We start from the raw sequence: 144,179 nt of genomic DNA, 5'->3' as shown, positions 1-144,179 counted from the left end.
GGGTGCAGAATGTCGTCACATGCTTTCTCAGCTTCTAATGAAATGAACATGAAGGTTTTTTTTAGTTTGATTATATAGTGCATTACACTGATGGATTTCTGTATACTGAATAATCCCCATATTGCTGGGATAAAGCTTACTTGATAATGATGGATGATCATTTTGATGTGTTCTTATATTTGGTTTGTGAGAATTTTATTGAATATTTTTGCATTGATATTCAAAAGTGCAATGGGTTTGAAGTTCTCTTTCTTTGTTGGGTCTTTATGTGGTTTAGTTATAAGCATAATTGTGGCTTTGTAGAACAAATTGGGTAGTGTCTCTTCTGTTTTTACTTTGTGAGATAGTTTGAGGAGTATTGCTATTAGGTCTTCTTTGATGGTCTGATAGAAATATAATTCTATACTAAACGCTTTTGGTCATTTGGGGAGGGAGAGTAGAAGACTTTTAGTGACTGCGTCTATTTTATTAAGGGTTATGGGAAGTTTAGATGGTTTATCTGATCCGGATTTAACTTCGGTAACTAGTATATGTTTAGAATTGTTGATGTCACCTAGATTTTCTAGTTTTCTTGAATATAGGCCTTTTTAATAGGATCTGATGATTTTCTTTTGAAGTTTCATGGTTTCTGTTGTTATATTTCCCTTTTCATTTCTGATTTATTTTTTAATTTGGATACACTCTCTGCACCCTCTGGTTAGTCTGGCTAATGGCTATATCTATCTTGTTGATTTTCTCAAAGAATCATCTCCTGGTTTTTTTTTTTTTTGATTCTTTGTATAGTCCTTTTTGTTACAACTTCGTTGATTTCAGCACCGAGTGTGATTATTTTCTGTCTTCTACTCCTCTTGGGTGTATTTGCTTCTTTTTGTTCTAGAGGATTCAGGTGTGCCATCAAGCTGTTAGTATATGTTCTCTCCTGTTTCTTTTTGGAGGCCCTCAGAGCTATGAGTATTCCTCTTAGCACTGCTTTCAATGTGTCCAACAAGTTTGGGTATGTTGTGTCTTGATTTTCATTAAATTCTAAAAAGTCTTTAATTTCTTTTTTTATTTCTTCCTTGACCAAGTTATCATTGAATAGAGCATTGTTCAACTTCCATGTGTTTGTGGCCTTTCTGTCCTTTTTGTTGTTATTGAAGACCATCCTTAGTCCTCGGTGATCTGACAGGATGCATGGGATTATTTCAATCTTATTGTATCAGTCGAGGCCTGTTTTGTGACCAATTAAATGGTCAATTTTGGAGAAGATACCATGACATGCTAAGAAGAGGGTATATTCTTTTGTTTTAGGGTAAAATGTTTTATAGATATCTATTAAAACCATTTGGATAATAAATTCTGTTACTTTCACTGTGTGTCTGTTTTGTTTCTATTTCCATGATATGTCTGTTGTTGAGAGTGGGTGTTGAAGTCTCCCAGATTTATTGTGTGAGATGCAATGTGTGCTTTGAGCTTTAGTAAAGTTGCTTCTGTGAATGTAGTTGCCCTTGCAATTGGAACATAGATGTTCAGAATTGAGATTTCATCTTGATAGATTTTTTAGATAGGTATGAAGTGTCCTTTTTTTTTCTTTTTGATAACTTTTGGTTAAAAGTTGACTTTATTCAGCATTAGAACAATGACTCCAGCTTATTTCCTGGGACCATTGACTTGGAAAGTGTTTTTCCAACCTTTTCCTCTGAGGTACTCTCTGTCTTTGTCACTGGAAAGGAATATGTCAAAATATCACTATTTGTAGATGATATGATAGTACTTAAATGACCATAAATATTTCACCAAATAACACCTAAACATGATGAATAACTGCAGAAAATTTGCTGGATATAAAATTAACTGACACAAATCAGTAACCTCCCTCTACTCAAAGGATAAACAGATTGAGAAAGAAATTAGAGAAATGACACCCTTCACCATAGCCGCCGATGATAATATAAAATACCTTGGTGTGACTCTAATGAAGAAAGTTAAAGATCTTTATGACACAAGAAAGAAATCAAAGAAGATATCAGAAGACAGAAATATCTCCCATTCTCACAGATTGTCAGGAATACTATGTAAAAATGGCCATCTTATTTTTTTATAATTTTATTGTTCGTAGATATTTTACATACTTACATATCAAATTAGCCTCACATAGGATGATATTTTCTAGTTTCATCCATTTGCCTAAGAGTTTCTTGTAGTCATTTTTTAATAGCTGAGTAGTACTCCATATGTAGATGTACCATATTTTCTGCATGCATTTCTCTGTCGAAGGACATCTGGGTGATTTTCAGATTCTGGGTATTATAAATAAGGCTGCTATGAACATAGTGGAGTTATATGCTACAGCATATTTTGGCTGTATGCTCAGGAGTGGTACAGTGGGTGCTCAGGTAGCAATATGTCCAATTCTCCGAAGAACAGCCAGATTGATTTCCATGGTGGTTGTACCAGATTACAATCCCACCAACAATTAAAGAATGTTCCTTTTTCTCCTCATCCTTGCCAGCATCTACTCTCACCCGAGTTTTTTTATATTTGCCATTCTGACTGGTGTGAGGTGGAATCTCAGGATTGTTTTGACTTGCATTCTCCAGATGACTAAGTATGTTGAACATTCCTTTATATGTCTTAGCCATTTAGTATTCCTCAGTTGAGAATTCTTTGTTTCGCCCCATACCCCATTTTTAATAGGATTATTTCGTAGCATATGCTCTAAGATCAACAAATGACAAATTGTAACCCATAAAATTTCAAAGCTTCTGTAAGGCAAAGAACACTGTTCAACAGACTTGGAAAATATCTTTTCTAACACTTCATCCAATAGAGGCTAATGTCATATATATATATATATATATATATATATATATATATATATATATACGTATATGTATATATATACATATATATACTTACTCAAGAAGTTAGACTCAGAGCATGTCAAATACAGAGGTGAATGCTAGCAGAAAACCATTGAACTGAGATTGGGATCCCCATTGGAGTAATTAGAGAAGGGATTGAAAGATCTGAAGGGGCTTGCAACCCCATAAGAACAATAATGCTAACAAACCAGAACTCCCAGGAACTAAACCACTACCCAAAGACTACACATGGGCAGACCCATAGCTCCAGCTGCATATGTAGCAAAGGATGACCTTGTTGGGCACCAAAGAATGGAGAAACCCTTGGTCCTGCCGAGGTTGGACCCCCAGTGTAAGGGAATTTTAGGGAGGGGTTAGAATGGGTTTGGATTGGGAGGGTAACTCATAACACCCTTAAAGAAGAAGGCGAGGGAGTGGGGTTGGATTGGAAGGGTAACTCATAACACCCGTAAAGAATAAGGGGAGGGAGTGGGGATAGGGGGCCCATGGACAGGAAATCAGGAAAGGGAATATCATTTGAAACATAAATAAAGAAATATCCAATCAGTAAGCAATTAAGTAAGTAAGTAAGTAAGTAAATAAATAAATAAATAAATAAATAAATAAATAAATAAAATATTTGCTTTCTCAAAAAAAAGTTAGACTCCAGAGAATCAAATAATACTATTAAGAAATGGGGTACAGACCTAAAGATAAAATTCTAAACTGAGGAATATTGAATGGCTGAGAAGTGCCTAAAGAAATGTTCAACATCCTTAGTCATCAGGGAAAGGCAAATTGAAAGAAACGTGAGCTTCCACTTCATACCAGTCAGAATGGCTAAGATCAAAACCTCAGATGACAGCAGATGCTGGCAAGGATGTGGAGAGAGAGAATACTCCTCCATTACTGGTTAGATTGCAAGCTGGTACAACCACTGTGGGAATCAATCTGCTAGTTCCTCGGAAAACTGTATATATTACTACCTGAGGAAAACAGCTATATCACTCCAGGCTGTGTATCCCAAAAAGGTGCTCTAAGACATAACAAGGACACATGTTCCATTATGTTCATAGCAGCTGAATTTATCATAGGCAGAAGCTGGAAAGAACCCAGATGTCCTTCAACAGAGTAGTATATACAGAAAATATGGTATATCTACACAATGGAGTACTACTCAACTATTAAAAACAATGACTACATGAAATTCTTAGGCAAATGAATGGAACTAGAAAATATCATCCTGAATGTGGTAACTCAGTCACAAAGAACACACATGGTATGCACTCACTGATATATGGATATTAGTTCAAAAACTTAGAATACCCAAGGTACCATTCACAGACCACATGAAGCTCAGTAAGAAGAAAGACAAAGTGTGAATGTTTCAGTCCTTCTTGGATGGGGGAGTAAAATACTAACAGGAGAAAATGTGGAGGCAAAATTTGGAGCAGAGATTGAAGGAAAGGATATTCGGAGACTGCCCCCATTGAGTTCCATCCCATATACAGAAACTGGACACTACTGCTTGCTGATAGGTGCCATATATAACTGTCTCCTGAGAGGTTCTTCTAGAGCCTGACAAATGCAGAGTCCAATGCTTGTAACCAATAATTGGACTGAGCATGGGATCCCCAATGTAGGAATTAGAGAAATGACAGAAGGAGCTGATCGGTTGTACACCTCCACAGGAAGAATAACAATATCAACCATCCAGACCCCACCAGAGCTGCCATGGACTGAACCACCCATGAAAGAGTACACATAGAGTAACCTGTGGCTCCAGCCATATATGTAAAGAATGACCTTGTTGAATATCAATGGGAAGAGTGGTCCTTGTTCCTGTGAGGGCTAGATTCCCCAGTGTAGGGGAATGCCAGGTTAAGGAAGTAGAAGTATGTGTGTGGGTCATGAAGCACCCTCACAGAAGTGGTGGAAGGGGTGAATTGGATATAGGCTTCAAGTGGGGAAACCTGGAAACAGGATATCATTTGAATTTTAAATACATAAAACATACAATTAAAAAAATAAAAGATCATCCTGCAGGCAAACCTGACGTTGATTCTTTTAAAATTAGTAATTGATTGGAGAAAGCTCAGGCTATGGTGGGTGGTAACACTTCTGAGTTCTTTACTGAAGCAGGAGGAGCAAGTCATATAGAGTAAGCCAGTAAAGAGCATTGATTCAAGGCCTCTATATCAGGTCTCTAGGTTGCTGTACTGTTTGAGTTTCTGTTCTGATTTCTTTTATGATGAACAGCAATATGAAAATAAAAAACAAATAATCCTTTCTCATAATATTTTTTGTCACGGTGTGTTATCACAGCAATATTAACCCCAGCTAAAATATAATTATAATCATCTTTATCACTGTCCAAAATGATTGATATTTCATTTCCATATTGGTAAGAAAAAATATTTATTATTTTAATAATTATACTGAAAATGAGAGATGTTTTTGCTTGAGAGCAAGATATATCTTTATATATAGGAGAAATTTTATTTTTATTTCTTGCATTAATTTGCTATTATTTCCACAACATATATCATAAGCTGGGTTGCCTAGACAACAGAAATTTATTGTCCTACATTTTAGAGTCTCAAAATCAATGCATCAGCAGGGTTTCTTCTTTCTAAAGCCAGTGCACAAAACATCTGCTCCAGGTCTATCTTCTCTCTATTCCAAACATCAATCTTTGCGTGTGTATGTCTCAATTTTCTTTCTTATATAAGAACTCCAAACAAATTAAAGTCCCCCCTTATGTCCTCATTTTGACTTGATAATCTCTTTAATTGAGGGATTTACCACATAAATCTATAAGGAAACAGCCTAGCTACAGCACTACCTTTTTCCACGAAGCCCAGACTAGTGTGAAAATTAAAGGAAGGTAGTGGTATCTCCTCTCCAGGAGTGTCTGGTAGGAGTGACATTTTCTAACTTTTGTCTAAAGGAATATTTCTGAATTTTGTTTTATTAACAGCAGTGTGTATGTGTGTGTGTGTGTGTGTGTGTGTGTGTGTGTGTGTGTGTGTGTGTGTGTGTGTGTGGTGTGTGTATTCATGTCCATGTGCCACAGTCAGCAGGTGAAAGGTAAAAGAAAATATTTAGAAAATCATTCTCCTTTTCCACCTTGGGGGCTCTGTGAATAAAATGCAGGTAGTCAGTCTTGGCTGCCAAGTGCCTTTATCTACTGTCTCTTTAAACATTATAAGAATTTGGGGCTAAACTCTATGTTGTTTTAAAAACTAAAATTGACCGCCTGATCAGGTGGGCACTCCTGAGGCTGCAGAGCAGAGGAGACCACCAACACTGCCCACCCTTGCCCACATCCCTGGCCCAAGTGGCAACTGTATAAGGCCTCTGGGTTCCCGTAGGGGAGGGCCCGGGAGCGGCAGGACCCCTGCGCCTGAGACACCGCCAGAACCTGAAGGAAACAGACCGGATAAACAGTTCTCTGCACCCAAATCCCGTGGGAGGGAGAGCTGAACCTTCAGAGAGGCAGACACGCCTGGGAAACCAGAAGAGACTGCACTCTGTGCACATCCAGACGCCAGAGGAAAACACCAAACGTTATCTGGAACCCTGGTGCACGAAGGCTCCCGGAAAGAGCGGCGCAGATCTTCCTGGTTGCTGCCGTCACGGAGAGGACTTAGGCAGTACCCCACGAGCAAATTTGAGCCTTGGAACCACAGGTAGGACCAACTTTTCCCCTGCAAGAAACCTGCCTGGTGAACTCAAGACACAGGCCCACAGGAACAGCTGAAGACCTGTAGAGAGGAAAAACTACAGGCCCGAAAGCAGAACACTCTGTCCCCATAACTGGCTGAAAGAAAACAGGAAAACAGGTCTACAGCACTCCTGACACATAGGCTTATAGGACAGTCTAGCCACGGTCAGAAATAGCAGATCAAAGTAACACTAGAGAAATCTGATGGCGAGAGGCAAGCGCAGGAACCCAAGCAACAGAAACCAAGACTACATGGCATCATCGGAGCCCAATTCTCCCACCAAAGCAAACACGGAATATCCAAACACACCAGAAAAGCAAGATCTAGTTTCAAAATCATATTTGATCATGATGCTGGAGGACTTCAAGAAAGATGGGAAGAACTCCCTTAGAGAACAAGTAGAAGCCTACAGAGAGGAATCGCAAAAATCCCTGAAAGAATTCCAGGAAAACACAATCAAACAGTTGAAGGAATTAAAAATGGAAATAGAAGCAATCAAGAAAGAACACATGGAAACAACCTTGGACATAGAAAAACAAAAGAAAAGACAAGGAGCTGTAGATACAAGCTTCACCAACAGAATACAAGAGATGGAAGAGAGAATCTCGGGAGCAGAAGATTCCATAGAAATCATTGACTCAATTGTCAAAGATAATGTAAAGCGGAAAAAGCTACTGGTCCAAAACATACAGGAAATCCAGGACTCAATGAGAAGATCAAACCTAAGGATGATAGGTATAAAAGAGAGTGAAGACTCCCAGCTCAAAGGACCAGTAAATATCTTCAACAAAATCATAGAAGAAAACTTCCCTAACCTAAAAAAAGAGATACCCATAGACATACAAGAAGCCTACAGAACTCCAAATAGATTGGACCAGAAAAGAAACACCTCCCGTCACATAATTGTCAAAACACCAAACGCACAAAATAAAGAAAGAATATTAAAAGCAGTAAGGGAAAAAGGTCAAGTAACATATAAAGGCAGACCTATCAGAATCACACCAGACTTTTCGCCAGAAACTATGAAGGCCAGAAGATCCTGGACAGATGTCATACAGACCCTAAGAGAACACAAATGCCAGCCCAGGTTACTGTATCCTGCAAAACTCTCAATTAACATAGATGGAGAAACCAAGATATTCCATGACAAAACCAAATTTACACAATATCTTTCTACAAATCCAGCACTACAAAGGATAATAAAGGGTAAAGCCCAACATAAGGAGGCAAGCTATACCCTCGAAGAAGCAAGAAACTAATCATCTTGGCAACAAAACAAAGAGAAGAAAAGCACACAAACATAACCTCACATCCAAATATGAATATAACAGGAAGCAATAATCACTATTCCTTAATATCTCTCAAAATCAATGGCCTCAACTCCCCAATAAAAAGACATAGATTAACAAACTGGATACGCAATGAGGACCCTGCATTCTGCTGCCTACAGGAAACACACCTCAGAGACAAAGACAGACACTACCTCAGAGTGAAAGGCTGGAAAACAACTTTCCAAGCAAATGGTCAGAAGAAGCAAGCTGGAGTAGCCATTCTAATATCAAATAAAATCAATTTTCAACTAAAAGTCATCAAAAAAGATAAGGAAGGACACTTCATATTCATCAAAGGAAAAATCCACCAAGATGAACTCTCAATCCTCATCCTCGGTTGGTTCATATACAAGTGTGCAACTTCTAGGCTTGAAAGTAAAATGATGCTATCTGGTGCTGGATAGAGGAGCCTTATTTTTTATTATGGCAGCTTGCTATTTTTGTAACATGGTGATTTGGTTGAACACAATAAAGTACAGTAGTAACTGATCTCCCCTTCTTCCTGGATGAGTGAGGAGATGATTAAATGTTGATGTCAGCATCCTTGAGCATATTCAGATGAGCTTCTGCTTCTGTTGAAAAGGATGCTGTGTTTGATTGTGGTCCGAAGCTTTGAAGCACTACTTGGCATCTCCTTCCTTGGAGGTCTCACTGTTTAAACATAACAGATTTGATAGCTTGTTGGTAAGGTGAGGTCCAGCTTGTCTCCACTAGGTCATCTTCATGTGAATCCAGTGGTTATACGGTTTTGTTCTAGGGATATTTCATTTTTTAATAACGGTTTTAGCTGACATTCATGGAGAGAATGAATCCTTAGAACTGTGCCACTAGTGAAAGGAAATCCTGTCTAGAGTATGTTTCTTTACATAGCTGTGTCACACCATCCTTTGGGCCCTCTGCTGGAAAAGTAGAATCAAGTCTCAAATAATGCCTTTTAAATTGTATCCTCTAGTATTATAGATGTAGGACAGTACTGTATCATACCTCTGTGGATGTAAAATAGCTTGTACCTAAAAAAAAAAAAAAAAAAAAACTAAAATTACCGTCTTTCAATTTTACCAATTGGTAGACTCAGTTAACTAACACTGTGGTGAAATCCTGATAGCTAAGAGAGTCAGAGAAAGCGTCCAGCAGACCTTCCCACTCCAAAGATGTCTGAGAAGGAAACAAATCCCTCCTTCTCCAGGCTGTCTTAAAAACACCTCTGACTCAGAGACCCTCCTTTCTGTTTACTTTGTGCCCTAAGAGCTGGTTGCTTGCTCAGACTCTTGACCTATGATTGACTTCATTTAGTTCCTGGATTAAAGGTGAGTGTTAGGGGTAAGCTATCCCACAAGTACTTATTTACAGTAAATAAAAACCTATAGAATCAAAGGCAGCTGAGTCACAATTAGAAACTAAACACTGACAGTTCACAATCTCAGGGTTCACAATGTGGTCAAACATTTGGCAACACTTCTATATAAAAAACACTCCATATAGAAGGCAAGTAATTGTGTAAAATCCAATAGTTTAACATTAGAAAACAGAACATAATGATATTCCAATCTATTCTAGATGCTTCCTATAGGGAGTGTATCTATCTGTAGAAACTGGCTTAAGATAGGATAATCTTCAAGTAGTTGCAGTACTCGATAAATTGAGGAGAGTCAGTAGATAGATAGATAGATAGATAGATAGATAGATAGATAGATAGGTAGATGGACAAATAGATAGACAGGCAGATAGATAGATTGATTGATAGACAGACAGGCAGACAGAAAGAACACTTTGACATTTTGTTTGGTTTATGTATTGAGTAGACAAGAAGCATAGATATCAAAAGAGAATGGGACTGAAGAGATACGTGACCCAATGATTAAGATATGGCTGCTATTCCAGGGGACAAAGGTTCAATTTCCAGAATCCCAGAATACTACATGCATACATACATACATACATACATACACATATACATACACATACATACATACATATATACATAAACACACATACATACTAGTCAGACTAGAATGACAGTCTACCCTGGATTCAACATTGAACTTGTTTGCATTCTAAATAGAGGAGTGTTGGGATCTGTAGTTGATGTAGCTGTCAGACAAGTCTCATTTTGAGGCTCACCAAGATCATAAGTAAAATTATCACTATTTGCAGATGATATGGTAGTATACTTAAGTGACCCCAAAAGTTCCACTAAAGAACTACTAAGTCTGATAAACAATTTTAGCAAAGTGTATGTGTATAAAATTAACTAAAGCAAATCAGTAGCCTTCTACTACTCAAAGGATAAACAGGCTGAGAAAGAAATTAGGGAAATGACACCCTTCACAACAGTCCCAATTAACATAAAATAACTGGGTGTGATGCTAACGAAGCAAATGAAAGATCTGTATGACAAGAACTTCAAGTCTCCGAAGAAAGAAATTGAAGACCTCAGAAGATGGAAAGATCTCCTATGCTCATGGATTGGCAGGATTAATATTGTAAAAATGGTCATCTTGCCCAAAGCAATCTACAGATTCTGTGCAATCCCCATCAAAATTTCACCTCAATTCTTCATAGAGATAGAAAGAGTAATTTGCAAATTCATTTGGAAAAACAAAAAACTCAGGATAGCAAAAAATATCCTCAACAATAAAAGAGCTGGGGGAATCACCATCCCTGACCTCAAGTTGTATTACAGAATAATAGTTATAAAACCTGTATGGTACTGGTACAGAGACAGGCTGGTAGATCAGTGGAATAGAATTAAAGACCCACAAAGGAATCCACATACCTCCGGTCACTTGATTTTTTGACAAAGAAGCCAAGAGCTTCCAATGAAAAAAAAGAGAGCTCTTCCCACAAGTGGTGCTGGTTCAATTGGAGGTCAGCATGTAGAAGAATACGAATCGATTCATTCTTATCACCCTGTACAAAGCTTAAGTCCAAGTGGATCAAGGACCTCCACATAAAACCAGATACACTCAAACTAATAGAAGCAAAAGTGGGGAAGAGCTTTGAACATTTGGTCACACGGGGAAAATTTTCTGAACAAAACACCAGTGGCTTATACTCTAAGATCGACAATTGAAAAATTGAAATTTATACAATTTCAAAGCTTCTGTAAGGCAAAGAACATTGGCAGTTGGACAAAATGGCAATCAACATATTGGGAAAAGATCTTTACCAATCCTACATCAGATAGAGTGCTCATATCTAATATGTTCAAAAACATCAAGAAGTTAGACTCCAGAGAATCAAATAACCCTATTAAAAATGGGGTACAGAGCTAAACAAAAAATTCTCAACTGAGGAATATCGAATGGCTGAGAAGCACCTAAAGAACTGTCCAACATCCTTAGTCATCAGAGAAATTCAAATCAAAACATCCCTGAGATTCCACCTTATACCCGTCAGAATGGCTAAGATAAAAAACTCAGATGACAGCAGATGATGGCAAGGATGTGGAGAAAGAGAACACTCCTCCACTGTTGGTGAAATTTCTGGCTGGTATAACCACTCTGGAAATCAGTCTGAAGGGGCTTGCAACCCCATAAGAACAAGAATGCCAACCAACCAGAGCTCCCAGTGACTAAACCACTCCCAAAAGACTACACTTAGACAGATTCATGGCTCCAGCTGCATAAATAGCAGAGAATGGCCTTGTTGGACACCAATGGAGGAGAAGCCCTTAGTCCTGCCAAGACTGGACCCACTCCCAGTGTAGTTGAATGTCAGGGTAGGGAGGTGGGAAGGGAGTGATTGGGGAGTGGGAAACACCCTTTGAGAAGAAGTGGAGGGGCATGGGAAAGAGGGCTAATGGACTGAAAACCAGGAAATGGAGTAACACTTAAAATGTAAGTAAAAAATCCAGTAATTAAAAAAAGCCAACAAAATAGGCACTGTGTTGAATATAATGGTAAGAATTGACAAGGAAGTTTGAGGGTTTGATATTATGACCATTTAGAAAAATAATTATATTAGGTTCTTTATATAACTATTGTCTTCCTAGCCAAAAATCATAAAGATTGTACAAGAATTTAATAAATTTGACAGATATAACAGTATGTCATGTACTAGTTGTACAATATTTATTCAATATATAATTAGGTGTGTTTGCATATGTAAATGTTTAGTATTAGCAGTAATTATTTTACTTTTTAATTAAAAATAATATCAAATTAGAAAGACTCCATAATTTCTAATTTTTAATAGTAGTAAATTAAGTGCAATAATATAGGTACTATTGAGAAATAGATTATATATTTTTAATGGTTGTACAATTTAGTGAGAAACATAATTATGCTTCTTACTATACCAGATACTATCAATTTTAATATTTTGGTCTTGTTTGTCTAACATATTTTCCATTTTCTCGTGCTTCTTCATTGACAGGAAGCCACTCTGCTTTGATAAATCACTGTGCTGAGGAAGAAGCAGCTCAAGTGTACCACACAACTTGTTCTCAGATTCGAATTGAGCAACGTACAGATTTTTATGTATGGAGAAATGATGTGGCCGCAGAATCTCACAGAGCAGTAATAGTTTCCGGGAACAAGATCATCAGTTCTTTCAAAGGGAGTGGCCTCTCATAGGATGAATATAGTCCAGTGGGAATGTTACATATCTAAAACTATATGGTTAATATAAATTAGATAGAGAAAACAGTACTGGATGTGAATGGATGTATTGGTAGTACTTGGAGGGGTGGATATGATGAAATAATAACCACCAACCATATGAGTTGATATTTATTGATTATTAAGCAAAAGGAAACTCATTGTATCTAGGTAACTATGTTGTAAAATTCAAATTTCAGCAACTTAATGTGAAGGCTTTTGTTTGTACTTGCAACAAACAAGAAGCTAAGGCAGGTAGTACATGGAGAGGTAGACATCATATCAACTATTCTATGAATTCTAGGCAAGCATAGGCTATGAAAACAATTATCAATAAGCTAATCAAATAATCAACAGACAAACTTGTACAATGTCTATCTATCCATGAGTTCAATCTTTTCTTTTTCCTAATATTCATATTCTTTACTGTGTAGCACTTTTCTCATCTCATATCTGAGACATGGTATGAAGAGCAAATATATAGAAGGAGGAAAATAAAACAGGAAATGCTTTTCTTTTTTTTCTTTTTTAGCTTCTGCTCCTGGTGTGTAGTAATAAAATCCAGGCCAGGAAAAGCATGACAACAGGAGCACATGGGTAGATCTCCTCACATCGTGATAATTCTGGAAAGCACAGAGAGGTGAATTTTTGCTCATCTTGCCAGCTTCTTTTCTCTTTCCTATTCAGTCTTAAACCCATCACATAGGTGGTGTCATTCACATTGAGAAAGGGTCATCCCTCTTCAGTTAATTCTCTCTGAAATTGCCATAATTGAAATCCAGACTGTATGTTCTGTCAAATTGACAGTGGAGATTAACTATGACAGTCACTAATTAGAGGAGAGGTGAGATTCATCTAGAGGTAATGGAGCATTCCTGATACGATCCTACTTATTTCAGGATTCATTATATATTTCGGTTTTCTATGACAGATTGTAGCTCTAAACTTCAGGCTAGTCTTGATCTTAGTATGTGCTCTGTATAGTCCTTGAACTAATCACCATGTCCCTGCTTCAGTTTTCTGACTCTTGCTTATAGAAAGAACTCTTGGGCTTATAGGTTTCTTCCATCCTACCTGTCAGCTCTACACTCCCACACTCTTAAGGATGTTTGTAGATTTCTTTTTGGTCATTTAAATATTTTTATTTATTTACATTCCAGACTTTTCTCCTTCCCAGTACCTCCTCACACAGTTCTTCATCCAATTTCTCCTTCCCATTGCCACCAAGAGGGTGCTCCTCCCTAACCTGGGCATGCCTGTTCCCTGGGGTCTTTCCAAGATTAGGCACTGAGGCCGGCCAGGCAGTGCTCTGTTATGTATGTGCCAAAGACCTCAGACTAGCACATGTGTGCTCGCTGGTAGGTGGCTCAGGCTCTAGGGGCTCTCAGGGGTCTGGATTAATTTAGATTGTTGGTCTTCCTACCAGGTTGACATCCCCTTCAACTCCATCAGTCCTTCCCTTAATTTCTCCATCAAGGTCCCTGACTTCAGTCCAAAAGATGGGTCTAAGTATTTGCATCTATCTCAATCAGCTGCTGGTAGGGACACTCAGAAGACAGCCATGATAGGCTTCTTTCTGTAAGCATATCATATTATCAGTAATAAGGACAGACCTTGGTGTTTGCCACATGAGATGGATGACAAGTTGGGTCAGTCACTGGAGAGGCTTTCCTTTAGTCTCTTTGCCACTTTTGTCTCTGCAGTTCTTTTAATTTAAGTTTTATTTTTGTTATTTTTTCTTATGCTTAATCTCTTTTTCTACCGTCCAATTATTATTCCCCTCCTGTTGTGCCCTCCGACAGTATCTCACCCCATTCCTCCATCCATGTCTCCAAGAGGATGTCCCCACACCACCGCAACACCCACATATCCTCTCAGGCCTCTCCATTCCCTGGGGTCTCAATTCTCTCAAATGTTATGTTCATCTCTCATTGAGACTGGATGAGGCAGTCCTCTGCTGTGTATGTGTCAGGGACCTTGAACCAGCCAGTGTATGCTGCCTAGTTGGTGGTTCAATGTCTGAGTGATCACAGGGTTCTGCATTAGTTGAGACTGTGGGTCTTCCTATGGGGTTGCCTTCCTCCTTCCCTTCTTCCAGTCTTTCCTTAATTCAACCACAGGGGTCCCCAGCTTCTATCCATTGGTTGCGTGTAAATATTAGTTTCCGTCTCAGTCAGCTGCTTTTTGCACCTCTTGGAGGGCAGCCATGTTAGGATTCTGTCTGTAAGGACACCATAGCATCAGTAATAGTGTGAGGCCTTAGAGCTTCCCATTAAGCTGGATGACAATTTAGGCCTGTCACTCAACATTGTTTTCCTCGGACGTTTCTACATTTTTGTCCCTGCAGTTCTTTTAGTCAGGGAAAGTTCTACATTAGAGTTTTTGACTGTGGGATGGCAACCACATCCTTCCACTTGATGTCCTATCTTTCTACTGGAGGTGGATTCTACAAGATCTCTCTTCCCACTGTTATCTCTACTTTTCAGTCTTGAGATTCTCTCACCTCCTGGGTTTTGGTACATTCTAGAGGTTCATCATCTTCCACCTTCCAAGGTTGTATATTTCCATTCATTCTGCTGGCCTTTGGGGCTTTGACTCTGGTCCCCCAATATCTGATCATGTTCCCTCTTTTCTCTTGCTCCTTCCTCTACCTTTTTCCATCCAGTTCCCTTCCTTTCTCTGCCCTCTGGTTTCTTCTCCCTCTCTAGTGGATTGATGCGCTCTCACTTGGGTCCTATGATTTATTAACTTTTCTGAGTTCTGTGGATCATAGCCTGGGTATTCTGTTTGATTGTCTTTTCCTGTATTTCTTTAAGGGATTTATTTGTTTATTCTCTAAGGGCTTCTATTTGTTTACTGGTGTTTTCCAGTATCTCTTTTAGAGAGTTATTTATATTCTCCTTAAAGGATTCTATTATCTTCAGGACATAAGACACTAGGCCAGCATCCTGATTTTCACATGTGTTGCGGTATTTAGGACTTGCTATAGTGAGAGAACTGGGTTCTGAAGGTGACAGAATATATTGGCTTCTATTGTTTATGGTCTGATGCTTGCCTCTTGATACTGGTTATCTCTGGTTTTAAGTAGTCTGGGTATCTCTGTCTGAAGCCTGCCTCCCATGGCCTTTGGCTACTGCACATCTCCTGGGAGGCCTGTGGTCCTGGCTATAGTAGACCTTCTGGGATGCCTTCAGGCTGTAGGGTCTGTGGTCCAGGCTGTAGCAGACCTCCTGGGGGCCTTCAGAATGTGGGATTTTCAGAGAGGCAGACATACTGATGGTCTGCCTAGGCAGGAGGCACAGATGGAAAGTGAATGAGGTTAACATAGGGGCAGGGATTGGGATGGAGATGGGTCTGGAGTACACTGCGCTCCTCAGGGTTCCCAGATATTGCAGTTATTTGTTAGGGGTACTTACCTGTGGCCCTGGTTGTAGCAGACTTACTGGGGCACCTTCAGACTGTGGTGTATTTAGAGGAATAGGGCTTTGAGGTGTGCTGTTAAGTTGCTAGTGTAGGATTTCTCTAATTTCTTTATGAGGTCATTTAGTGCTATGAATTTTCCTCTTAGCACTGTTTTAATCGTGTTTCATAAATTTGGATATGCTGTGTATCATTCATTGACTTCCAGGAATTCTTTAATTATTTTCTTTCCTGACCAAATTACATTGAATAGAAAGTTGTTCAGTTGCCATGGGTATGTGGGTTTTCTGTTATTTTTATTGTTATTTAAGTCTAGCTTTAGTTTGTAGTAATCTAATAGGATTCCTTGGGATTATTTCAATCTTCTTGTATCTATTGAGTTCTGTTTTGCACCGAATTATATGGTTAGTATTGAAGAATGTTGTTTGTGGTGCTGAGAAGAAGGTATATTTTCTTGTTTGGGGGTAAAATGTTTTGTAGATTGCTGTTAAATCCATTTGGTTTATAAACACTATTTGTTTCACTGTGTCTCTGTTTAGTTTCTGTTTCAATAGTAAGAGTGGGCTATTTACATCTCCCACTATTAACATATAAAATTCACTGTGTGTTTTAGCTTTAGTGAAGTTTCCTTTACAAATATGGGTTCCCTTGCATTTGGGGCAAAGTATTCAGAATTGAGATGTTCTTTTGGTAGATTTTTCCTTTGATGACTGTGAAATAACCTTCCTTATCTTGTTTGATAACTTTTCAGTTTAAAGGCCATTTTAGCAGTTATTGAAATGACCAGTCCAGCTTGTTTCTTGGGGCCATTTGCTTGGAAAAGTTTTCTAGCCTTTTATACTGAGGTAGTGGCTGTCTTTGATTTTGAGGTGTCTTTCTTTCTTTCTTTCTTTCTTTCTTTCTTTCTTTCTTTCTTTCTTTCTTTCCTTCCTTCCTTCTTTCTTTCTTCCTTCCTTCCTTTCTTTCTTTCTTCCTTCCTTCTTTCCTTCCTTTCTTTCTTTCTTATTTTTGAAACTGGATATTTTATTTATTTACATTTCAAAGAAGTTATCCTTTTTCCTGGTTTCCCCTCTGGAAATCCCCTATCCCATCCTTCTTCCCTCTGCTTCTATGAGGGTACTACCCTACCCACTAAACCACTCCTGCCTCCCCATCCTGGAATTTTCCTGAACTGGGGCATCTAGCCCTCCTAAGACCAAGGGTTTCCCCTCCCATTGAGGTCCAACAAGAACATCCTTTGATACATATGCAGTTGGAATCATGGGTCCCTCCATGTGTACTCTTTGGTTAGTGGTTTAGTTTCTGAGATCTCTGGGTGATCTGGTTGGTTGATACTGTTCTTCTTCCTGTGGGGTTGCAAACCCCACCAGCTCCTTCAATCCTTTCTCTAAGTCCTCCAATGGGGACCACATGCTCAATCTGATGTTTGGCTAAGAGCTTTCTCCTCTGTATTTGTCAGGCACTGGCAGAGACTCTCATGAGATAGCTATATCATCAGGCTCCTGTCAGCAAGTGGACTTCTTGGCATCCACAATAGTGTCTGGGTTTGTTTTCTGTATATGGGAAGGATCCCCTGGTGTTACAGTCTTATGATGCCCTTTTCTTCAGTCTCTGCTACATATTTTGTCTGTATATTTTCTCCTGTGAGTATTTTCTTCCCTCTTCTAAGAAGGACTGAAGCATCCACACTTTCTCTTCCTTCTTCTTGGTCTTCATGTGGTCTGTGGATTGTATCTTGGGTAATTCAAGCTTTTAGGCTAATATCTACTTATCAGCAAGTATATAGCATGTATGTTCTTTGTGACTGTGTTTCCTCACTCAAAATGATATTTTCTAATTCCATCCATTTGTCTAAGAATTTTATGAAGGTAATGTTTATAATAACTATGTAGTACTCCATGGAGTAAATGTATGATATTTTTTGTATCCTTTCCTCTGTTGAAGGACATCTGGGTTCTTTCTAGCATCTGCCTATTATAAATTAGACTGCTATGAACATTGTGGAACATGTGTCCTTGTTACATGTTGGAGCATCTTTTGGCTATATGCCTAGAAGTGGCATAGCTCAGTCCTCAGGTAGCACTCTGTCTAGTATTCTGAGGTACCACCAGACTGATTTCCACAATGGCATATTTCTTGTGTGCAGAAAAATTTTGGATCCTGCTTATGCATCCAGAATGTTAGCCTGTGTTTTTATTTGTTTGTTTTTAAATTGAGAAATTGAATACATTGATGTTGAGAGATATTAAAGACAGATGATTGTTCGTTCCTGTTATTTTTATTGCTGAAAGAGATAATTTGTGTTTGTGTGTTTGATTCTACTCTTGGGTATTTTTAATGAAATGTTTAATTTCTTGTATTTTCTTGGATGTAGATATCATCCTTCTATGGGAGATTTTCTTCTGGCATCCTATAGAGGGATTTATTAGTAGAAAGATATCATGTAAATTAGTTTTTCATGTAATATCTTGATTTGTCTATCTCTGGTGATTGAATGTTTTGTTGAGTATAGTATCCTGAACTGCAGTTTTATTTTCTTATGGTCTGAGTGACATCTGTTCAGGATCTTCTGGGTTTTAGAGTCTCTTTTGAGAAGTCTGGTATAATTCTGAAAGGTCCGCCTTCATATGCTACTTGGCCTTTTCCCTTCAGCTTTTAATATTATTTGTTTGTACTGTGCATTTATTATTTTGACTGTTACATGACAAGAGGATTTTCTTTTTTGGTTCAATCTATTTGCTATTCTTTAGGCTTCTTCTACATTTATGGCTAACTATTAAGGTTAGGGAAGCATTCTGTGATTTTTTTTGAAGATGTTTTATAGTCCTTGAGCTGGGATTCTTCATATTCTACTATGTTTACAGGTTTGCTATTTTCATTGTGTCCTAAATTTTGTGGTTATTTTGGGTTAGGAGCATTCACACTCTATTTATTTAGACTAATGTGTCAATATCTTCTACGGTATTTACTATGCCTGAGATTCTCTATTCTTTCCTTCCTTCCTTCCTTCCTTCCTTCCTTCCTTCCTTCCTTTCTTTCTTTCTTCCTCCCTCCCTCTCCCTCCCTCCCCCTCCCTCCCTCCTTCCCCCCCTCCCTCCCTTCCTCCCTCCCTCCCTCTGCCTGCCTCTCTCTCTCTCTCTCTGTCTTTCTTTCTTTCTTTCTTTCTTTCTTTCTTTCTTTCTTTCTTTCTTTCTTCTTTCTTTCTTTCTTTCATCTTTTATTTTCACTCCAGATTTTATTCCCATCCTGGTACACCCTCTGGCTGTTCCCCATCCCATACCTCCTCTCCAACGACCTGTCACCACAAGGTTGTTCCCCTCCCGCAAACCGTCAGGGACCTTTAAACTCACTGAGACCTCCAGTCTCTTGAGGGTTAGGTTCATCTTCTCTGCGTGACACCAGATACTATTGTCCTCTGCTTTATATGTGTTGGGAGCTTCATATCAGTTGGTATAGACTTCCGGGTTGGTGGTCTAGTGTCTGAGAGGTCTTAGAGGTCCAGGTTAATTGAGATTTCTGGTATTAATACAGGGTCATCCTCCTATTCAACCTCTTCCAGCTTTTCCCTAAGTCAACCACAGGGGTCAGCAACTGCTGTCCCCTGTTTGGGTGCAAATATCTGCATCAGACTCATCTGCTTGTTGGGTCTTTTGGCAGACAGTCATGATAGGTCTCTTTTTGTGAGCACCCCTGACCGAGCCTCAGTAATGGGTTCAGACCTTCGGGCCTCCCCTTGTGTTGGATCCCACTTTGGGCCTATTGCTGATCTTTCTTTTCCTCAGGCTTCTCTTCATTTCTGTCTCTGCAGTTCTTTCAGACGGGAGCAATTATTGCTCAGAGTTTGTGGTACGGCAATCCCATCCCTCACTTGGTTCCCTCGCTTTCTGCTGGAGGTGGGCACTTCAATTCCCCTGTCCCCATTGTAGGGCATTTCATCTGTGGTCCCTCCCTTTGAATACTGAAAGTCTTCTTATCTCCAATTTCTCTGGTGCATTGTGGAGGGTCCTCCTATGTCCTACATACAGAGGTTGCCAGTTTCCATTTCTTCTGCTGGCTTTTGGGCTTCAGTCCTTCCCCTGCCACCCAATACCAGGTCCTGATCTGCTCTTTCTCCCCTTTCTTTTTCCTACCCAAAACCCTCCCTACCTCCCCTTTGAGATTACTTTCTTCTTCCCCCAAGTAGGATTGAGGCTTCCTTATTTGGACCCATCAGCTTGTTGAACTTTTAGTGTTCTGTGGACTGTATTTTGGGTATTCTGTTAGGGCGTAGAGGTGCTAATTATTAGAGAGTACGTACCATGCATGTCATTTTGGGTATGAGTTACCTTACTCGGGATTTTTTTTTTATTTCCATCAATTTGTCTGCAAAACTCAGGATGTCCTCATTCTTAATATCTGAGTAGTATTCCATTGTGTAACTGAACTATAGTTTGTTTAACCATTATTCTGTCATGGGCCACCTGGGTTTTTTTCTACCTCTGGCTATCAGAAACAAGACCATTATGGACATAGTGGAACACATGGTCCTGTGGGACAGTGGGGCATCTTTTGGGAATATGCCCAAGAGTGGTATTGTTGGGTCTTCAGGTAGATCTATTTTCAATTTTCGGAGGCAACTCCAGAATGATTTCCAGAATGGTTGTACCCGTTTGCCATCTTACCAGTAATGGAAGAGTGGTCCTCTTTCTCCAGTTCTCACCAGAAGTTTTGATCCTAGCTATTCTGATTGTGTAAGATATAATCTCTGGGTCGTTTTGATTTGCATTTCTCTGATTACAATGAACCTTTCTTTAGGTGCTTCGCAGCCATCTGAGATTCATCTGTTGTGAAGTCTCCCTGTTTATTTCTATACTCCAAATTTGATTTCTCTCTTTCTTTCTTTCTTTTTCTTTCTTTCTCTTTCTTTCTTTCTTTCTTTCTTTCTTTCTTTCTTTCTTTCTTTCTCTCTCTCTCTCTCTCTCTCTCTCTCTCTCTTTCTCTCTTTCTTTCTTTCTTTCTTTTGGTGGTTAGCTTCTATAGTTTGGATATTAACCCTCTATTGGAAGCACCATTTATTGGAGTTTTTTTTTTTTGCATTCTATATTTTGGGGCTTCTTTGTCAAAGGTCAAGTGTGTGTAAGTATATATCTTTATTTCTGGGTCTTCAATTCTATTGCATTGATCAACATTCCTGTCTCTGTACCAATACCATGCAGTTTTCATTGCTATTGCTCTATAGTATAGTTTGAGGTCAGGGATGGTGTTTTCCCCCAGCAGTTCTTTTACTGTTACGAATTATTATCACTATTCTGGGTTTTTTGTTTTTGTTTTTGTTTGTTTGTTTCTTTCTTTGCTTTTTTGGCCTTCTAGATATATTTGAGAATTATTCTCTCCAGGTTTTTGAAGAATTCTACTGGGTTTTTGATGGGGATTACATTCAATCTGTAGATAGTTTTTGATTGAATGTCTATTTTTACTATGTTAATTCTGCCAATCTATGAGATCTCCCCACTTTCTAAGATCTTTGATTTCTTTCTTGAGAGACTTGAATTTATTGTCATACAGAGCTTTCCATTGTTTTCAGAGTTACCCCAAAATATTTAGTATTATCTGTGGCATTGTGAAGTTGTTTCCCTAATTTCCTTCTCAGCCTGTTTTTTTTTTTTTTTTGTATAAAGGAAAACTACTGATGTATTTGAGTTAACAGTATATCCAGCCACTTAGTTGATGTTGTTTATCAGCTGGAGAAGTTCTTTGGCAGAATTTTTGAAGTTGCTTATGTATACTATCATATCATCTCCAAATAGGGATACCTTTATTTCTTCTTTGCCAATTTGTATCCCCTTGATCTCTTTTGGTTGTCTTATTGTTCTTGCTAACACTGGGAGTACTGTATTAAATATGGGGAAAGTATACATTCTTGTCTAGTCTCATGAGATTTTCATGAGATTAGTTTGCTATCTCTCCATTTAATTTGATATTGGCTGTTGGTTTGCAGTAAAATGATTTTTATTTTGTTTAGGTATGGGTCTTGAATTCCTGATCTCTCCAATCCTTTTAACATGAAGGGGTTTTGTATTTTGTCAAATGTGTTTTCTTCATCTCAGGAGATGCTCATGTAACTTTTTCTTTGAGTTTGTTTATAGAGTAGATTAAGTTAATGAGTTTTCATATATTGAACCAAACTTGCATCCCTGTGATGAAGGCTACTGTGATGTGATCTTGGATTCGATTTCCAATAATTTTATTGAGTATTGTTGCTTCAATATTCACAAGTGATATTAATCACAAGTTCTCTTTTTTGGTTGGGTTCTTGTACGGTTTAGGTACTATAGTAATTGTGGCTTTATAGAATGAAATAGTATTTCAAACAATCCTTCTGTTCCTATTTTATGGAATAGTTTGAGAAATATTGGTAGTAGTTCTTTTTCTGAAGGTCTAGTAGAATTCAGCACTTTGTTTGGCCCCAGACAGTTTCTTTTTTGGTGTTTGTTTGTTCAGAGGTTCTTAATGGCTTCTTCTATTTCCTTATGGGAAGTGGACCTATTTATATAGTTTACATGCTTTTGATTTAAATTTGATAAGTGATATCTGTCTAGAAAACCAAGCATTTCATCTAGATTTTCCACTTCTGTTGAATATAGGCAATTGTAGTAAGTTTTCTATCTCTTGCATTCTGCTTTTGATGCTTGTATTTGTAGATTCTGATCTCTTTCCTAAATAGTCAATTTCCAGGGTTGCCTCCATTTGTGTTTTCTTTATTGCTTATATTTCCATTTTTAGTTCTTGGACAGTTTTGCTAATTTCCTTCACCTGATTGATTGCATTTTTTTACTTTATTTACAAGTAAGGCTTGTTAGGGCATCCATGGACTGTGAGGTACCCTGGTGGGAGAATTGGGTTCTGGTGGTGCTGAACTGCATTGGGTTCTGTTGCTTATGGTCTTGAGCTTGCCTCTTGCCATGTGGTTATCTCTGGTTTTAACTGGTCTGGGATTCTCTGACTTGAACTGGCCTCCTTGGCGGTAGGTAGAACTCTGTGACCTGTGTTAGAGACAGTCTTCTCGAAGGCAAGCAGTGCTATCTCTGGTTAGTGTGTGCCTCCTGTATCTCTTATTAGGGCATGCCTCCTGTTTCTATTGTAGAGTAGGCATCCTGTGTCCCTGGTTATTGCAGACCTCTTAGTAGAGAGACAGGCTATAGGGTATAGAAGAGTATCAGGCTATTGTTCTGATCTTGGTGGGGAAGAAGACTGGAAGTTTGAAGATCTTGTCCTACAAATCTCTTACTTGCTTGGTAAATTTCAAGATTCGATGCGATTTTATTTTTGTCTGGAGGATTACACGCAATACTCTGAGCATGCCAACAAGATAATAGAGTCTGGATTAACATATACTTAATGGTTTAGTTGGTGTAAACATTGTGAAACATACTCATCATAGAAATTTTCTTGACTTTCTAGCCCTTTTAAATTCGCATCTTTGTGCTCACTTTATTATCAGCTACGGAGCATGATTATCCTATCACTAACTGTAGGCTATTCTTTCACAATTCGTTTCCTTGTTAATCCTTTGGTATTAGGTTTCTCTACTGCATTTGTATTGGTTAATTTTATTTATCAAAATATAGTTTATTTCCTTTATTCTCATGGATGTTTTGACTTTCTGTGAAAGCCTCTAGTATACTTTTGGATTTCTTTTCTTCTGAGCTTTGATGAGAAATATTACCTATCTCTATTTTGAGAAAACATATATAGAACTCTTGCAATTGGATCAGAAACTATTAATATGTGCCTCTTCATGTTTCTATTATCAGTATTTACTACTTTGCCTATGTGTTATAAATACCATTTTATGCTTTCTAAACATTTATTTTCATAGTCGTATATTTATACTGCTTTCAAACTTAGTCAGAGGAGGTTCTTTTTCCATTGGGTAATTATACATGCAGAAAGTCTTCTCTGGTCAAAGTGCTGATACTCAATGACTATGAGTACTAATTCTTGGCTGGCACATCTGTGACAAATTCCTCCATGCCGTGGCTCAGAAAATAAAAGAGAACAAAATATATCTAAGAGATGGAAGGTGTGAAGGAGTACTTTGAAATGCTATTTTTTAAATATGTCATGTTTGCTGTACACAAGAACTCATAGCAGCTGGAGTTACTTGCATAAGATCAAGCAGATTAAAATTACAGTATGAATATGGCTGAGTTCCCCAAGTCCTCATCCCTTGCTGGAGAATCCTTGGTAAATGAAGACTTTTTGGATAGGGAAAGACTTTTTATTTTGAGTGTTTTCCGTGTGGTATATATCATGAACATGTACATGTGGGTAGTACAAACAGTACACAGTAGGATATGGTTAAGAAAGAATGAACAAAAGGATATGAAGTTAGGAGCTTAAAGAGTATTGGAGGAGGAAACTAAGGGATGGATATGATAAAGATAATTTTTATATATTAAACATTTTTCAAGAATCAATAAAAGTAAATTAATACCAATTGCAAGTTTACAAATCCATAAATTATATCCTGAAAATGCATAATACATTAAATTGCATCATTTCTACCTTCTAAAATAGCATTTACTTTTCAGAAATTATTACTGCTGGTGCGTACTAATCTATGTTAAAAGCTATTATGTATTTTTAGACAGTGCTTCAGTCTGTTGCTAAAGCCAATCTGGAACTCACTATACAACTTAAGGTGGACTCATATTCAATGATAACTTCCTTCCATAACATCCTAAGTACTAAAAAACTTTACCCAACCCAGCAATTTTCTGGCTGGAAACATTTCTGCAAACAGAAATTTTGCATGTTGTTACTTATTGAGCTTTTATTCATAATGTATTTATTGGATATTTTATTTACATTTCAAATGTTTCTATTACATATGTGGCTGGAGCCATTTTCCACTTCCTCCTCTGTAAACCCACTGTCCCATCCTCCATCCCCCTACTTCTATGAGGGTGATCCCCTAAAACCCCACCTACTCCCCATTCTGTATCCTGGCATGCCCCTACCATGGGGGATCTGGCCTTCACAGAACCAAGGGCCTTTCCTCCCACTGATACCCAACAAGGCCATTTTCTATTACATATGTTGCTGGAGCCATGGGTTGCTCCATGTGTACTCTTTGGTTGATGGATTAGTCCCTGAGAGCTCTGGGTAGTCTAATTGGTTGATATTGTTCTTCCTATGGGGTTGTAGTGGGATGCAGAGATGGTTCAATGGATCAGAATCTCTCAAACTCAGAGGTGGTGCATTGGCTAACCCAAACAGCCTCAAACAGAATTAGACTACCTATAACTATTAAAATGGTAATGAATCATAGCAAAAGTTCTACTCTGGTATATATTTGTAGCATAGAGTACTATACATTTTTGTTTACTCTTAAACAAAAACTTAAAATATTTTGAAAATATTTGGTTCAAAAATGCATATACTTGTGAATATATAATGCATTTTAATTATTACTGTAAATGGAAACTGATTCCATATATCTCATCATTGATTTGAGTCAAGGTTTCATGTTGCCAAGGATAGCCTTGAATTTCAATCTTCTTTTACTGTCAACACATTACAAGTGATAGGATAACAAACCTATATCAAGATATTTGGATATAGAATTCATTTGATAAATAAAAAAGTAAGGTTTTCTTCTTTATTAGTTCTAAATATTTTGTGAATAAAATGAAAATATATGGGAGAAAATAAAATGTATGTGAAAACAGCTGTCACCAAAAAATTGTCTCAAATTCAAGGTCAGCTGAGAGTGTGAAGAAAGTTCTAGACTACTTGGGACTACAAGTAAAAATATGTCTCAAGCAAAAAGAAACCAAAATCATACAAGAACAAAAATAATGAATACAAATATTTAGTGTTAAATATTTTTATTATAGTTATTTAATTTTTAGCTTTCATAATATTAAGGAGCTTTCCAAAGTTTTTAAAAAGTGGTAGACTCTTTTGAGACCTTAAATCTTCCGATACAAGCAAAATGTTTTCTACTCAGCTTTGTAAAATTCACTTCAGTTCTCTATTTAGTAACAATGGAAGTGGAATAACTTTGCAATGAAGATAAATTACCTTCAAAGTGTTGTTCTTAAGAGTATAACATGAAATATTAAGTATTATAATCATAAAAAGTATAATCATATTTGGGATTTTGTAGTGTTTCTTTGCAATTTTATTTTGTGATCATTATAAATTAGTTCTAACCTTTATTGTTCAGGCCATTTTTTCTTAGTTTGTTACTATATCCTATTATAAAATGTAAAACACATATATTATGGATAGGAAAAGGAGACTAATCTGTCAGGAAGGTTAAGTGGAGTAGTAAATGGAAGGACAGTGTATAGGCAAGAAAATAGGGAGGAATAATTAACACTAAAGGCCTTTTAAAATGCAATAAATTGTTTCAATTAGCATAATATTAAAATATACCATAAATACAAATATTTATATGTATTATACATAAATGATAACATCTTGCAATCCTCCCTGGAAGACTGGGTTGTTTAGTTCTGTATTTCTTTTTTTTTTTTTTTCTTTTTTTCGGAGCTGGGGACCGAACCCAGGGCCTTGCGCTTGCTAGGCAAGCGCACTATCACCGAGCTAAATCCCCAACCCTAGTTCTGTATTTCTTATGGGGTTTTAAACCATTCAGCTCCTTCAATCCTTTTTCTAACTCCTCCAATGGGGACCCTATTCTAAGTTCAATGGTTGGCTGCAAGCATCTGCCTCTGTATTTGTCATGATAAGGCAGATCCTCTCAGGAGACACTTATATCTGGCTGCTGACAGCAAGTACTTATTTGCATCAGCAATGTTGCCTGGGTTTGGTGGCTGTATGTGTATGGGGTCGATCCCCAGGTGGGGCAGTCTCTGGATGTCCTTTCGTTCAGTCTCTGTTCTAAACTTTGTCTCTATATTTCCTCATATTAATATTTTTGTTCCCACTTCTAAGAAGGACTGAAGCATCCTCAATTTAGTCATCCTCCTTCTTGAGTGTAATGTGGTCTGTGGATCGTATCACTGGGTAATCCAAACCTTTGAGGTAATATTCACTAATCAGTGAGTGCCTACCATGCATGTTTATTTGTGATTAAGTTACTAACGAAAGATGATATTTTCTAGTTCCATCCATTTGCCTAAGAATGACATGTAGTCATTGTTTTTAATAGCTAAATAGGATTCCAAAGTGTAAATGTACCTCATTCTTTGTATCCATTTCTCTGTTGAAGAACATCTGGGCACTTTCTAGCTTCTTTTTATTATAAATAAGGCTTATGAACATAGTGGAGCATGTATTCTTGTTATATGTTGGAGCATCTTTTGAGTATATTCCCAGGAGTGATACAGCTGGTTTCTCAGGTAGGACTATGTTCACATTTCTAAGGAACTGCTAGACTGATCTCAAGAAAGGTTATACCAACTTTCAATCCCACCAAAAATGGAGGAGTGTTCCTCTTTCTCCACATCCTCACCACCTTCTGTTGTCACCTGAGTTTTGATCTTAGCCATTCTGTCTGGTGTGAGGTGGAATCACAGTGGTGTTTTGATTTGTAGTTCCATGATGACTAAAAATGTTGAACATTTCTTTTTGTACTTCTCAGCCATTTGATATTCCTCAGTTGAGAATTCTTGGTTTAACTCTGTACTCCACTTTTTTTATTAGATATATATTTTTACTTGCATTTCAAATGGTATTCTCTTTCCTGGTTTCCTGTCCATAAGCCTGCACCCCCACCCTCTCCCCCATACAGGTGTTCCCCCCATCCACCTCCCTTACCTTCCCCACCAACATTCCCCTGAACTGCACTGTGTATCCAAACTTGGCAGGACCAAGGGCTTCCCCTTCCACTAGTGCCGCAACAAGGCTAATCTCTGCTACATATAAAATTGGAGCACTGAGTCATTCCATGCATAGTTTTTCGGTAATTGTTTAGTCCCTGGAAGCTTTGGTTGGTTAGAATTGTTGTTCTAATGGGGTTGAAAGCCCCTTCAGCTCTTTCAATCCTTCCTCTAATTCATCTAAATGGGATACTCTTCTCAGTTCAGTGATTTGCTGCTAGCATTGACCTCTGTATTGGACATGCTCTGGATGTGTCTCTCAGGAGAGATCTATATCTGGTCCCTTTCAGCATGGACTTTTTAGCTTCATCAATCTTATCTAGTTTTGGTGGCTGTATATATATGGGCCACATGTCGGGCAGTCTCTGAATGTCCATTCCTTCAGTCGCTGCTCTAAACTTTGCTTCCATAACTCTTCGTATGGATTTTTTTTCCATTTCAAGAAGGAGTGGGAGCATCCTCATTTTGGTCATCCTTCTTCTTGTGCTTCCTGTGGTCTGTAGATTGCATCTTGGGTAATTTGAGATTTTGGGCTAATATCCACTTATCAATGTATATATACCAAGTGTGTTTTTCTGTGATTGGGTTACCTCACTCAGGACGATATTTTCTAGTTCATTCCTTTTGCCTATGAATTTCATAGAGTCATTGTTTTTGATGGCTGAGTAGTACTTCATTATGTAGATGTATCATATTTTTTCATCCATTCCTCTATTGAAGGGCATCTGGGTTCTTTCCAGCTTCTGACTATTATAAAAAAGGATGCTATGAACATAATGGGGCATGTGTCTTTGTTGTATGTTGGAGCATCTTTTGGGTGTATGCTCGGTCCTCAGGGAGTGGAATGTCCAATTTTCTGAGGAACCTCCAGACTGATTTCCAGAGTGGTTTTACCAGTTTGCTATACCACCAACAATGGAGGAGTGTTCCTCTTTCTCCACATCCTTGCCAGCATCTGTTGTCACCTGAGTTTTTATCTTGGCCATTCTGACTGGTGTGAAGTGGAATCTCAGGGTTGTTTTAATTTGCATTTCCCTGATGACCAAGGATGTTGAACATTTCTTTAGGTGCTTTTTAGCCATTCAGTATTCCTCAGCTGACAGTGTTTTGTTTAGCTCTGTATCCCATTTTTAATAGGGTTATTTGGTTCACTGGAGTCTAGCTTTTTTACTTCTTTGTATATATTGAATATTAGCCCTCTATTGGATATAGGATTGGTAAAGATCTTTTCTCAATATGTTGTTTCCATTTGTCCTCATGACAGTGTACTTTACAATTTTTGCAATTGTAAAAATAGCTTTGCAATTTTATGAACTCCCATTTGTTGATTCTTGATCATAGAGCATAGGCCATTGGTATTCTGTTCTGGAAATTTTCCCCAGTACCCATGTGTTTGAGTCTCTTCCCCACTTTTTCTTCTATTATTTTGAATGTATCTTGTTTTATGTGGAGGTCCTTGATCCACTTGTACTTGAGCTTTGTACAGGGAGATAAGAATGATCAATTTGTATTCTGCTATGTGCTGACTGCCTGTTGAACAAGCACCAATGTTGAAAATGCTATTTTTATTCCATTGGATGGTTTTAGCTCCTCTGTCAAAGATCTAGTGACCATAGGTATGGAGTTTCATTTCTGGGCCTTTGATTCTATTTTATTGATCTACCTGCCTGTCTCTATACCAATACCATACAGTTTTTTTTCATTATTGTTTTATAATGCAGCTTGAGTTCAGGGAAGGAGCTTTTCCCAGTTCTCTAATTGTTGAGGATAGTTTTGGGTATCCTGGGATTTGTATTATTACAAATGAATTTGCAAATTGCTCTTTCTAACTCTGTGAAGAATTGAGTTGGAATTTTGATGGGGATTGCATTGAATCTGTAGATTACTTTGGGCAATATGCTTATTTTTGCAATATTAATCCTGCCAATCCTTGAGCATGGGGAATCTTTCAGTTTTATGATATCTTCTTAATTTTTTTTCTTCAGAGACTTGAAGATTTTATACAAATCTTTCACTTGCTTGGTTAGAGTCGCACTGAGGTATTTTATATTATTTGTAGTCACTAGTGTAAATGGTGTCATTTCCCTAATTTCATTCTCATTCTGTTTATTCTTGTGTAAAGAAAGGCTACTGATTTGTTTGAGATAATTTTATATCCAGACCCTTTGCTAATGCTGTTAATCAGGCTTAGGATTCCACTTGTGAATAGTTTGGGGTCACTTAAGTATACTATCATGTCATTTGTACAGTGATATTTTGACTTCTTCCTTTCAAATTAGACCTTTTGTTGTTTGATTGCTCTGGCTAGGACTTCTAGTACTATACTGAATATGTTGGGAAAGATTGAGCAGCCTTTTCTTGTCCCTGACTTTAGTGGGAATGCTTCCAGTTTCTCTACATTTAGATTGATGTTGGCTACCTGTTTGCTGTATAGTGCTTTTACTAAGTTTAGGTATGTACCTTGAATTCCTGATCTTTCCAACACTTTTAAAATCAAGGGATGTTGGATTTTGTCAATGCTTTTTCAGCATCTAATGAGATGATCATGCGTTTCTTTTCCTTTGTTTATATAGTGTATTACATTGATAAATCTCCATATAATGGACCATCCTTGAATCTCTGGGATGAAGCACATTTGATCATGTTGGATGAACATTTTGATGTGTTCTTAGATTCTGTTTGTGAGAATTTCATCCTAAAATAAAAAGAATAGACCTTCTTCTCAGTACCTCAGGGTATCTTCTCCAACATTAACCATATAATTGGTCACAGAAAAAGAGTCAACAGATACAGGAATATTGAAATAGTCCCATGCATTCTGTCAGATAACCACGGACTAAGACTGTTCTTCAATAAAAAAGGAAAAACAAAAACAAAAACAAAACAAAACAAACAAGCAAAAAAGACAGAAAGACCACATATACATGGAAGCTGAACAAGGATCTACTCAATGATCACATGGCCAAGGAAGAAATAATAAAAGAAATTAAAGACTTTTTAGTATTTAATGAAAAGGAAGGCACAATATACCCAAACTTATAGGACACAATGAAATCAGTGCTGATGGGGAATCTAATAGCTGTGAGTGTCTCCAAAAAGAAACCGTAGATAGCATACACTATCAACTTGACACGACACCTAAAAGATCTAGAACAAAAAGAAGTAAATACACCCAATAGGAGTAGACTACAGAAAATAATCAAACTCAGGGCTGAAATCAACAAAGTACAAACAAAAATAACTATTCAAAAAAAGTCAATAAAACAAGGAGCTGGTTCTTTGAGAAAATCAATGATATATAGATAAGCCCTTAGCCAAACTAACCAGAGGGCACAGAGTGATTATCCAAATTTACAGAATTGGAAATTAAAAGGGAGACATAATAGCAGAAACTGAGGAAATTCAAAGAATGATCAGATCGTACTACAAAATCCTGTACTCAAGAAAGCTGGACAATCTGTAGGAAATGGAAAATTTTCTAGAGAGATATCAGGTATCAAAGTTAAACCAGGGTCAGATAAACCATCTAAGTAGTCCCTTAACTCCTAAAGAAATAGAAGTAGTCATTAAAATTATCTCAATCAACGAAAGCCCAAGACCAGATGGGTTTAGTGCAGAATCCATAGATCTTCAAGGAAGACCTAATACCAATGTTGTGTGCATTATAGAAACTATTCCACAGTATAGAAACAGAAGAAATTCTTCCCAATTCCTGCTATGAAGCCACTATTTCACTTATGCCTAAACCCCACAAAGACCCAATAAAGAAAAAGAACTTCAGACCAATTTCCCTTATGAATATTGACACAAAAATACTTAAAATTCTTATGCATTTCCATTTTCCATGACCATCCAGTTTTTTCTTTTAAGGAAAATTGCATTATGTATTTTTTGTAACTTCTGCCTTTAACTCAGACATCAATCATAATTACTTTGATAGCTATTCATAGCAGTTTTTGCTTCTAGTATAGAGATTATATGGAAAAAATAAACCAAACCCAATGGCCATCAGTCATTCTTTGTACTCATTACTAGATTAGACATTTATTTATTAGGAAATATAACATTTTCCAAATAGCCAATAAGTTTCTGCTATGTTTATATTAGAAAACTATAGGAAAATTCTACCTGTACATCATTATTAAGCATGTCAGTGAATGTAGTAATGTTCTATTGATTATAAGTCACAGATCCCTACTATTTATCTCATTTAACCCTAGTGTCCTTTTGATCAAGTCTTAAATATACTTGAAGAAAGTGTACTTCACATTTCTTCCAATAAAGTTTCTGATCTAATGTAAATATAACAAAAAAGGAAAGACATGCACTCCCCCCCCCCCTCTCTCTCTCTCTCTCTCTCTCTCTCTCTCTCTCTCTCTCAGTGTACAAGATTTCTCCTTAACTATTAATGCAGTGTCATGCTGCTTAAGTTGGTCCTTCCTAGGGTTATATAGAAGTATGTAGCTAATAAAGGACTGTGTTCTCATTCCTTCCGGTAGGAGTGGGCATCATGTTTTAGACAAGTTATGAAAAAATACAAAAAAAACCCAGATTTATAATATTGTCTATTTTAAAGACCATCCCATGCATTGATAAGTATATATATATATATATATATATATATATATATATTCTTTACCTATTAGGTAGCTTATTTATCCTGCTATTAGCTCTTTTTTTTAAACTAAAGTTTATTGTAAAAACAAACAAAATGGTGCAAACAAAATGTCTCTCTCTCTTTCTCTCTCTCTCATACACACACACACACACACACACACACACACACATTATTTTTGTTAATACTTGATTTCTCTGTGTAGCCATGGTTGTCATAGAACTCAGTGTGTAGGACTGAAATCAGAAGTCTGTCTCTGCCTCTGTCTCTCAAGTGCTAGAATTAAAAGCAAGTGTCACCACACCTGCCTAGATTTGGAGCACATGCTCAGAATCTTACATTTATATAGTTAAGGTATGTGTGTTCCCGAACAGACTCAATTGTGAAAGCATCAGCTACAAATTAGCTTCCAAGAGTCCTTTATTATAGTTGGTTAGGGAATAATTTTTTACTCATCTATTAAGACAGAAATCATGGGAGTGGTATTTTATTTCCTTTGATGGTTTCTATTCATTAGAATTGTGGTCCATTTTGCACAATGTACAGGATATCACACAAATATATGAACAAGTGGAAAAGAAAATCCTTGTGGTTTACAATATCTTCAATGAACAACAATCTACAATGAGTGATGCTTGAATTGACTCGTAATACTCAGATATTTTATTGCTTGTGTTACATGTTGGTGATTGCAATTACTGTTATTATTCTAACCCCTATTCCTTCTCTCCATGATTAAGAAACAATCACTTTTCTTTTTTTCTGATATTACCTTACTTGCCAAATAATACTTGCCTAAAAAATAATACAAAGAACAAGAGTTTAATACAAACTTCTCACATCATTTTCAATTGATGAGATGAGGTATAAAGCTGATCTCTGTCTTATGAATCAGTGTATATACAAAGGGGAAAGATGCCCATGATTTTTGACAGTGAAGGAGTAAGATGTGATATAGCTGATCTTTGCAGTGAAGATGTTGGGGGAGGTAACCTGACAGTCATGGAATTCAGAGAAGTTTTGTCCAATCAGAAGAATATATTCTGTATATACTCAATCATTTCTTTTTTTTTCTTTTTTTTGGAGCTGGGGACCAAACCCAGGGCCTTGCGCTTGCTAGGCAAGCACTCTACCACTGAGCTAAATCTCCAACCCCTACTCAATCATTTCTTGAAGTGAATATATATCATCAAATAGGTATCATGTTGTAGAACCAAAATTGAGCTAAAGATCGAAGAGATAATATCTTGACAAGACTTTAAAAGTTTATATTTAAAAGCTCATATTAATAAAGGTAAATTTAGAGCCATTAACCATCTCTCTCTGTTTTACTTTTTTGATTAATTAATTTAATTATTCATCCTGATCAGAGCTTCAGTCTTTGAGCCCCTATGCATCTAGGTTATTTGATTCTGTAGGTTTTCTTGTAATGTCCTTGACTTCTCTGACTTTTTCAATCTTTCCTCCCTCGTTTCCACAAATTTTCCAAGCTCCATTTAATGTTTGGCTAAGGGTCTCTGAATCTGTTTTCTTCAGCATCTGAGTGAATACACTTAGATGAGTGTTATGCCTCCCATCTGAAAGTATAGTGGAATATTATTTGTTTATAGTGTCAGAGATGGGCTCCTATTGATGACACTGCACTCAATTTTGGGCCATTCATTCACTGGCCACTGCTTCACTTTCTGTTCCTTCTTTATACCCAAACATCTTATAAGCAGAAAAAATTGTGGGTACAAATTGTTGTGGCACAATTGGTATTGGCATCCTTCCATTGGAGTTCTTTACTGGTTAGAAGAGGTGACAGCTTCATGTTCCAGTCTTCTATTGCTAGGAATCTTAGCTAGGGTGACTCTCATAAATTCCTGGGAATCTCCATTGTCCTAGATTTCTAGCTTGTCCAAGAGAAACCTCCACTACTGATTCTAGTACTCTTTCCTATCCTCCCCACACTTCAACACTCTTGTTCCCCTCCCAGCCCCTCTCTCATCCATTTCACTCCCTCTATCCACTCCATATGTCTGTTATTTTTCCTTCTCAAACAGATTCAGGCATACTCCCTTGGTTCATACTTTTTTACCGAACTTCTTTGGGTCTGTGGATGTAACATGGCTGTCTTTACTTTATGGCTAATATTCACAAATAAGTGAGTAGATACCATGTTGGTGGATGTGTGTCTAGGGTACATTTCTCAGAATGATGTTTTCAAGTTTCATCTATTTTCCTCCAAATTTCATGATTTTATTGTATTAATAGCTGAGTAATAGTTCATTATGTGAATGGACCATATTTTTTTTGTCCATTCTTCCATTGATGGACATGTAGACCTTTGTGTCTTATAATTATTTTATTTCATATAATTTTAGGTTTATTATGAATAAATGTACCTGGGCCAAGTTGATAACCTTTGTTTACATGAATATTTATTTCCAACTTAATTCCAAAATAAATATATTTTGTAAAAATTGTGTTTTGACATAATAGTACACAACTGTACATAATTGTACACATATAGTGTATATATAAATAAATCTGTAGAAGATGCATTTTAGTAAAATGAAATTTTGAACATTGTTATTTTGGGGGATTATATTGTCTCTAATCCTCATTATGAAGAGAAAACATATAGAATCTCCCTAAACAGATATAAAAATTAATTTATATGTAATATATTTAAATTATATACTATTACAGTATATATAAAATATATATATATGCTATATATTATATCATATATATAATTTATATATAGTCCAAACTTAAAAATATCTTAGATTTAACAATTTTATATTACATTCCTTTTCAATAACTCATATTATTTTTATTGGATATTTCATATATATAAATTTCAAATGTTATCCCCTTTCTCCCCCTCTCCCATTGTCTTCCCACCTCCCATTCTGCTGCTTCTTTGAAGATACTCCCACTCCTACTGACACAATCCCAACTCAACACACTGGCATTCAAATACTCTGTGGAAATGAGCCTTCACAAGACCTAGGGTTTCTAATCTATTGATGCCAGACAATGCCATCCTCTGATACATATGCAACTACAACCATGGGTCTCTCCATGAGTATTTTGTGGTTGGTGTTTAGTTCCTGGTAGCCCCGGGCAGGTAGTGGGGCTGGTTGGTTGATTTTTTTTTTGTTCTTCCTATGGGGTTGTAAACCACTTCACCTCCTTCACTCCTTTTTCTAGATTCTCCATTGGAGTCTCTGTGCTCAGTGCAGTGGTTGGCTGAAAGCATACTCATCTATGTCAGTAAGGCCTGGCAGAGCCTCTCAGGGGACATCCATATCAGGCTCCTGTCAGCAAGCACTTCTTTATGTCAGCAATATGACTGTGTTTGGAGCCTGTATATGGGATGGATCACAAAGTAAGGCAGTCTCTAGATGACATTTCCATAAGTCCCTGAATTTTTTTGTTCCTGTATTTCCTCCCATGAGTGTTTTGTTCCCCCTTCAAAGGACTGAAGTGTCACATTTTGGTCTTTCTTCTTCTTGAGCTTTATATGGTCTGTGAATTGTCTTGGGTATTGTGAACTTTTGTGCTAATATACACTTACCAGTGAGTGTGTACCATGTGTGTTCTTTTGTGCTGTGTTTCCTCATTCAGAATATTTTCTAGATCTATCCATTTTCCTAAGATTGTCTTGTAGTCACTGTTTTTAATAGCTGAGACTCAAGACGGATGATCAAAATGTGAATGCTTCACTCCTTCTTTAAAAGGGGAACAAGAATACCCTTGGCAGGGAATAGAGAGGCAAAGATTAAAACAGACACAAAAGGAACACCCATTCAGAGCCTGCCCCACATGTGGCCCATGCATATACAGTCATCCAATTAGACAAGATGGATGAAGCAAAGAAGTGCAGGCCGACAGGAGCCGGATGTAGATCTCTCCCGAGAGACACAGCCAGAATACAGCAAACACAGAGGTGTATGCCAGCAGCAAACCACTGAATTGAGAATAGGACCCCCGTTGAAGGAATCAGAGAAAGAACTGGAAGAGCTTGAAGGGGCTCGAGAACCCATATGTACAACAATGCCAAGCAACCAGAGCTTCCAGGGACTAAGCCACTACCTAAAGACTATACATGGACTGACCCTGGACTCTGACCTCATAGGTAGCAATGAATATCCTAGTAAGAGCACCAGTGGAAGGGGAAGCCTGGGTCCTGCTCAGACTGAACCCCCAGTGAACTAGATTGTTGGGGGGAGGGCGGCAAGGGGGGAGGATGGGGAGGGGAACACCCATAAATAAGGGGAGAGGGTAGGGGGATGTTTGCCCGGAAACCGGGAAAGGGAATAACACTCGAAATGTATATAAGAAATACTCAAGTTAATAAAAAAAAATAGCTGAGAGGTTACTACTCCATTTCGTAAATGTACCACATTTTCGGAAACCATTCCTCTATAGAAGGACATCTGGGTTCTTTCAAGCTTCTGGTGTTATGTTAAGGCTGTTATGAACATAGTGGAGTATGTGTCTTTGGTTTATGTTGGAGCATCTTCTGGCTATACACCCAGGAATAGTGTAGTTGGGTCCTCAAGTAGTAAGTAATATGTCCAGTTCTCTGAGGAACTTTTAGATCGTTTTCCAGAGTGGTTGTACCAGCTTGCAATCTCACCAAAAATAGAGAAGTGTCCTTCTATCTCTAGATTCTTGCCAGTATCTGCTGTCACCTGAGTTTTTTATTTTAGCCATTAGGACTGGTATGAAGTAGAATTTCAGGGTTATTTTGATTTGCATTTCCCTGATGACTATGGATATTGAATATTTCTTTAGGAGCTTCTAAAACATTCTCTATTCCTTAGTTGAGATTTCTTTTTTTTAGCTCTGTACCCCAATTTTTAATAAAGTTATTTGGTTCTCTGGAGTCTAAATTCTGTATATATTAGAAATTAGCCCTCTATCTGATATAGGATTAGGAAGATCTTTTCCCAATCTCTTGGTTGAGGTTTTGTCCTATGGAACGTGTCCTTTGCCTTACAGAAGCTTTACAATTTTACAAGCTCCTATTTGTCGATTCTTGATCTTAGAGCATAAGCAATTGGTGTTCCTCTCATGAAATTTCCCTTTATGCCCATGTGTTCCAGGTTCTTCATCACTCTCTCTTCTCTTAGGTTCAGTATATCTGGTTTTACATGGAGATCATTAATCCACTTGGATGTGACCTGGGGCCAAGGAAATAAAAATTGAACAATTTACTATCCGAGGACCTAGCTATACGCTCCTGGGCATACAACCAAAAGATGTTCATACATATAACAAAGACGCACGCTCCACTATGTTCATAGCAGCCGTATTTATAATAGCCAGAAGCTGGAAAGAACTCAGATGCCCTTCAACAGAGGAATGATTTCAAAAAATGTGGTACATCTACACAATGGAGTACTACTCAGATATCAAAAACAATCACTTCATGAAATTCATAGGCAAATGGAATGAACTAGAAAATATCATCCTGAGTGAGGTAACCGAAACACAGAAAAACATTCTTGGTATGCACTCATTGATAAGTGGATATTAGCCCAAAAGATCGAATTACCCAAGATGCAATCAACAAACCCCAGGAAGCACAAGAAGGATGACCAAAATGTGGATGTTTCCACTCCTTCTTAAAAGGGGGAAATATCCATAGGAGGGGATAGGGAAGCAAAGTTTAGAGAAGTGACTGAAGGAATGTCCACTCAGAGCCTGCCTCACATCTGGTCCATATGTATACAGTCACCAAAACGAGATAAGATTGATGATGCTAAAAAGTGCATGCTCAAAGGCACCAGATACTAATCTCTCCTAAGAGACACATCCAGAGCATGTCCAGTACAGAGGTCAATGCTAGCAGCAAACCACTGAACTCAGAACAGCAACCCCTTTGGAGGAATTAGAGGAAGGATTGAAAGAGCTCAAGGAGCTTACAACCCCATAAGAAAAACAATGCCAACCAACCAGAACTTCCAGGGACTAAACAACTACTGAAAGACTAAACATGGACTGACCCAGGGCTCCAACTGCATATGTAGCAGAGAATAGCATTGTTGGGGAACCAATGGAAGGGGAAGTCCTTGGTCTTGCCAAGGTTGGACCCCCAGTCCAGGGGAATGTCTGGGGCAGTAAGGGGGTGGATGAAGGGAACACCCATATGGGGGAGGGGGCGGGCATGGGAGCTTATGAACAGGAAACCAGGAAAGGGAATACTATTTGAAATATAAGTAAAGAATATATATATATATATATATATATATATATATGATAAAAAGGAACAATACTCATTTTTCTAAGTGCTGACCTCCAGTTTACAACTACCATCATTTGTTGAAAATGCTATCTTTTTTTCACTGGACACTTTGTCAATGATCAAGTCACTGTTGGTTCCTAGGTTCATTTCTGGAACTTCAATTTTATTCCATTTCTCTACCTACCTGTCTGTCTCTGTACCAAAACCTTACAGTTCTTTTATCACTATTTTTATCTAATACAGATTAAGGTTAGGGATGATGATTCTCCCAAAAGTTGTTTTATTGTGGAGAATGGTTTTCCCTACCCAGGAATTTTGTTGTTCCAAATGAATTTGCAAATTTCTCTTTCTAATTCATGAACAACTGAGTTGGAATTTTGATGGGGATTGCTTTGAATATTTACATTGCTTTTGTCAAGATGGCCATTCTTATAACTGGGAGTTCTGTTAGATTCTGGATAGTTGATATCTTGTTCTTTGTATTGTTTGCAAGATGGCCATTTTTATTATATTAATTCTGCCAATCCATGAGCATGAGAAAACTTTCCTTTTTCTGAGATCTTGTTGGATTTCTTTCTTCAGAGACTTGAAGTACTTCTCATACAGATCTTTCACAAGCTTGGATAGAGTTACACCAAGGTATTTTAAATTATTTATTACTATTATGAAGGGTGTTGTTTCTGCAATTTCTTTCTCAGTAAAGGAAGGCTACTAATGCGTTTGAGTTAATTTTATATCCATCCACTTTGCTGAAGTTGTTTTTAGGATTAGGAGTTCTTTGGTGGAATTTTTGGGGTCACTTAAGTATACTATCATATCATCTGCAAATAGTGCTATTTTGACATTTTCATTTCCAGTTTGTATCCCTTTAACCTCTCCTTGTTGTCTATTTGTTATGACTAAGACTTCAAGGACTATTTTGAAAAGGTACGGAGAGAGTGGGCAGCCCTGTGTAGCCTTTGATTTTAGTGTGATTGCTTCAAGTTACTCTCCATTTAGATTGGTGTTGGCTACTTGTTTGCTGTGTATTGCTTTTACTGTGTTAAGGAATGTGCCTTGAATTCATGATCTTTCTGAGAGTTTTATCATGAAGGGGCATTAAATTTTGTCAAATGCTTTTTCAGCATCTGATGAGATAATCATTTTCTTTTTACTTTGAGTTTGTTTGTATAGTGGATTATGTTGACAGATTTTCAGATATTGAAACATCCCTGCATCCTTGGGATGAAGCCTACTTGATCATGGAGAATGATCATTTTGATGTTTTCTCAGATTCAGTTTGCAAAAACTTGAGTATTTTTGGACCAATATTCATAAGGGAAATTGGTCTCAATATTTCTTTCTTTAAGGGTCCATGTTTGTTTTAGGTATAAGCTTATTTGTGACTTCAAAGAGCAATTTCGGTTGTGTTCCTTCTGTTTCCATTTTGTGGAGATGTTTGAAGAGTATTGGTATTAGGTCATCTTTGAAGTTCTGATAGAATTCTGCACTAAGCACATCTGGTCCTGTGCTTTTGCTGATTGGGAGAGTTTTAATGACTTCTATTTCTTTAGGGATTATGGGATATTGCTTGGATGGTTTTATTGATCCTACTTTAAATTTGATAACTGGTATCTCTCTAGAAAATTGTTCATTTCATCCAGATTTTCCAGTTTTGTTGAATATAGGCTTTTGTAGTAGGATCTGTTCATTTTTTGAATTTCCTCAGATTCTGTTATGTCTCTCTTTTCATTTCTGATGTTGTTAATTTGAATACACTCTCTGGGCTCTCTGGTTAATCTGACTAAGGGTTTATCTATCTTGTTGATTTTCTCAAAGAACCAGCTCCTGAATTTATTGATTCTTTGTATAGTTCTTTTTGTTTGTACTTGGTTGATTTCAGCCCTAGGTTTGATTGTTTCCTGCAGTCTACTCCTTTTAGGTGTATTTGCTTCCTTTTGTTCTACAGCTTTTAGGTGTGCTCTCAAGCAGTTAGTGTATGCTCTGTCCTGTTTCTTTTCACAGGCACTCAGAACTATGAGTTTTCATCTTAGCACTGCTTTCATTGTGTCCCATATGTTTGGGTATGTTGTGCCTCCTTTTCATTAAAATTTAAAAAGTATCTTATTTCTTTCACTCCTTCTTCCTTGACCAAGTTATCATTGAGGGGAGCCTTGTTCAGCTTGAATGTGTATGTGGGCTTTTTATTGTTTTTTTTGTTGTTATTGAAGACCAGCCTCAGTCTGTGGTAATCTGATATGATTATAGATTATTTCAGTCTTCTCTTCTTCTCTCTGTTGAGGCCTGTTTTGTGATATAGTCAATTTTCAGGGAGATTCCATGAGATACTAAGAAGAAGGTATATTCTATTTTTTTAGAATGAAATGTTCTATAGATATCTGTTAAATGCATTTGGTTCATAACTTGTGTTAGTTTTACTGTATCATGTTTTTATTTTCTGTTTCCATATTCTGTCCATTGATGAGAATGCAATGTTGAAGTCTCCCACTATTACTGAGTAAAGTAAAATATATAGTTTGAGTTTTAGGAAAGTTTCTTTATGAATGTGGATGCCCTTACATTTGAAGTATAGGTGTTCAGACTTGAGAGTTCATTTTGGTAAATTTTTCCTGTGACATGTATGAAGTCTTCTTTCTCATATTTTTGATAGCTTTTGGTTGAAAGTTGCTTTCATTGAATATTAGAATGGCTACTCCAGTTTGTTTCTTGGGAGCATTATTTTGGAAATTTTTTTCCAGACTTTATTCCAAGGTACTGTCTGAATTTGTCACTGAGGTACGTTTCAAGTATGAAGCAATATTCTGGGTTCTGTTTAAGTTTACAAGTGTTAGTCTGTGTCTTTTTATTAGGGAATCGAGTCTATTTATGTTAAAAGATATTAAGAAAGTGATTGTTCTTTCTTTTTTTGTTAGAGGCAGAATTATGTGTGGTTATCTTTGTTTGTGTTTGTTGAAAGAAGATTATTTTCTTGCCTTTTCTAGTGTGTAGTTTCTTTCCTGTTTTTGGTGTTTTCCATCTATTTTTCTTTGTAGGGCTGGATATGTTTAAAGTTATTGTGCCAGTTTGGTTTTGTCATGGAATATCTTGGTTTTCCATCTATGTTAATTGAGACTTTTGCTGGATATATTTGCCTGGGCTGTCATTTGTGTTCTCTTATGGTCTGTATGAACTCTGCCCAGGATCTTCTAGGTTTCATAGTCTCTGTTGAGAAGTCTGTATCATTCAGAAAGGTCTGTCTTTATATGTTACTTGACATTTTCCCCTTATTGCTTTTAATATTCTTTCTTTGTTTTGTGCTTTGGTGTTTTGATTATTATGTGACAGGAAGAATATTTTTCTGGCCCCATCTGTTTGGAGTTCTGTAGACTTCTTGTATGTTCATGGGCATCTCTTTCTTTAGGTTAGGAAAGTTTTCTTCTATAGTTTTGTTGAAGATATTCACTGCCCCTTCAAGTTGTGAATCTTTGCTCTCTTCTATACCTATTATCCTTAACTTTGGTCTTCTCATTGTGTACTATACCTCCTGGACATTTTGCGTTAGGAGATTTTTGCATTTTGCATTTTTTGACTATTGCATCAATGTTTTCTATGGCATCTTCTGCCTCTGAGATTCTCTCTTCAATTTCTTGTATTTTGTTGGTGATGCTTGCATCTATGACTCCTGGTCTCTTTCCTAGGTTTTCTATCTCCAGGGCTGTCTCTCTTTGGGCTTTGTTTTTTTTTTTTTTTTTCTATTTCCATGTTTAGAAACTGTATGGTTTTATTCAATCCCTTCTCCTTTCTGGTTGTGTTTTCCTGTAATTCTTTAAGGGATTTTTGTGTTTCTTCTTTCAGGGCTTCTCCTTGTTTACCTATGTCTTCCTGTATTTCTTTTAGAGAGTTATTTATGTCCTTTTTAAGTCCTCTATCATCATCATGAGATATTATTTCAAATCCAAATCTTGCTTTTCAGGTGTGTTGGGCTATCCAGAACTTGCTGTGGTAGGAGAACTGTGTTCTGATGATGTCAAATAACCTTGGCTTGTGTTGCTTAGATTCTTGTGCTTACCTCTTGCCATCTCTTTACCTTTGATATTTGCTAGGCTTGCTGTCCGTCTGTTGGCCTATAAGCCTGTGATCTTAGGAGTGAGAGCACTCCTGGAAGAACAGTCCATTCCAGGCAAGCTTTGGATCTCTAGGGCTACGGGACAGCGTTATCTCTGGGTGCTGATAGAAACACTGAATTTTATGTTAACTATTAAATCATGAAAACATTATATAAGTCTATATTTAGAATGTAGTTTCAAAGGAAATTTTTATTATGATCTATGTTTATAATACTAAAGTTTATGAAATATTTATTATTCCAAGAGAATTTATTTTAATAGGTTTTAAGATGTTCGTAGCACACGAATTTATAAAGTAATATGCATATATCTGACCTTAATATAAAATCACACTATTTCAATTTGTAAAAGTGCATATGAATTTTAATTCAGTAAGACAAATCTAATTTTAGCACTAACAGAAATGAATTTTAAAAAGGGGGATCAACGTGGTTCTATTAGGCTAAAAAGAATTTGCTCAACAAGCAACCAATAATGTCCATGTCCTGCATAGCTCCAAGTCAAATAAGGACCCAGAGAAGAGAAGGGAAGTAGACCGGAGACCCATTGCTATCACTGAATCTATTTCCAACTGGAAACCAGTCACAAAGGACAAATTATTTTTTTTTCTAAAGTAGTCTCACTAGGTATTCCTATTTCATTTAAGGACAGGGCCAAGCCCAGCAGTAAATGGTCAACAGAAAACAAACTTAATATTATTTTTAGAGTATTTTTGTTTTATCATTTTATTGTATTTTTATATTTGTGGCTTTATAGGTACTTTGTTTATATAACATAGTTTCAGACTTTTTTATTAAATTTTGTATTTATTCACTTTATATCCCTATACATCCCCTTCTAATGTTAACATCCTTATACATAGCCTCCTTCCATTCCACCCTTCACTTGACCATTACAAAGTGTTATCTTTCATATGGGGTGTGTGTAGTCCCCCAACTACATATGACCCTGCAAGTCAAACCACTGCAGGAGTAGGAGCACATTCTCTCACTGAGACCAGGTCATTTCGGAGCATAGGGTACAGAGGGCTGAACTAAGACAACCAACATCTTCTCCTTTCAGTTTGAAAAAGCTAAAACCACAAAAACCACAGTGTGCTCATTTGCAGGTGCTGGAAATGCTGCCTGGTTGTTGACTCTGACTCAAGCCGTTTTATATCTAACAGTTCATATTGACCATTAATTCAATAGGTTCCACATAAAGGTTTGTTAATTTATTAATATTACCAAGTCTAATGCAAAATATATCAGGATATGTGATCAACATGACATAGTTCCAAACCAAGTAATTTTTATGTGCCAATGACTGGCAGCCGTGTTAGAACAACAATATGAAATAGCTGACAGTCCTGGAACAAAATAACTATGGTTTTGCTGGGGGTTGGGGTCAAGTCTCAACAGTTATGACTTTCATTCTTTAAAATTAGCTGAATAGAGGAACAATGAAGATGTATTACTACTTGCCTTTGTAATGAAATGTACACTCACTTTGGGTAAATGCTCAAGTATGTTATTGATAGATTTTGAGGCAGAATTTTTCAAGATATTTATTTTAGCCAGGCATATGTAAGAGATACACTAAATTATAATTTTAAAACATATTTCTAGTCCTATAGAGACATTTTTGAGTAATGGATTGTCATAATCTTTTACACCATAATAATTTATTTTTAAATGTCTTATCCATTTTTGGTTAAGTTATAATTGCGTGTGTATTCTTTTCCGCGCTTCTTATTCTACTTTTAACATCTCATAAACAGTAGTAACTGAATATTTTTTAAAACAAAAGACATTTTAAAGCATTTATTATTATTTAGCAAATATTTAACTTAAAGTTTATTTAGAAAACAAAAATGTAAAGGTACTTTTACAGGTATTTATAACTGTGACATATCTAAGGTATCATATTTTTGCTATAGCCAGATGAAGATTTATTTGAAATTACCTCATGAAAACTGTTTTTTGACTTTGTATTGACAATAATAATGGTAAGATTATTTTGTTTTGAAAAATGGAGCAATTTACAGAAGCTGGTGAGCTCTGTGTATGAATAAGGGAAAATCTGAAAGAAGCTGAGAAGGGGGTGACCCTGTAAGAAGACCAACAGTTTCAACAAACCTGGACCCCTGAGATCTCTCAGACTGTGAGGCACCAACCGGGTAGTATACACCAGTCGATATGAGGCACCTAAACCATATACAGCAGAGGACTTGCTGGGTCTGAACTCAGTAAGGAATGTCACCTAACTCTCAAGAGACTGGAGGCCCCAGGGAGTGGAGGTAGGGGAGTGGGGACATCCTCATGGACAGGAAGGAGGAGGTATGAGATGTGGAACAGTCAGCGGGTGGACCAGGAAGGGAATAAAATCTAAAGTGAAAAAAAAAAAACAAAAACAAACAAACAACAAAAATCCAATTAAATAAAATTTAAGAAAAAAGAAATACAGGTCTGTATGATATTGGAAAATAGGTGTTGAGATGTTCCAAGTGTAATTTTCCTTAGTGACTTTTAAGCTATTACTCCTACAATAAGACCACTGTCCTGCCCAGTATTCAGCCTCATAAATATTAAATCATAGAAATGAATAACTTAATTATAAGTGAACTTATAAAACTTGATTAAAAAATATATGCCTCCCATGCCAAAAAAATGCATGATTCCTAGAAAGATTTTTTGTTTACAGAGACTGATTGACTAATTAGAACTTCAGTACTTCTGGTGCTCTTAGAACGAATCAGGTCCAGAATCTAATTAACTTATTTTGACATGGCTTTATCCCTCAAGAGCAGCCATTCCTTGCCAGCATCCATGCCTGAACTAATAATACCTTTTGATGAATAGACTAAAACCTTTTAGAACCTACCAAGCAAACCATTTGCTTCCACAAAATCAAAACCTAAGAATGTCATTTAACAATAGCTTGAGACTACGAAAATGCTTCACCACCATGAATGACCCTACAGTACATTTATACTTGACTTGATTTAAGACTTTCTTCTGTAAAACTATAAAGATTCATAAAACTATTTTGGTACATGGAATTTCATATAATGTAAGTGTGTCCCTAGGCCATGGTCAAAGTTAGTTCCATAATTACTTCTTATTTTCATAAAATTATTATAGTCATGGACATAGTTTTTCAAAACAAAGAAATGACACGATAAAATATTTTAGTACGATGACGAAAGTACAAGGAAGATATCGAGTGGTGGAAGATGTAACAGGAATATGGTATTCAATAGAATTCTCTGTATTATATAGTAGGATTCTAGGAAAACAACTTACGTGCCATACACACTATTAAGAGGTAATACAGGAGACGCTCTATATAGAAAGAAGACTTTGTTATCATTACATAAAATTATCAAACTAAGCACTGGAGAACAAAAAAGTTTCACATCTCAGTGCATAAATAGATCAAGAAAACTGGTTTAAGCACACAATTTATTAGTGATCAGAAATAGGAAATATTAATGTTCTATTATGAGAAGCAAAAAATATAGAATGGGAGAAATTATGATTTCTTTCAAACACAGAATCACGAACAATGTTTTTTCTCATGTAGCTGTGAAAAATATTGAGTATAATATAAGGAACAATTATGTGGGCCTCATTATCAGTATGTATGACAGGTGCCACTATCAAGATGCACAGAAACATATTTTGCTATTTTCTTTTGTTGGTTGTCTGGTTAGCTCAGTTTGTAATGAATTGGAACCAATATTTTATTTCAAAACATTGCAGTGGTTTCATTATCAAACATTTATTACTTAGCACATGAATTAGGGATCCAAACATTAAGTAGTATGTAGGTGGAAATACTATAAATTGTTCAAAACAACACAGAACTGTTTATTTTTAATTTATTCTCTCCTAGCATGAATTACATCCTAACTGCACTTTCTCTTTCATCGGCCTTTTCCTATTCCCATCCACAGTTCCACTCTTCTTCAAATCTACTTCTTATTTCACATCAGAAACGACAAGGCTTCCCAGGGACATCAACTGAATGTGGCAAAAAAAGTTACAATAAGACTCTGGCCCTAACCTGCACATCAACTCTGAAAGGGGCAACTCCTTAAGAAATGAAAAAGGATCAGAAGAGTAGACCAACAAACTTTTACATGTATATGCATAATGTATGGATATGTGCGTGCGTGCGCGCGCGCGCGCGCGCGCGCGTGTGTGTGTGTGTGTGTGTGTGTGCGCATAAGTGGTCAAACTCAGTTTTTATTCTTCAAGAGTTTACCATATTGATTTTTTAAAAAATATTTTTATTGGTTATTTTATTTATTTACTTTTCAAATGTAAATAAACCTTCTCAGTTTTCCTTCTGCAAAACCCCCATCCTATTCCCTATCCTCTTTGCTTCTATAGGGTGCTTTCCCATCCACCTAGACTCCCAGTCCTGCCTCACTGCCATAGAATTCACCTATGCAAGGGCATCAAGCCTCCACAGTACCAAGGGCCACCCATCTCACTGATGCCAGAAAAGGCCATCCTATTCTAGATATGCAGCTGGAGCTATGGGTCCCTTCATGTGTACTCTTTGGTTGATAGTTTAGTCCTTGTGAACTCTGGGAGGACTGAGCACAGGGATCACAATAGAAGATTTAGGGGAAGGATTGAAGGAGCTCAAGGGGTTTGCAACCCCATAGGAAGAACAATACCCACTACATTGATTTTAGATGGAATCTCTCACTGCACCTGACACTCACAAATTAGGCTAGTATAGCCAGTCAGCCTCTACCTACCCTGCACCATTGTGTGCCTCTGTGTGTGTGTGTGTGTGTGTGTGTGTGTGTGTGTGTGTGTGTGTGTGCCAGAATATCAGACTTGGGTCTTAAGACTTGGAAAGCAACATCTTACTGACTGAACTATACCATTTCTGTTACCTTTCCAACATTAAGTGCCATGTAAGCTAACTCCATGCCTTAGAAATTTTAAACACTGTCCCCTGGCTATAAGCTATCTTTATTATCTGAAGCCTGTGTTTCTTTTTAAAATATACACAACAGCAATAGCTATTTACATAGTAGTTCAACTCTCAATTTCCTAAGAAAAAGATTAACTAAAATATATTTTTAAAAAATCATATGTGTGGACTTTAAAACAATGCTATCTATTCTTTTTTTCTTACATCATTATACAGGTTGATATTTTTCATTATTTTTGCAGCATGATGAAATGTTATCTAATATTGGGAGGATAGTGGGTTTGCAAAATATCATAACATGTATATGGTCACTCACTTTTCTAAACCTTAGTTTCTAGATGACAACATAATGTTTGACCATTGGTAAAACCCAAGAATATTTCTCCAAGAAAGCAGGTCATCTGTCAAGAAGAATATTCAAACTATCCCAGCCTTGCAATACTCTGTTCAGCTAGCCATTAGTCCTGTCTGAGATAAAATAAAAACAAAACATTCTTTGCTCTTTAAGCTGCAGTGATAAGAGAAATTAGTAAGTCTGAGGAGGGATGAAACACGTTTCTTCTTACCAATAGGAAGATTGCATGTTTTGTATCAAACAGCAGTAATTAAATGATCTGTATCTCAAAAAAGTTAAAGATGATTTAAATAAGATAGCCAAATGGAAATCATCTCTAAAAATAAATGACACCCAACACTATATGCTTTCGCTAAGATTCCAAGTGAATTGCAGTTACTCTGATCCCAGTCTTGCGTGTAGAAACATTAATTATTATTATTATTATTATTATTATTATTATTATTATTATTATTTTACTCTTTGTTATATTGCCATTCAGGTTTAGCTTCAGTGTCCATTGTTACAGTGAGATGGACCCACAATCATGTGCCTGGTTGGATGGACAGGCGACAGCTTCAGTGGGTCAGCTTATTTATTGGAGGAGGTAGTGCACATGACAAAGGCTACTTAAACCATTGGGAAGGAGGTACAGGTTTTCAGGCTAATCGGGCATTGGGGCTGCCTCATTTGCATAAAGAAGGTACCTCATTTACATATGGAGGACTTCCAGGTGCTGCCTGGCAGGATCTTAAAAGGGAAGAGGAAGTTTAGAATGGCTACTGGACATGACCTACTCTAAGGGGACAAAGTAGGGATGCGGGGCTACATGTGCTAGGCACACAGGCCTAGGGTTTGGATGGAGCAATACTACTACTGTCAAGATTGCCAGGGTTTGCACTTGCCTACTCCCCACTCTGGCTGCAGGTTGGGCTCCCTCCACTCTCTGCCCCTGGCTTCACAAGCTCATACAAAAGGACAGAATGTCATACATAGTAAGCAGCCCTACACTGCCATGAAAATTATGTTAATATACTTCCATGTTTGATGGCCACTGATAGAAAATTTTGTATTTATTCTAAACAAGATGTGGTAAGGTCATTCTTATTACCTAGTGGTGAGTTGAAGGAAACAGAAATCTGATCAGAGCAGAAAGTTACTGGAATTTTCTGGCTTTCAGATTATCTCCAAAAATCCTGTCTCAAGGATGTAAAATAGTGATAGATCAGGATACTTGACATATTTTACTGGTCTCCCTTACACACACACAAACAAACACACACACAATCATATACATGAACACAGGCATGTAAGCAGACATACATAAACTACAAACCAGATATATATATATATATATACATATATGATTAATTAATTAAAAATTAAAATAATAGTATTTAAACAATAAAACTAATTTTATTGTTAGTTTCCACTTCATTCTTAGTGTAGAAAGTGGGTTTGGCCATGAATGGCTGTTCATAATGGTTATATGCATACACAACAAGCATTCTTTTTTCTATGCCACTTCTCTATAACCATATATTATGAATTAAGAATTTTACTTAGGTATATTTGTTATACTAAGACTACTATGATTTGTCAAAGTGCTTTAATTCTCTTTGTTCAAGTGCTTCCCCCTACTTCTGAAACCAATATTACTTGGCCATGATGACATAAGAGTAAAGTTATCTCTTCTGTCACACAAGTGCAGTCCCTATGTTTGGAATACATGAATAATAACTCAATTCCCATTATTTTGGCATAACTGCAACTATTGCTGTTTTTAATCTACAAAGACAGAAAATATTATAATGGAATTAGAGACGTTATTGGTAATTATGCAATGAAAAGTATATTTACCATTGTGACTATATAAATTTTAAAGAGTGTACCTTATCTGTGGTTTTAACAGAAGTAAAACTTCTCTTTCTTTTGACACACTAATTCTCTTTCTATGAAATAATATTGTCATCAACTTCATCGTAGTCCTTTTTGATGAAAAAATAGGTGAAATAACTATGGATAATAAATGATGTATATATTCTAAATTATAGCTACTAAGCATAATTATAAAAATTTAACAACCTCACTGGAAGCTCTGTGAGTGTACATGAAAATTAATTAGTATAAAAGTATTCTAGAATCCAAACTACAGAATTGTTATAAGAGTTATCTAAACTTATAACTATGATAAATTTCTATGATTACTCCAAATAAACACTAGTAACACAAAGAAGTAAATATTAATCTGAGATAGGACAAAAAATTCAGCTTTCTTCAGGTAGATACACACACACACACACACACACACACACACACACTAACCAGGAATTAAACATGGGGTGCCATGCATACTAATAAATGCAGAAGAACACTTCATTGCAGTCATTTCAATTTTGATTGACTTCTTATTTGGAGAAAGAGATTATCTCTAAGCACTCTGAAATTTTCAAACATGGAGTCACTCTTAGTAGGCAATGCACTCCTATCAGGGTTTTCACATATTGTTGTGGAGATGATGAGGGGAGCCAAAACACAAGTATATATTTCCTGATTCTATTTTTTGAGTAATTTAAATATTTAAATTGTTTTTATTTGCATATACATATTCATGCTTTATACATTATGAAACAAAGATTATTTTTTTTAATCAGAACTGTGTTCACTGGGGGAATATGTGTTCTGTGTTTTAGCAATATATTTCAGTGTTGACAAGCTAATAATTTTTCATAATTATTTTACCCAAGAGGATTATCTATAGTGAATGAATAATTACAGGGCTATATGAAAACCAAAAGGACAAAAACATGAGCTGTACTCTGCTTATGGTAAAGAAACGGGATTTTCAATGAAGGTAACTTTAAGAAAGATTTGAAAGCCTAGTTATAAAATGGTGATTTGTGGGAGATATGACAAGTAATTTCAAGTATTCTTTCTTATAACAAGATAGTAATTAATTTTTATAAGAATTTTATACTTCTATATAATGAAATATAACCACAACTATTCCCATTTCTTGATATTAACTTTACTGAGTTCTCCTAATACACTCTCCTTTGAGCATCATGTTCTTTTTATCCTACTCTGTTGACAACTACTAAGTTCAGAAATGCTGCCTATAAGTACATAAATGTGGGTCAATTCACTGGAGCATATGAAATCAATAAATGGCCTCAAAAAATATGATGCTTCCTTTCCCTAGTGTTAGCTACTCCCAATAGCTTCACAGTACAAAGTAGGACCTGGAGATCATTTATATCATCTATGTTGGAATTTTGGCTGGCTTCATGTTGTACAGGTCTTGGGAAGGCAACCCTTCCTGCTATGAGGTTATTTGCAGAAGCATGTCATGTCCAAAAAAAGAACATCTTTATTATTTCTCCCCAAATCCCTGCTCTTATATTCTGTCTTATTCTTGATGTCCTCTAAGCTTTTTGGTGGTTGGTTAATATAAGCAGTCCACGTAGGAATTAGCATTCACTCCCTTATTTTCTTCAGCACACTGACAAATTATGGATCTCTCCATTGACTGCTGCCTTCTTCGGAAGGAAGTTACTCCTACTATGCCTGGTTCTACGAATATCTGTATAAATATCTAGAAGGTAATTTTTCAGTAAGACTGTGTGGCAAGATAAAAATAACAAGCTATTCCTTGGGATTTAATCCATCCAAAGTCATGAAATTTTGACCAGTTATACTACAAACCATGAAACTTTCTCCTGTAAATCAGTCCTCACATTCAGTTGGTAAAAGATTACTGTCCCATAATGATTGGACCACTATTGCATCAGAAAGCAGATTTTGCATGTCATGTTTGATTTTCAGCATGCAGTTTCTAGCTCTGGGTAGAGCGCTGCTATCATTTCTCACCACACAGCCTACTTAGCACTACCCAGCAGTATAAAAAGTAGCCAACTGGGAGAATTTTTGGTCAGTTTAAGATTCATTTCTACCTTTAAAAATTAAGTTTGTCATTAGTTCTTTGAAAGAATTTTTACAATGTGTTTTGATTATATTTATTCATCTTTTTGTGTGTGCTTTCAGATTTATTACTCAAATCTGTATTGGTATAAGATTTGATTCTGTTACAAAGAAACGACCCTAAATCTGAAGTAAATACATCCTTTGGAAAATTATGTTTCTGATCCACCAACTCTCATACCCATTCAATTTTGTGTCATTTTTATTTTTTCTATGCCCTTTATCCAAAGTATGTAGTACCTTCAAAATTAGTTTTATACCATGTAATTATTGTATGTCACCAAAGAAATTGCAAAAGCATGTGTTGTTATGGATAACTCAAGAAACTACCTGACCCATAAGTCACACAAATGCAGTTTTTATCTTATACCGCAAATCCCTTTAATAGTCCATGTTGTCTTGGAACAGTAATATCTGCCCATGTAGAGAAATTATATTTGAGCTCATTTTAAAAATATTTTGAAATTAGCTTCAAACTAGTTAGTTTCCATAAGGCTTTCCCATGGATTTTAACTATTGGTTAATACCCACTATTTTCTAATTTTATCTATTTTCCTGATCCATATTCACTTAGTCATTTAAATTTAGTATTCCTGAATATTTATTTTTTATTTCACATGTATTCTAGGACTCTTTTAATTATTGCTATTTAAGTTGGTTTACAAGATAGCATGCATATGGTCCCCATAGTCCATTCTTTCCATATAGTTAGCTTCCCTTTCACCTGCTAGTCTCTACCATATCTGAACTCCCTTCCTTGCCTAAGAAATTTTACTCCCTGCATTCTACCTTACTATGCTCTTTATCTTAACATACTATTCCATGGAGAGTTGATAATTTTCTTGCTTCTACCTGTGTTATAAGTTAAACAAAGACAATTTATGACTTAGAATATTTTTTCAGTATAATCAGTTTATAGCTGTTTCATAATTTCACTTTTCCTTTGTAGATAATATTTTATCGTAAGCATGTACCACACTTTCCCTCATTTATCACTAGATTAGTATCTAAGCTGATTTCCTTTCTTGGTCAATTTTAATTGAGTTACTTAATGCTTTGGGAGTTTTAGATTTTTTTATGATCTAGATTCTAAGAGTTGTTAAATTAATAACTGGCATTTTTTCTCCCATTCTGCATGTAGCCCACCCATTTACTTCAGTTTCCTTTTCTGGACAGAAACCTTTAGTTTCTTTTTTTTTTTTTATTAACTTGAGTATTTCTTATATACATTTCGAGTGTTATTCCCTTTCCCGGTTTCCGGGCAAACATCCCCCTCCCTCCTCCCCTTCCTTATGGGTGTTCCCCTCCCAACCCTCCCCCCATTGCCGCCCTCCCCCATAGACTAGTTCACTGGGGGTTCAGTCTTAGCAGGACCCAGGGCTTCCCCTTCCACTGGTGCTCTTACTAGGATATTCATTGCTACCTATGGGGTCAGAGTCCAGGGTCAGTCCATGTATAGTCTTTAGGTAGTGGCTTAGTCCCTGGAAGCTCTGGTTGCTTGGCATTGTTGTACTTTTGGGGTCTCGAGCCCCTTCAAGCTCTTCCAGTTCTTTCTCTGATTCCTTCAATAGGGGACCTATTCTCAGTTCAGTGGTTTGCTGCTGGCATTCGCCTCTGTATTTGCTGTATTCTGGCTGTGTCTCTCAGGAGCAATCTACATCCGGCTCCTGTCGGTCTGCACTTCTTTGCTTCATCCATCTTGTCTAATTGGGTGGCTGTATATGTATGGGCCACATGTGGGGCAGGCTCTGAATGGGTGTTCCTTCAGTCTCTGTTTTAATCTTTGCCTCTCCCTTCCCTGCCAAGGGTATTCTTTTTCCTCATTTAAAGAAGGAGTGAAGCATTCACATTTTGATCATCCGTCTTGAGTTTCGTTTGTTCTAGGGATCTAGGGTAATTCAAGCATTTGGGTTAATAGCCACTTATCAATGAGTGCATACCATGTATGTCTTTCTGTGATTGGGTTAGCTCACTCAGGATGATATTTTCCAGTTCCAACCATTTGCCTACGAATTTCATAAACTCGTTGTTTTTGATAGCTGAGTAATATTCCATTGTGTAGATGTACCACATTTTCTGTATCCATTCCTCTGTTGAAGGGCATCTGGGTTCTTTCCAGCTTCTGGCTATTATAAATAAGGCTGCGATGAACATAGTGGAGCACGTGTCTCTTTTATATGTTGAGGCATCTTTTGGGTATATGCTCAAGAGAGGTATAGCTGGATCCTCTGGCAGTTCAATGTCCAATTTTCTGAGGAACCTCCAGACTGATTTCCAGAATGGTTTTACCAGTCTGCAATCCCACCAACAATGAGGAGTGTTCCTCTTTCTCCACATCCTCGCCAGCATCTGCTGTCACCTGAGTTTTTGATCTTAGCCAATCGCACTGGTGTGAAGTGAAATCTCAGGGTTGTTTTGATTTGCATTTCCCTTATGACTAAAGATGTTGAACATTTCTTTAGGTGTTTCTCAGCCATTCGGCATTCCTCAGCTGTGAATTCTTTGTTTAGCTCTGAACCCCATTTTTTAATAGGGTTATTTGTTTCCCTGCGGTCTCACTTCTTGAGTTCTTTGTATATTTTGGATATAAGGCCTCTATCTGTTGTAGGATTGGTAAAGATCTTTTCCCAATCTGTTGGTTGCCGTTTTGTCCTAACCACAGTGTCCTTTGCCTTACAGAAGCTTTGCAGTTTTATGAGATCCCATTTGTCGATTCTTGATCTTAGAGCATAAGCCATTGGTGTTTTGTTCAGGAAATTTTTTTCAGTGCCCATGTGTTCCAGATGCTTCCCTAGTTTTTATTCTATTAGTTTGAGTGTGTCTGGTTTGATGTGGAGGTCCTTGATCCACTTGGACTTAAGCTTTGTACAGGGTGATAAGCATGGATCGATCTGCATTCTTCTACATGTTGCCCTCCAGATGAACCAGCACCATTTGCTGAAAATGCTATCTTTTTTCCATTGGATGGTTTTGGCTCCTTTGTCAAAAATCAAGTGCCCATAGGTGTGTGGGTTCATTTCTGGATCTTCAATTCTATTCCATTGGTCTATCTGTCTGTCTCTGTACCAATACCATGCAGTTTTTATCACTATTGCTCTGTAATACTGCTTGAGTTCAGGGATAGTGATTCCCCCTGAAGTCCTTTTATTGTTGAGGATAGCTTTAGCTATCCTGGGTTTTTTGTTATTCCAGATGAATTTGCAAATTGTTCTTTCTAACTCTTTGAAGAATTGGATTGGTATTTTGACGGGGATTGCATTGAATCTGTAGATTGCTTTTGGTAAAATGGCCATTTTTACTATATTAATCCTGCCAATCCATGAGCATGGGCGATCTTTCCATCCTCTGAGGTCTTCTTCAATTTCTTTCCTCAGTGTCTTGAAGTTCTTATTGTACAGATCTTTTACTTGCTTGGTTAAAGTCACACCGAGGCACTTTATATTATTTGGGTCTATTATGAAGGGTGTCGTTTCCCTAATTTCTTTCTCGGCTTGTTTCTCTTTTGTATAGAGGAAGGCAACTGATTTATTTGAGTTAATTTTATACCCAGCCACTTTGATGAAGTTGTTTATCAGCTTTAGTAGTTCTCTGGTGGAACTTTTGGGATCACTTAAATATACTATCATGTCATCTGCAAATAGTGATATTTTGACCTCTTCTTTTCCGATCTGTATCACTTTGATCTTTTTTTGTTGTCTGATTGCTCTGGCTAGAACTTCAAGAACTATATTGAATAAGTAGGGAGAGAGTGGGCAGCCTTGTCTAGTCCCTGATTTTAGTGGGATTGCTTCAAGTTTCTCTCCATTTAGTTTAATGTTAGCAACTGGTTTGCTGTATATGGCTTTTACTATGTTTATGTATGGGCCTTGAATTCCTATTCTTTCCAGGACTTTTATCATGAAGGGGTGTTGAATTTTGTCAAATGCTTTCTCAGCATCTAATGATATGATCATGTGGTTCTGTTCTTTCAGTTTGTTTATATAATGGATCACGTTGATGGTTTTCCATATATTAAACCATCCCTGCATGCCTGGGATGAAGCCTACTTGATCATGGTGGATGATTGTTTTGATGTGTTCTTGGATTCAGTTTGCCAGAATTTTATTGAGTATTTTTGCGTCGATATTCATAAGGGAAATTGGTCTGAAGTTCTCTTTCTTTGTTGTGTCTTTGTGTGGTTTAGGTATAAGAGTAATTGTGGCTTCGTAGAAGGAATTCGGTAGGGCTCCATCTGTTTCAATTTTGTGGAATAGTTTGGATAATATTGGTATGAGGTCTTCTGTGAAGGTTTGATAGAATTCTGCACTAAACCCGTCTGGACCTGGGCTCTTTTTGGTTGGGAGACCTTTAATGACTGCTTCTATTTCCTTAGGATTTATGGGGTTGTTTAACTGGTTTATCTTTTCCTGATTTAACTTCGATACCTGGTATCTGTCTAGGAAATTGTCCATTTCCTGAAGATTTTCAAATTTTGTTGAATATAGGTTTTTATAGTAAGATCTGATGATTTTTTGAATTTCCTCCGAATCTGTAGTTATGTCTCCCTTTTCATTTCTGATTTTGTTAATTTGGATGCACTCTCTGTGTCCTCTCGTTAGTCTGGCTAAGGGTTTATCTATCTTGTTGATTTTCTCAAAGAACCAACTTTTGGTTCTGTTGATTCTTTCTATGGTCCTTTTTGTTTCTACTTGGTTGATTTCAGCTCTGAGTTTGATTATTTCCTGCCTTCTACTCCTCCTGGGTGTATTTGCTTCTTTTTGTTCTAGAGCTTTTAGGTGTGCTGTCAAGCTGCTGACATATGCTCTTTCCTGTTTCTTTCTGCAGGCACTCAGCGCTATGAGTTTTCCTCTTAGCACAGCTTTCATTGTGTCCCATAAGTTTGAGTATGTTGTATCTTCATTTTCATTAAATTCTAAAAAGTTTTTAATTTCTTTCTTTATTTCTTCCTTGACCAGGTTATCATTGAGTAGAGCATTGTTCAATTTCCACGTATATGTGGGCATTCTTCCCTTATAGTTATTGAAAACCAGTTTTAGACCGTGGTGGTCCGATAGCACGCATGGGATTATTTCTATCTTTCTGTACCTGTTGAGGCCCGTTTTTTGACCAATTATATGGTCAATTTTGGAGAAAGTACCATGAGGAGCTGAGAAGAAGGTATATCCTTTTGCTTTAGGATATAATGTTCTATAAATATCCGTTAAGTCCATTTGGCTCATGACTTCTCTTAGTCTGTCGACATCACTGTTTAATTTCTGTTTCCATGATCTGTCCATTGATGAGAGTGGGGTGTTGAAATCTCCCACTATTATTGTGTGAGGTGCAATGTGTGTTTTGAGCTTTAGTAAGGTTTCTTTTACGTATGTAGGTGCCCTTGTATTTGGGGCATAGATATTTAGGATTGAGAGTTCATCTTGGTGGATTTTTCCTTTGATGAATATGAAGTGTCCTTCCTTATCTTTTTTGATGACTTTTAGTTGGAAATTGATTTTATTTGATATTAGAATGGCTACTCCAGCTTGCTTCTTCTGACCACTTGCTTGGAAAGTTGTTTTCCAGCCTTTCACTCTGAGGTAGTGTCTGTCTTTGTCTCTGAGGTGTGTTTCCTGTAGGCAGCAGAATGCAGGGTCCTCGTTGCGTATCCAGTTTGTTAATCTATGTCTTTTTATTGGGGAGTTGAGGCCATTGATATTGAGAGATATTAAGGAATAGTGATTATTGCTTCCCGTTATATTCATATTTGGATGTGAGGTTATGTTTGTGTGCTTTCATTCTCTTTGTTTTGTTGCCAAGACGATTAGTTTCTTGCTTCTTCTAGGGTATAGCTTGCCTCCTTATGTTGGGCTTTACCATTTATTATCCTTTGTAGTGCTGGATTTGTAGAAAGATATTGTGTAAATTTGGTTTTGTCATGGAATATCTTGGTTTCTCCATCAATGTTAATTGAGAGTTTTGCTGGATACAGTAACCTGGGCTGGCATTTGTGTTCTCTTAGGGTCTGTATGACATCAGTCCAGGATCTTCTGGCCTTCATAGTTTCTGGCGAGAAGTCTGGTGTGATTCTGATAGGTCTCCCTTTATATGTTACTTGACCTTTTTCCCTTACTGCTTTTAATATTCTTTATTTTGTGCGTTTGGTGTTTTGACAATTATGTGACGGGAGTTGTTTCTAGAAACCTTTAGTTTCATGAGCACCATTTGTTGGTTGTTGGTGTTCTTCCCTGTTTTCCCTGAATTTTATTCACAAAGTCCTTGCTTTTGCTTATAGGATGAAATGTGCTCCTTCATTTATTTTCTTCTAGCAGTTTCACAGTATCAGGTCTTATTTTGATGATCCTTAATCCACTTGGATCTAACACAATTGTATGAATAGTTCAGTGACAAAGACTTCAATGCCTCAAATAGATATATCATGAAAAGTAAACAAAGCAATACTAGATGGAGAATGGCATATTTAAATCAAAGGATTTCACAGACACTCTAAAGAATAATTTGAAAGTTTCTTCTTGTGTTTTTCTGTGTATATATATGTATATATATATATATATATATAGTGCCATTTACCATAACAAAGATAATATATAAAACAGGCATTAATTAGAAGCTTGATTACAGTTTCAGAAGGTTGGTTCATGGTCATTAGGACATAGTGTAGATAGACATGGCAACAAAGAAGAAGCTGAGAGCTTTATATCCTTCTAAGTACAAAGCAGACAGAGAAAGAGAGCCTGGGCTTATCATGTGCTTTTTGAAAACTCAAAGTCTGCTCCCCTTCCTCAATGACCTCACTTCCTCCAACAATGCCATAACTACTTCTGCAAGACCACACCTACTAATTTTTTCCAAAGAGCTCTAATAACTGGGACCAAGCATTCAAGCATAGGAGCCTATAGCTTCCATTCCCATTCAAACAAGCACAAGAAACTTGGTAATAAAAACAGGTTGGTACTGTCAAAAACAAGCAAACAACACACATAAACATGGATTAATGGAAGTAAATTGTGCACAGAGATATGAGTCTACATACCTACAGTTCTGTCCCTTTTGTCAAAGATACCAAGCATACACATTGGGAAAATGACAGCATCTTAAGAAAAATGGTGCTGAAACAACTATATTTCAATGTATGGAGAAATAAAAAAAGATCCTAATCTATCGCTGCACAAAACTAAAAGCAGATGAACAGGAGCTTTCATAATATAAACAATATGTAGCTCCTGACAACTCACATACTTAAATTTTTTAATATTAACATTGTTAATTGAATTCAGGGTCTAATCAAATAATTTTTAAGTTTTGTGATTATAAATATTTAACTCTTTACATGGAAAATTTTTTCTATGCCTTTAGAAAGAAGGTGAAAAATAAGGAAAATGAATATTCAAGCTTATGATTTTTCTGACTAAATATTTTTCTAATTTACTGGGTAATTTGGAGACCATACTTCTTCGTAAACTTAAGGTTGTGAGTATTGTGTTTGTGCATGTGTGTGTGTGTGTGTTTGTGTGTCTACGTGTTTGTGCACATGCATGTTTGAGATTTGTCTTTGTTATAGTGTCCAGATTGACAATGATTCATTTTACACATTATTTAATTATTTTTTAATTTCTTCTACATCAAATATTTTCAAATAAGTTATATATTTATTCAGCAAAACCTAATGAGTAGTCCTAGATGGAAAAATCCTAAGTTTCATTCCTAGTAATTGTTTCTTTTCATGATTAAAAGAAATATGGACTTGAAAATTATCTTGAATATGTCAAGTTTATGATAATGATTAATGGTGCCACTTAAGAAATCTGAAATGCAAAATCTTCAGCATTCACATTTGTGTTTACAAATAAACTATCAGGAACTGTATATTATAAATTTATACATGGGTAGATTTCCTAAGAATGTTATTTCATTTATATAAATAAATTAAAACCATTGGCTCATGCCAATATTTATTTACAATCATACCACACATAAGAGTTGGAGATCAGACTATTTTGACACTTGTATACTTCACAGGTATGTTACATATGTAGTTGATCAAAATTTATTTATTTACTTACTTATTCATTTATTCCTACAGTATTTTTTCCTCCCAGTATTGTATTCCACTCTCTAAGAAGTACCTGTGAAAGGGATTCATGGGTTGGGACAGCATTTGAGGGGAGGGTTGGGAGGGGAACACCCATATAGAAGGGGAGGTGTAGGGGTAAGGGGGATGTTGACCTGGAAACCGGGAAAATGAATAACATTTGAAATGTAAATAAAAAATACCCAATTTAATAAAGATGGCAAAATCTGTAGATAAATATCAGCCATAGTATGCATATTCTTCTTAGACAGAAGATAAAAGTAGTTCAACAATATGCCAACAAATTTACAAAGTGGTGTTATTTCAATTAACTCTTTTAAAAATAAGACTTTAAAGATGTTGAGTGGTTTGTCGTGTGTATTATAACAACCAAGGTCAAAAGAGAAGAATATAAAATATTGACAAGGCACAGCTTTTTATGTTATTGTAGAAATAATTATGTGTGTTAGCAAATGTTTTATTTCTGTTGCAAAATGAGAATTTATAAAATAAAACATATCAGAGCAGTTAAAATTTGGTAAGGAGCTGGAAAAATTATCATATTAAAGAATAGACTTTATTTAGCATTGATGTTTCTAGAAAGTATTCTCAATTATATGTTAAGTGCAAAATTAATTTAAAATTAAAATGGAGGTTTAACAATGAAGCTTGGATATTTGTGGTAGTAATCATCAGCACTTATATATAGATTTTCACATGAGGTTGGACTGCTTCCTCTAAAACTTATAAAAGAAGAAATTAAAAAAATATTCTTGGTTTTAACTTGTGGATAACAAAGAAGTTGTACACTATTGTACCAAATTCTCATACAAATAAGGGCAAAACATAGGAATTTTAAAATACTTGAAGTAAAATAAGATGTTGCTCATTAAAATAGACCAAATATTGGAAACGGGCCATTTTGAGCAACATTAGAACAAGGTTATTTTGCAAATGAAAATTTAGTTTCCTCCAAGGGGATCTCACTATGGAAACAAGTTGTTCTTAATGATAGGATGCATGTTAAGCAGTAGATGGCCAATGTAAAATGAACTCTTTATATTTTTCCCATTAATGTATTTATTCAATTTACATCCTGATCACTGCCTTCCATATTCCCAGTCCCCCCATTTACTCTCTATACTTTCCTATACTCTCACCCTTTCTTCTCTGAGAGGGTGAAGTCCCCTCCTACTCCTCTGTTTCCCCCAACCCCTGGTGCATAAAAATCTCTGAAGAGCTAAACACATATTTTCAGATTAGGACTAGACAAAACAGCCCAGTTAGGTGAATGGGATCAACAGACAGGTAAAAGCTTTAGAGATAGCTCCTATTCCAGTCATTGGGGGACACATTTGAAGACAGAAATGCACATCTACTACATATGTGTAATGGCTGAGGTCCAGCCCCTGTATGCTTCTTGGTTGATGGTTCAGTCTCTGAGAGTCCTCAAGGGTCCAGCTTATCTGACTCTGTTGGTCTGCCTATGGAGCTCCTATCCTCACTGGGGCCCTTGATCCTTCTCACAATTTTTCCATAAGGCTCCCTGAACACAGTACAATATTTGGCTGTTGGTCCCTGCATCTGTTTCAGTCAGCTATTGGGTAGAGACTCTCAGAGGACAGTAATGCTAGGCTCTTCTCAGGGATTGGTTCTTGCCCTTGGGATGGGTCTCAAATTAGGAGAGTTATTAATTGGTTATTTCCTAAGTCTCTCTTCCATCCTTGTCCTTGCATCTTTTGTAGACAGCTCAAATTTGTGTCCAATGTTTAAACACATCTCAGTAACAAAGATAGGTACTATCTCAAATTAAAGAGGCAAAAATATTTACTAAGCAAATGGATCCAGGAAACAAGCTGGTGTAGCCATTCTAATAGCAACAGCACAAATAAGTCTACTAAAATGACTTCTCGGGCTGGAGAGATGGCTCAGCGGTTAAGAGCACCCGACTGCTCTTCCAGAGGTCATGAGTTCAATTCCCAGCAACCACATGGTGGCTCACAACCATCTGTAAAGAGATCTGATGCCCTCTTCTGGTGTATCTGAAGACAGCTACAGTGTACTTATATATAATAAATAAATAAATCTTTAAAAAAAATGACTTCTCAACTCTTAACATCTATGTACCAAATGCGAGGGCACCTACATTAATAAAAGAAACATTACTAAAACTTAAATCACACATTGAAACACACATTAAAAATGAAAGACATTATGACACTCCTGTGTGTGTGAATGAGTGGGTATCTGTTACTTGTTATATGTTCCCTTTGTTTATTTTGTCTAATTCTGATGTCTTACATTTGCTTTCTGTTTTAACTTACTCTATTTGATCTGTCTATTATTATTCCATAGGAGAATGCTTGTTTTATAATTTGTGACAGAAAGGATGTGTTTCTAGATCGGAAGTAAGGTGAGAATGAACTGGGAAGAATAGAGGAAAGGCAACCTTAATCAGGATATATTATATAAGGAAAATAATTATTTTCAATAAAAAGGTTATAAAAATAAAAGTAAATTAAAAATAACATTAATGGGAATTTTGTACCTTATTAATTTCTTTATTACTCATTTTGGAGAGTCAGCTTACAATGATATAGTTATTTCAAATATTTTCTTATTCAAACTATACTTCCAAACTGAGATTTATGGAGTCATTGGCATGCTGTTCTTTTCATTTGCATTCTCTGTTACTCATCTGAACTGCTTGGACTTTAATCTACTTCATTTGTCAGGGATGAAAATCAGTTAAACCCCAACTTTCCTTTAATCCAGGAAATGTGGGTGTGTGTACATGTGGTTTAGATGTGAATGTACTTTGAGTTACTGTGTTTTTACATGGTAATTTTAACTGAAATAGTCAGCAGGTTTAGTGACTCAAATGTGTGCCTTGCTACCTAGAAGCAGTACTTGTACTTCGAGCACATGGTTATTGTAAACCAGCCTTATTCTTAACCTCTAAGTACCTCAAATGAAGTAGTGTCTCTTAACAAAATGAATTGGCTACACAATTTCTGCTTTCTGAAATGTCTTGAAGAATTTGACGCAAGGGTTCCAACTCTAAGAGATTATGGAGCATAGACACAAAGAATAAATGAGCATATCTAAGAAAAAAACAAAGGCAGAGTTGATATCTGAATTAATTATGTGCCTAAACTGAAAAGCTGAGCAACCAAGATGCTGATTATATCTATCCTTGAGGGGCCAGAAACTTGCATAATATGGCATGATTTACTAATTATCATGTAGACCATGGAGCATTGTAGAGAGCTGCGACTTGCCACGCCTCAAAGATGGCTCTGGTTTCTGCCTTCCACCCTCCCAACGGTGAGTGCTCCTTGCAGTAAACAAGTCCTTATTTGGATATGTCTGCCTGGCCCGCTAGCTTCTGCATGGTGACAGCCTATCTACATGACCCATGTGGCTTGCTAGGACTGGCCAGTGCTAGCTATTTAAGTGTGGTGCAGGGCGTTCCCAAGACAGAGAGAGTCAGAACAGAGAGAGAGTCAGGAGAGAGAGAGTCAGAAGGGAGAGAGTCAGAAGAGAGAGAGTCAGAGAGAGAGAGAGTCAGAAGATTGTACCAAGGTTCCTGAGTAAAACTGCTTGAAGAAGATCTCCTGTGGTCGTGTCTTCCTTGCTGGTCTAGGTTGGGCACAGCAAGTGGTGGCCCTAACGGGGAATCCTCGAATCCACCTTAAAGGGATTCAACTCTCTCTGAGATCAGAACTTCTTGCAGTCAGGGCAGCGCTGAAAAGTTCCCAAGGTAAGGTGGGACAATAAGTACCGCGGGAAATAAGCGGCAATAAAGTCTCAGGGTAGTGAGCAAGTAAAGTTTGCAGTAATAGCAAACCAAAAGTAAAGTTCGCGGTAACAGTGAACCAAAAGGAGACAATAAAGTTCCCAGGTTTTGGGACGAGGGTTAAGTTCTCGGATTGAGACAATAAGGTTCCCAGGTTTTGGGACGAGGGTTACGTTCTCGGATTGAGACTATAAGGTTCCCGGTTTTGGGACAAGTTAAGAGGGACGTAGCTTACACCCGGAAATCTGGAGAGTTTTCTGCATTACTACAGCCATTGTTATTGTTAATAGCAGTTTCTGCCGCCGCAGCCATTGCTGCGGCGATATCCCATACCTCCGTAGTACAGACTGCAGCAGCTGTAAGTAATTCATCCGCAGCTGTAAGTAATCTATCCGCAGGTGTTGCAGAAGTTTTAGATGTTCAGGGTAATATTAATAGTTAAAAGCGGAAATTTTGCTGCTGTTTCAATGGGTCTATTTGCTCCAGGAACAAGCAGATATTATGATGGGTGTGACTTTGAGTTTTATGGTTATATTATTACTCTAGGAGAGAGTACAAGATAAAAGAGTTTCCGGTTTCATACTAAGGAACACAGTATTTTGGGAGAATGATTTTGTCTTTGTGCTTTTAAAAGGTGTGATTAGGCTCTGGAAACCTCACAGAGTCAGACTGATCATATTTGATAGAGGTAGACCGCCTGAAAAATTTATTCAGGAGCAGCGAACCGAAAGCAAAGTTCGAGGTAACAGCGAACGGAAAGTAGCAAGACGAGCGGTGAATTTAGCTGTAGCAGCATAGAAAGTTTTTGTCATGGGGACTTCACAGTCTCGTCCAATTTTTCTGGCTCTTCAAGAGCTCTTTGAGCGAAAGAAACTAAAAATAAAAAGAAGCACCATAGAGAGATTTTTGAGCGAATGTGATGCCATTGCACCCTGGTTCGCAGCTTCTGGTAATCTCATGGTGGCGAGCTGGGACAAGTTAGGGAAAGACCTTGATTTTGCCCAGGAACAGGGGACTCTAAGACCTGGGGTCCGTACAGTTTGGTGCTTAGTGCATAGCTGCTTTGAGGATCAGAAATGTTGTCAGGCAGCTATAGAGAAGGGGCAAGCTGCCCTAGAAATGCTTCAAGAGGAGAGGTCAGAAAAGCAGGGAAGCTCAAAGGAGACAGACTCAGAAAAGACAGGTACAGAGGAGGAAACAGACGAAACAGATTCAGAAGAAGAGTTACAAGAGTTGATAGATCAAATGCGGAAACAGTCTCTAAGGAATAGACAGAAGAAGAATAGGAAAAAACCTAAAATGGTGGAGGAACCTCCTGGGCAGTTCCCCTTGGCTCCTCCTCCCTGCAATGTTGTAGAGGGAGGAAGTAGAGTTTCCAGTAGTACATTCTATCCGGAAGTGTGGATGGCAGTCCGCACAGAACTACATCTGGCCTATCCTGTTTATGTGGATGCTAATCAACAAAGGTATCATGAGTCTTTAGACTTTAAGGTGATCAAGTCCCTGGCAGAATCAGTCAGGACATATGGCATTACGGCCTCATTTACCATAGCTCAGATAGAGGCTCTGCACATATTTTGCATGACTCCTAATGATTGGACCAACCTGGTGTGAGCGTGCCTCAGCCCAGGGCAGTATCTAGATTGGAGAGCTTTTCTAATTGAATATGCCAATGAACAGGCTGCTGCCAATTTTCGGTGTTCCGGAGACCCATGCCGATGCGTCATGACCTTTAAGCCCACTCCTCTAATTTGTCTAAACAGTTGTCAAGTTATTTTTTAGGTAATTGGACTGGAGACTTCGATTTCTTAATGGATCAGCTACGTGTAGCCATCATGACCGTGAACTCCACATGTGCAGATGCTAGACTGGCTACGGGATTGTCATCTTGGATTGCTGCTGCTATGAATCATCTGAGGGAGTGGGTGGGTATGGGAGCCCTAGCTGGATTCTTGCTGCTGTGAGTCTGTGGTGTCTCTGTAGAATGAGGTTTGTTCAGAGGCAGCATGCGGCTATGGTGGTACAGACATTTACAGCCATTAAAGCAGGACAGTCCCCTCAAGCCTGGCTTATGGTCATTCAGAAGACCTAGTTGCACCTTGCCCCTGAGTATATGTGAGTGACCTTGCCCAGCGACGGGCAACTTTCCTTCTACCTAAGGCATGGAGCCTTGTGGGCGACGAGGTGTCCTACGACCGGTTTAATTAAGTGATGATCCTAAGACAGGGGGGTCACCACGCTCAGTGGTGCCTTTGCCTGCTTAATTAATTAAACAAAAAGGGGGAACTGTAGAGAGCTGTGCCGTGCGGTGCCTCAAAGATGGCGCTCGTTTCTGCCTTCCACCCTCCCAACAGTGAGTGCTCCTTGCAGTAAACAAGTCCTTATTTGGCTATGTCTGCCTGGCCCGCTAGCTTCTGCATAGTGACAGCCTATCTACATGACCCACGTGGCTTGCTAGGACTGGCCAGTGCTAGCTATTTAAGTGTGGTGCAGGGTGTTCACCAGAGAGAGAGTGTCAGAAGAGAGAGAGTCAGGAGAGAGAGAGTCAGAAGGGAGAGATTCAGAAGAGAGAGAGTCAGAAGAAAGAGAGAGAGAGAGAGAGAGAGAGAGAGTTAGAGAAGAGAGAGAGTCAGAAAGGGGAGAGAGTCAGAAGGGAGAGAGACTCAGAAGAGTGAGAGTCAGGAGAGTCAGAAGGAGGAGAGAGCCAGAAGAGATAGAGGTCAGAAGATTGTATCAAGGTTCCTGAGTAAAACTGCTTGAAGAAGATCTCCTGTGGTCATGTTTTCCTTGCTGGTCGAGGTTGGGCACAGCAGAGCATATTTGTAAAGAAGGAAAAAATGATTTGAATAAATCAGAAAGTTAAGGTTTGTAATAGATGCATGGTTCTCATTTAAATCTATTTCATTAGTTTATCGATAGGCTATTCAAGGATACTAGTAACTCAAAATAATACCTTTCCTTTTATCTGGTATATAGCTCATCATACCCTTAACATGAATCTTATGTTTGTTTGCCTACTGCATTTGTTTAAGATAAATTGAAGTTATATTCAGTTAAAGTATGGGCTATACTGAAGTTGTAGACTGCTTTACAAGATGAAGATACATTTTATATGCATCTATAATAACTCACTACACTGAGAGCATTGATTTAGCTCATTCATTCATCTATTCATTATTAACTCATTTTAACATAAACATTTTGTATGATTATTTTCTATGGAATGAGTGAATTTTTGTATTCGTACTTATAAAATATTTTCAAAATTTTTAAGAAGGACAACTAATTTTACGTTAATTTTACTTTTAACTTGAGAAACACGTCCCAACATTCGATTTTATATAGTTTTAGCTTAGGTGTGCTTAAAACAAATCAACTGAGTAGGATGATTGAAATTTAGAGGTACTTCTAGGTAAAGAAACATAACAGAAATCTCGCTTTGAGTCTCAGAATTTTCATTCTATGAAATGTATGTGAATTTTCAAAGCCACTTTCTTCAACTGGAAAGATGGTTCTCCTGGCACAATTCATTCTTTGTAAACTATGGTGAATGAAAATCATAGTAAAACCCACTTAAAATCTGGAAAGGTGTGGCCACCATTCTTTATTCTGTGCAATGGAGAGTCAGGGAATGAATTTTCATTGTCCACCCAAAATAGACCAATTCAGTAAACATCTGTATCAGAAGAGATTCTGTCCCAATACACATATGAAGGAAGATAACTAGGGTAAACATTGGAACTCTCATTCACTTTTTATATACACATGTACATGATACATATATCTTAAATATATAATTTTTCTTTGTGGCACCTTCATCTTATATTTTGAATATTCTTGTATAAAAATCAGACTTTATAAGAAAATCTACCATTTAAAACTACTTTCTATACTATTATATTCATTTTGTAAGGATGTCTGCCTGCCATTTTAAAGAGTATGACATCTATTATAAACATGATATACTCCCCGTATATCTTTTCTGAGCTCAATACACCTTGTAGTTTATAATTACAGCATCTACACAGGATAAGTAAATCATAAATATTAATAAAATAGGAATCTAGCACACACTATATATATTTTGACTTAACTTTAGTAAATTATCTTAAAATATATTTACTGTGTATAATTTATAACAAGTTACTTTTTTATATTAAAGTTGAGATAAATAACAAGAGTAAATAAATTCTTTGTTCATATTAACTTTACTTTGCACTGGAAGGGAGACAAAGTTAAAGAGCTAAAAGGTAACAACCAATATTTTATTCAATGATTAATGTATTGGAAGAAACTTAACACAATCTCTGCTGGTACCAGGCATTCTGAGTTTTCATCCTTTGTGCTTATCAAATTTCATGTGAAAGCATAACTTTTTTTCTATCTTCTCAGAACCAAGGATTTATACTCAATAGATAACACAATAATTTTATATTGAAGTTGTATAAGGGCAAAATGTACATTTCTTTTACTGTGAGAAGATGAAACCTTCATTCCCAAATATTATTCAAATATTAGACAAGAAAACGATACCAAAGAATGAATTATGTAATGGCACAGCATTTGCCAAATTGGAGACACTCCTTATTTCATCATCATTATTAGTGTAGTCAATTCTTTCCTCACACACCAGATTACTGAAAGACGCACTATGTCCTTAGCAGTACTGCCCTTCCAACATGAAGATGGTTAAATCACTCTTCATGTTTCTCCCCTTTGCATGTTAATTTACTATTGCAACTTCAAAAAAGCATGCTTCACTCAGTTTATGTTTTATTACTCAAGAATAGTGCAAAGGGTGAGAACTAGATCTTACAAGATCCAGCTGTCAGAATAATCACACAGCTGTGATTGATTAATGGAAGAAAGTCTCTGGTTGTGTAATGTGGAACCGATTACAGTTGTTTAATATGATGATGTCAGCAGGACCTCCTCGGCTGACAATCTTTATGAAACTGCCATCTGTTCTTGAGGATTACAAATACTTTATCACAATATTTATGACATGTTTCCTCTGAAAGATGATATCTTATCCCTTTCAATAGATTAATGCCTTGAGGGTAACAAAAAACCTAAGCAGAGAGGAAAAACTTAACTTTAACATTTGTCTCAGTCAAAAGCAAATGCAGTTCCTGTTTTTCCTACTGTCAGGAGCTTACTAAATTAATATCAACTTGAGTTGGTTCCAATTTTATTCACAAATTTAAAGTAAGGAGTAGCTTACATTTAAATTTCTATCTTGAGGTTCATTAGGTTCTCTGGGTTATCAATTGTATGTGCCTATATAAAATATGTAAAATTAATGGTCAATTTAAAATGAGAATATGGAAATTACACAACATGATGCTTAATTTGCATGGAATACATTAGTTGATTTGAAATTATATTCCTGTTCTACTGAAATATTAAATGATATTCATCTTATAAGATAGTTTAAGAGAAATAAACTAAACTTTTACTTTAGTTCGTAATATAGAACTACATTTTTTCCAGATGAAAGGAACAAGGAAATATTATATTTGTGATAATAACAAAATAAGAACTACTTCTTATGTGTCTCCCCATAAACTTTATGTATATATTAAAAGATTTTTATTTCTTTATATTCTAATGAATACTAGAAATTAATATGGCAGCAATTTTTCCTTAACCAGGTTCTTCCCCCAGATAATCAGAGACATTTTAATATTTCCAAGCCTTAGGCCTTAGCCAGGCAGACTTTCAACCAGCTCCTCTAAGTTAACTGACTACTTAGCTTCATCTAGCCACGCAGATGGCTAGTTATGCCTTCCAGGCCTGTGATCATGTTCATCTTCTCTCATAACTCCTATTGAAAGGCTCTCTTCCTTCTCCTTCCTGGGGTTCCTTTCTTAATCCCAAGAAGTCCAACCTTCCCCTTCTTTCCCAGATAATTAGCCACCAGATATTCATTAAAGCCAATCAGAGAATGCCTTTTATACATGAGGAAAGACAGAGACACAATTTCATACAGCATACCCCAACATCTTTCCCCTTTAGTCCAATAAAGGCTCTTTCTCTTACAATTAGAAAAATGACAAGAATTATAGATGGTAATCTTTAGAGAGAGAACTCTATTTTTTTGTGCTATCTTGATGAATTCAGAATTTTGTGTTTAAATTACTTTATCGACCTAAAAACATCTAGTGATAATTTCCTCTGATGCTCACAAAGCATGCTCTGTACCCTCTGACCTTCATTTACCATCCAGAATATCGCATAAGACCATAAAACATTTTTAGATCCTTCACAACTTAATCTTATATTAAGAGTATGATTATATAGTTTTCAAACACATCAGACTTCAGAGGGAAAAAATATACTATCTGAGTATGCAGGAAGGGCATGCGAACTCTTTCAAATTATAGAAGTGACACACAGTAGGCTACCTATGCAACCACACAGTATTTTAAAACACTGGTATGTCATCTTCAGCCAGGCCCAGAATATTTATGAAGTAGGAATTATGCAGGACTTGCTTAACCTGTATTGGCAGATATTGGTAGTTGACTGCCCTCTGTCAGCTTGTCCTTTCTGGACAGCATTCTGTCTAGAGACAAAGTTGGAATATTTTATTTGCCTATTGGCTAGCTTGTTCCAATTGAGGCTATCTCTAAATGGAGGGACTTTGATGCTCACCATCTTCTTCCTACTTAAATGGGGGCTACCAAAGGTGACATGTCTCAGTGTCAAAAATCAAATTTTAAATAAATAAAAACATGTTTAAATGCCATACTATGTGTCTGATATATGAAGACCGTCTATCTATGTGTAGCATAGCTGAACATGAAAATGATGCCCATTTCTAACTATTTATTTTCTGTTTAACTAAGGATGCATAGTTTTGTGATAATCCAAACTAGTATCTAATATAACCATGAGTTTGTTTCTCTGACTATCAACCTGTGTTTCTTAAATATTCTAAACAGATTGGAATAGTAGTTTTAAAAGGACTGGAAATCTTGTGATTGTAACAAAAGTAAACTTAAATTTGTGTCTATATGCAAAGATTTGTACTAGTGAAAACCTTAAATGTGTATCAACATAATATAATCCATATAAATATAAGCAAAATTAACAAAATGACCTCATCTATTTTGAAGAATAGATTCAATAGTATATCCTTTATTCTGTTATTTCTGTGATATATCTATATTACTCATCTTTCTTATCATTCCCCTTTTCTTTATCTAAGAAAAAAGGATATAGAAAACAAAAGGAAAAACAGAAATCCCTGAGTCTAAGCTCTGAATTTTGTTTTTTCCTCATCTAAAACCATAATTATTTATAATCATCCTCTAAAATCACAATGTATCTGTAACTCTAAAAATGACCAAAGTCATTAAACTTAAGAGTCTGGGACAACTTCATTCTAAAAATTGATCCCTGCCGAATTTGGGGCAAAGAATTTACTTTGGGGGGGGGACCAAAAGAGATTGGGAAATTGGTGAACTCAAAAGAATGCTGTCTGTAATCATTGCTGTCCAGCATCTGCATGCTGTGAAAATTCAAGCTTAAGTGAAGTCTTGACTGGATCAGTCTATGAAACTGAAGGAATTGAGATCATCTGGCCCTTTCTTTCTTTCTGCATTTCTCTCTCTCTCTCTCTCTCTCTCTCTCTCTCTCTCTCTCTGTCTCTCTCTCTGTCTCTCTCTCTGTCTCTCTCTCTCTCTCTCTCTCTCTCTCGCTCTCACTCTCGTTCTCGCTCTCACTCTCGCTCTCTTTCATTTTTTTCCGTGACCATAAAGTTTTCTTCAGTAATACATAATTCTGTACCAACAATGTATGAAACGGTTAAGGTGTTCTCCATCTGAGCTGGTGAAAGACATCTGCCTTCTCTTTAATCGAAGATGATTATATAACCAAACTCTAAAATAATTATCCATTCATGACATCTGAAAGGATGGTTTGTAATTCTAAGCCATGAGAATTCTGTAGTTAACCACATCTTCTAGTAAGATGAAGTCTAACTGGAGACATTAATATGTTCCAGTCAGTTTCAGAGTTATGTCAGTAAATGGTAAACATTACACTTTACCCATTCAGTCCATTTGATTTCTTTTTCTCCTAAATGTATCCAAGATATTCATGAGGCTTCCTTCTGTGAAACCTGATTCTTATCAATTGCATGAAATCAATTTTTTCCTTCCTGTTGACACAAACACAAAGCATCTCTTCCATCACAATGTATCTTTTGTCTGGCAGTTTGAAGTCATCATAAGTTTAGATGATCCCATTCTATTTATTTTTGCTTCAATTTGACTTCTCTCAAAGGAGATGTACAATACCACCATTAACATTGACCATATTACAATTTTATATTAATATATCAAAACAAGATTGTATATTATATTCTAGAGTGATATATAGTGTGTATTTAATTATTATCATTTATTGAGACAGGGGTTTTCTGTGTGTCCTAGGATGTCTTGCATTTGCTCTGTAGGTCAGGCTGGCCTTGACCTCACATGTGAGTTCTAAGTTATCCGTCAATTGTGTTATGCCATATTGTCAAGGCCTTGTCCATATGTCCTTGAAATTTAAGTGTTGCTACACTGCATAGATGGGCCCAAAGTAGAAAAACTGACAAACATGACCTAGCTAGAGAGGTCCTTAGTTTCAGTTGCCATCAGTTTCCCTTTTCTACCAGGAAGAATCCCTTTCCTTCCTCTATTTTTATAGCTTGTAATTTAATATTCCATCCCTCAGTTCTTCCTTACCTAAGTCTATTTTATTTTGACCTTCCTTAGATAAGGCACAGAAAACTGTGATCATTAGTGAACATATTGTTATTTGTTGTTTTATTAGCTTTTTATGCATAACACTGATTAGTTCTGTTCTCATTATATAAAATCATTCTGGAGATAAAAATAGACTCTTTTAAATTTTAAAAGTGGAATCATGGTTGATTATAAAGAACACATGATACAACAGTTAGAATGCAGACAGCACTCCATAGATACCTACTGTTTGTTAGGAAATCGTGTTCATGGAGTATGTGGGTATAGATCAATGTTATTGGCTTTCCTGAGCTGTTAAACTCCCTGGGTTTAATTATCAGCATTTCCACTCACAAGTAATCAAGAAGCAAATTTGACTTTAAGAAACATACAGGGTGAAGAAAAACATTCAATAGAAAAATTAGAGACAACATCAATTCAATGGTGGATTTGGAAAATTTTTTGTACTAATAATGACATGAAGATAATTTTACTGCAATTTGAGATGCTGTGCATAAAATTTTTGATTTTATACTTCCTAAAAAAGGTTAGCACCTAGCTCAAAATGTTAATGCTGAAATATGTAGATTATTCAAACAATAAAATCAATAAAATTATTGTATATCAAATGTGCAATGGTGTGGTTTATTTATTTTCTTAGAGCAAGTAAAGTCAGTGATTGTTGTCAAAACACTGCTAGCAAAAGATATATAAGAAAGGGGTGAAGAAAGGCTAACTGGATTACAGATTTCTCAATAGCAATAATTTATACATTCTAATCGTTATGTGTACATTACTGAACAAACATCAATGATAGGTTTATATGCAATTCTTTCCAAAATTTGTTTGACATTAATAAGTATATAATTCTGTTCAGTTCATTCAAAAGTGCTGATAATGTATGCTTAATACAGACCCAATTTTAGGCAAAAGAGGTATATACTAAATAAATAATATCTATAAAATTTGAAAACAAGCTATTAAACTAAAATGAAAATCAAGCTGAATTTTTGTCTTGTGTGATAGGAGTAAAATTCAACAGAATGCAAGATGGCTCTGCTTCCTCTGAAATTACCAGGGCAGAATAACAAAGACCAAATATTTTACATAAATGACATTATGCTGTCTACAGAAAAAAAATAATAAAACTTGGGTCATCATTGTAAGCAAAGTAAATCAGACCAAGAAAGTGACACAGTACATAACTAAATATACCAGCATACATCAATAAATAGGAATATAAATATAGATATAGTTAAATGGTCCACACATAAATACTGTATCTATATAACATGTGGTATCAAATAAAAATAGGCAGTTGTCCTATTTAGATAACCTTAAATTATCTAACCCATAATTGTTTTAAAAGATTCTCTAAGGTTAGGATTTTTGTTTTGTTTTCTTCATTTTACTTTTTGTTGTGAATATGGGCTCCCAATTGCATGTTTACATATTTATTTTGAATTATAAAATTCTTAAGATTCTTTACTTAGTAGGATCCAAAGTTTTATTTTATATTTTATTCTGTTTCCTATGACTTAAAGTGGTGATTTCAGTGTCCATTCATGTTTTATGAAGTTTCTAACTTTTAGCAAATTTTTCGTAATAATGGAAAGGAACTCCAAATGATATGTTTCAAAGAGGAGAAAAAAATCACAATTTTCTATAGTATTTAATGCAAAATTTTATTTGAGTAATTGGTTTTCTTATGAATATAAGGTTCAAAAAATCTCTTCATGGTTATTATCAAAGTATAACTATTAGCATGTTTAGAAAAATCCAAGGCATAGATGTACAGATACACACACACATACAATATCAGTGGTTGAGTAAACATGATCTAGGTAAGAACACTAGTAAACATATTAACAAAGATGGAGGAAACTAAGTAGTCCTCAATCCTGACCAGTAATTAAGGACATCTACAAAATAGTGAGACTTCGAGATATAGTCTGTCCCACAGATGGTTATTAAATATCAAATGATCAGACAGGAAAATGTATCTATAAAAGAACAGGTTTTATTTCTTTACACAAACTCACACACACACACACACACACACACACACAGAGAGAGAGAGAGAGAGAAAGAGAGAGAGAGAGAGAGAGAGAATTGGACATCAACTTCAATAAAAGCAAGAAGATGAGAATTTGTAGTATCTGTGAGGTTTTAAAGGGAGGAAAGGCAAGGAAATAATGGAATTTTCTTCTTCTCAAAATGTAAAAAAAAAAGAATCCTCAAATCTTATTCTTTCTATTAAAGGTCAGTCACTCTCAAGTGTTGATATATTTGGAAATATAAGCCCAAACAAAAATTCCACGTTAATCATCCTAGAACTGCTTTTTGATCTATTTAAGAGAAAATGCCACCAACCTATGAAAAACAATGAGGGTTTTGAATACATATTATTATAGATAAAACATCAATTTGTAAAAGTACTACCTCTCTTGGGCATATACCCAAAAGATGTTCCAATATACAACAAAGACACATGCTCCACTATGTGCATAGCAGCCTTATTTATAATAGCCAGAAGCTGGAAAGATCCCAGATGCCCTTCAACAGAGGAATGGATAGAGAAATGTGGTACATCTACACAACAGAGTACTACTCAGCTATCAAAAACAATGACTTCATAAAATTCATAGGCAAATGGTTGGAACTAGAAAATATCATCCTAAGTGAGGTAACCCAATTACAGAAAAACACACATGGGTACGCACTCATTGATAATTGAATATTAGCCCAAATACTCGAATTACCCTAGATGCACAGAACACCTGAAACTCCAGAAGGATGACCAAAATGCGAATGCTTCACTCCTTTAAAAGGGGAACAAGAATATCCTTGGGAGGGAATAGGGAGGCAAAGTTTAGAACAGAGGCTGAAGGTACGCCCACCCACTCAGAGCCTTCCCCACATGTGGTCCATACATATACAGTCACCAAACTAGAGAAGAGGGATGAAGCAAAGAAGTGCAGGCCGACAGGAACCGGATGTAAATCTCTCCTGAGAGACACAGCCAGAATATGGCAAATACATAGGTGAATGCCAGCAGCAAACCACTGAACTGAGAATGGAATCCCCGTTGAAGGAATGAGAGAAAGGACTGAAAGAGCTCAAAGGGGCTTGAGACCCCATATAAACAACAATGCTAACCAACCAGAGCTTCCAGAGACTAAGCCACTACCCTAAGTCTATACATGGACTGACCCAGGGCTCCAACTACATATGTAGCAGAGGATAGCCTTGTTGGAAGGGAAAGCCCTTGGTCCTGCCAAGGTTTGACCTCCAGTTCAGGGGAATGTTGAGTAGGTAGGTAAGGGAAGGTGGATGGGGGATACACACTTATGGGGGAGGGAGAGAGCATAAGTAGCTTATGGACAGGAAACTGAGAAAGGGAATAACATTTGAAATGTAAATAAATACATCCAATAAAATAGTTACTTTAAAAAAAAGCACGTTACAAAATGTCAGATTTATAATATTCTTGAAAATTCAAGTTAAGATTACAAAGAATTTAGGTTGCTAGAGAATGGAGGGATTGGTGTCATTAAGTTTGAATAAGGGTTTTTGTAGTACAGTGATGCCAAGTATAACAGTATATAAATGAATTTTATGCATTCTCAAAACTAAAGGAGTATAAAGCATGAGATAATATGTACACTATGGGCTTTAATTAATAATTATTTTTAGTAACATTAGCTTTACAATAAGCAAAATTGAGGGAATTTTTAATATACATAGTAAAATTATTTTTAATCATCCTATATGATAATTAAAAAACTATGATGGCAGATGAGAATTATCATACAATGCAAAGGTTAAATTAAAATGAAGTGGAATCTTAAGGGTTCCTTGGAAAGTCAGTTGGATTGGAAGCTGGTCTGCTGAGGCAAACACAAGAAAGAATATTAAGCCAAAGTGGACACAGTTGAAAGGTTAAGGCAGAGAGTTTTGAAGGAATATTTCACCAAACCAGATACAGATAAAAGGATGTTCTGCTAAAGTAAGCACATGAAAGGACACATAATGAAAGATTTGTTGCTTACAGCATGCATGTATTGGTCTGCGTTACACTGAGTAGTTGAACTGCATTTGTCTGGACTCCATAGATAATGAAGTAAAAAAAAATACTGGTGGTGTACTGCACTTCCTTGCCTCTTCTGTGGAGTCCAGCTGATTGGCAGAGTGATGACAACTGTAACATATGCACGTGCTAATATAAGACTTGTGCTTAGGGGCACATGGAGGAAAGGATACAATAGGACTCAATGGACCATGCCAGAGGCTGAACCAGCCTTGCTTGTAGAGCTAGATGTGCAATGCCTGGAAGTCTTGAGTCTTCACTGATCTTGGAGTCACTGGGAGAGGCACAGTCAAGAACTTCCCTTGAAATGTTTGCAAGTGAATTGAGCTGCTGGTGCTGCTGCTGCTGTTGTTGTTGTTGTTCTTGTTGTTGTTGTTGCTGCTGCTGCTGCTTCTGCTGCTGCTGCTGCTGCTGCTGACATGTGAACTGAACTACTGATTTTCAGACAACACAAATGAAGTTGTTCCAAAGAACCCTTCTAAACAGGTCCACTTCCCCAGGATGCTTTCATTTCTACTACACTACCTCTTTTGGATGCTGGGTCACAAGAGAGGTTAAAGCATTTAAGAGTCATCATTAAAATAGGTTTTGAAAAAAATTAAAGGTTCATTAAAATTTGTGAATAAAATGATAGGTCATAAAGTAAATGAAAAAAGATTAATAAATTTGGAATGAGCTGTGAAAAATGGAGAAAGGTAAAGTGGAAGTAGCCTATGGGAAAGACAGAAGGTCAATTCAAGGAGGTAGAAAATAACAAAATAAATAACAAAATTAGATTATAAATGGAAGTGATATTACAGAGACAATAATGTGTGCATGTGTGAGTATATGCGTCTGTGTGTTGGGGGATGTGATTTCCAATAGGAGAGAGTGTTTTACCTTCTTGTTGATATACACTGAGACACAAAACTGGAATAAAATGGGGAAAATTATTCCCATGATTAAATTTCTGAGCTTCTGAATATGAAAAAGGAAAAACAAAAAAAAAACAATGAGGTATTTTTATCAGAAAAATTAAATGATGGAAAAGAATGCTAACATACTATTATTACTCTTTCACAATCTAAAATAATGTGTCAAAATGATAGCCAACTGTAAAAAAGGAAAAATGAAGAAAAATATTATTATTTTATAATGCTTTGGATAACGGGAGCATTTACTATTCATAAAGTGATTGAAATATTTTTATATCTTAAAAACATAAGAAAGTAAAAGTACTAGAAATAAAACAATACATATATGTTTTTCAGAAGTATAAGTATATAAAGAATTTTGATTGCTGTATAAATACATACTAGTAGTTCAGTGATAAACCACATATTTTACTGAGTTGCTTATAGAATTGTGTAAAAAAAAAAGGCAAATCAGTCTGTGCAGAGCAAGGATGTTTTTAATTTAACTTTAATTTAATCTGACTTCTGCATGTTACACTATTGTTAAGAATAAAGATGATGTTTTCATTTGAATGCTTTCATTAACTCAGAGCAAAGAACAAGATGAGGTCTCTTGATTTTCTGAGGTCTTCTTTGACTTCTTCCTTGAGAGACTTAAATGCAGTGGATCTGGGGAGAGGGGGAGGGAAAGTGCCCATAAACTGAGAGGACTGGAGAGAAAGGACACTATAATCTGGATTTATCATATGTGAAAACAATCTATGTTCTATTAAAAGTACTTAAATTTCTGTTAGAACTAAAACAAAATAATTAAGTAAAAAGAATTACTGTTCAGAACTTTCCAACACCCTACTGTCCTCATTGAATTGTTCATTTACTGTTGCTAGACCCTCCTCTCCACTTTTGTCAGGCATTTGCCAGAGAAAATCTAAAAGTGGTTCCATTTAAGGCAAGACAAGGAGACATCATATGACTGTACAGCCTATGTAAATACTTTTACAAATTTTTAAGTCACCAGCAATTAACCAAAAGAAGGAATTCCATTTCTTTTTGAAAAAAAATTCTCATTGTTATTGAACATATTATATTCCGCAATGTACTGAGAGATTAATTTAAAACTTTAATTGCCGTCTTTTTAACTAGACATAAATAACCCAAAGAAGAAAATAATCTTAGTGATTTCATTCATTTTTAGTAGTTGTGATTTTCTTGGCCATGAGAAGAGCCAACATTAAGATGGAAAAGTTAGAAATCAAATAAACTCTTTTTACTTATAGAATGTTCACTATTTTGCTCTAAAGTTCACACTTAAAATAAATTAGTCAACAAAATATTTCAAGAATAAAATCTGTTTACTCAAAGTTAAAATTTATGTCAAAGTCAATTTGGCCAGGCATGTATTTAAATTCTAGGTACTTACAGACTTATTACAGTTTACCTTTAGACTCCCAAATGAATATTTTGACAACATATTATATAGATATTTTTCTAAAGAAAAGAGATGCTTTGTGGCAACAAGTTTTAATTTCCTAACAGCCAGAAACTGCTTGATTCATAATATTCTTTGAATTTTATCATTTTTTAAAAAGTTATTAGATTATGTATTTACATTTCAAATGTTATCCTCCTTCACTGGTTTCCCTTCCACAAATCCCCTATTCTAACCCCCTTCCCCTGCTTCTATGAGGGTGCTCACCTACCCACCCATGGACCCACTCCCACCTCCCTGCCCTGGCATTCCCCTACAGTGGGGCATCGAGCCTTCACAGGATCAAGGGCCTATCCTTCCACTGTGTACTCTTTGGATGGTGGTTTAGTCCTTGGAACTCTGGGGGTTCTGGTTGGCTGATACTGTTCTTCTTCCTATGAGGTTGCAAACACCCTCAGCTAGCTTAGTCCTTTCTCTAACTCCTCCACCGTTGACCCTGTTCCCAGTCCAATGGTTGGCTGCGAGCATCTGCCTTTGTACTTGTCAGGCTTTTGCAGAGCTTCTCAGGAGATAGCTTTATCAGGCTCCTGTCAGCTTGAGCCTCTTGGCATCCCCAATAGTGACTGAGTTTCCTGTCTGCATGTGGAATGGATCTCATGTGTGGCAGGCTCTGGATGGGCTTTCCTTCAGTCTCTGTTCCACACTTTGTCAGTGTATTTTTTCCTCTGACTATTTTATTCCACTCTCTAAGAAGTACCTGTGAAAGGGATTCTTGGGTTGGGGCGGCATTTGGGGGGAGGATTGGGAGGGGAACACCTATATAGAAGAGGAGGGGAAGGGGTTAGGGGGATGTTGGCATGGAAACCAGGAAAGGGAATAACATTTAAAATGTAAATAAGAAATACCCAATTAAATAAAGATGGAAAAAAAGAAAGAAAAAAGAAAATACCATCCCGAGTAAGGTATCTCAGAAAAAAAAAAAGTACCTGTGACCTGAGTTCTTAGGAGGGAGAGTGCCCCTGGCAGACTAGCTCTCTGCAGGCAGAGTTGTCATCTGAGGGCTTTGGAATAGTCCTGGATCTGGGTGCAGATGGAGACCAGAAGGCTATATTCTTAAATTGTTTTTTATACAGTTCAATCTTCAACCCTCTCCAGGTCTGCACTCCCCCCCAACACACACACACTGCTCCTTATCCCATAGCTTGTCAACCCATCTCCAGGAGGATTACACAAATTCCCTATCCCTATCTCACCAGACCTCCCCACTCTAAGGAGAGGTCCAACCTCTTTCAAAGAGTTCAGAACAAGCAGTCTTATGCGGGATATGTGTTGGGAGCCTCATATCAACTAGTGTATGCTGCCTGATTAATGGTTCAATGACTGAGAGTCCCAAGACTCTTGAGACTGCTGGTCCTCCTACAAGGTCACCCTTCTCTTCAGCTTCATCCAGCTTTTTCACAATTCAAATACACGTGTTCCTAACTTTTGTCCATTTGGTTGGGTGCTATTAACTGCATCTGAATCTTTCAACTGCTTGTTCAGATTCTAGGAGGGCAGCCATGCCAGGATCCTTGTCTGCAAGCATACCACAGCATCAGTAACAGAGCTGTACCCCAATGTTGGCCTGTCACTAGACCTTTTTTCTCTCATGCTTTTCTCCATTTTTTGTCCCTGCAGTTGCTTCAGACAGGAACAATTCTGCATTAGAGTTTTTGACTGTGGAATGGCAACCTCATCCATCCACTTGATGTCCTGTCGGTCCATTGGAGGTAGGTAGACTCTACAATTTCTCCTTCCCCATTGTAGAACATTTCATCCGAGGTTCATCTCTTTGAGTCCTGAGGGTCTCTCACCTCCCAGGTCTCCAGGACATTTTAGAGGTTCCCCCCCGCCTCTGAGGTTGCTGTTTCTATTTTTTCTGCTGGCTCTCCAGGTTTTATCACCGCCCTAAATACCTGATCAAGTTCCCTACTTCCCCCCGCCCCTATTCCAACCACATCCCTCATCCACCCTGACCCCATAATTGCACTCTTCTCCCTCCCAAATTGAGGTTCCTTCATTTGGGCCCTTCAGCTTATTAACTTTCTTGAGTACTGTGGATTGTTTCCTAAGTAATCTGTACATTTGTTTTTGCTAATGTGCACTCATTACTGAGTATTTACCATGTGTGTCATTTGGGGTCTCAGTTACCTCACTCAAGATATTTTATATTTCCATCTATTTGTATGCAAAACTCATGATGTTCTCCTTCTTAATAGCTGAGTAGTATTCTAGTGTAAATGAAGCACATTTTCTGTTTCCATTCTTCTGTTGTGGGACATCTGAGTTGTTTTCAGCCTCCAGCTATTACAAATAAAGCCACTATGAGCATAGTGGAACGATGCCCCTGTGGCATGGTAGGGCATCTTTTGGTTATTTTTCCAACTGTGGTATGCTGGCTTTTTAGGTAGATCTATTTCCAATTTTCTGAGGAACCTCCAAATTATTCCCGGAGTGGTTATACAACTTTACAATACCATCAGAAAGGTATGAGTGTTCTTTCTCCACACCTTTGCCAACATGTGTTGTCATCTGAGGTTTTGATTTTAGCCACGCTGATTGGTATAAAGTATAATCTCAGAGTCACTTTGACTTGCATTTCCCTGGTCAAAAAGGACTTTATACATTTCTTTAAGTGCTTTTCAGTTATTTGAGAGTCTTTTCTTGTGAATTCCCTATTTAGTTCTGTACTCCAATTTTTAGATTGTGTTGTTTGATTTTTTTTTCGTGGTTAGCTTCTTGAGTTCTTTATGTATTTTGTATATTAGTCCTCTATCAGATGTGGGGTTAGTAAAGAATTTTATAAGACATTCAGAGAGCCAATGCCAATATTCCTCAAACTATTCCATAAAATAGAAACAGAAAAAACACTACCAAATTCATTCTATGAAGGCACATTTACTCTGATAACTAAACCACACAAAAGAGAACATCAGACAAATTTCACTTATGAATATCGATGCAAAAATAATCAATATAATTCTCACAAACTGAATCCGAGAACACATCAAAATTGTCATTCAACAGGATCGAGTAGGCTTCATCCCAAGGATACAAGGTTGGTCAGTATATGAAAATCCATTAATCTAATCAAACGCAAAGAAAAATTCACATGATCATCCTATTAGATACTGAAAAAACATTTGACAAAATGCAACACCCCTTCATTTTAAAATTATTAGATAAATTAAGAATTCGAGGCCCTTACCTAAACATAATAAAAACTATATAGTAAATCAACGATATAATATTAATAGCATTTCTTTTTTTTTCTTTTTTTTTCGGAGATGGGGACCGAACCCAGGGCCTTGTGCTTGCTAGGCAAGTGCTCTACGACTGAGCTAAATCCCCAATGCCAACAATATCAAATTAAATGTAGAGACACTTGAACCAATCCTACTAAAATCATGGACAAGAAAAGGATCCTCACTCTCCCAATATCTATTCAACTTAGTACTCAAAGTTCTAGCTACAGCAAGAGGACAACAGAAGGAGATCAAAGAGATACAAGTTGGCAAAGAAGAAGTCAAGGTATCACTATTTGCAGATGATATGGTGGTATACATAATCACCCCCCAAAATTCTACCAGAGAACTTCTACAGCTTATAAACAACTTCAGCAAAGTGGCTGTATACATTTAAATTTATTTTAAAACAATCAGTAGCCTTCCTTTATACAAATGATAAATGAGCTAAGAAAAAATTAAAGAACAATACCCTTCACACTAGTCACAAATAATACGTTTTGGGGTAAGTCTAACTAAATAAGTGAAAGATCTGTATGACAAGAACTTCAGGTATCTGTATAAAGATATTGAAGAAGACCTCAAAAATGGGAGATCTCCTTCCATGCTCATGGATTGGTAGAATTAACATAGTAAAAATGGCTATCCTACCACAAGCAATCTGCAGATTCAATGCAATACCCATCAAAATTCCAACACAATTCTTTAAAGATATGGAAAGAGCAATTCTCAAATTCGTCTGGAAAAGCAAAAAAAAAAAAAAAAAAAAAAAAAAAAAAAAAAAAAAAAAAAAAAAAAAAACCAGAAAAGCAAAACCAATTCTTAACAACAACAACCAAAAAAAGAACTTCTAGGTGAATCACCATCCCTGAACTCACACTTTACTACAAAGCAATATTGGTAAAATCTGCACTGTATTGCTATAGAGACACACAGTGTGGTCAATGGAATAGAATTGAAGACCCCAAAATAAAACCACACACTTAAGGACACTTAATCTTTGTAAAGAAGCCAAAAGTACTTAATGGAAAAAAGAAAGCATCTTCAATAAATGCTACTCGTCTAACTGGCAGTCTGTATGTAGATAAATGAAAATAGATATTTTTCACCATGCACAAGGCTACAGTTCAAGTGAGTCAAGCGCCTTAACCTAAAACCAGATACATTGAATCTAATAGAAGAAAAACGTGGGAAAGCGTATCAAATTCATTGTCACATGGGGAAATTTTCTAAACAGATCTCCAATGGCTCTGGTTCTCAGATCAAGAATTGATAAATGAGACATCCTGAAACTACAAAGCTTCTATAAGGCAAAGGACATACATGTATATCTTAATGTCCTCATTTATGTGCTGAACACCAACACATGTATCCCACAGTGACTTGCTCTTCCTCAAAGGATAATGATTTATTCTCAAGGGCAATTATCACAATCTATTGGGGGAGGGGAGGGGCTAGAGGGCTTGTGGGGGGGAAACTGGAAAGGGTAATAAGATTTGAAATGTAAATAAATAAAATAACCAATAAGAGAAAAAGTAAAACTTGAACGTCACAAAGTAACCAGGAGAGTTCTACTCTTTGAGTTCACGGAATTATAAAAAAAAAAAAGGTCCATCTAGAATTCTGATGACTAGACCCATTATATAATACAACACTTGTCCAGTGAAAAATGTCACTGTAATGTAATAAAATGATATGTATCAGAATGGTCATCATTCAAAATTTTAATTGGTTTTATTTAATTTATTACCTGTTAAGTAACTTGAAAACTCTATGATTCTTAGTCATGCGTCTTTGGATGTTTGAAACTGAACAGTCTATGAGATATAAATACAATGTTTTGAGTACCCACAGCCCTTCCAAAATCGGCAGCCTCAGCAACAGAATATAGAGGAGAAATCTATTTCAAACTTTAAGAGGAAATGAATTGTAAATAACATAAGGTTGAAAATTATAGAACATGAATATTGCGAAGGGTTTTGTTCCTTTTCATTGGTTGTGTACTTATAAAACTGAACAATACAGTATTCTGAATTCGTACACTATGCTGTCTCTTTTAATTGACTGCCTACATAGTTTCAAGCATCCGAAAGCTATGCCAAGTTCAGAAAAGAAAAAAAAAACTGCCTTTTTGTATCCTTTGTCAATTGAGAGAAAGGCACATGAGTCTACAAGTGTAGGATGCATTCGCAAGCTGAAATGCAATACATATATAGTGTACCAGGAAGTAAGGAATACTGACTGATTTCAATTTTTGAAAGATGACAGCTTTACCAAATTGCTGTCCTTTGAATTAAATTTTATAGTTCAAAAAGAGATATTTTATATTTAATTATAAAACTTTTTAAATTAATTAAGTTTTACACTCCCATTCTACCCGTAGAGAGTTTTACATCCCCCACACTCCCCATCTCCACAAGGATGTCCCCAACTCACCCACCCCACCAGTCCTCTAAACTTCCTGGGGCCTCCAGTCTCTTGAGGGTTAGGTGCATCTTCTCTGAATGAACTCAGATCCAGGAGTCCTCTGCTGTATATGTGTTGGAGGCCTCATCTCAGCTGGTGGATGCTTCCTGGTTGGTGGTCCAGTGTCTAAGAAATCTCAGGGGTCCAGGTTAATTGAAACTGCTGGTCCTCCTACAGGGTTGCCCTTCTCCTTACCTTCCTTCCTACTTTTCCCTACTTCAACCAGAGGGGTCAGCAGCTTCTGTTCCTTGGTTGAGTGCACATCTATATCTGACTCTTTCAACTGCTTGTTGGATCTTTTGGAAGGCAGTCATGATAGGTCCCTTTTTGTGAGTGCTCCATAGCTTCAGCAATAGTGTCAGGCCTTGGGGCTTCCCCTTGAGCTGGATCCCACTTTGGGCCTGTCACTGAACCTTCTTTTCCTCAGGCTCTTCTTGATTTCCATCCCTACATTACAGGAAGAATTATGGGTCAGAGCTTTGGCTTTGGGACTATATTTAATTATAAAACTTTACAGTTTTGTAGTAGAGAATTTCATTGTAGTCAACATTTTAACTATAGCCATTGTTACATCATGTCCCCTGAGGAAAAGTATATACAGAATTGTCAAAAATGATCTGAAACTAATGAAATAAACAAAGAAGTCGCTAAATTGTCAATGGCTTCTGAGTCTAATTAAGGTGATTACTTCTTTCTCTGACTCTGGATACCTTGATTATGTTATAATATAATATAAAATATATAATAGTATTATATATTAAATATAATCTAATCAACATAATCAAATAATGAGTAATTATTGACTTTTCTCACTGTTATCACTGTTACTCTGCTTGTATTCTACTGATGATAATATTTAATAAAATATATGTATACATATATTTATTTACAATACTCTAAATTAGATTTTGCTTTATATGTTAAATATAAGTTATTTAATAATATTAATGGTATAGTAAACAAAATTATATTTTTTGTTGAAGGTTATTTTGGTAATTTGTAATATGTTTAAACACTTCAGTATCCTCCTGCTAAAATAATCAGTATTATTTGATTAGTAGTACTATTGTAATTTGGGAGGAAATGTTAGATCAATTATAGAACTAATCTCATAAAGGAAAATTCTGCTAAGTTTGTAACCACTATTGGATATCATCATCACTAGAATATGGGTACAATAACAGTGATAACAGTGAGGTAAGTCAAACATTTTTCACTGTGATTTATGTTGATTGGAGTTGAGAGCATGTTCACACTTCTATCAGTGTCATTTTCGTCACAGGAGGAAATATAATATGAAAAAATAATGTAGTTCATAAATTACATATACCTGATTATAATGATTGTGAAATTCTAGACAAATACCAAATAATCTGCTGATATCTAAGAGCTAAGGAAGGTCACTTGAATTTAACTGTCTCTTAAAAGCAAAATGCTGAAATTCATAGGAAATCTCTGTATATTTTAACCTAAAATATTGTTATAAGTATGAAATTGATATTCAAAGTTACTCCCTCCCTGACCTCTTTACACCATTTCCCTCCCCTGCCTCTGAGAGGGTGCTCCCCCATCCACCCATCTTCCACCACTTCACCCCCACCAGCAGCCCTCTTTGCTGGGGCATCAAGTTTCCACAGGATTAAGTACATCCACTCCCACTGAGGCTACGTGAGGCAGTCATCTGTTACACATGTGCCTGGCACTGTGAACCAGTGTAGTTCCTTGGCTTACAATCTGGGGATTCTGAGGGGTCTGAGATAAATGACACTGTTGTTCTTCTACAGGGTTGCTATCCCCTTCCATTTCTCTAACTCTTCCATATAGGTCCCTGACCTCAGTTCAATGGTTGCCTGAAAGTATCTGCATTTATCTCATTCAGTTGCTCTTAGAGCCTCTCAGAAGTCAGCCATGCCAGGTCATTGTCTACACGCACAATTTGGCCTCAGTAACAGTGTCAGGATTTGGTATGCACAGAATGGATCCCAAATTGGACCAGTCACTGGGTGGCCTTTCTTTCACGGTCTGCTCCATTTTTGTCCTTTTCCTTTAGGCAGGAACAATTGTGGACGCAGGAAAAGCTCTTAATGAGGAAAGCATCTATTCTCTTTTCAGGGCTTTGAGCTATTGTATATGCATCATGTAGCACATCTATGATAACATTCTACAGTTAAAATTAAGTTGCAATACAATAGGAACTTGATCAGGTATAAAAATATATATGTACATTTACACTTAGGCTAGCATTTCAGGAAATTATTCCAGAGTGTCTAGCCTAGACAAAGAACATATTTGTTTATTGTACTACATGTCCAAGTCATGCATGCAAAAATTTGCTAAATCAGTATAGAATCTATGTCAAGCTATGCAACATTGAATATGCTGTACAAAGGATTTCAACACAGGATATATACTCATATCCTGTAAATGTAAAAAAATCATAATCATGTGAAATACTAATTTCTATGTGTCTTTAATCTGTCTACTTCTGGGAAATAATTCTTACTAATATCAAACACAGTCAAGAAAGAGAGAAGATCATCTTCCAAACAAGACAACACTAGAAAAATAAAATGTTAGCCATTAGTTAAAGAGATTGTGAGATTTTTGCTACAGAGACCTAGATACCTGAGGTAACTTATTCACTTGTGCACAGACATAGAATAAGAAGGTATTGATTAGTTTATTTTTCTGAGTGAAAAAATGAAAATTATTTTTTATGTTTTACTGCCTTAATAAATCATTGGTGAATAGAAGTAGCATGTCATTCAGTCGTACTCAGTAATGAATACATATCAGCTTATTAGTGTGTAATTTTGGAAGTTGTTTATAAGGAAATACATAAGGAACAAAGATGGTGGTAATGTGCTACTCATGATATAGATACAGAATGGGTGTCACCAGTTGCACTGATCTTTCTATTTAGTTATTTTATAACATTTCAAAATTATTAATACAATATTATTGTTTTCATAGAATTCTCTTCTGGCATTGTATTAATTGTTGCAGCTGTTAGTTGTAAATAATTTAGTTTATACTTAACATCACTAGTACCCTGGGATTATTAAAGTTAAAGATGCAATTAAAGACAATCATAACAATAAAAACATAATTACTAGAATCACAATAGATAGCAGTAAGCTTTTATAACATTGCCTCTTTCAGGACTCCCTGGTGTCTTTCCATATGTGCATTTTCTCTCATTAGGAGTCAGGATGTCAGTCTCTTTGGAAAACTTGAATTGAGAATATAAAGTATACAAAAACATTTTTGAGTATCAGTTATTTACATATATATATTTAATATATTTATTATTGCATGGCTATTCATCCTTAGTATTACTGAAATTATTAGTGTAAAATCTTTCTATGCCATTCAATACAGAGTTTACATAGTAGGATATTACCAAAATAAACTTTAATTTGAACAAACTTAGAAGTTGTATGTCGGCTTTGTTAATTACTTCTTATTGCTCTAATTTTAATTTTCAGCTGAAATAATAAGTACAAATATATGGTACACAATTTGAAGTTTGAATTTACAAACATATTATGTGTTTTTCAACTCTCCATAAACATATCTATCCTCTAAAAGAACTTCTTATCTCTTTTTACTTAAAACCTTAAAAAATTTTGTGGTTTCACTTCTATTTTCTTTAGAGTTTTATTGATGTGAAGAGACATCATGATCAAGGCAATTCTCACAAAACACAAAAACAACAACAACAACAACAACAATGGCAAAAACAAAACAAAAACCAGTTAATTAGGATTGACTTACATAGCTAGAAGATCAGTCCATTATCATCATGGTGGGAAACATGGTATCATGGCAACACACTTGGTGCTGGAGGAAGAGCTGAGAGTTCAACATGTTGATCAACAAGCATTTCATATCAATACTGCTATAGCTTGAGCACATTTATGAATATGTGCGAGACCTCAAAGCCTGCATCCACAGTGACATACTTCCTCCAAAAAAGCCATGTGCACTCTAACAAAGTGACATCTAATAGGGCCATCCCCTGCAGGCCAACCATTCAAAAACAAAGTTCTATGGGGCCCAAAACTATTCAAATAACAATAGTAGTATAAACAGCATTTATATATTATAATTTGTTCCAAAACTATTGTTCTTTTGGTTCTACAAATCTACAGGATGAATTTGTAGATATAATGAAGTTACAAAGAATACATATTTTAGTTAGTTAAACTACTCATTCTGACATTTAACACATTCTAAACACAGGCTTGACTTTGCTCTCAAGATACTTTACTATAGGTATATATTAATTGCCCTTCCCACATAAGTCACTGTGAGTGATTTTTTAATGTTTATAAAACAATGTCCATCTTATATAGCACTAGAAACTTTGTGCAAACATCGTGGACAGAAACAAATTTGAGAAGTTTCGAACATTATTTAAAATATAATAGTATAAAATTACTTTCTAATATAAAGATCTAAAGCAAAACCATATATTGCATAATATAGCACTCTAAAACAAAGAAAAATCCTTTAACTCTATTTTTCCTGAAGATACTTAAAATAGCTGAAATATAATGAATATGAATTGGTATGATGAAGTACTACTTTTGTATCAGGAAAGCAGCAACAAAAATGTATTTGTCTTCACATTAAATCTGCTCTTGAATTTGGCAGATGCTATGAAGGAGGAGCTGCAATGAGCAAGTGAACTTCTTGGAGATATCCACCATTTTGCACAGCTGCGATGGATGTAGCAGCAAGAGGCACAGAGATTCTGTCTCTCAATTGCTTCTTGCTGTCCGGCTTCCTTCTCGGGTTTGTCAGTGCTATATTCCTCTTGCTTCTAGCATGGTATGATTGGGTATGCGGAGACTGCCTACAGTCTGGTGTGATTACTTCTTGGGGAACAGCCTAGTCTTTGAGCAATTTTTCTGCAGACCAATATGAAGATTGATTTTCATAAAATAATACAGATAAGTGAATTAATGATTTTGCACAATTTCTTATTTGATTTAACTAGCTTTAAGAAGTTAGGATATTTGATAGAAAGTTTAAGGAAATGGTTTAACTTGTTTTTCCAGAAAAATACAATAGATATAGAATTAAGAGTAGAATGTATAGCAAGCCTTGTAGAATAGTGAGGGCTGCATAGGTTAAAAAAGGACTTCAGTGAGCTTTCATGTGTTACAAACAGGTAATTGTACTGTCAATAAAAAAGACTTGAAGCAAGTTAATGATAAAAATATTATTCTAGATTGGATGTCTGAGTTCCTGGACTTTGTGATCTAGGGGTACCTTCAGTGATTTCATTGTGCACCATGAAAGCACAGGAGTATGAATAAAGAGTAAATCATTTTATTATAAGAAAAGACAAATAGCTTATTTGTCAGTTTAGGTAAACAAGATTTCAAAATCAAAAGATTGTAAAATAGAAAATGATCTATCATATCTGGTTTAATATGAATTGTCAGTTAAGTGTAGGAAATTATTGTTATTATAGACTAGCTTGCTTAAATTCTGTTAAGCAATGACAAAGCATTATTGCTTTGGTGTTATGACGAACTTGAAGAAAGATAGATTGGAAATGATTTATTCAGTATGAGTTTCAAAAGAATACATAATCAATAGTTCTGTTGCAATTTCCTTTGTTCTGATTTGTTCATGAAGAATATGTTCTTGTGGTAATTGTTTTTGGAGCACATATAATGCAAATATGAAGTAATTTTTTCTCATGTAGAAAATTTTTGTGGCAGGAGGTATGAAAATGCTGGGTAAAAATAAATTTGTTGTAGCCTTGCTTCACCCACTAAACATGCATAGGTATATATATATATATATATATATATATATATATATATATATATATATATATATATATATATATATATGCATACATGTAAAGTTGGTTAGAGCTTTGCTCTATCCACCAAAGGTGTGAGTGTGTGTGTGTGTGTGTGTGTGTGTGTGTGAATGAGTGTGTGTGTGTATGCATGCATGTGTTCCTTCATCCTTTTTGCCTGCTCCAGAGAATTATTTTACTCCCTCAGAAAAAAGCCTGCTAAGTAATCGATTTCCAACTCTACACTCTGCCTCAGTTTATCTTTGAAGCTGGCCAGGTCCGGTTAGGAAAATAAAAACACTGGATTCACTATTTGAACAAAGCAGTCTAGAACAGAGGAGAGCTCTTACCTGACTTTTGGACAAGTTGATCGGGTACTTGCGTTAGGGTGACATGCAACATATCCTTAGAGACTGCTTCTGAACTGCCAGTTTATATAAAGTTGAATCCTTAAAATGAATTGTATATGACAGAATCTATAGCAGTTTCTAGGAGTCTCTGCAAATGTTGCAGATCTTATTTTGGGCATTAGGTCTGCAGTTCTAGAGAGTTATGGTATCCTCAGAGATTGTGTCTTCTTCCTGGCTGCAGCTACACCTGCCTCTGTTGAGTTACAAAAATTTTATTTCAGCTATTTGTTACATGTGAACTTGATCCCTTATGTGGAAACTGTGATTAAAGAGCAAATAGGAATGAGCTTCCCATGGAATGGTGTTTGAAGCAGAGGGGCATGTTGATCTTCCAAGTTAACAACGGGCAAACAAGCAACATCTCTGTGCAAGAAAAAGTTTGGGTTGTGATGCTTGGATTCAGAGTGTTTATCAAGTAATAAAGATTAAAGGCATAAAGGGACATCAGTGGGTCATGAAGTACTCCAGAACCCGTTGTTTTTGTATTTCTCTTTTTAAAAATTAATTTTTGAGATTAATATTGTCACATAATTTCTTCCTACCCTTCCTTTCATCCAAACCTTACCATATTCCAAGTCTTGCTATATTTTAAATACATGACCTTTTTTTGTGTCAAATGTTGATGTGTGTGTGTGTGTGTATGTGTGTGTGTGTGTGTTCCTAAATGCATAAATACAATCTCCTATTTCTATTTAATGTTGTTTGTACATATGTTTTGGGGTTTGAATATTTGATATTGGCTAATGAATTGTTATGTACTTTCCTGGAAAAGAATATTTCCTACTCTAAGCATGTCTTAGTTACTGGTAGTTCTTTTTGTACAGTAAGGCCTCATGGGATTTCTCTCGCCTATGCAAACACATCTATGAATGTTTCTCTTTTTGTCATCTACCATTTCTTTTGCCTGACCCTAAGGGCAGAAAAGAAATCAATAGGTATCCAAAGCATATGAACAAGAGTCTAAAATAGAATGATTACTTGTCTTACATAAGTCCACATAAAACCTTTTAATAAAGTGGTAAATCTGACACATATTGACTCTGGATCAAAATCTGTATAAAATTTTCTACACAATTGGACTATCGTTTTAAATTTCTTGCTGTAATTAGATTGCAAAATAAAGTCACCTAGAGCCCAGTAGATACTTAGAAAATAAAGAACAGAACATAATATATTAAGTAAACTAAGGAAGACCAAGGCAAAAATTATTCATTTTGCTTCATTCATATGCAGAACATTTTAGGCTATTGTTCAACAAATGAATCATGAACAGATTAATTTATTTTGGGGTGTTTTGCTCCACCATTATTACTGAATTAAATGCTCATAGTTTAGAGTCAAAAATATTTAGAAAAATGGGTGATATTCTCATTTCTTTTAAGAATAATAGGATGCTATCTCATAATTCAATCTCACTAAAATTAATAAGTTATGCATCAAAAATACACTTTCCCTATTATTATTCAACTGATTCAATGTATTACACATGTTTGTTAATTTTTGGCCCTCTATCTGAAAGTAAGTTTTTAAATCCGGCATCTTTTTGGCTCTCTTATGAAATTACTGTGAAAACTCAGAACTTTTAACCAAAACTATGTGTGCTTCACAGTACACTTTTATTGGTAAGTTAAAAGGTTATCATACTTACATTCTAATCCATATCCCAGAGACTTTATAATCTGTTAATGTAAACTCCTAACCCAATGACATCTAACTATGAATAATCTGATAACTGCAATAACAGCATACTTTGTATTTGCTAATATCATTGAGGACTATGACCAATAATCACTTACTTGTGGAAGAAGGATTTGTTTTTTAATATTGTTAGATGGTTCTATGAGTAAATTAATTATTAAAAGTTAATATGTAATTATATGAAGGGAGTTGTATGAATTTGCTCTTTCTAGATAAACTATGAAACATATTTTCTTTGCACAAAAAATAATTCATATTAAAACTTTACTTACTATCAATATAATTTTCTGCTGATGGAAGGTAATTATGTAGAATTTGCCAAATGAAGCTTTGGAATAAATTACATCCACAATTATATTAATCTTGAGCTTTGAAAATCTGTCATATGATGATAGTTTCTATAGGGAAAAAAGCCATATTTTCTGTGATGTAAGAAAAGTCTGTTTTCGAATACATATTGTTAAGGTATAGATTTGTCATATCACTGTAGGCAAAGTGGTTGTAATCTCACCAATTACATAGTTCTATTTGTTTTTAAAAGTGTTAAGATTGCTAATCAAGGAAACTAAATATATATCTAGGATTAATCATACTTAGATGCAGAATGCTGATATTCACATACATGACTCTCCTTGTTAGAGCTACAATTGTTTTTATTATAATATTTTTGCCAGTTTAAAATCAAACCAGCTTTATTTCTCTTATATATTTTCCTCCTGTCAGTTTATCCCTCTGGCTATAAAGCTCACACATGCTAAGTAAGCCATGCCTTTTTAAGAGATAATGGTAATACTAGTTTGAAAAACATTAATACTTTGAGTGAATCTAAGCACTCATAGCTAAGCTCTGTTCCAGTGCCTATACAGTTAAATAGACCCACTAGTGTCAGGTGTTGTCCATCCATGTAATTCTACTTAAAAATGTCTAAATAATCACTAAGAGGCAAAACAAACTTGTGTAGGTTCAATTTAGTAAGAACTGAAGAATTAGATTGAGTGATAATATTTTTGGGGATGTTTTCTTTAAACATAGAAAATATTTTAAATAGAATCTTAGTTTCAACCGTGATGGTATTTTGGAAGCAGACATTTGAGAATTATGCACTATAGGTGTGACCTCAGGTAGTACTTTGGTACCTTGAGGAACCACCAGACTGATTTCCAGAGTAGTTGTACCATCTTGCAATCCCACTAGCAATGGAGAATTGTTCCTCTTTCTCCATGTGTCACCAACATGTGCTGTCAACTGAGCTTTTGATCTTAGTCCTTCTGACTGGTGTGAGGTGAAATCTAAGAGTTCTTTTGATTTGCATTTTCCTGATGACTAAGAATATTGCACTTTTCTTTAGGTATCTCTAGGCCATTTGTGATTTCTCAGTTGAGAATTCTTTATTTAACTCTGAACCACATTTTTGCACATTCTGTATCTCTTCCATCCCCCGTCTCCACGAGGTTGTTGCCAACCCCCAACCTCATACCCCACAAGACTTCCCCATTCTTTATGACCTCCAGTCTTTGAGGGCTAGGGTTCTCTGACTGAACCTAGACCCAGCAGTCCTCTGCTGTCTATGTGTTGAGGGTGTCATATCAGCTGGTGTATGCTGCTTGGTTTAATAGGGTTATTTGGTTCTCTGGTGTCTAAACCCCTGAGTTATTTATATATATTAGATATTAACCCCTATCAGATGTAAGATTGCTAGAGATTTTCCAAATTTGTAGGTTGCCATTTTGTCCTATTGACAATTTACTTTGCTTTCCAGAAGCTTTTCAATTTTATGAGATTCCCATTTGTTTATAGTTGATCTTAGAACCCAAACTCTAAATTTTCCCCTGTGCCAATGACTTTGAGGTTCTTTCCCACTCTATATACTTCTGGGCATATACCGAATGTGCATATACATTCCCCAACATATAACAAAGACACATGCTCCACTATGTTCATAGCAGTCTTATTTGTAATAGCCAGAAGCTGTAAAGTACCCAGATGTCCCTTAACAGAGAAATGAGTACAGAAAATGTGGTGCATTTACACTATGGAGTACTCAGCTTTTAAAAAAAATGACTTCATGAAATTCACAGACAAATGGGTGGAAGTTAAAAATAACATCCTGAGTGAGGTAGCCCAGATGCAAAAGAACACACATGGTACATACTCACTGATATACAGATATTAAGGAAAAACTCAGAATACCCACAAAACAACTCATAGACAATGTGAAGCTCAAGAAGAAAGAAGGCCAAAGTGTGTATGTTTTAGTCCTACTTAGAAGGGGGAACAAAATAATCATAGGTGGTAGAGAGAGGGAGGGGCCTGTGAGGGAGATAGAAGAAGCAGGGGGAAAGAAAGACAGGATCAGGTATGGGAGGAGACCGGGGAAAAGTACATAGAGTCAGGAAACTGAATGGAGGTGTGTAGCAGTGGGGGATGAGGAACTAGAGGTAGCCACCAGAAAGTCCCAGATGCAAGGAAAACAAGAGTCTCTGAGAACACAATGGGGATAACATTAGGTGAAATACCCAACAAAGGAGAAAGAGAACCTATGGAGATCATATCCAGATGTTAGACATGGCCTCCCTTAAGGGATGGGGCCATCCACCCATCTAAAATATTAACATAATGTTGTTCCAAAGAAAGAAAATGCAGGAACAAAGAGTAGAGCAGAGACTGAAGGAAAGGCTGCTCAGCGACTGCCTCACCTATGGATCTATCCCATCTTCAGACACCAAACCCAGACACTATTGCTGATGCCATAAGTTGCATGCTGACAGGATCCTGATATAGCTGTCAGAGCCTGAAAAATACAGATGTGGAACTACTAGCCAACCATCAACAAAAACACCCCAGTAGAGGAGTTAGGGGAAGGACTGAAGGAGCTGAAGGGGTTTGGAACACTATAGGAAGAACAACAATATTAACCAACCCAACCTCCAGAGCTTCCAGGGGCTAACCCACAAACCAAAGAGTGCACATGGAGGACCCATGGCTCCAGCGTCTCTGTATCAGAGAATGGCCTTGTCGGGCATCAGTGGGAGAGGAAACCATTGGTCCTGTGGATACTGAATGGGAAAATACTAGGGCAGTGAGGTTAGAGTGGGTTGCGTGGGGGAGCTCCCAAATAGAAGCAGAGGGTAGGGGGAAAAGGGATGGGAGTTTGTGAAGGGGAAACTTGGAAGGGATATATCATTTGAAATATGAATAATAAAACCAATAAGATTTAAAAAAATAAATTTATAAGAGAAAGAAAAGTATGCACTATTATGAAGAATTTATTTTTGTGAGAAATATATGACTTATTTAGATTGTTAGTGGTTTTGCATATGCATGTGGATGTGGTAATCATGTTTACATTTTGTGGACACAAATATTGTGAGTGAAATGTGTGCATAGGCCCAAAGTTGATGTTTGATATGTTTACTTAATGACGATTTAGTCTTAAGGCCAGGGCTATTATTGATACCCTAGTTCTCTAATTTGGTTAGTTAGTAAACATCTTACCTCATGGAAAAACTCCTGTATCCTGTGAAGGCTCATTTCCACAGTGTAGGGGAATGCGAGGCCAGAGAGGTGGGAGTGGGTGGGGGAGTGGGGGAGAACCCTTATATGAGCAGCAGGAGGAAGAATAGGATGGGGACTTCTGGAGGGGAAATCAGGAAAGGGGATAATATTTAGAATGTAAATACATAAAATATAAAATAAAAAAATGTCCCAGCCCCAAGTCCATTTAAAAGTTTTAATAAGTTCATGATATATTATTTTATGATAATCTTGAAATGATGATAAAAATGATGATATTGACCTGACATATTTGTTTAAGAGACCCAGTTATTCTCTTGGGCAATGACAGAATAAGACAGGATGACATGATAGTCAATTAAGTGGTGTACCAGTGACAGGTTCTATTACTTCTCTTCCTTCTGGCTTCATTAGACAAAGCTTTGCTCAACTCTCTGGTCTTTGTAATATCAAACTAATGTAAATCCCAAAATTTGTAAAATGATTTTGTTAGAATATATTAGGAAGTGTTTGCTGGTAATTTGCTATTAATACTATCATGACATACAACTGTTAATATTGTAGGATCCTACGCAGTCACTTCTAAGTCCATTTGCCCACTTGTTTCTCCACAAAGCAATGACAAGAAGAATCTCAAGTGATTGCTAGTGCATAGTAAGCATGATATCATAGTAATATGAGAAATCCAAGAGCATCCATGCCAAGGATCCAAAGATGAACAAGTTATATTCTAGGGACGCCCTTATTGGAGCAAAAGCTGTCTTCCAGAAGGAAAGCAAATATGTTGACTTAACTACAGAAGTATACAGAAGAAAAAAAATAAGATTATAGACAATAGCATCTTAGTTAGCCAACAGGAATATATGATGAGGTATCTTGTTGAAGCATAACAAAATTAAAGAAATAAAAGATTGAGTAATTATGAAAACTTATGAAAAAAGGCAATGCAATCATGTAAAAATTTTCAAGCTTTTTCAAAATAATATAAAAGACTAAGAAAAGTTAAGGGATAAATCTTTATTTGCTGGGTATGGTCTTTTGGTAAACACTATTTTAAAGAATTTTGTGATAAATATATTTAATACTCTAAAATACATAAGTAAAGAGGTGATTCTCATTTTCCTCTGAGGACAGTTTATTTTTAAAAGTTCAGGAAATATGTTATTTGACGTCAAACCAGAAACAAAATGTTAGAACAGATGTTTGTATAAGAACAAAGGGATTGAATGCACTATTCATTTATAAAAAAAAAGAAATGAGAGATCCCTCTAAGAGAAAGCTGGTCTCTGGGAGTGCTGACAAACCTGAGAACACAGGTAAGGCCATCACCTCTGCTCCAAGGGACTTGGTGGAGTAAGCAGGACTCAGGAATGTAAGAGCAGTCTGGAACAAAATATTTAAAAGTTCTACCTGCACCCAGAGATGACCCAGTGCCACAGTTCTCTATAACTTGAGAACTGAATTCTCAGAAGTGTAGACAGTCTTGTGAACACAGGTGAGGTCACTACTGCTGCTCATATTCCTGGCCCAACCAGAACCCACCTGGAGCCCTCTGGACACCAGAACAAAGGAACAGTCTGAGACAGGATCCTTCTGATTTCCTTTTGCACAGAACTTAAACTTTGACATAGCTCTCTGTGCCAAGATCACCCTGGGAGAGAACCTGTCTCCAGGAGTGCTGATACACAGACTTATCGGAGGGTAAAGTCACTTTCAAGAGACAGCAAAACCAGCTAATACCAGAGATAAGCAGAAGGCAAGAGGCAAAGTCAAGAATCTAAGCAACAGAAACCAAAGCCACTTGGCATCATTAGAATCCAGTTCTGTCACCATAGTAAGACCTGAGCACCCCAACACATCAGAAAAGCAAGACTGTGATTTAAAATCATAACTCATAGTGATGTTAGAGGACATTAAGAAGAATATAAATAATTCCCTTAAACAAATATAGGACAATGCAGGTAAACAGGTAGAAGCCCTTAAAAATGTAACACAAAAATCTCTTAAAGAATTATAGGGCTCCAGCTGAGCAAGATGCGAAAAGGAAAGAAGGCCAAGGGAAAATAGGTGGCCCCAGCCCCCGCCATCGTCAAGAAACAGGAGGCCAAAAGGGTGGTCAATCCTTTGTTTGAGAAAAGGCCTAAGAACTTTGGCATTGGGCAGGACATCCAGCCCAAAAGAGATCTCACACGCTTCCTCAAATGGCCCCGCTACATCAAGCTGCATCAGCAAAGAACCATCCTCTATAAGTGGCTCAAAGTACCTCCTGCCACCAAACAGTTCACCCAGGCCCTGGACAGGTAAACAGTGACTCAGCTGCTTAAACTTGCCTACAAGTACAGGCCAGAGACAAAGCAGGAGAAGCAGCAAAGGCTGCTGGCCTGTGCTGAGAAGAAAGCTGTTGGCAAAGGGGACATCCCAACTAAGAGACCACCTGTCCTCCGAGCAGGGGTCAATACAGTCACCACTTTGGTGGAGAACAAGAAGGCTCAGCTGGTGGTGATTGCCCATGATGTAGACCTCATTGAGCTGGTGGTTTTCCTGCCTGCCCTTTGTCAAAAGATGGTGGTGCCCTATGCATCATCAAGGGAAAGGACAGGTTGGAGTGCCTGGTCTACAGGAAGACATGTACCACTGTTGCCTTCACACAGGTTAACTCGGAAGACAAGGGTGCTCTGACTAAGCTGGTCGAAACTACTAGGACCAATTATAATGAAAGATATGACAAGATCTGCCTCCACTGGGGAGGCAATGTCCTGGGTCCTAAGTCTGTGGCTCGCATTGCCAAGCTGGAAAAGTCAAAGGCTAAAGAACTCACCACTAGACTGGGTTAAATGTACACTTAAGTTTTCTGTACATAAATGTAATTACAAAATTATCTTCCAAAAAAAGACTTATAGGAAAACACAACCAAACAGGTAAAGGAATTGAACAAAATCATTCAAGACCCAAAAATGGAAATAGAAACAGTAAAGAGATTGCAAAAGCAGAAAAACCTGGAGATAGAAAACCTAGGAAAGAGATCAGTAGTCATAAACACAAGCATTACCAACAGAATATAAGAGAAGAGAGAATTTCAGATGAAGATGCCATATAAAACATTAATACAACCATCAAAGAAATCACAAAATGTACAAAGCTCCTAACCCAAAAACCTCCAGGAAATGCAGGAAAGAATGAGAAGATCAAACATAAGAACAATAGGTAGAGAAGAGAGAAAACAGCCTCAGCTTAAAGGGCCAGTAAATATCTACAACAAATTTATAGAAGAAAACTTCCCTAACCAAAAGAAAGATGCTCATAAATATACAAGAAGCCTACAGAGCTCCAAATAGATTGGACCAGAAAAGAATTTCGTCCTGTCACATAATAGTCAGAACACCAAATGCACAAAACAAAGAAAGAATACTAAAAGCAGTAAGTGAAAAAGGTCAAATAACATATAAAAGTAGACATAACAGAATTACACCAGACTTCTCCTCAGAGACTATGAAAGCCAGAAGATCCTGGGCAGATGTGATGCAGACATGAAGAAAACAAAAATGCCATCCCAGGCTACTGTATCTAGCTAAATTCTTAATATAGATGGAGAAACTAAAATATTCCATGACAAAACCAAATTTACACAATATCTTTCCAGAAATTCAGCCCCAGAAAGAATAATAAATGGAAAACTCCTACACAAGGAGGGAACCTAAACCCTAGATAAAGCAAGAAAGTAATCTACTTTCAACCATCTCAAAAGAAGATAGCCAAACAGACAATTCCACCTCTAACAACAAAAATAAGAACCAGCAATCCTTGATTCCTAATATTCCTCAACATCAATGGACTCAATTCCCAATAACAGACTGGGTATATAAAGAGGACCCAGCATTTTGATGCATACAGGAAACACACCTCAATGACAAAGAAAGACACTATCTCAGAGTAAATTCCTGGAAAAAATTTCCAAGCAAATGGTCCCAAGAAACAAGCTGGAGTAGCCATTGTAATATTTAATAAAATCAACTTTCAACCAACAGTTATCAAAACATAAGGAAGAAAACTTCATATTCATCAAAGAAAACTCCACCAAAATGTACTCTCAATTGTGAATATCTATGCTCCAAATGCAAAGGCACCTACGTTTCTAAAAGAAACCTTACTAAAGCTCAACACACACACACACACACACACACACACACACACACACACACACTTCACTACACATAATAATATTGGGAAACTTCCCCCCCACACACACTCTCATCAATGAACAGAACATGGTAAGGGAAGCTAAGCAGAGAGCAGAGACACAGAGAAACTAACAGAAATTATGAAACAAATGGATTTAACAGATATCCTAAAATGAAACAAAATATATCTTTTTGGGAACCTCATCGTATCTTCTTTAAAATTGACCATAGAATCAGTCACAAGACAAGCCTCAACAGATACAAGAAGATTGAAATAATCCCATGCACCCTACAAGATCATCACAGTCTTAGACTGGTCTTCAATAACAACAAAAACAACAGAAAGCCCACGTACACATCAAAGATGAACACTTAATGATAACTTGGTCAAGGAAAAAATAAAGAAAGAAAGTAAAGGCATTTAGAATTTAATGAAAATGAAGACATAATATACCTAAACTTATGGGACACAATGAAAGCAGTGCTAAGTGAAAAACTCATAGCTCCGAGTGCCACCAAAAAGAAACTGGAGAGCACATACTCTAGCAGCTTGACAGCACACCTAAAAGTTCTAGAACAAAAAGAAGCAAATATACCCAAAAGGAATAGACAGCAGGCAATAATCCAATTCAGGGCTGAAATCTACCAAATAGAAACAAACAAAAAAAACAAAACAAATAAGAACCAACAAAACAAACAACAACCATATAAACCATACAAACAACAAACAAACAAACAAAAAACAGAGCTCTTTCTTTGATAAAATCAATACGAAAGATAAAAGCTTACCAGACTAACCAAAGAGCACAGATAGAGTTTCCAAATTAACAAAATCAGAAACTAAAAGAAAGACAGATCAACAGAAATTGAGGAAATGAAATAAATCATCAGAACCTACTACAAAAGCCTATACTCAACAAGTCTGGAAAATCTGTATGAAATGAACAATTTTCTAGAGAGATACTACATACCAAAGCTAATTCAGGATCAGATAAACCATCTAAACAGACCCATAACTCCTAAAGTAATAAAAGCAGTCATTAAAAGTCTCCCAACCAAGGAAAAACCCAGGGCCAGATGGGTTCAGTGCTGAATTCTATCAGACCTTCAAAGAAGACCTAATACCAATACTGTCCAAACTATTCCACAAAATAGAAACAGAAACAAAACTACCCAATTCCTTCTATGAAGGAAAAGTTACACCTATACCTAAACCAGACAAGGACCCAACCAAGAAATAAAACTTCAGATCAATTTCTCTTCTGAATATAGAAGCAAAAATACTCAATAAAATTCTTGGAAATCAAATCCAAGAACACATCAGAATGATCCTCCCTCATGATCAAGTAGGATTCATCTCAGGGATGCAGTGATGGTTCAGTATAAGGAAATTCATCAATATAATCCACTATATAAATGAACTCGAACCAAAAAAAAATACATTTTCGTCTCATTAGGTACTGAGAAAGCATTTGGCAAAATTCATGTTAAACGTCTTGGAAAGATCAGGAATTCAAGGTCAATAACTAAACATAGTAAAAGAAATATACAGTAAACCAGTAGCCAACATCAAATGGAGAGAAACTTGTAATCCCACTAAAATCAGGGACTAGTCAAGGCTACCCGCTCTCTCCCTGCCTTTTCAATATAGTACTTGAACTCCTAGCCAGAGCCATCAGACAACAAAAAGAGATCAAAGGGATACAAATTGGAAAGGAAGAAGTCAAAATATGACTATTTGCAGGTGATATGATAGTATAATTAAGTGACCCCAAAATTCCACCGGAGAACTACCAAGCCTGATAAACAACTTTTGCAAAATTGCTGGGTATAAAATTAACTCAAACAGATCAGTAGCTTTCCTCTACTCAAAGGATGAACAGGCCAAGAAAGAAATTAGAGAAATGACACCCTTCACAATGGTCCCAATAACATAAAATACCTCGATGTAACTCTAACCAAGCAAGTGAAAGTTCTGTATGACAAGAACTTCAAGTCTCTGAAGAAAGAAATTGAAGATCTCAGAAGATCTCACAAGAGGGAAAGGCCTTCCATGCTCATAGATTGGCAGGATTAATATAGCAAAAATGTCCATCTTGCAAAAGCATTCTGTAGATTTAAAGTAATCCCCATCAAAATTCCAACTCAATTCTTCACAGAATTAGAAAAAGCAATTTCCAATTCATTTGGAATATTAAAAGACCCAAGATAGCGAAAAACATTTTCAACAATAAAAGAACTTCTGTTGGAATCACCATCCCTGACCTCAAGTTATATTACATAGCAATAGTGATAAAACTGGAAGGTGTTGGTACAGAGACTAGATCTATGTAGTAGAATTGAATATCCAGAAATAAATCCACACACCTATGGTCCCTTGATCTTTGTCAAAGAATCTAAAACCATCCAGTGCAAAAAAGATAGCATTTTCAACAAATGGTGCTGGTTGAACTGGAGCTCAGAATATAGAAGAATACAAATTGATACATGTTTATCACTGTGTACAATGATCAAGTCCAAGTGAATCAAAGACCTCCACATAAGATCAGATACACTCAAACTAATACAAGAAAAACTGGGGAATAACCTCAAACACACAGGGAACTGGGGAAAATTTCCTGAATGGAACAACAATGACTCATGCTCTAAGATCAAGAATCAACAAACATGACCTCATAAAATTGCAAAGGGAAAGTGTAAGGGAAAGAACTCTGTCACTAGGACAAAAAGACAATCAACAGATTAGGAAAAACTCTTTACCAATCATATATCTGATAGAGAGCTAATATCCAATATATACAAAGAACTCAAGAAGAGAGACTCCAGAGAATCAAATAATCGTATTAAAAATGGGGAACAGGATTCCTGTGCCTCTGCTCCGTCCCCCACAGGTCTCCTCTGTGTGCCATAGACAGCATCTTCACAGACAATGCAGTCGGTACAAAGTGGGGATCAGACAAGCTCTTCTCCACGTCATCAACGGCCTCTTCATCATGAGCAGCTCAGCCTCAGCAGCTAATGGAAATTATAGCAAGAACTTCAAAGGTGACAACAGGAGTTCCTTCCAGAGTCATCCATGTCCTCAAGCTACATAGTGATGTCACTGAAGGTGAGATCATCTCCCTGGGGCTGTCCTTTGGGAAAGCTACCAACCTCCTTATGCTGAAGAGGAAGAACCAGGCCTTCATTGAAATGAGCACAGTGGAGGCTGCCAACACTATGGTTAGCTACTACACATCGGTGGTGCCAGTGCTTCGTGGGCAGCCCATCTACATCCAGTTCTCCGACCACAAGGAGCTCAAAACCGACAATTCGCCCAACCAGGCACACGCCCAGACAGCCCTGCAACCTGTGAACACCGTACAGTCAGGAGTATGGCCTTGGCAACCTCAGTTGCTGCCGTGGCTGCAGGAATGGCAATGGCAGGCCAGAGCCCAGTGCTCAGGATCATTGTGGAGAACCTTTTCTACCCAGTGACCCTGGATGTGCTGCACAAGATCTTCTCTAAGTTTGGTAGAGTCCTGAAGATCATCACGTTCACCAAGAACAACTAGTTTTAGGCACTGCTGCAGTCCGCTGACCCTGTGAGTGCCCAGCATGCCAAGCTGTCCCGGATGGCCAGAACATCTGCAATGCTCGCTGCATGCTGTGCATCAACTTCTCCAAGCTCACCAGGCTCAACGTACAATACAACAACGACAAGAGCAGAGGTTACACGATCCCTGACGTGCTGGAGACAGCCACCCATCCCTGGACCAGACCATGGCAGCAGCCTTTGGCCTCTCTGTTCCTAATGTCCATGGAGTCCTGGACCCCTGGCCATATACTCTGCTGCTGCTGCAGCTGGCCGTATTGCCATCCCAGTGCTGGCAGGTGCTGGGAATTCTGTCTTTTAGGTCAGCAACCTGAACCTTGAGAGAGTCACAACCCAAAGCCTCTTTATTCTCCTCGGCGTCTATGGTGATATGCAGCAGGTTAAGATCCTGTTCAATAAGGAAAATGCCCTTGTGCAGAGCACAGATGGCAGCCAGGCCCAGCTGGCCATAAGTCACCTGAACAGGCACAAGCTGCATGGGACATCAGTGCACATTACACCGTCAAAGCATAATAGTGTGCAGTTGCCTCATGAGGGACAGAAAGACCAGAGACAGACCAAGGACTACAGCAGCTCACCACTGCACCACTTCAAGAAACCAGGCTCCAAGAACTTCTGGAACATCTTCCCACCCTCAGCTACCCTGCACCTCTCCAACATCCCGCCCTCTGTGTCAGAGGATGACTTCAAGAGCCTCTTCTCCAGCAATGGTGGTATGGTAAAAGGCTTCAAGTTCTTCAAGAAGGACCACAAGATGATACTGATCCAGATGGGCCCTGTGGAGGAGGCAGTCAGGGCCGGCACTAATTGAGCTGTACAACCATGACCTGGAGGGGAACCACCACCTGTGAGTGTCCTTTTCCAAGTCCACAATCTAGGTGCCTGTGGGCCTGCTAAAGCTTCCGCCATTCCAGAAAAGTCACTTTAAAAAGCAGCTGAAGTGACCTTACAGACCAAATATTTTATTTTTTTAAAGAGAGATCAGTTTACCTGTTTTTTTAAATAAATCTGGCTCACTTTGCCTTGGTGGGAAATGGCTTGAGCCACAGAGGTCCAGTCCCAGCACCATGCCTTGAGGGGCTCAGGCATAAGGTCACAGCAGTACACGGAACACAGCCACTTTTTGTGCCTTACAAAACCAGCACGCCTCATGGCCACACACCTAAACTCTAAGGCCACAAGTTGTCTCAAGGCCTGCATGGAGTCAGGTAGCCTATACATAGGCTCCCTAATGCCTTGAATGTGCTGGGGTCACTCCTCTACACCCTTATTATAATCAAGTAACATGATTTTCCCTTGTCCCTGGCCAGCCCAGAGGGCCCAGGCCATCCTCAGCTGCCTAGCCTCATTTGACCTTTTTATTCTATTCTGTGTGGTCACAGACACCTGTGCCTAGCAATATTTCCACTTGATCAAATACCTGGGACTTTTCCATTTGTATGCACGAGATACAGATTTTAAGTAACTTTGTATAGCAGTGATATAGTTGTATGGATGTACTCTAAGCTTCTGAGTCGCCAACACGCCTTCCTTCCAGTGACCAACTTGCAGGTGGGTCCAGGCCAGGGCTAGAGAAAAAGCTCTGAGACTTGTGGGTTTCTACCTTCAAATTTTGGACTAAACTTTTGTTTTCTGTACGACTCTGACTATGACCAGTTAAGGGGTTAACCTCTAGGCCTTAATATCCCTCCTGGACGACCATTTCCATCCTAGCCTTTTTCTATGGGAGGTGTTCCCTGCACCTCAGTTATGTGAGCATCACGGGAAGAGTGTAAATATTTATGATTTTATACCTGTGGGGCTGAGGTGGTGCAGCATTTTTTATGGTGACAGATGTATATTTTGGTAATGACTATAGACTCTATTGTTTTGGGGCCAGTCCTGACCACATCTACCCAAGCCCAGATGGTGTATTGGGGGGAGAGGGAACTTTCCATTAAAGCAGTTTTATAATCTTAAAAAAATGAGAAACAGATCTAGACAAAGAATTCTCAACTGAGGAATATCGAATGGCTGAGAAGCACCTAAAGAAATGTTCAACCTCTTTAGTCATCATAGAATGCAAATCAAATCAACTTGAATTCCACTTCACACCAGTCAGAATGGCTAAGATAAAACTCAGTTGATAACAGATTCTGGCAAGGATGTGGAGAAATGAAAACACTCCTCCATTGTTGGTAGGATTGCAAGCTGATACAACCACTATGAAAATGAGTCTGGAGGTCCCTCAGAATATTGGGGACCAGGCTATACCACTCCTGGGAATATACCCAAAATATACTCCAACATATAACAAGGACACCTGTTCCTTTAAGTACATAGCAGTTTTCTTTATAATAGCCTGAGGCTGGAATCAACCCAGATGTCTCTCAACAGAGGAATGGATACAGAAAATGTGATACACTTACACAAAGGAATATTACACAGCTATTAAAAACATGACTTCATGAAATTCATAGACAAATGGATGAACTAGAAAATATCATCCTCTGTGAAGTAACACCAACACACACACACACACACACACACACACACACACACACACTAACACACACCACCAACACCAACACCAACAACACCACCACCAACAACAACAACAGAAACATGGTATGCAGTCACCGATTAGTAGATATTAGCCTAAAAGCTGGGATTACACAGGATACAATGCAGAGGTCACATGAATCTCCAGAAGAATGATCAAAATGTGGATGCTTCAGTCCTTGTTAGAATGCAGAACAAAAAAAATTAATAGGTAGAAATATGGAGAAAACCTGTGGAGCAGAAACTGAAGGAAAGGCCATCCAGCGACTGCCCCACCTAGAATCCAGCCTATATATATATATATACAGACACCAATCCCAGATATTCCTGATGCCAAGAGGTGCATTTTGACAGCAGCCTGATATAGTTGTTTCCTGGGAAGCTCACAGACAACCACTGAACTGAGAACAGGGTCCCGATTGGAAGAGTTATATAAAGGATTGAAGGAGCTGAAGGGGCTTATAATGCCATGAGAAAAACAATACAGACCAACCAGAGCTCCAAGGAACTAAATAACCATCAAAAGAGTACACATGGACAGCCCCATGACTCCTGCTGTGTATGTAGCAGAGGATGTCCTGTTGGGCACCAATGGGAGGTGAAGCCCTTGTTCCTGCCAAGGCTTGATCCCCCCAGTGTAGAAGAATGTCAGTTTGAGGAGGCAGGAAGGGGTGGATTGATTGGTAGGGGAATACCCATATAGAAAAAGGGGGAGGAGGGATGAGATAGGCGGTTTATGGACTGGACAGGGAAACTTGGAAAGAGAATAACATTTGAAATGTAAATAAAAATATGACCAATAAAAATGAAATCTTTAAAAATATTAAAAATGAATTTCATAAATGTGTGTACATGCATATTTATAATGTTTAGAAATTTTATGTCAGTAAATTAGTGAAGTTATCAATAGATGTGAGGTCCTATTTTGAGAATACAGAACGACATAAAATTAAATAAATTGAATTCCTTTATTTAAATTAGGTTAATGAACTGTTAGAGTCATTTATTTTGGAATAAATATCAAGTGGGGATAAAGGTTTTGAATCTTTTCACACAAATTTGAAATAATACATCTTGACTAAGCATTTAATCTTTAATCAATAATGATTTCCTTAACATTAATTAGTAAAACAATCATAATGTTTGAAGGGTATATGTTTTAGATCCACCTTAATTAGATTAAGATGATTAAAGTGTCAGTATAATAACTAGTTTTATAATATGGAAGCAAGTGCTCAGAAAGATGAATTTTAAAATCATTCATGTGAAATAATATAGAATTATTGTTTATGTGAATGACTATTGTTTTTGATGTGTTCAAATAGTTCTCATATATAAACATTTAATTCTAAAAATATTTTACATTATTTGTTTACAAAATTGTTCTCATAAAACATCATATTGTCCAATACAATATATATTTGGAGTATTTCCCTATGTAAAGGGAAAATTAAAGTCAACGGAAAACATGTCTTGACTACAGAAAATTGATTGGTCATTCCATAAAATATTTTTATTTTGGACAAGTAAGTCCAAACAGAATAAGTTGTTTAGAGAATGATTTCTATCCAGAAGTATGAATAAATACTTATTCATGAACATTCACTGGAGATTTTTATTACAAATAAAAAGACCATAAGAATATTGGTCTTAACTTCTATATATTTTCCAGGCAAATGATTTTGCATTTGACCTTCTTTTCTCAAAAGTTTCTTTGATTTTTTTTGTTATTGTTGTTTTCTAACTCCTGCTAGGTTAGCTCTAATAGAAATGTAAGACTCATACTCTCTATTTTGATGGATTTTAGCATTGTGACCATGCTTTATAAAGTAAACATCATATATAAGAAATAGTGTCTTCAAAGGGAAAATATACTCACAAGAGAAATATAATCTATCACACCATGAAAACAGAAAAATATGCTGACAGAATAGAAACTGAAAATATGTTTGAAACCAGGATAAATATTTCAAGTAGACAAAAGTTTCCAAAGAACACATCTAATACTGGGGGTAAGGATGTCCTATACATGATAATTAAAAATTTATACTTTAACATTTTCTTTTTTTTTTCGGAGCTGGGGACCGAATCCAGGGCCTTGCGCTTGCTAGGCAAGCGCTCTACCACTGAGCTAAATCCCCAAACCCCTTATAACATTTTCTTAATAAGAGAAGTTGCTGCAAGTAGAATAATCAAGCAACAGTTTCCACTCTGGGGTCTCTGATGTTCCCATAATGCTATGTTTGAGTTGAACCCATGTTTTTCTCAGTTTGTTCAGCCAGTAATAGACATTGGAAAATTAGGAGCCATTTGATTTTGCACTTTGTAAACTTTCTCAGCAAACTTACAGTACAACTGTCAATTACATTGCAGCCTGGTACATTTCTCCGTCTCCTTCTCCCTCTCCCTCCACCCCCCCTCTCTCTCCCCTCTCTCTTTCTCTCTGCTGAAGTCTCAGGCCAGACCAGACTTGTATCAGAATCTGAACATTTTCCTTAGCTACTCTGGATGGCTCCTTAATTCTTAGCAGTTAAGACCAACAAGATGAATATTGATCTTCCTTTTGACACATTCTTTCAGTCTCAGAACATATAAGAAACAGAGAAATAAAAATCTTTATACTTAAACACTTCTCTGTAGTTGGAAAACATGTATTTGTTTATATAGTAAAAGGAAGTAATTTGTAAATTTTGTATGGAGGAAATAATATTTGAAGATGGACATGTGAGCCAGGCTAGAAGAGTGGGGAGTATATTGGCTTTGTTAAGTAAGATACTTGAAAAACAATGTTTTTTATTAACTTGAGTATTTCTAATATACATTTCAAGTGTTATTCCCTTTCCCGGTTTCCGGGCAAACATCCCCCTCCCCCCTCCCCTTCCTTATGGGTGTTCCCCTCCCAACCCTCCCCCCATTGCCGCCCTCCCCCCATAGTCTAGTTCACAGGGGGTTCAGTCTTAGCAGGACCCAGGGCTTCCCCTTCCACTGGTGCTCTTACTAGGATATTCATTGCTACCTATGGGGTCAGAGTCCAGGGTCAGTCCATGTATAGTCTTTAGGTAGTGGCTTAGTCCCTGGAAGCTCTGGTTGCTTGGCATTGTTGTACATATGGGGTCTCGAGCCCCTTCAAGCTCTTCCAGTTCTTTCTCTGATTCCTTCAACGGGGGTCCTATTCTCAGTTCAGTGGTTTGCTGCTGGCATTCGACTCTGTATTTGCTGTATTCTGGCTGTGTCTCTCAGGAGCGATCTACATCCGGTTCCTGTCAGTCTGCACTCCTTTGCTTCATCCATCTTGTCTAATTGGGTGGCTGTATATGTATGGGCCACATGTGGGGCAGGCTCTGAATGGGTGTTCCTTCAGTCTCTGTTTTAATCTTTGCCTCTCCCTTCCCTGCCAAGGGTATTCTTTTTCCTCATTTAAAGAAGGAGTGAAGCATTCACATTTTGATCATCCGTCTTGAGTTTCGTTTGTTCTAGGGATCTAGGGTAATTCAAGCATTTGGGATAATAGCCACTTATCAATGAGTGCATACCATGTATGTCTTTCTGTGATTGGGTTAGCTCACTCAGGATGATATTTTCCAGTTCTAACCATTTGCCTACGAATTTCATAAACTCGTTGTTTTTGATAGCTGAGTAATATTCCATTGTGTAGATGTACCACATTTTCTGTATCCATTCCTCTGTTGAAGGGCATCTGGGTTCTTTCCAGTTTCTGGCTATTATAAATGAGGCTGTGATGAACATAGTGGAGCACGTGTCTCTTTTATCTGTTGAGGCATCTTTTGGGTATATGCCCAAGAGAGGTATAGCTGGATCCTCAGGCAGTTCAATGTCCAATTTTCTGAGGAACCTCCAGACTGATTTCCAGAATGGTTTTACCAGTCTGCAATCCCACCAACAATGGAGGAGTGTTCCTCTTTCTCCACATCCTCGCCAGCATCTGCTGTCACCTGAGTTTTTGATCTTAGCCATTCTCACTGGTGTGAGGTGAAATCTCTGGGTTGTTTTGATTTGCATTTCCCTTATGACTAAAGATGTTGAACATTTCTTTAGGTGTTTCTCAGCCATTCGGCATTCCTCAGCTGTGAATTCTTTGTTTAGCTCTGAACCCCATTTTTAATAGGGTTATTTGTTTCCCTGCGGTCTAACTTCTTGAGTTCTTTGTATATTTTGGATATAAGGCCTCTATCTGTTGTAGGATTGGTAAAGATCTTTTCCCAATCTGTTGGTTGCCGTTTTGTCCTAACCACAGTGTCCTTTGCCTTACAGATGCTTTGCAGTTTTATGAGATCCCATTTGTCGATTCTTGATCTTAGAGCATAAGCCATTGGTGTTTTGTTCAGGAAATTTTTTCCAGTGCCCATGTGTTCCAGATGCTTCCCTTGTTTTTATTCTATTAGTTTGAGTGTGTCTGGTTTGATGTGGAGGTCCTTGATCCACTTGGGCTTAAGCTTTGTACAGGTGATAAGCATGGATCTATCTGCATTCTTCTACATGTTGCACTCCACGTGAACCAGCACCATTTGCTGAAAATGCTATCTTTTTTCCACTGGATGGTTTTGGCTCCTTTGTCAAACATCAAGTGACCATAGGTGTGTGGGTCCATTTCTGGGTCTTCAATTCTATTCCATTGGTCTATCTTTCTGTCTCTGTACCAATACCGTGCAGTTTTTATCACTATTGCTCTGTAATACTGCTCGAGTTCAGGGATAGTGATTCCCCCTGAAGTCGTTTTATTGTTGAGGATAGCTTTAGCTATCCTGGGTTTTTTGTTATTCCAGATGAATTTGCAAATTGTTCTGTCTAACTATTTGAAGAATTGGATTGGTATTTTGATGGGGATTGCATTGAATCTGTAGATTGCTTTTGGTAAAATGGCCATTTTTACTATATTAATCCTGCCAATCCATGAGCATGGGAGATCTTTCTGTCTTCTGAGGTCTTCTTCAATTTCTTTCCTCAGTGTCTTGAAGTTCTTATTGTACAGATCTTTTACTTGCTTGGTTAAAGTCACACCGAGGTACTTTATATTATTTGGGTCTATTATGAAGGGTGTCATTTCCCTAATTTCTTTCTCGGCTTGTTTCTCTTTTGTATAGAGGAAGGCAACTGATTTATTTGAGTTAATTTTATACCCAGCCACTTTGCTAAAGTTGTTTATCAGCTTTAGTAGTTCTCTGGTGGAACTTTTGGGATCACTTAAATATACTATCATGTCATCTGCAAATAGTGATATTTTGACCTCTTTTTTTCTGATCTGTATCCCCTTGATCTCCTTTTGTTGTCTGATTGCTCTGGCTAGAACTTTAAGAACTACACTGAATAAGTAGGGAAAGAGTGGGCAGCCTTGTCTAGTCCCTGATTTTAGTGGGATTGCTTCAAGTTTCTCTCCATTTAGTTTAATATTAGCAACTGTTTTGCTGTATATGGCTTTTACTATGTTTAGGTATGGGCCTTGAATTCCTATTTTTTCCAGGACTTTTATCATGAAGGGTTGTTGAATTTTGTCAAACGCTTTCTCAGCATCTAATGAAATGATCATGTGGTTCTGTTCTTTCAGTTTGTTTATATAATGGATCACGTTGATGGTTTTCCGTATATTAAACCATCCCTGCATGCCTGGGATGAAGCCTACTTGATCATGGTGGATGATTGTTTCGATGTGCTCTTGAATTCAGTTTGCCAGAATTTTATTGAGTATTTTTGCGTCGATATTCATAAGGGAAATTGGTCTGAAGTTCTCTTTCTTTGTTGTGTCTTTGTGTGGTTTAGGTATAAGAGTAATTGTGGCTTCGTAGAAGGAATTCGGTAGGGCTCCATCTGTTTTAATTTTGTGGAATAGTTTGGATAATATTGGTATGAGGTCTTCTATGAAGGTTTGGTAGAATTCTGCACTAAACCCGTCTGGACCTGGGCTCTTTTTGGTTGGGAGAACTTTAATGACTGCTTCTATTTCCTTAGGAGTTATGGGGTTGTTTAACTGATTTATCTGTTCCTGATTTAACTTTGATACCTGGTATCTGTCTAGGAAATTGTCCATTTCCTGAAGATTTTCAAGTTTTGTTAAATATAGGCTTTTATACTAAGATCTGATGATTTTCTGAATTTCCTCTAAATCTGTAGTTATGTCTCCCTTTTCATTTCTGATTTTGTTAATTTGGACGCACTGTCTGGGTCCTCTCGTTAGTCTGGCTAAGGGTTTATCTATCTTTTTGATTTTCTCAAAGAACCAACTTTTGGTTCTGTTGATTCTTTCTATGGTCCTTTTTGTTTCTACTTGGTTGATTTCTTCTCTGAGTTTGATTATTTCCTGCCTTCTACTCCTCCTGGGTGTATTTGCTTCTTTTTGTTCTAGAGATGTTAGGTGTGCTGTCAAGCTGCTGACATATGCTCTTTCCTGTTTCTTTCTGCAGGCACTCAGAGGTATGAGTTTTCCTCTTAGCACAGCTTTCATTGTGTCCCATAAGTTTGGGTATGTTGTACCTTCATTTTCATTAAATTCTAAAAAGTTTTTAATTTCTTTCTTTATTTCTTCCTTGACCAGGTTATCATTGAGTAGAGCATTGTTCAATTTCCACGTATATGTGGGCATTCTTCCCTTATTGTTATTGAAGACCAGTGTACGCCGTGGTGGTCCGATAGCACGCATGGGATTATTTCTATCTTTCTGTACTTGTTGAGGCCCGTTTTTTGATCAATTATATGGTCAATTTTGGAGAAAGTACCATGAGGAGCTGAGAAGAAGGTATATCCTTTTGCTTTAGGATAGAATGTTCTATAAATATCCGTTAACTCCATTTGGCTCATGACTTCTCTTAGTCTGTCGACATCACTGTTTAATTTCTGATTCCATGATCTGTCCGTTGATGAGAGTGGGGTGTTGAAATCTCCCACTATCATTGTGTGAGGTGCAATGTGTGTTGTGAGCTTTAGTAAGGTTTCTTTTACGTATGTAGTTGCCCTTGTATTTGGGGCATAGATATTTAGGATTGAGAGTTCACCTTGGTGGATTTTTCCTTTGATGAATATGAAGTGTCCTTCCTTATCTTTTTTGATGAATTTTAGTTGGAAATTGATTTTATTTGATATTAGAATGGCTACTCCAGCTTGCTTCTTCTGACCATTTGCTTGGAAAGTTGTTTTCCAGCCTTTCCCTCTGAGGTAGTGTCTGTCTTTGTCTCTGAGGTGTGTTTCCTGTAGGCAGCAGAATGCAGGGTCCTCGTTGTGTATCCAGTTTGTTAATCTATTTCTTTTTATTGGGGAGTTGAGGCCATTGATATTGAGAGATATTAAGGAATAGTGATTATTGTTTCCCTTTATATTCATATTTGGATGTGAGGTTATGTTTGTGTGCTTTCATTCTCTTTGTTTTGTTGCCAAGACGATTAGTTTCTTGCTTCTTCTAGGTTATAGCTTGCCTCCTTATGTTGGGCTTTACCATTTATTATCCTTTGTAGTGCTGGATTTGTAGAAAAATATTGTTTAAATTTGGTTTTGTCATGAAATATCTTGGTTTCTCCATCAATGTTTATTGAGAGTTTTGCTGGATACAGTAACCTGGGCTGGCATTTGTGTTCTCTTAGGGTCTGTATGACATCAGTCCAGGATCTTTTGGCCTTCATAGTTTCTGGCGAGAAGTCTGGTGTGATTCTGATAGGTCTGCCTTTATATGTTACTTGACCTTTTTCCCTTACTGCTTTTAATATTCTTTCTTTATTATGTGCATTTGGTGTTTTGACAATTATGTGACGGGAGGTGTTTATTTTCTGGTCCAATCTATTTGGAGTTCTGTAGGCTTCTTGTATGTCTATGGGTATCTCTTATTTTAGGTAAGGGAAGTTTTCTTCTATGATTTTGTTGAAGATATTTACTGGTCCTTTGAGCTGGGAGTCTTCACTCTCTTCTATACCTATTATCCTTAGGTTTGATCTTCTCATTGAGTCCTGGATTTCCTGCATGTTTTGGACCAGTAGCTTTTTCCGCTTTACATTATCTTTGACAGTTGAGTCAATGATTTCTATGGAATCTTCTGCTCCTGAGATTCTCTCTTCCATCTCTTGTATTCTGTTGGTGAAGCTTGTATCTACAGCTCCTTGTCTCTTCTTTTGGTTTTTTATATCCAGGGTTGTTTCCATGTGTTCTTTCTTGATTGCTTCTATTTCCATTTTTAATTCCTTCAACTGTTTGATTGTGTTTTCCTGGAATTCTTTCAGGGATTTTTGTGTCTCCTCTCTATGGGCTTCTACTTGTTTATTTATGATTTCCTGGAATTCTTTCATGGATTTTTGTGTCTCCTCTCTATGGGTTTCTACTTGTTTATTTATGTTTTCCTGGAATTCTTTCAGGCATTTTTGTGATTCCTCTCTGTAGGCTTCTACTTGTTCTCTAAGGGAGTTCTTCACGTCTTTCTTGAAGTCCTCCAGCATCATTATCAAAAATGATTTTGAAACTAGATCTTGCTTTTCTGGTGTGTTTGGATATTCCATGTTTGTTTTGATGGGAGAATTGGGCTCCGATGATGCCATGTAGTCTTGGTTTCTGTTGCTTGGGTTCCTGCGCTTGCCTCTCACCATCAGATTATCTCTAGTGTTACTTTGTTCTGCTATTTCTGACAGTGGCTAGACTGTCCTATAAGCCTGTGTGTCAGGAGTGCTGTAGACCTGTTTTCCTCTCTTTCAGTCAGTTATGGGGACAGAGTGTTCTGCTTTCGGGCGTGTAGTTTTTCCTCTCTACAGGTCTTCAGATGTTCCTGTGGGCCTGTGTCTTGAGTTCACCAAGCAGCTTTCTTGCAGCAGAAAATTTGGTCTTACCTGTGGTCCCGAGGCTCAAGTTCGCTCGTGGGGTGCTGCCCACGGGCTCTCTGCAGCGGCAGCAACCAGGAAGACCTGTGCCGCCCCTTCCGGGAGCTTCAGTGCACCAGGGTTCCAGATGGTCTTTGGCTTTTTCCTCTGGTGTCCGAGATGTGTGTGCGGAGAGCAGTCTCTTCTGTTTTCCCAGGCTTGTCTGCCTCTCTGAAGGTTTAGCTCTCCCTCCCACGGGATTTGGGTGCAGAGAACTGTTTATCCGGTCTGTTTCCTTCAGTTTCCGGCGGGCGGCGTCTCAGGCAGGGGTCCTGCCACTCCTGGGCCCTCCCCCACGGGAGCCCAGAGGCCTTATACAGTTTCCTCTTGGGCCAGGGATGTGGCGAAAAACAATTTTTATATATTGTAATAATTATACATTTTTTGCACTGCTTCCTTTAAATAGAGATGATAGCACACCAAATCATAACATTTTGAAAAAGCAAAACATTAACTCTGGAGTTATAAAGAAAATGTGCTCCATTGGCTCATATATTTGAATGTTTGGTCTCCAGATTGACAAAATATTTGGGAAGCATTTTAGGGTTTCTATTACTGCGAAGAGACACTATGACCATAGCAATCTTATAAAGGAAGGCATTTAATTTAATTTGAGATTGCTTACAGTTCCAGAGATTTAATCCATTGCCAAACATGGTGGCACCCTGGCTCATATGGTACTCAATAGGTAGCTAAAAGTACTATTTCCAGATGGCCAAGCAGCAGGCAGAGACTGAGACACTGGAACTGCCTTGAACACTTGAAATCTCAAAGCATACCTCCCAGTGACACACTGCCTCCAACAAGTTCACACTTCTTTCAACAAGGCCTTATCTCCTAATAGCCCCAATCCTAATGGCGGACATTTTCATTCAAACCACCACATAAGAGATCTGAAACTATGGCTTTGTCAGAGGAGGTATGTCAATGGGCTTGCAGTTTGACACTCCAAATTAATTCTCTTCTCCTTCTCTTCCTCTCCCTCGTGTGTGTGTGTGTGTGTGTGTGTGTGTGTGTGTGTGTTCTTTGCCTATGCTTCTCTGCTTGACTTCTTGCTCCCTCTTGCCATGCCCTTTACCATGATGTTCATACTTTCTTTTAAAAGCTGCCCTGTCATGTTGTTTCATTCATGAAAGTGAATAAATAACTAAGATAAACCCAGACTCTGTCCTGTCTGGAAAATAATCCATCCTTAAAATGAAAAAAAATTAATAACAATTTTTTTGATTTTTTTATAATTAAAGATACTGATCAACCCCTGGGAAAAGTTTAAAAAAAGTTTACTAGTGTTAAAAAAAGATTTAAACAAAGTAAATGGTGAGTCTTTCTTATTAGACAATGTCCGCTTTTACTACTGGGAGACTTTCAATCTATTTGAATTTTCTATAAAGACATCAAAACACTTGGTAATCAAACTGAAAATAAGCATTAAGATTTAAACAAATACTATGATCAATTTGTTTACCATTCTAGAATACAGTGAGCTTTTTAGGATATCAAAGACTTTAGATGAATACACTGACATGGAATGAATTTATAAATAAGACTAAACCTTTAGAATATCAATAACATGCCTTAACAGAAAACCATAAATAATTACGAGAGAGCATCTTTGGGAAACAGATGTGATAGTATATGCATTTCTTTTTTTTTTTTTTTTTTTTTGGTTCTATTTTTCGGAGCTGGGGACCGAACCCAAGGCCTTGCGCTTCCTAGGCAAGCGCTCTACCACTGAGCTAAATCCCCAACCCCGTATATGCATTTCTAATCAATTACTTAATGGTCCATTATGAAGGGAGATGTCTTTTAACACTATTTAATCAATGAGCAAAAGACTAAACAATAAAGTGACTCAAGACCACTTTTGAAAACTCCTGTTACATTTTCTTCTTACATCCAAGATGTATTACATTTATAGATTACAAAAGTGTTGACCCATATAAAGGACCTTTGCTTTATGTGTAAAATGATAATTGTAGAAAATATAATATATTAAGTATCATCTAAAACTTTTGTTCTTTCTCTATGCTCGAACCCCAGCAATATCAGAGCTTTGAGACTCACAGGAGTAGAGCTAACTCCCTGTCTCTGTTTGCTTTGGAACACCTAACCATGACTTACAGCTAGGAAATCATGAGTATTCAGTCACATATACAGTACCTGGAATGCTTCTCCATGCTAATGAGGCTTCTTAGTAGTCTGAGCTTCAGACAACTGCCTTCACTTTCTGGGTATTCTCATGGCCTTTCCCCAAATCATATAATTCTTGATTCACACCTAATAAAGTGTATGTACCATAGTACCACAATGATTGTAACATGGTACTTATTCTATTTGGCAACATCTTCCTCAGAAATCAGTTATTTTACAGATATACAAACAGTTGTAATATTCACATGGCACATAGAAAAGAGAGGTTTCCAATGACACTGAATAATTATGGATAAGTAGGTAATTGGTAAAGCTTTGCCATTGTAAATGCATGTAGTCCTGGGATGTAAGAAAGCACATGTGGGGAAATGTGGATTAATGGCGATTGTAACAGAAATTATTTTAAGCCTAAGTGCTTGTGGTAGCCTTATAGTAGATTCCTGTAAAAATAGATAACATAATTCAACTTAAATTTAAGTTTGGAAGATGGATCATTAATACTATCCTCTGCTCTGAAGAGTACTGTCTGTTTCCTGGCACCCACATCAGGTGTATCACAATTGACTGTAACTCAGATGAGCTTAGGTACTTATCAATTCCAAAGAGAAAAAAAAAACACAAACAGATGAAGGATAGACACTTGTAGTATTTGATAGTTTAGACCCAACAGCTCTGATGAAAGATGCTTTTCATTTTCATTGGAAGTCTAATATGAATCATTGCAGATTATTCTTCTGTCAGTCGTACTTGTGTCTTCATTCATTTGTACGATTTATTTCTCTTTATTTTTCAGATGTACCTTAAATGTTTTCAAGTTGAAATTATTTTCTTTCTTGGTAATTTTATATGATATGTATATTGAAAATCATCTTTACTATTTACTACAACAGGTGCCAAACCAACGTGTTAGGCAAGAATCCACTAAAAGTTTAAGATTGTGTGCCTAAGAGTTAGAGTTTCTATGTGAAATACAGGTGGCATTGTGATGAGTCAGATGGACTTAAAAAGAGAACCTTGAAACAAATCAATGGAGGGTAAGTCTCTACTCACAGACTCTAGGTCCCCTGCTGTGAAAAGAAACAGGCTGCTCTGGGTCAAAGAGCTGAAATAGCCTAAAAGTTAGAGTTTTGCTTTCTAAGTGAGAAAAGGGTGGCATCGAAATTTTTAAGAATATCAGCCTGAGAGTAAAGAGTTTTATTTTTTAGGTGAAAGAGGGGTGGCTCTGAGGTCCCCTATTGTTATAAGTATTACCAACTGCTCTGGGTCAGGGAGCTGAGCTTGTGGCTTAATTCAAAGACTGGTTTATTTGCTTTTTTTTTTTTTTTTTGCTTTTTTTTTTATTAACTTGAGTATTTCTTATATACATTTCGAGTGTTATTCCCTTTCCCGGTTTCCAGGCAAACATCCCCCTCCCCCCTCCCCTTCCTTATGGGTGTTCCCCTCCCAACCCTCCCCGCATTGCCGCCCTCCCCCCCACAGTCTAGTTCACAGGGGGTTCAGTCTTAGCAGGACCCAGGGCTTCCCCTTCCACTGGTGCTCTTACTAGGATATTCATTGCTACCTATGGGGTCAGAGTACAGGGTCAGTCCATGTATAGTCTTTAGGTAGTGGCTTAGTCCCTGGAAGCTCTGGTTGCTTGGCATTGTTGTACACATGGGGTCTCGAGCCCCTTCAAGCTCTTCCAGTTCTTTCTCTGATTCCTTCAACGGGGGTCCTATTCTCAGTTCAGTGGTTTGCTGCTGGCATTCGACTCTGTATTTGCTGTATTCTGGCTGTGTCTCTCAGGAGCGATCTACATCCAACTCCTGTCGGTCTGCACTTCTTTGCTTCATCCATCTTGTCTAATTGGGTGGCTGTATATGTATGGGCCACATGTGGGGCAGGCTCTGAATGGTGTTCCTTCAGTCTCTGTTTTAATCTTTGCCTCTCCCTTCCCTGCCAAGGGTATTCTTTTTCCTCATTTAAAGGAGTGAAGCATTCACATTTTGATCATCCGTCTTGAGTTTCATTTGTTCTAGGGATCTAGGGTAATTCAAGCATTTGGGCTAATAGCCACTTATCAATGAGTGCATACCATGTATGTCTTTCTGTGATTGGGTTAGCTCACTCAGGATGATATTTTCCAGTTCCAACCATTTGCTTATGAATTTCATAAACTCGTTGTTTTTGATAGCTGAGTAATATTCCATTGTGTAGATGTACCACATTTTCTGTATCCATTCCTCTGTTGAAGGGCATCTGGGTTCTTTCCAGTTTCTGGCTATTATAAATAAGGCTGCGATGAACACAGTGGAGCACGTGTCTATTTTATATGTTGAGGCACCTTTGGGTATATGCCCAAGAGAGGTAAAGCTGGATCCTCAGGCAGTTCAATGTCCAATTTTCTGAGGAACCTCCAGACTGATTTCCAGAATGGTTTTACCAGTCTGCAATCGCACCAACAATGGAGGAGTGTTCCTCTTTCTCCACATCCTCGCCAGCATCTGCTGTCACCTGAGTTTTTGATCTTAGCCATTCTCACTGGTGTAAGGTGAAATCTCAGGGTTGTTTTGATTTGCATTTCCCTTATGACTAAAGATGTTGAACATTTCTTTAGGTGTTTCTCAGCCATTCGGCATTCCTCAGCTGTGAATTCTTTGTTTAGCTCTGAACCCCATTTTTTAATAGGGTTATTTGTTTCCCTGCGGTCTAACTTCTTGAGTTCTTTGTATATTTTGGATATAAGGCCTCTATCTGTTGTAGGATTGGTAAAGATCTTTTCCCAATCTGTTGGTTGCCGTTTTGTCCTAACCACAGTGTCCTTTGCCTTACAGAAGCTTTGCAGTTTTATGAGATCCCATTTGTCGATTCTTGAGCTTAGAGCGTAAGCCATTGGTGTTTTGTTCAGGAAATTTTTTCCAGTGCCCATGTGTTCCAGATGCTTCCCTAGTTTTCCTTCTATTAGTTTGAGTGTGTCTGGTTTGATGTGGAGGTCCTTGATCCACTTGGACTTAAGCTTTGTACAGGATGATAAGCATAGATCGATCTGCATTCTTCTATATGCTGACCTCCAGTTGAAACAGCACCATTTGCTGAAAATGCTATCTTTTTTCCACTGGATGGTTTTGAATCCTTTGTCAAAAATCAAGTGACCATAGGTGTGTGGGTTCATTTCTGGGTCTTCAATTCTATTCCATTGGTCTATCTGTCTGTCTCTGTACCAATACCTGGCAGTTTTTATCACTATTGCTCTGTAATACTGCTTGAGTTCAGGGATAGTGATTCCCCCTGAAGTCGTTTTATTGTTGGGGATAGCTTTAGCTATCCTGGGTTTTTTGTTATTGCAGATGAATTTGCAAATTGTTCTGTCTAACTCTTTGAAGAAATGGATTGGTATTTTGATGGGGATTGCATTGAATCTGTAGATTGCTTTTGGTAAAATGGCCATTTTTACTATATTAATCCTGTCAATCCATGAGCATGAGAGATCTTTCCATCTTCTGAGGTCTTCTTCAATTTCTTTCTTCACGTCTTGAAGTTCTTATTGTACAGATCTGTTACTTGCTTGGTTATAGTCACACCGAGGTTCTTTATATTATTTGGGTCTATTATGAAGGGTGTCGTTTCCCTAATTTCATTCTCAGCTTGTTTCTCTTTTGTATAGAGGAAGGCAACTGATTTATTTGAGTTAATTTTATACCCAGCCACTTTGCTAAAGTTGTTTATCAGCTTTAGTAGTTCTCTGGTGGAACTTTTGGGATCACTTAAATATACTATCATATCATCTGCAAATAGTGATATTTTGACCTCTTCTTTTCCGATCTGTATCCCCTTGATCTCCTTTTGTTGTCTGATTGCTCTGGCTAGAACTTCAAGAACTATATTGAATAAGTAGGGAGAGATTGGGCAGCCTTGTCTAGTCCCTGATTTTAGTGGGATTGTTTCAAGTTTCTCTCCATTTAGTTTAATGTTAGCAACTGTTTTGCTGTATATGGCTTTTACTATGTTTAGGTATGGGCCTTGAATTCCTATTCTTTCCAGGACTTTTATCATGAAGGGGTGTTGAATTTTATCAGATGCTTTCTCAGCATCTAATGAAATGGTCATGTGGTTTTGTTCTCTCAGTTTGTTTATATAATGGATCACGTTGATGGTTTTCCGTATATTAAACCATCCCTGCATGCCTGGGATGAAGCCTACTTGATCATGGTGGATGATTGTTTTGATGTGCTCTTGAATTCGGTTTGCCAGAATTTTATTGAGTATTTTTGCGTCGATATTCATAAGGGAAATTGGTCTGAAGTTCTCTTTCTTTGTTGTGTCTTTGTGTGGTTTAGGTATAAGAGTAATTGTGGCTTCGTAGAAGGTATTCGGTAGGGCTCCATCTGTTTCAATTTTGTGGAATAGTTTGGATAATATTGGTATGAGTTCTTCTATGAAGGTCTGATAGAATTCTGCACTAAATCCATCTGGACCTGGGCTCTTTTTGGTTGGGAGACCTTTAATGACTGCTTCTATTTCCTTAGGAGTTATGGGGTTGTTTAACTGGTTTATCTGTTCCTGATTCAACTTCGGTACCTGGTATCTGTCTAGGAAATTGTCCATTTCCTGCAGATTTTCAAGTTTTGTTGAATATAGGCTTTTATTGTAAGATCTGATGATTTTTTGAATTTCCTCTGAATCTGTAGTTATGTCTCCCTTTTCATTTCTGATTTTGTTAATTTGGACGCACTCTCTGTGTCCTCTCGTTAGTCTGGCTAAGGGTTTATCTATCTTGTTGATTTTCTCAAAGAACCAACTTTTGGTTCTGTTGATTCATTCTATGGTCCTTTTTGTTTCTACTTGGTTGATTTCAGCTCTGAGTTTGATTATTTCCTGCCTTCTACTCCTCCTGGGTGTATTTGCTTCTTTTTGTTCTAGAGCTTTTAGTTGTGCTGTCAAGCTGCTGACATATGCTCTTTCCTGTTTCTTTCTGCAGGCACTCAGCGCTATGAGTTTTCCTCTTAGCACAGCTTTCATTGTGTCCCATAAGTTTGGGTATGTTGTACCTTCATTTTCATTAAATTCTAAAAAGTTTTTATTTCTTTCTTTATTTCTTCCTTGACCAGGTTATCATTGTGTAGAGCATTGTTCAATTTCCACGTATATGTGGGCATTCTTCCCTTATTGTTATTGAAGACCAGTTTTAGGCCGTGGTGGTCCGATAGCACGCATGGGATTATTTCGATCTTTCTGTACCTGTTGAGGCCCGTTTTTTGACCAATTATATGGTCAATTTTAGAGAAAGTACCATGAGGAGCTGAGAAGAAGGTATATCCTTTTGCTTTAGGATTGAATGTTCTATATATATGCTTTAAGTCCATTTGGCTCATGACTTCTCTTAGTCAGTCTACATCTCTGTTTAATTTCTGTTTCCATGATCTGTCCATTGATGAGAGTGGGGTGTTGAAATCTCCCACTATTATTGTGTGAGGTGCAATGTGTGTTTTGAGCTTTAGTAAGGTTTCTTTTATGTATGTAGGTGCCCTTGTATTTGGGGCATAGATATTTAGGATTGAGAGTTCATCTTGGTGGATTTTTCCTTTGATGAATATGAAGTGTCCTTCCTTATCTTTTTTGATGACTTTTAGTTGGAAATTGATTTTATTTGATATTAGAATGGCTACTCCAGCTTGCTTCTTCTGACCATTTGCTTGGAAAGTTGTTTTCCAGCCTTTCCCTCTGAGGTAGTGTCTGTCTTTGTCTCTGAGGTGTGTTTCCTGTAGGCAGCAGAATGCAGGGTCCTCGTTGTGTATCCAGTTTGTTAATCTATGTCTTTTTATTGGGGAGTTGAGGCCATTGATATTGAGAGATATTAAGGAATAGTGATTATTGCTTCCCGTTATATTCATATTTGGATGTGAGGTTATGTTTGTGTGCTTTCATTCTCTTTGTTTTGTTGCCAAGACGATTAGTTTCTTGCTTCTTCTAGGTTATAGCTTGCCTCCTTATGTTGGGCTTTACCATTTATTATCCTTTGTAGTGCTGGATTTGTAGAAAAATATTGTGTAAATTTGGTTTTGTCATGGAATATCTTGGTTTCTCCATCTATGTTAATTGAGAGTTTTGCAGGATACAGTAACCTGGGCTGGCATTTGTGTTCTCTTAATGTCTGTATGACATCAGTCCAGGATCTTCTGGCCTTCATAGTTTCTGGCGAGAAGTCTGGTGTGATTCTGATAGGTCTGCCTTTATATTTTACTTGACCTTTTTCCCTTACTGCTTTTAATATTCTTTCTTTATTTTGTGCGTTTGGTGTTTTGACAATTATGTGACGGGAGGTGTTTATTTTCTGGTCCAATCTATTTGGAGTTCTGTAGGCTTCTTGTATGTCTATGGGTATCTCTTATTTTAGGTTAGGGAAGTTTTCTTCTATGATTTTGTTGAAGATATTTACTGGTCCTTTGAGCTGGGAGTCTTCACTCTCTTCTATACCTATTATCCTTAGGTTTGATCTTCTCATTGAGTCCTGGATTTCCTGTATGTTTTGGACCAGTAGCTTTTTCCGCTTTACATTATCTTTGACAGTTGAGTCAATGATTTCTATGGAATCTTCTGCTCCTGAGATTCTCTCTTCCATCTCTTGTATTCTGTTGGTGAAGCTTGTATCTACAGCTCCTTGTCTCTTCTTTTGGTTTTCTATATCCAGGGTTGTTTCCATGTGTTCTTTCTTGATTGCATCTATTTCCATTTTTATTTCCTTCAACTGTTTGATTGTGTTTTCCTGGAATTCTTTCAGGGATATTTGTGACTCCTCTCTATGGGCTTCTACTTGTTTATTTATAATTCCTGGAATTCTTTCAGGGATTTTTGTGACTCCTCTCTATGGGCTTCTACTTGTTTAATTATGTTTTCTTGGAATTCTTTCAGGCATTTTTGTGATTCCTCTCTGTAGGCTTCTACTTGTTCTCTAAGGGAGTTCTTCACGTCTTTCTTGAAGTCCTCCAGCATCATGATCAAATATGATTTTGAAACTAGATCTTGCTTTTCTGGTGTGTTTGGATATTCCATGTTTGTTTTGTTGGGAGAATTGGGCTCCGATGATGCCATGTAGTCTTGGTTTCTGTTGCTTGGGTTCCTGCGCTTGCCTCTTGCCATCAGATTATCTCTAGTGTTACTTTGTTCTGCTATTTCTGACAGTGGCTAGACTGTCCTATAAGCCTGTGTGTCAGGAGTGCTGTAGACCTGTTTTCCTCTCTTTCAGTCAGTTATGGGGACAGAGTGTTCTGCTTTCGGGCGTGTAGTTTTTCCTCTCTACAGGTCTTCAGATGTTCCTGTGGGCCTGTGTTTTGAGTTCACCAGGCAGGTCCCTTGCAGCAGAAAAGTTGGTCTTACCTGTGGTCCTGAGGCTCAAGTTCGCTCGCGGGGTGCTGCCCTCGGGCTCTCTGTGGCGGCAGCAACCAGGAAGATCTGTGCTGCCCTTTCCAAGAGCTTCCGTGCATCAGGGTTCCAGATGGCCTTTGGTGTTTTCCTCTGGTGTCCGAGATGTATGTGCAGAGAGCAGTCTCTTCTGGTGTCCCAGGCTTGTCTGCCTCTCTGAATGTTTAGCTCTCCCTCCCACGGGATTTGGGTGCAGAGAACTGTTTATCCCGTCTGTTTCCTTCAGGTTCCGGGGATGTCTCAGGCAGGGGTCCTGCCGCTCCTGGGCCCTCCCCCGCGGGAGCCCAGAGGCCTTATACAGTTTCCTCTTGGGCGTTTATTTGCTTTTGAAATAGATTTATATACAGAGTTTGTTCGAATCACATGGGGAATTTCAGATAGAAAAAATATTGATATCTGTAGCACGAGGAAAATTGCATAACAGACGTATATTATAGAAGTTGCTAGTGAGTGGAGGTCTGAGGCTCCATGTAGAGAGCTTAACAGGTAGATGCTTTAAAGATATAATGCTCTAATAATTCTTATAGGATACTCATTCTTTCTAATGTGAGCTCCATGGTTATTTTGGGTTAAAGTCCTGGTTTGACAAGCTTTTTATTAGCAGCTATTAATAGAAGTGTGGTTAATTTTTTTTATTATTATAATTTTTTTTTAGTTAGAAAGAGAGAATACAGATTTTGCCCAAGACACGCTGGAAATTCTGTCCACAGTGCACAACTAGTAAAGTGGAAAATGCTATGCCTCCAAACGTAGAGCATAATAGTAAAAAGATGCCTCCTTCCTAAAGGCAGGTATTAGTGGAAATTTATTTTAAAGATGGCATATTAAAGACTGTAGGATAATTCATATTCTTCCAACGTGAGCTCCATGGGAATTTTTGGATTATATTCTGGCATGGCAAATTTAAAAAGCCTAAACATAGGTTCATATAATATTTTAGTTTACTTCATTTGTTTTAGATTGTTTTAATTTCCAAAATGGGTGTGATTTTGAGTTTTGTGATAATATTATTTCTCTGGGACAGAATACAGAATCAGTCCTTCAAAATTCTGTGTTATAAAGCCTTTTCGGGTGATCCTGGGCCAGAAGGCTGGAGACTGATGCTCTTATGTGTTGCTAACAGGGGATTGTATAGGTAGGCAGTTGTCTCTACAACTTGTCTCAGTTCTGGAAGCCATGTGAGACTTCCTGTCTTATCAGATAGCATTGGTCATTCTCTGATTTCTGACAGGGTTTAAGACTAATTATAGTCTACCTAGGATATTTAACATTGAGAAACTCTATGTAATTAGATAGTTTTCAGATAGTATACAAGCCATCTAAATTATATAGATTTTAAGCCTTTCTTAAGATAGGACAGATACAAGAGTATTCTATTTGACAAAAATGGTAGACTAGGTGTTAGGTATATCTTATATTTTACATATTATAAAATGATAATAGTTGTGTTCAGCTTACATCTGAGAGAAAATATATTTTTTAAAACAATTAGATAGAAAGAGTCAAATGTAGGTTGATGTCTATATGCAAGTGAGGGCAGGCACAAGATAAAACAAGACCTGTGATTGCTCAGAGAAAATGTAAGGTGGACACAAAGTTTTATAGAGAGGAGAGAGTGAGAGGAGGAGAAAAAGAAGAACCAAGGTGGAGGTAGAGAAGGACAACTCACATCTGTGTGGCTCTAAATGGCTATAGGTAGCCATGAATATTTTATAAGGGACAGATTATTACAGGGCAAATTGTCTTATCTAGATTGGCTCTGAGTTTATTGTAAGATGTTTTGTGGGTGAGAATTTACTGATATAAATCTGATTGATAAATTACACATTTCTAGAGTTTTAATTTTACCAAGATACTGGGAATTGTGACTATGGGACTGGCATGGAAGCCCTGCTGATGGAATGTAGCAAGTTGGGTAGAGATGTTTAGAGAACTCTGGCAAGAGAAACTGTGAGATGGGAACACCCGGCTCATACCATGGTGCCCAATGTTGCTGGCACTAGAGTGAGGTGGTATTCTGTTCATTTTTGTTATTTACTATGACATCATCTCTGATATAACTTTTCTTATTTTAATACACAAAATTACTTGTAATGAATATAAGCATGGCTTTTTTGCTTCCATGTATTTATTAAATAGATTGCTTAAATGAGTAATTTTATACATAGTTATTTGACTATATATTGATATTTTACTGTAGAAACACACTTGTGTGGTACAAATCAAAACAAAACCCCATCACAAATGATAATTCACATACTTATGAATTGATGATTATTTCTATTAACTGCACAGTGCTTTTTCACAACCAACTTCTTACTATTGTTTAATTTTATTGTTTAATAACCTTCTTTATATTTTTAAAAAATGTCAAAAGTATCACTGCACATAGATACAGTGTGATGTTTCATAAAGAAAGTTTGTAAAAATGAACATAAATGTGGACTCTACTTCTGAGGCTATCATGTGATCCTTGGATACTCAAGTTTGGTTTGACTGCAAGCATTTTTAATACTGAAGCAGTTTTTCATAGTGAGCTTTTCTCATGATTCTAACCTCAAATCCCTTGATGAATTTCACTACAACCCAACTCACTTCAAGTATTCATCTCTAAAACAAACTACACAGAAGATTAGAAGACTTAGATTCTAATGCAAATGACAGCTTGTTAAAGAGCAAAGTAAGTAGGTAAGATAATGAAATTGGAAAGATACAGAAGAAAGCCGTTCTGGAAACAATAACAACAGCAAAAGGCTATGCTAGATACTTTCATTTAGGATAGTAATGAGGAATGGAACCTAACAAGAATGTAGTCTGTCATTTTTGAATCTAAAGTGTCTGTCCGACACGTTTTCTTTACATAACATAAAACATGCTTCTTTATAGCATAGGATTGCCTTGATTTGTTTATATCTTTATGCTTATTTATGCCATTTTTAACAGAGCATATACTGCACATGCATTAGATAGCTTACTCTTTCACTTATAGTTTTGTAGATACTTTTTTTGCTGTTGTTTTTACCAATAACTTGACTCATGAATTGCATGTAATGTCTATGTAATGCTGAGATGAAAGAAGAGTCCTATTTTAAGGATTATAATACAGAGAATATTCTACCCAAGGGACTTTACATCCTATTACAAAGACACCTGCTCATCCATGTTCTACTCATAGTAACTTGAAATTTGAAACAGCTTATATGACCATCAACAGATGAATGGATAATAAATATGTGCTTTATTTATACAATGGAATATTATTCAACTGGTAAAAACTGAAATTCACAGAGGAATAGATAGATATGCAAAAAATACCCTGATGAGTTAAACCAGACTCCAAAAAACAAATATAGTACATCTTTGTTTATGAGTAGATGTTAGCTCTGAACCCTTTAGTAAGATGGCTACAATCCACATAATTGGACAGGTAACGTATCAAGGAAGGAGCCAATAGTGAGGGAAAGATCTCCCTATGAAGGAGAAATAGAACAAATAATTACAGAGAGATAGTGAGAAGAGGAATCTGAAACAGAATGATCAACAAAAAAACCCATAGGGGAGTTGAGGGTAAAGGATGAAATAATAAAAGGGACAAAGGACAGTTGACACTAAAGGCCACTTTCAAGGTCATATGGAAACCTACTGCAGTAGAAGATATGTAAAATATATAAAAATATAAAAATATAAAATGTAATCACCAAACAATATAGAAAACAGAGCCCCACTAGACTTCTTTTACACCAATTAAAATCTATAATGCTAGGATTGTATTACATTTATTTGAGGTTTTTTCCTAAAACAACCTCAGAAAGCACTAAACAATCCAGGCTATTGCCAAAGCAATATATTTTCCTCTATACTAATTGATACTAAGGACATACAGCTGAAGAAACCACACACACACACACACACACACACACACATACACACACACACACCCCTCGCTGAACATGGAGAAGTCATGGTGGTTACTAAATGTAGCCTTTATCACTGACAAAGTGTTCGTAGTATCGAAACATACTCTGCATGCTTCCAGTGAGGAAGAAACACACCATGACAGCTACACACCATCTGATTTATAATGGTGACTTGATTACAAGATATACTTGTGCAATAGTGGCCCAAACATTGTGGGTAATTGGATTTATGGCCTGCTTTCTGAGACTGAAGGTATGCCTGACATTTATGGTTGCCCCAGAATCTGAGACTAGATAGGTCAGAGATATAGAAGAAAACAAAATACAACTTTTCTGCTAAAAAAAGACGAGGGAGAAAGAAATTAAGGGCCAGTGGAAATGAAAGACGCTGAAGAAACAGTGCATCACAGACACAAGAGAACCAACAGACATAGGAATACACCAAAATTATGGTAGCAGGTACAGAGGCTCCATAGGTCTATGTCAGATGGGACCTAATCATTGAGAGGGAAACTGGAAATGAACCTGCACTACTAAAAGACTATGCTCAATTAGCAACCATTCACAAAGGAAAAATTAATTTGTTTAATAAAATCTCACTGGGCAGATAAATGATACTTAAGCACAGATCGCACACTCAATAGTTTCTGGAGCTGTGCTATATCACAATATTTTATTTTTATTTTTCAACTATACTATGGTTTTCCTTGTGTCTTATAGCTTTAGATTGCATGTTTTTTAAAAGTGTTTTTATGCATGGGTATATGTATGTATCTAAGTGTGTTTTGCAGTTTTATTTTCACATTTTCTTTGGTCATATTTTCTGTTAGTTTTAATTTACTGTACTTTGTGTGTTTTGTGTCTTTTCTAAATTGAGAGAGATAAGGATAGTGTTAGACTGTTGTGGAGGTAGGAAAAGTCTGGCAGGAAATTAGAAACGAGAAGCCTTGATCAAAATGTATCGTATGGCAAATATTTTCAATTAAAAAAAGAAGAGACGATGTATTCTAGAGACTAATATTTGTGCCTATGGACTGGAAGAGAGTTTAAGTTCTCTCCAAATACACTATTTTATTCTGATAGCAATCAAGAACTGTTTATTGTAATAGAACAAAGACATTCATAAAATATTTATACTTAAAATAGAGTTGTGAATATATTAGGTGGCAGAGTTAAACAAAAGCAAAGACAACTTTATTCTAGGCCTTAGATGCTGTCTGGTAGCATTCTTAACACTTTCTTTGGTGGAATTAGATGTCTCTTCATATGCTACAAAGGATTTGCCTAATGGTCACAAAAGATTTTAGGTTGTATACAAAGGACGGCGATGGATGACTGTAAAAGGTGCTAAAGATTGCTTAAGATCATTTGTCTTTGCATTTACACCTTCCCAAGCCTTCTGCATCATTGATGTGCTAAACACTCAATAAACATTTTCAGAAGCATTTTTACAGGAAATTTTGTTCATAGCTGATGTATAGCCCAGAAGGGAGAAAGATCTTCATGCAAATATTAACTTCTCTGCCATTTTTTCTCTCTGTTGGAGAGAGTTGAAATTGAGAAGCAGTTTAGAAGTTCTCTTTACAAAACTTTCCAGAAATTATGATCATACATATATAGCCCTCTTGATAACTTATTCATGGAAAATCACGTAAAATGTTTAAAAGTAATTAAACAAATACAAATACATAAAAATATTTTCCAGTGACATTAAACCTATATGAACACGGAAACTTTACTGGGATTTTACCCTTACCTATTGAGACCTGCCACCTGTTTTTGGACTCGAAATTTAAGTCTTTTTGTTCAGATTAATGAGATGTATCCTGCTCATTTCTGCTTGCCTGATTTCTCTCTTGGAAATCTTTTTGTAAATATACTAATATACATCACAGATTATTCGCTTTCCTGGAAGAGTCTAAAGACCTGCATACCATTTCAGTAAAGTAATTCAGGACATGGGTTACAATGTTTATACTCCTACAAAAGACATGTTTCAACATGCTATTGACCTCTATTATAGTATTAAGTTGCCACATGGGAATTAGTTACCATAAACCAATCTCTCTGCCATTAAAAGGAGCTTCTACAGGTTATCAGTACATTTTATCATGGGCTTCTATGCGGGTGAAAATCCTGAGAAAAAAATATAATTTTTCTCCGGTTTTATAGTTGATTTTAATTTTGTTCACTTTTTTATTATGTGCATCTGTGTGGGGCAGGAAGAATGGCCCACACTACTATGGACACCAGAGGACCATCTCTAGCATCACTCCTCATTTGTACTGTGCTTGAGTTGTTTTTCTATCGTGCTGCATATGCTAAGCTAGCTAGTCCATGATACCTGAGAATTTTCCTGGCTCTCCAACTCTAATGTCATCACAGGAATATTGGAATTACATTTCTATTATGGAATTTTGATTTAAATTGATTTGAATATCTAGACTCGAGGCATCATACTACTATGGCAAGTCCTTTGACTACTGCAGGTAAAGGATATAGTGTCACTTCTTACTCCTTTTTATATATAGTCATTATAGTATTAAAATGCAAAGCAAATATTATCATATTTGATATATACACTAAAAGGATTCAGGCATTAATTATTATTTATTTCTTTTATTAATTACCATAGTTAATTTCGTATATGTTCCATTTTAAGAATACATATATTATGGATATTAAAACTTCCTGATAAGCTTTAAATTATTGATTAAAGTAAATGTAATTATATCTAATATAAAGCATAACATTTCATATGAATTTTAAATACTGTATGCTGTATCTGTGTTTATACATATTGCATAATAATTTTAAAATGCATGAGTTGCAAAGCAAATGAAACAAATTAACACGAATGCAGGGTTTTTCACAAACTCCTCAGTATAAAAGTATTCAGTAATTCTGTGTAGTATTCATGTCTGTGTGGTATTTATGTTAAAAAGAATTAATATTTCTCTGAGAGTAAAGAGTCTGCTTTTTCAAATGGAAGAGGTAGCACATGCTTTTTAAGACTAATACTTAGTATAGAAAGACAGGCAAACCTCCTTGATCTCCAGATCAGCCTGTTTTTCACAGTGAGTTGCAAGGCAGGGAAAAATGAGACCTTGTCTGAAACAAAACAAAACAAAGCAAAATTAAAAAGTCTCTGTGACTTGCTTTTATTTTTTTATATCAGACATTGGCCATGGTATATATTGGTCCACATCTTAAATTACTCAATAAATCTAATCTGCTTCCAAAATGAAATATTTTTTGATATTTTACTTGTTTCATTATTCAACTGTGTACAGTGACTAAACTGTAGTATTACAAGAACACTATTCTTTGGTTAAAAACATATGTTTTATTTTATTTTTTGGATTAAATTTCATTACTTGCAAATTCAAAAAATATTTTTGACAGTGTTTTCAAAAATAACAAATGAATAAAATATCAATTTAAGAGTTCCTTCTACAAAATGTTTATAAAACTATTTACTTACTGAGCAGTGTCTCTGCTCCTCCACCTGTGATTTGTTTATCTGTGCGATTCGTATCACCCGAAAGACTATGTCAGCTATAGAATCTCATTGATAATTTCAGACATGCCAAACTACAATGTTCACTTCTGGGGACCCGGGAGGCTGCTTACAACATTTAAAATTGAGAAATACTAACATATCTGCCTTCCATTTTCTTATTTGCCATTTGGTACATTAGAAATGTGTTTCTGGAATATAATGCTGCTGCTAAATTCATCCTGAATACTTATTATATAAAGTCAAAAAAAGTAGCTTCATTGATACATCTAGTGATACTGTGAAAAATTATGATGAAAATGTCTAACTGATTTACATTGACACTTACTCATTATCAGTTTAGTTTGGAATGTGGGAAAATATAAGAATCAAATTCAGTTACTTCATGAATTAATCATTTCTGCCTTTGCAGTACAAGATTACTCTATGCTTAGTTAAACTTCCAGCTAGTTCTCACTCACAAACTATTTTTGAGAGTTTCAACTGATTATTTCAATTGACATAACTAATCCCAAGGCACCTCAGTGAGAAAGGGGTTATGAATATTACGAGGTTCTTTCTTCTTCACCAATCCCTGATCTGAATTCAAATTTTTATTGAGTGCTCAGAAAGCAGTAAGGCAAGGCCACATTCGGTCCACTGGGAAGGAAGGAAATGAATGTGAGGCAATCGTAAATTCTAAGGGGAGCCCTAAGGAAGTCCGCACCACTTACATTCCATTTGCAGAATAGCATTTAATATTTCCAGAGGGTTTCACCAGCTTTGTTACCCCAGTTAATTACATTCCAATTTCAGGGTTGAGCACATATTGTGAATTATGAACTGTCCTTGCCTCTGAGAATAAGAACAATAAGGTCCAGCATTCCAAATTGTATCCCCGTTGTGTTTCTTCATTGCTGTGATAAAGATTTTCTAAAACTTAAAATACTCCAAATGAATTTGTTGTTATGTATTATTATTACCTAAAATACAAATCTAGTCATCAAATGGTCTTTATACCATTTTATACACTAGCTTTCTTTACTTCCCCTAGCTATCTTTACCTTTGAATTATCTGAGATTTACTGAAAATTTTGCATGCCATATCAAGTTACACATTTTTAAATGGACAAACATTACAATCACCTAAACATGTTGTCTTTATTATTTTATCTTTCTACACACTTCAAAGTATTGTACTTATACAGTTTCTTAACTATTTAGCTAAGAAGTCAGTTATCAACATTTCTTGGCCAGAGTTTATGACATCTCCTCATATAGAGACAACTACCATGCTTCTACATTACACCATTTTCTATGTGGGTTACAGTCCCAATGTGAGAATCATATGAAATTTAGCAAGTCAAATATTTCTGAATTTATAACACCAAAATTTAAGTAAATATTCAGCAAGATGATGAACTGAGCTGTTTCCAGAAAACTTAACCTATGTTGCAAGGTGTAACTTTATTGTAGCCACCGTTCCGAATGCACAACAGGTGTAGTGGTCTAAATATGCTTGGCCCAGAGAGTGTTACAATAAGAAGCAGGGTCTCATTGCCCACCCTCACAGTGATGCAATTCCTCCAACAAGGCCACACCTCTTAATAGTGCCACTCCTTGATCCAAGCATTTATGTTGCCATGCCATTTAATATCAACTAATAATCCTTGAAGGTTGTCAGCTCAAAATTCATTCAACTTTGGATGTATTTCATGTTGTAATGTTGTTACTGTTATTTTGAAAATTTCCCCTCGTAGTACATAATTTGATTATGAAAATAACATTAAATCTATTTTTTACCATGATACCTCAGCATGTAAATATATAATTAGGCTGTGCTGTGCTAGAATGAATGATTTTAAAAGTTGATGCTTCGGTTGCTCACTTGAATTTTATGAAGATTTCCAAAAAAAATTGAAATGGCTCTAAACATATTCTACCATTTTATGTGGCATATGTATTCAATGTGCCATTTTCAGTACTGATGATGATAATGTCAAAATATGTCAAAATATCAATCGACTGTAAAATGTTCAAGATTCTGCATATTTGAAGTATCAAGCACTCAGCCAAGATCTAATTCTTTATATAAAAAAATAAGCACCTTCATATCATTAATATGAAAATTTTCTGTCGTTTTTAATGAATGACAAAGTTACATGTACAGTAGAGAATTATATAAATTATATTAATTTATAATTTGTTCCTGGCAAATGCTTGAGTTATACCCTACATTATATACATATGTATCACGTATTCTTCACATCTCTGTTGCTGTGATAAAATACCATTACCAAAATTAACTTAAGAAAAAAAAGGTTATATTTTACTTAAGGGTTCCAGAGAAATAGAGTCTGTGAGGAATCACATGGAAAGCTTGGTGGCCATATATTTCAGTCTACTAGGAGCAGAGGAAGAGAAAAGGAAAGAGAATAATGGTATAAAGCCTCCAAGCTTCCCTCAAGCTATATATCCTTAAGGAAGGCTTGCCTCTTAAAGGTTTTTATAACGTTGCCAAACAGTGTCATCTACTGTGGATAAAGTATTCACATCTATGAGGCTATGGAGGATATTTATCATTCAAACCTTTACATTGGCCACATGGATCTCATAGTCTCATGGTCAGCTCGTGATGCAAAATATATTTAGTTTAATTTTAATAATTCTCATAGTCTTTCATTGTTTCAGACCTATTCAAATAATTTATAAGGCTTAAGAACATCTCTTACCTGTTAGTCTCCTAAAACAAAACTTAAAAATATATAATTCTAACATATAGTGATAAAAATATACATTCCTGTTTCGAAAAGGCCTAAGAGCTACACACTGAGGAGAGGTTGAACCAAGGGAATGCTGAAACCCAATAGTGACATTAACATTCACTTCCAATATCTGGAGATTCTGTTTCAAACACATTAATGTCATATCTCTCCAGATCACCCTATTGCAGCATACTTTTATGATTTGATCTGGTTCTATTTCCTTTCTGCACATCTTGTGAAATGATTTGGGGCTCTGGTATCTATAACACATCTCCCATAACCAAGGCTTCACTGTAGGATCTTCATGGAATAACTTGTCAGTCAGGGTCTCCTCCTAGGGATATTCCTACATAAGTAGCCAGGCTTCAGTGATTCTCTGAATCTACAGAAGAATCCATCATCCTTCGCTTTGTATCTTTCTTGTGTATAAAACCTTAATCATATGGACAGTACTGCTAAGTTAGATTGCTAGCCTGGATCATTTGATGTGATAACATTAGCCACAGAGTTTTTTCTCTAAATTTCCTTTCTATGAGAAGGGCACTTCGTAGGCTTTCACCTTTTATAAATAGTAAGATTAGCCAAGAAGAATGAGACTGATAGCTGTACTAAGGGTATTGTTTCTGTCTTACTAGTGCAAAACAGGAGGATTTGTTTTAATGGTCCTAATTTTCTCAACAATTATAGCTTCTTATTCACCATAAAACTTAGCTACAATATTAAGCTTTATCATGTTCTTCTCCCCTTAAACTACCCGCATTTTACTTCATTCTGCCCTATTAGTCCTTTTCACTACAGTACTGTTTAAAGGTAATAAGTAATAACCACCCTGACAGATTTAGTATAATGCTATCTTGAAAGCTTCTACACCAAGCAATTTTATTCACATTTTAAAATATAGCCAAGAGTAAGTTATTATGACAAGGACACAAGAACATGGACTTCAATTCCAAGAAGTCACACACATGACATCAAGTCCAGTTGCTCTTATTTGCTTCACAGCGAAACCTCATGATTTGGGACTCCATGGTCAACACTATTGTCAGCATTCTGCCCTCTTAATCCCTACTAAAACAGCCGATTAAGCTCTGTTCACAGTATGTAATGGATTTCTTAGCCCAAACTTGCAAAAGCCTCAAATTTCATTTCACCTCACACCAGTGCGATTGGCTAAGATCAAAAACTCAGGTGACAGCAGATGCTGGCGAGGATGTGGAGAAAGAGGAACACTCCTCCATTGTTGGTGGGATTGCAGACTGGTAAAACCATTCTGGAAATCAGTCTGGAGGTTCCTCAGAAAATTGGACATTGAACTGCCTGAGGATCCAGCTATACCTCTCTTGGGCATATACCCAAAAGATGCCTCAACATATAAAAGAGACACGTGCTCCACTATGTTCATCGCAGCCTTATTTATAATAGCCAGAAAATGGAAAGAACCCAGATGCCCTTCAACAGAGGAATGGATACAGAAAATGTGGTACATCTACACAATGGAATATTACTCAGCTATCAAAAACAACGAGTTTATGAAATTCGTAGGCAAATGGTTGGAACTGGAAAATATCATCCTGAGTGAGCTAACCCAATCACAGAAAGACATACATGGTATGCACTCATTGATAAGTGGCTATTAGCCCAAATGCTTGAATTACCCTAGATCCCTAGAACAAACGAAACTCAGGACGGATGATCAAAATGTGAATGCTTCACTCCTTCTTTAAATGAGGAAAAAGAATACCCTTGGCAGGGAAGGGAGAGGCAAAGATTAAAACAGAGACTGAAGGAACACCCATTCAGAGCCTGCCCCACATGTGGCCCATACATATACAGCCACCCAATTAGACAAGATGGATGAAGCAAAGAAGTGCAGACCGACAGGAGCCGGATGTAGATCGCTCCTGAGAGACACAGCCAGAATACAACAAATATAGAGGCGAATGCCAGCAGCAAACCACTGAACTGAGAATAGGTCCCCTATTGAAGGAATCAGAGAAAGAACTGGAAGAGCTTGAAGGGGCTCGAGACCCCAAAAGTACAACAATGCCAAGCAACCAGAGCTTCCAGGGACTAAGCCACTACCTAAAGACTATACATGGACTGACCCTGGACTCTGACCCCATAGGTAGCAATGAATATCCTAGTAAGAGCACCAGTGGAAGGGGAAGCCCTGGGTCCTGCTAAGACTGAACCCCCAGTGAACTAGTCTATGGGGGGAGGGCGGCAATGGGGGGAGGGTTGGGTGGGGAACACCCATAAGGAAGGGGAGGGGGGAGGGGGATGTTTGCCCGGAAACCGGGAAAGGGAATAACACTCGAAATGTATATAAGAAATACTCAAGTTAATAAAAAAAAAAATAAAATAAAAAAAAAATAAAACAGAGGTCGCACCAAAAAAAAAAAAAAAGAATAAAAATAAAAATAAATCGATATGGTAAACTTCTTCAGAATAATTGCCCAATATCTGTTAGTAACTTATGTGTCAGCTCTTTTGTTTTTGCTATGCTGAAATATAACGACCAAATACTTGCAGAATAAATATTTTATTTTATTTTGACTTATAATTCCGGTATTCTACAGCTCACTGAGGTACGGTAGCCATTGGAAAAGGCAGAAAGAGAAAGAAGTTAGTTCAGCATTATATAGGAACTAGAGAGAAAGATGGGTGGGGGAGTGAGAACAGGAAGTTGGATGAGATTATAAAACATCATTATTATTTTTTTTGTTACATGGTGTTTGATCACATTGTGAACCCTGAAATTGTATACTGAAAAAAAACCATGTCTAGTTGTGGGGTGGTTCAGCCCTAGTACACACTTTTAATACAAGAGCATTGCAGGATGTTGATCACACTGTGAGATTGTGGATGGAAAAAACAAACAGATAAACAAACAAAAAACCTATTTCTACTTGTCTTGTACCTCAGCCCAGCAGACACTTTTAATCGGAGAGTTTTCTTTATTGTAAACAAGATTGAATAAAGTCAACTATAGGTCAAGTGAAAGAGCGAGGAACCAGTTAACATGGATTGAAAAAAAAATACATAGAGAGTGAAAGTCAGGAGAAACTAAAAAGACCATATTAAGTTTTAAGAGTTTTTGTTTTGCTTTGTTTTGTGATTTTATTTTTTTACACTCCAGATTTTATCCTCCTCCCCATCCACCCTCTGATTATTCCACATCCCATACCTCCCCACTGTTCCATCTCCACACAATGATATCCCCAACCTCCCCACCCCCTACCCTACCAGACCTTACCACACCAAGGGCCTCCAGTCTCTTGAGGGTTAGGTACATCTTCTCTGACTAAACCCAGACTCGGAAGTCCTCTGTTGTATATGTGTTGGGGGGTCTCATATCAGCTGGTGTATGCTGCATGGTTGGTGATCCAGTGCCTGAGAGACCTTGGGGATCCAGGTTAATTGAGACTGCTGGTCCTTCTACAGGGTCACTCTCGCCCCACCTTCTTCTAGCTTTTCCCTAATTCAACCACAGGGGTCAGCAGCTTCTGTTCATTGGTTGGGTGCAAATATCTGAACTCGATTCTTTCAGCTACTTGCTGGGTCTTTCAGAGGGCTTTCATGATAGGTCTCTTTTTGTGAGTGCTCTATAACCTCAATAATAGTGTCAGGCCTGGAGCCTCCCCTTGAGCTGGATCCCAGTTTGAGCCTATTGATGGACACCATTTTCCTCAGCCTCCTCTCCATTTCCATCCCTGCAATTATTTCAGATAATAACAATTATAGGTCAGACTGTGGGATGGCAACCCCATCTGTCACTTGATGGCCTGTCTTTCTGTTGGAGGTGGGCTCTTACAAGTTCCCTCTCCCTGCTGTAGGGTATTTCAACAAAGATTCCTCGCTTTAAGTCCTGAGAGTTTCTTTCCCCCCATGTCTCCAGTACATTCTAGAGTATGCCCCTACCTCCTACCTCCTACCTCCAAAAGTTTCCTGTTTCCATTCTTTCTGCTGGGCCCCAGGGCTTCAGTCCTTTTCTCCCACCCTGATCATTCCATCTTCCTCTCCTTGGCCCCTTTCCCACCCATAAAACTCCCTCCCTTTCCCACCCTTGTGATTGCCTTCTTAAGCAATTTAAGACAGTTTTTAAAACAGTGTAGAGAACTCCTTTTTCTTTCTTTCTTTTCTTTTTTTCTTTTCTTCTCTTTTTTTTGTTTTTTTAACTTCTGAGACATCACTTGAGGAAGTTCATTTAGTTGCTTTCTCTGCCTCTCTGAGCTAGCAGACATTCCCTACAATGTCTGGCTCCTGAATCTTCATTTGCTTATTTGAGATTTTGTTTTAAAAATATTTTTCTCAGGGGGATACTTCCTCAATCAAGGCTGCACCTTATAAAGTTTTCAAACCTTAATAAACCAGCCAGCTGGATACCATATGTTCAAATATATGAAACTATTTCAGGACATGTTTCAATTCAACCACCACAGAAAATGATAATGCTATCCTCTTCATTTTACTGTTAAAAAATTGTTAAATTTTCTTGACTCAAGTTCAATTTTCAAAATAAATATCTATTTCTTTATTGGAATACTGAATAACAGAAAGTACATATGTGGAATTATTTAGGACTATAAAGTTTCATTGAGGAAAAGAGATGGATTTTGTGGTTCATATTTTCTGGCAAATACAGGATGTCTGCTAGAGAAAGAGAATGAAGATGGCAAAACTAATATAGGGATGACAACCATAGTTTCAAGGCTGAAAGAATGACAATACCAGAGATTTATCAACTTCCTTTCTCCTGTCTTAACATTTATTTCATTTTTCTGAAAAATATATCACTTGTAGACTCTCTTCTATATCTTCCTAATGTTTTGTAGTGTTATTCCTTTATTTTCTCTTTGTTTCACTTTTAAACCACATTTATATATAGAAAACATTGGACAGGGTCAGGTAATATTGTTTTTCTGCTTCAAAATAAATCTTAAGTTACAAAACTGTACTTATTTTAACCGATTTTTAATATATTGTCACTAAGACATTTGGAAGTACATTAAATAGTAAAAGTATAGGCAGCTTACCATTGATATGTGCATATTACCAAATTAGTTTGTCCATGTTTCCATTTTAAAAGCTTCGAAAAATTAACATTAAATATTTAGCTTTTGCTAATATTTTCAATGTATTGCTCAAACTTCACCCCTATTCTTGTAGTATTATCTCTTTACATTGAAGGCTTTCCCTTATGTTACTCTAGCATTAATTTCATAATAACTAAAGAAATCAACACTAATTTTCTAAATTAACTGCTTTTGATCATCTGTGACTAGTTGAAGCCACAGAACAATCTATGAACCCTGTCCCTAAATTTCATCCTTCACAAAAAAGTAACCAAGTTCTGCTTCACAATTTCTATATTGGGATAGATCTGGGACCTCTCTTTTTTTTCCAGAGCTGGGGACTGAACACAGGGCCTTGTGCTTGCTAGGCAAGCTCTCTACCACTGTGCTAAATCCCCAACCCGATCCGGGACCTCCTAAATCACATTAGCAGCAGTATTTTCTGTGTTTGTTTTTTATTCAATTACCTTAAATTTTCTTTCAAAATTAAAAACAAACTGTCAGTTCTTCATAGAGTTAGAAACAGCAATTTGCAAATTCATTTGAAATAAAGAAGAAGAGGATAGCAAAAACTACTATCAACAATAAAAGAACTTCCAGGAGAATCACCATCCCTAACCTCAAGCTATTATAGAGCAATCATGATTAAAAAAAAAAAACCAACCAAACAAACAAACAAAAAAAACCTGTATGATATTGATACAGAGAAAGTCAGGTAAATCAATGGAATAAAATTGAAGACTCAGAAATGTACCCACACACCTGTAGTCACTTGATCTTGACAAAGGAGCTAAAACCATCCAGTGGAAAAAAGACAGAATTTTCAAAAATTGGTGTTGGGGGTTAGCCTGTAGAAGAATGCAAGCAATCCATGCTCATTGTCCTGAACAAAGCTCAAGTCCAAGTGGATTAAGGACTTTCATATAAAACTAGATACACTCAAACTAATAGAAGAAAAATTGGGGAATAGCCTCAAACACAAAGGCACTGGGGAAAATTTCCTGAACAAAACAACAATGGCTCATGCTCTAAGATCAAGAATTGAAAAATGGAACCTCATAAAATTGCAAAACTTCTATAAGGCAAAGGACACTGTCATTGGGAAGAAAGGGCAACCAACAGATTCAGGAAAAAATTCCTTACCAATCCTACATCTTATAAAGGGCTAATATCCAATATAAAAAGAACTGAAAAACTTAGACTCTGGAGAATCAAATAACTGTATTAAAATGGGATACAGAGCTAAACAAAGAATTTTCAAGTGAGGAATATCTGATAGCTGAGAAGCACCTAAAGAAATGTTCAATATCCCCAGTTATCAGGAAAATCCAAATCAAAACAACCCCGAGATTTTTACTTCACAACAGTCAGAATGGCTAAGATAAAAATCTCAGGTGACAAGGATATGGAGAAAAAGGAACACTTTTCCACTCTTGGTGGGATTGCAAGTTGATACAACCACTCTGCAAATCAGTCTGGAGGTTCCTCAGAAAATTGGACGTCATACTAACTCAAGACTCAGTTACACCATTCCTGGGCATATACCCAAAAGATGCTCCAACATATAACAAGGACACATGCTCAACTATGTTCATAGCACCCTTATTTATAATAGCCAGAAGCTGGAAAGAATTCAGATGTCCCTCAAAAGAGGAATGGATAAAAAAAATTTGATACATTTACATACACAATGAATTACTACTCAGCTATTAAAAACAATCACTTCATGAAATTCATAGGCAAATGGGTGGAACTAGAAAATATCATCCTGAGTGAGGAAACCCAATCACAAAAACAAAAAATGCACACATGATATGCACTCTCTGATAAGTGAATATTAGCCCAAAAGCTTGGAATACCCAAGATACAATCCACAGACCACATGAAGCTCAAGAAGAAGGATAACCAAAAAGTGAATGTTTCAATCCTTCTTAGAAGGAGGAATAAAAATATTCATAGGAGGAGATATGGAGTCAAAGTTTGAAGCAGAGACTGAAAGAAAGGTCATCCAAAGACTGCCCCATTGGGGATACAGCCAATATACAGCCACCAAACACAGACGATATTGCTGATGCCAAGAAGTGCATGCTGACAGAAATGTGATATAGCTGTCTCCTGAGAGGCTCTGTCAGAGCCTGACAAATGCACAGGTGGATCCTCACAGACAACCATTGAACTCAGAACATGGTCACCAATGGAGGAGTTAGAGAAAGGATTAAAGTAGCTGAAGTGGTTTGCAACCCCATAAGAATAATAATACTAACTAACCAGAGTACCCAGGGACTAAACCAGCATCCAAAGAGTAAACATGGGTAAACCCATGGCACTATCTGCATATATAGCACATTACAGTCTTTTTAGGCATCAATGGGAGAAGAAGCCCTTGGTCCTTCCAAGGTTCGATGCTCCAGTGTAGGAGAATGTCAGAGCAGGGAGGCAGGAAGGGGTGGTTGGGTGGATAGGGGAACACCCTCATAGAAGCAGGGTGAGGGGGAATGGGACAGGGGTTTATGAATGGCAAAATGGGATAACATTTGAAATGTACAAAGAAAAATCCAAAAAAAAAGGATCTGTAAGTGCTCACTTTAAAAATAAAATAGAAACAAAACTGGTCTTCATTTGAGAATATTCCTTCCTTTATTACTGTACAAAACAGGAGGTCTTACAGTCATGGTGTTAATATTCTTGAGCAGAAGGCCTTTCATTTATGATGTTAATACTCTTAACAATCATGGACTTTATTTACATACATTCTTTAGGTGTAACAATTAGTTTCCTATTCCTATTTTTCTCTAATAAGGATGTGTTTCTCTTTGTATGATTTTATTGTTTATTTTCCTTGTAGAGTTGCACAAACGTTATAAATTACAGCCATGCCACACATTTATAGTGGTCTTGAAATTTTCTTCACTGAAGAAATTAGTATATACTTTTTATAATTAGTTTCAGACAAATTCTTAGGACAAGGGCAGAAATCATCCAGATCCTTGACCAAGTTACTATAGGAATAGTCTTTAGCAAAGTTACTCATAATGTTCTCCTTCATAATCCTTTGAAGTGGCTTTTCACACAGTTGCGCCGAATTACTCTGAACACTACTATATTCCTACGAGGAAGACCATTAATCTCTGCTCAAAGCATTAAAATGTTTCTATAGCCTTCCAATTTCTTCAAAAACAACAACAAAAATTCTAAATGACCTTGTTCCTCAGATCAACACCTGCTTCCATTACCAAATTCTGTATTAGTTATTTTCCCGATGAAGTAATAAATAACAACCACCCAAAGCAACTTATGGGAACAACTGCAAGAAGACTGTTATCAACTTCCAAATCAGTTGATGTGATAAAGCATCACTGTCAAAAACAACAAATAGGAAAAAAATACATTTTGGGCTTCACTGTTATTCTTGTTTAGAGTGCATTGTGGTGGGAAGGCATAGGAGAAGCATCAGGCATGGCAGCTGAATTGGAGATGTGAGCACTCACATCTTGAATCTCAAACATGAAGAGTGAACTGGAAATGGATACCTTTAATTCACATATCTGTAGAAATCACTTTTTTTCCATTAATTTATTTATCTGCTCATACCATGATTACAGCTCTCAGTGTCATTCCAGCCCCAGCCTAAGGTCCTTCCCCTACTTATCCTCTTTACCTCTAAAAAGGAAGATGTCTCCCCTAGATACAAATCCATTTCTACACTTCAAACTAATGCAGCACTGGGAAAAATCTCTCACACTGAGGCTAGACTAGGCAGAAAAGTTAGGGGGATCAGGTCCACAGACTGGCAACAGATTCAGGGTAAGCTCCACACCAGTGGTGGGGAGACCTACATGAAGATTAAACTGTCTATCTGCTTCTAATTCATATGTGTGGGGTGCCTAGGTACAGCACATGTATGCTCAATGGTTGGTAGTTCAGAATCTGGGAACTACCAAGGGTGCAGAATAATTGACTTTGATGGACTTCTTTTGGAGTCCTTATGCACTCTGGCTTCTTCAAGCCTTCCCATAAATCTTCCATAAGAATTCCC

The 144,179-nt window shown here is 37.0% G+C and overlaps 1 protein-coding gene and 1 pseudogene across 1 annotated transcript; both read left to right on the top strand.

Moving 5' to 3' along the window:
* The first annotated feature begins 65,671 nt into the window (after positions 1–65,671).
* LOC134486294 (large ribosomal subunit protein eL8-like) lies at positions 65,672–99,015 on the top strand. Its single transcript, XM_087655049.1, has 4 exons — positions 65,672–65,761; positions 98,249–98,481; positions 98,524–98,713; positions 98,833–99,015. Exons 1-4 carry the CDS (start codon positions 65,672–65,674, stop codon positions 99,013–99,015), a joined length of 696 nt encoding a protein of 231 aa, XP_087511175.1.
* Positions 99,016–103,352: 4,337 nt separating this feature from the next.
* Positions 103,353–104,832, top strand: Ptbp1-ps6 (polypyrimidine tract binding protein 1, pseudogene 6; annotated as a pseudogene).
* Positions 104,833–144,179: the final 39,347 nt, after the last annotated feature.

This window comes from Rattus norvegicus, chromosome 3, assembly GCF_021556685.1.
Source record: "Rattus norvegicus strain SHRSP/BbbUtx chromosome 3, alternate assembly SHRSP_T2T, whole genome shotgun sequence".
Lineage (NCBI taxonomy): Eukaryota > Metazoa > Chordata > Mammalia > Rodentia > Muridae > Rattus > Rattus norvegicus.
Note: the sequence above shows the minus strand (reverse complement) of the source record. Positions and strands in the feature narration are given on the sequence as shown.

Excerpts from the sequence above, each read along its gene's own strand:
- LOC134486294 (XM_087655049.1), top strand. The coding sequence starts at position 65,672 with ATGACCGTGAACTCCACATGTGCAGATGCTAGACTGGCTACGGGATTG. Across the intron at positions 65,762-98,248 it reads TGAATCATCTGAGGGAGTGG|GTGGCCCCAGCCCCCGCCAT; the intron begins GTGGGTATGGGA and ends AAGGGAAAATAG. Across the intron at positions 98,714-98,832 it reads ATGTAGACCTCATTGAGCTG|GTTAACTCGGAAGACAAGGG; the intron begins GTGGTTTTCCTG and ends GCCTTCACACAG.